We start from the raw sequence: 129,615 nt of genomic DNA on the forward strand, positions 1-129,615 counted from the left end.
GTTCACAACACATACTTCCCTTCTGTCCTTCAGTCAGCTGAACTCGTGAACAAAGAGATTTAATTCAGTCAGTGAGTGGGAGGTATTAGACATAAAGAAGAGACACCTGTCACCTCCTGACTGGTGAGCAAGGTGGCACTGTCAGGAGTGCAGGCAGCAGGAGAAAAATGGCTGAGAATGGTTTGGATGTTAAGTTTAAGTCACTGTCATAACATTCAGAAGTCATCGGTAAAGCCAGATACCAGGGCAGGATTCACTGCGGCCGTCACATTCTAGCAAGCTGAAAAACCTTGGCAACTGATCACACAAGAGGCCAAATTCAGAGGCAGTGGGCATGGGTAGCACAACTGCACCCACTTTACCAGCAATATTAATCATGTGGTGATAGAGAGAAAAACTCTGGAAATGTTGGAGAAAGAAACAGGAAGTGTAAGAGAGCCTGTGCCTGGGACTCAGGGTGGTGAAGGGCACATGACCAGTTAAGTGGTACAGCAAAGCAACATTTGAAGAACACAGTATGTCTTTTCAGAAGCAACACGTTTTTAGCAAGTTTCAAACCTTTCTCCATGGTGATCTCAGTCCTTTCTTACTGTCTCTTTGTCCACTCGTGCACAGAGTGATTCTTCTGCCAGATCATTAATTATAATGACAGGTTTGACCAAACAGCGCTCACCTCAAAGGCCCTGTGGATGCAGTGGAAACCCGACATCCCTCGCCATTTACCCGCACCCTTGGCTCACAACCGGCCAGCCCAATTCCGGCCCTGGCTTGCCCACACACGATTTCTTTTTAAGACCGGCAGACCTTGCACAAAACCCTTTCCAAGCCCCCAAGGAATGCTACCACACCCAGAGCCATCATCCAAACCAACGCTGCCAGCCCTGAATGACTCGTGTTTTCTGGGAAGAAAAGACCTCTCTGACTCTCATCCTTTCAACTCTTTGGGGATTATTCACACCTCTCGCGAAACCCTAAATCCCAAACGTCAGTGATTTCTGAAACACGGAGCCTCTCGGGATCCAGCCTTCCTCCCGGACACCTCTTTCTTGCTGCTGGTTCTGCCCCGGGCCCTGGCGGCGGACAGGAGCGGTAGGACCCCCCTTGCAGGCTCCGGGCTCCGTCGAGGCCGCGGCCGCTCGGGCCCCACGTGAGGCGGCCCCGCCCCGCTGGAGCAGCCGGCGCGGCGCGCGGCGGCCGCCGTACCCGGAAAAGGAAGGGAAGGGAAGCGAAGGGGCGCGGCGCGGCCCGGCCGGCGCGGGCGGGCAGCGGCGGTGCGGCTGAGCCCGGCCCGGCGGCGGGAGAGGTAACCTCGGGCTGCTTTTCCTCCCCCTCCTCACCCCTCTTGCTGCGGCGGCCTCTCGTGGGGCGGTGTGTGCCGTGCCCGGGCCCCGCCGCAGCCGCCGCGCTCAGGGCAGCGCGGGCGGCCGGGGCCGGCTCCGCCGGTGCTGGGTCTCCGCGGGGGCCGTGGGCGCTGAGCGGCTCCCGCGGGTCACAGAGTCGCGGTGTGGGACAGGTTGGGGGAGACCGCGGTGGAACGTCTGGTCCAGCCGCGCTGCTCCAGGAGGGTCATCCCAGAGCACGTGGCACAGGATTGCCCCCAGACGGTTCTTGAATATCTCCAGTGAGGGAGATTTCATACCCTCTCTGGACAGTCTGTTCCAGTGCTCGGTCACCTGCACGGTAAAGTGCTTCCTCATATTCCGGGGCCGCTCCCTGTGCATCAGTTTCTGCCTCTTGTCCCATTGCTGGGCACCGCCGGGAAGAGCTGGGATCCATCCTTCTGGCGCTCCTCCTTCAGTTACTTATGGGCAATGACGAGGTCGCCTCGTCTCTTTCCAACGGCGGTGATGGGGTTTTCCAGGGTGACTAATATTTTTGGAAAGGGAAGTTCTCCTCATCGCCCTGGGAAAGGGCTGAGGCAGCGTAGTCCTGCATGCAGTCTCCACAGCAGTTAATTCGCAGCCCTGCTGGAGTGTTTGTGGAATGAAACACACGAACGCTCACACTTGTGAGCATCTGGTCCGCACCTATGGCCTGTCTGCCTAGTGAAAGGAGCCGTGCCACACTAATGTTAAAACAAAGGCAGAACGTGACAGCATAAAAGGCTAGATTTTTGTGGAGTGCTGGAAACACTCGCCCAGCTGGTTTGCCAAAACCTCTGGGAAATCCAGTGAGGAACGGCTGGGAATTTCGATTTTAAAGCAGGAATGTGTAATTTATATGACGTATTCATTGCTCAGACAGAAACTGCGGGCCTTCTTTTAAGCAGGAGAAAACCCTAATCTAGAACTTAGTTGGTGCACCCTTGAGGGCTCTCATGTTAGCAGTGACTCAGGCAGGGCTAAACAAAGGCAAGCTGGCACCTGGGGAGGTGTTCATGGCCAGTGACCTCATTGTGGTATTCAGCTTCTTATGTTGCCCGAGGCAACACATCTGGGAGAAGTGCTGAATGTGTAAGAAATTTAAATGTCTCTTGCTGCATTGGTACTTTGAGCAGGGTTTGGTTTTGTTTGTTGTAGTGTATTTTTGTTTAAGCAAATTATGATTGTGTGTTGCAGAGGATAAGGTGATTGGTTTTGTGTAAGCTATTTAAATTTTCCTCTTTTTCCAGATTATTTTCACTGCTGAAAAGGAACTGCAATGGAGAGTACAGTATCAGTTATTTTCCTTGTATCGTTTTCCATACTGCTCTGTGAAAGTTATCACCATGGAGTGGAGACAGCTACTGTTGTGCATACCTCAGAGAGAGCTTTTCCAGAAAAGACAGTGGGTGTTAATACTGACTTGGCAGGACTGATACAGAAGTTGCACCTTCAAGAACTTTTTAACCGTTATGGAGAAAACAACTCTCTGTCAATTGATGGGTTTAGAAAACTGCTACAGAACATAGGTATAGATAAAATGAAAAGGATTAAAATAAGCCACGATCACGACCACAATCACGATCACGACCACAATCATGACCATCACGACCATGACCACGACCATCACTCTCATCATAATCATGTTTCATTGAGTAAAGGCTCTGAGAAGACTGCTTGTCCAAACCACGAGTCTGATGCTAGCAAAGACCACAGGAACAGCCACGCCAAGGAGCCCCACAAGGCCGAGGGCGTGGAGCGGCAGCAGAACTTTGTGCGCAGCAAGAACGCGCTCCACGAGATCACGGCGTCCGTCATCGCCGCTGCGGCGGGCGGCCACGCCGAGCTCCACAGCGTGCAGCCCGGGGAAGCCAAGACAGTTGTTCGAGTGGGTGCAGCTGGCCCTGGCCCCCTTAATGTCACAGGGGGCCGCAATGGCACCTGGCTGGGTGCCACAAAGGCAAATGAATCTCGTGCTTCTCCCAAGGAGTTGGAGAGAGGGAGCTACCTCTATTCTAAGCTGAAAAAACAAAACACTCAAGAGGTGAGGCCGGTTCTGTCGTGTTCTCAGGAATCCAGATCCACCAGGAATGTTGTCATGGCTTATTTTTCAGGTGCTTATTGTTTACCTGGGTGCAAGTTTTGTGGTGTAACAATACCCATAGCCAAACACATGCAAACAACTTTTCTTGGAAGTTAACATTTTGAGGGACTATGGTGTTATGTTTACAAGCTCAGAGGAAAATTAAGTATAAACATACACTTGGTTTAATGCATTTATTATTTATATATTTAACTGTTACTAAATATTAAACCTGGAAAACATCTACAGTTTTAAATTTGCAGTTCTGCCTTAGATCAGGAATCTGTCTTGTTTTCCTATTAATTGAGTGAAAGTAAAAAAAAACAGTTAAGGTACTGTGATTCTTATCAAACCTGTCTCACTTTGTGATAGTGTAGAACCATCCTCCTCTAACAGCTTCCCTCCCCATCTAACAACTGTATGTAAACAGCTCTGAAAAAGATTGTGGCAAAATGTCATGTGTTACTTTAAAATAGTATAAACTTAGCACTGATAAAGAGTACAGTTGTATTGTGGACATTTTGTTTAATCAGTCAGATCCTTTTCCATTAAAGGCTTTGAAGAGCAAGCAGGATCTTAATGTTTGCAGCCATGCCAGGTAACTCTGAGTGGGTGTTGTGTGGCATGTGATGGTGGGTACTGAATTCACAAGTTGTTGCTGTGTTCTGCACTGTCGAAGCAGAAGTTCTGCTGTTCTTTAAACCCACTGAGACTGTGTGTAGGCTGTACAGTTGGGAGCTGTTTACTCGAGGGAGTGTATGTGCAACATGCTCTGCACAAGATGTTCCACAGCAGTCACTGCTACAAAAAGGCATTTGACCTTGTTAATGCTTCCTTATGTGGCCTTTAAAACTGACTGAAAAGTGTTGGGCTTTTTCTGTTTGTACATAAAAGCATCTGACCCATTTGTGCTGAGAATGAATAATAATTACATGTCATCTACCCAGACTCCCAAACCAGCTTTCTGGGGCAGGGTTGGGGTGAAAGTACATTTTTTTCTAAATGGGTTTCTTACCACTTTTTGAGTTGTGTTGATATAGCTGTTTTCATGTGGTGCCACTGCATTTCAATTAAGGTGGGATGTGCAGTGCTTTTAAGATGTATCATGGTATTTTGCTTCTGGTTAATCTTTAACTTGTCTCTTTCCACAGTGCTCCAATGCATCCAAACTGATGCAGTCGCATGGAATAGGCACTCAAGTATTGTTAACTGCTACAGAATTTAGTTATCTCTGTCCAGCTCTTATTAACCAGATCGATGGCAAGTACTGCATAGTCCATGCTACTAGTGAAAAAGCTGAAACTCCTCCGAAAAGCTTTTCTCTGCAAATAGGTAGGCTGGGTGTTGTTTTTTTTGGTGTAACATCAAAGCTTAATGGAAAAATGTTTATGTTGGTTATAAAATCCAAGAAACCTATTTCATAGTTGTAAAAAGTGTCATTTTCTTCTGGCACTTCAGCCAAGATTAGAGAGAAATCTTTGTGGCATACCTTTTGTTAACATCTGATTAATTGAATGATAAGGTGTGTTTGATAACAGAAGTGTTAAGCAAACAAAGTCATGTAATCAGCTGTTACTTATTGTCATTGCTATTTCTTTTTTTTTTTTATTATTTTGCCAGCTTGGATTGGTGGCTTTATATCCATCTCTGTCATCAGCTTTCTTTCCTTGCTGGGTGTTATATTGGTACCACTGATGAATCGAGTATTTTTCAAATTTCTTCTGAGTTTCCTTGTGGCATTGGCTGTGGGGACCTTGAGTGGAGATGCCTTCTTGCACCTCCTTCCACATGTAAGTATTAATTACTGTTTCATTCATTATCTCAAAGCAGAGAACTTGACAGCTCTATGTATTACTGCCCTATTAGTTCATACCCATTTGGTGAGTCATTTCTGAACCCTGTTATGCAGGTTGTTTTGATAGAAAGGTTTTCCATTTGGAACATTATATTATTCATTTCACAGCCTTTAAAAGTTCAGGAGCTTCATGGCATTATCCCCTCTATTTCCTGTTCTTAGTAATATGTGCTGCCACATCCCTTTATTGTTCTTGAATACAAGAATTTTGCATAATTTTTTTCAGTGGTTTATTGCAGTGCTGCCCCTTTTTTTTCCCCTCAGTTTAATAGACTTCAGAGTTAGTAGAAATTGCTCACTGAACGCTTTAAATGTGAAATGAATAATAAACTATTTTTTGTTACAAGCCACTTATGTTGATGGCTTACGCATTGTAATTTTTCTTTTTTTTACCAGAATCCATCATGTCTGAAGTCCTGGGGAAAATACTACTTGATAGATTTTGGAATTGCTGTTATGTAATAGGGACAATGAAATGGGAATATGATTGCTAAATTTCTACCTTTCTTGAGGTTCTTAAACAGATATTCTCCCCCTGCAAAAGTAGCTTGTTTCAGCTTTCAAATAAAATGGATAAAAGTGACTGCAGATTCTGTGGTTTTCCAGTCCTGACTGTAATCCACCAGGTGGTTCTTTTTCATTTCAGTTAATTTTGCATTTGCTGTGTAAGGTTATGTAAATCAAAACACATGTGAATGAGAAGTGCAAAAAGGTTTTTTATTTCTGGTCATACCTGTATCCAGTAAGGACAGGGAAAGTGTCAGACTTTAAAGACAGAAATTACAGCCAACTTCCTTGCAGAAAAAAATTGTTTTACATCTATGAGTTTTCTTAGATGGGAACCTAACTGGTGTGCTGGCTGTGACCACTGCTTAAAATGTGGATTCCTTGATGGTGTCAGGAGTTTGTGTGGGGGCAGCTGTACACCTTGGATTAAACAGTGTCCAGGCAGCTTCAGTGTGTGGGCCAGTGCCAGGCCTGTGCTCAGTCCTTGCAGTGTTTCTTCCTATCAACAAATTTCCCATCAACGTATTCCTTTGTAACTGTTTGAGTCTGTAAGCAGAGCATTTGCCCTGTGAAAATTGCCAAGTCTGAACTGCAGACATGAGGAAAATTATGTGAAGAATACTTTTTATGTTTCTTACATTACAGTTCTTTTGAATATAATGACTTTCCCCTTTTTTGTTCTCCCCTTAGTCTCATGGAAACCATCACCATCACCATGAAAAGTCTCTGCTTGACCAAAAAGGCTCTATGTACAAACATCTTGTTTTTCAAAGTACAGAGGAGAATGCTTACCTGGATTCTACGTGGAAAGGACTTACAGCACTTGGAGGCTTGTACTTCATGTTTCTAGTGGAGCATTTGATCACTTTAATAAAACAATTTAAGGACAAGAAGAAAAAGGTAGGGAGACTATTACTCTGAAGCTCTCCTGTATTACATGCTCATTTCTGAAAACACTTATTAAAAAACCTCCCATGAATATCATATATCTTTCAATTTAGTAGCAATGGCTGACTGGATTAGTGTTAGAATGTCATTTTTATTAGGGACACATACACTTCTAAACCTTTTATTAAGGCTCTTTGCTGTTTCCATAACCAGACAATATAGTACAGAGTTTGACATTGCAGTGAATTATTTAATAAGAAAATGTCCAGTTGCATCTTCAGTTTTAAGAGTGTGATTCAAGAACTCACTTCATTACTGACTTCCTTCTGACATCTTGAGACATTTATAACTATCTGAACTGGTTTTATTATTATTTTAATTCCAATCCTGGATGCAATAAGTTTGCATTGTACAGTTATTGTACAGCTGTTGAGGACAGGTAAGGGTTGGCAGTAAGTGCTTACATAAATAAGAATCCAAGTATGCTCTAGAAAGTGACTTTATGGGAATAGCATTCCATGAGGAAACACAGTGTGTCAAGCCCCTTGGTGCTTTCCCTTCTGTCCCCCAAAAATGCAGCTCTCAGATTGTTATGCTGGTTTTTATGGTAAGGTGAATAACTGAATTTTGGCAGGTCATTAGTGTTAGTAACTTGCCAATTACTTGTAACAGTTCTTTAAAGATCTGTGTAGCCAGGAATAAGGAATGATATCAGAATTGACTCAGTAAGAAAAATTAAGCAGAAGTTGGTGATACCTTCCAACTGAAACCACTCCATGATTCTATTGTATCTTAAAGGTCATCTGGTTTCAACCAATCCTAAGCCTTGCTTGAAGAAAGTTAGTAAATACTAATTACTTAGTTTAAAAATAGCTAATTGCTAGGCTACCTCAAAGACTGATAATCTCTGTTTAGTTTTTCATTAAATTGGTCATTAAGGCAGTAGTTGCAGGGAAGATGCCATGTGAGCTCTTTGATCACGGGAGGTTGTGTTGGTGTGGTTTATACTGAAGCTAAACTAACTGTGAGATTTCCCTATCTCTAATTAAATTTGTTTGACAGGAAAGGACATGAAGAGTTTCAAGCAAAGCAAGAGTTTTGTCTCCTCCCAGCCACAAGGGATGGATTTCCTGTTAGACTAATTATGCCTTCCTAGATATTGAGTCACTGATCATAAATTGTTGTGATACAGACTTTAGTGGTGCAAGGAGGAGAGATCTTACTTGGTTTTCCTTCTGTATATTATTAAAAAACATTATCTTGACATTGTGGTAGAAAAGAATTAGTGGAATAAATTAGTCACCATTTGATGCATTTCGCCTCTCAGATGAAAACCTTCTGCTTATTTCTTTTGAAAAATGTAGGGCATTTTGTGTGTGTGTGTTGGTTTGTTTGTTTATGATCTTCTTTGTTTTGTTTTTTGTCCCTCCTATGGAGCCTGAGGAACCTTTGTCATCTTACTTTATTAGGTTTCTAATATCTTTGTCATCTTACTTTATTAGGTTTCTCATATTCCTCTTCTACACTCTTTATATGGCGTCCATGTTGTCCTCTTTCTGTGCAGGCTGCATAAATGTTGTGAATATAATGTTGCTCATGTATATCCTGAAAAATCAGTAAAATATTCATAACTGCAGTATTTTCTTTTGGAATAAGAAAAAAAATGAAGATGATGGAGAAAGTAAGAAGTTTTCAGCAAATGAAGAAAAGCTGGATACGGATGATCGTAAGTCTCATTAATATCACACAGTTGTTGCTTTGTGGCAGCACTGTGTAAAAAACACCTGATTGATGGCAGCTCGTAGATCTGCTGCTTACTGTAGGTTGCATCACTGCCTATTTGAATTATTTTCAAAGCAAAACCTGTCTGTCTGCTGATATGTGGAGCACTAGGTCTATTTGCTGCTTTCCTTTGAAAAGGATCAGTGGATTAGAAGTAGTGAATTCGCAGTTTTGGAACTTAAAGCTTTTTAATTCTGGATTTAGCAGCAGAAGATGAAGTCTTTCTGTGAAAGTTGCAATACAGCTTCACTTTCTACACTTCTCTTTAGACTGCTAGATGTTATATGCATGACTCATTATTTAGATTTCTGGGTTTTGTTAGTTTGATTATTTATTTATAAGGGTAATATTACAAAATTGTAGGCAATACTTGAAGTTCAGCATTCAGAGTGCAAATGACTGTGTTATCCACAAGATCATGCTTTAAGCCAAAACACACCAGACTAGTTACTTGTTAGCTGTTGTTGATAAGAGAGATGTTCTGCTTTTCAGAGTAATTTTATAAGTAATAAAATACTTGTTTATAATGTAGAAAAGAATATATTTATTCATTTAATTGCAGAGGAAGAATTTATCAAGTTTCAGCAATTAGTTAAAAGAACCAACTGTGGTGTGTCAGCAATGTTTATATGAGGGTATTTCATGGTCTATATTGATAACTTTGTTTTATAGTTTTTATTTTCCAGATGTTGAACTCAGGTGCCTGTATTTGTTTTGAAATATAGGAGTTTCCAAAATTATCTATAACATAATCTTCTTCTTCATCCTTTTTCTTCAGCCCTGAGATTACTAAACAGCAATTGCTTCTCAGATACTTGGTTTTTCTGAAGCAATTGAACTAACAGTCTTCATGCTGTGAGACTGGGACTTGGAGCCTTTTGCTGTTGTTTAAATTGCAGTGAGTCTTAGATAAAAAGATTTTTTGCCTTTTAGGAAGCATTTGTGTCCATTATGTAAGGGCTGCTTCAGCAGTAGGGGACAGAAACTAAAAGTTCTCCTTATTTCCAGCTATTAGGAATTATCTCTAATTCCTGAATAAGTTGTAGAAACGTTTCCAAAAAATCTTCTGGTTCAAGAAATTGGATTATCAGTCTCAACTTCTAAACTTCTTTACTGCTTCACATAGGAAACTGTTTATTTTATCTTTGCTTCTTAGGTGATTTTAAAAATGTGTAACATTGTACTCTGGGTTTTTGTAACAGGGCCTGAGGGCTATCTAGGGTCGGACTCTCAAGATCCATCAACCTTCATTTCTCAGCAGCCAACTGTACAAGAGGAAGAAGAAGTGATGATAGCTCATTCTCATCAAGAGGAGGTTGACAACGAATATGTGTCCAGGGGCTGTAGAAACAAATGCCATTCTCACTTGCACGATACTCTAGGACAGACAGATCATCTAAGCCACCACCACCACGACTACCATCACATTCTGCACCACCATCATCACCAGAACCATCATCCCCACAGTCACAGTCAGCGCTACTCGCGTGAAGAGCTGAAGGATGCAGGCATAGCAACTCTGGCCTGGATGGTGATCATGGGAGATGGACTGCACAATTTTAGTGATGGCCTGGCAATTGGTAAGTGCTAACTCAGATGCTGTGAAGGCAGTGAAGTCTTCTAGCTGTCTCTTACCTCTGTTAGGGAGGTAGCTAATTAGCAGAGGATCTTTAAAGTTTCTGAGAGCATCATCTTAATAAGTAAGAAAAATCTCCAGCTTAACAACCTGGAGGTAAGTGATGAATGAAACAGAAATTATGTGTTTGCAGCTGTGTTTCTTGAGAAATCTATAAACAGGACTTCATTTCCTGCTTCTGGAGAGTTAAAGCTGACATGTTTCAAAACTAAAGCTAGGCTTATAATAAATATTTAAGATTGAGTTTGTGCCTGCAAATGCTCAGCAATTTTTTATATTTTAGTTGCTTTTAGGACAAGCTTGTATTTTTCAACAAAGTAACAGTGCTTTTTTTACTTCTATCAGGCCACTGGTACCATTGCCTAATTTACTTCTTTTTCTCTTTCATCTTCTCTTGTGTTGCAGCAGGGTCAGGTTCTGTACTTGGCATGCCTGCCTGCCTGCCTGTCTGTACTGGGCCCTGGTTACACGTCAGTGTTCCTTCAGAGCACTGATGGATAGGGAGATGAGGCCCTGATTTCAATCTATTTTAGCCTGAAAATTTTGTTTTCTGAAACAGTGGTCATACTATACTCAAAACCTTGTTCCTAAAGTTGAGCATAATAGTCCATTTTTTAAAGAATTGAACAGGTATAAACAGTTATTTTACTTGTAAATAAAACATTTATCTTTTTGTTTGCACTTAGTTCATGCCTCTATTTTTCCCTTAATGCGTGTACTAGCTCAGTCTTTCTTGATAATGCTTCAGTGAAAATACTTCTTTATCACAGAAATAGTAGATTGAGTATTTTGTTGTGGACTTCTGTCTGGGAGGTCAGGTTTGGGAACTCTCTCATGTTTTTTCCTAGAAGGAGAACTAGATTACAGGTATATTGCATTTAAATGGTTAAAGTAAGTCACAGAAAGTGAAGTCAAATCAATAATCTTCAGTACTTGTGCTAATCTTTCCTGATCTTGGCTATTGTATTTAGGACTAATCTTTACAGGTATTGGATTAATTTCCAGGCTCTTTAGCGTACTGGAGGCAGTTCAGCAGTATCAGTCTTTCTGTAAATTTTATTGTAGGAAAAAATTCATTCTTGTTCGAAGACAAAACCCAATAATAACTATTTTCTCACAGCAATATTTGCAGTTGTTCAGACTCAGTCAATTCAAAGTGTAATGTGAAAAGAGACTTTCTGATTTAATCTCATTTTTGATGAAAGTTGAAGCATGAAATGTAAATTTTTGAGCGGATCAGTAGTGAAAAATGTGGTAGAAGGAAGATTTGCATACAAATGACACAGAATCAATTACCTCTTGGCATTAGGGAGATTGGGAAGGAGCTATGACTTTATAGTTATGAAGGGAAAAGTATGAGAAAGGTTAATAAAGGCTTATTGAACAAGTGAGAGCAATAGCTTTCAGAAGTCCTGCTGTGCAGCTTGTTCAGGCTAATGGAAATATGGGTTTCTTTCAGTTCTGTGTGTGCTTAAAAGTATTATGGGAAAACATCAATTTGATGGTGTTGTGAAAATGCCAATGCTACTTGTGTAGTTGTTAATCTGTATTTTAAAGAAGATGTGAACGCTTCTGTAAAGATACTTTAGCCAGCATAACCCTTCATGTAAGTTCATTCACTTCATGTGATTTGTTATTCAGAAGTTCCATTAGTTACTTTTTTCCTCAAATCTGTTGTGCTAATTATGTAGGAACAAGATTTAAAAGTGCTTATTTTTTTTATTAAGGCTGCATCTGACTCATTTGTGCAAAAGGATCATCTGTGATTTGAACTTTTATGTGTAATTACAACTAAATAAGTAAAATGCAGAACACTATTTTTATACTAGTCTTGCATAGATATTTTTTTCCTTCAGCTTTTGAGAGAAGTCATGTCTTAAAAGTATATTTTAAGATAAATCAGCATCTTGAGTAGGGATAATGCCAGATATATTAATTTCATCTTCAGTTTGTTAACATTTCAGGACTTCTTTTTAGCAGTGAATAAATAAAAAGAGATATTCTTGATATTTAAGCTTGTGCTTTAATTACTTCTTACTTTTTCTCTTTGAACTTCTAAGAATTAAGTTTGCTGTAGTCTTGTCTAAAGCTCTAGTGCTTGGTGTGTCACCTCAGCCCTTACTTTCTCCCTGCTTTCCCCTAAATTTGCTGTTGGTGCCATCTGTTTTATCCAGATCATTAGTGAAGATACTGAAGAAAATGGGTTGCAGTTTTTGTCCTGGTGGGCTCTATTTCTTACCAGCCACCAGGCGCTGTTGGCCCAGCAGTGCAGTCAGCGTGCAAGCCCGTGTTTCCTCTTTGCCCAGATAAGACTGCTATAGGAGATTATTGTCAGAAATCCTACTAAAGTTCTGTTGTATTCACCATCTGTATGACCAATTATTTCCTCAAGCTGGATGCAGTTTTTGGAGAGGGATTTTAAGAGGATATTCGTATGATCTTTTCAGGAACTGAGATGACACTTGACCACTCCTGAGTCCGTTCTTAAAGATGGGAATAATGTTATCCTTTTCTCAGAGTTCTAATGGGGCCTTCTATAGCCATGGTTTTCCACACATGGTCAACAGCAGCTTTTTAGTCACACTAGTAACTCTGTCAGTGCCCTTAGGTGAATCCCATCCTGGGATGTACCTGAGCATTTCCAGGTTTTTCTGCATTTTTCTGAACTGTTGCTTCTGTGGTGTGCTGTCTCTCTTTCTGGAATGGAGCTGGTATCTGGCTTTGTTGACAAAGACTGAGATGAAGACTGTGCTGGTGCTTTGCTTCTTGTTATGTCTGCTGCTTATTTCCCTTCCTCATCTATCAACAGATGTGAATTTTTCATGAACTCTGCTTCTCAGCTAACATTCTTGTAGAACTGTTTCTTGTTATCCTTGGAGTCTTGTTAGTTTTAGATCAAGCTGGGCTTTGGTCTTCCTCTCTTTTGTTCCACTGTTTTTAGCTTCTTTGCTAAGTTGCCAGTCTTTGTTCCTATTTCGTGTGTGCTTCTTTTTTGAATCTTAATTTACTAGGACACACTGCCTAGCTGGGTACATCTTCTGCAAGTGTTCCCTCACAAACAGGCTTGTTTGTTTGTGTATCTCTGTGCTCTGCAAACTGACCAGCCCTTCTGGGCACATTATCTCTTTTGACTCATTCCCTACACTGCAATTCCTTAAATAAGTCAAAGTCTGCTTCATTAAAGCATAGAGTCTTAATTTTGCTTCTTCCTCTTTCAGTCTCTTCCTGTGTCCTGAACTCAGTTACCTCATGCTCACAAGATGTCATTTTTTGCTGTATTTGCTATCAGTTTGTCCTTGTTTTTGAGCAGCAGGTCAATTTACTATACTAATCCTGGCTGACTTTTGTGTTATCTATAGTAGGAAACCATTACCAATATAATTAAGGAACATCCAGGTTTGTGTGTCCAGTACTCTGACCTCCACAGCTGAAGACTCTTTGTGTGAATGGTGATGTCCTATGTTCATAGGTAGGCTTGTCCACCACCTTTCCTTGGTTAGATGATTTGTAACCTCATTCCTAGTGTTACTCTGATTGACCAAGAGACCGAATAGACACATGGAACCACAATTCACACATACTTTTCTACTGGAGCTCTCTGTGGTCAAGGAACCCCTTTATGGAGGTAGCCAAAAAAACCCGAAAGTGAATTGTATTCTGTCCCTGTAGGCAGTTGCTGTCTATCCATGACAGGCTAGACAAGCTTTGGTGGTGTCTCCACAGCATCATTCAGGCAGGCTCTGTGCAACCCATGGACTTCCCTTGGCAACAGGTCAGCAGGTCTGTCTTTGTCCTACATGGGAGGGAATCTCCTATCACTAAAAAAAAAATCTTTCCTTTCATTTTGTACTTCTAATCTGATGTACTGAACTGCTGGGCAAGGCAGGATTCACTTCTCCTCTCAGTGCTGCCCGGGTCATGACCATGTTCCTCAGATCAGTAAGCTGCAGTGGGGACAGAAGATTCATCCTATTGCCAGATGTCACTCTTTTCAAATGTTACTCATCTCAGAGTTCATGTTTCCTGCTCCAGTGCTACTTTGGTCTTGCCTCCCTCTATAGTCTGATGGCCTTGGCCTTTTGCCTCTGTAGAACCTCTTCTGAAGACTCTCTCAATCCCGTTTGTTACCACCAAGGTGCCTGCTCACCAAGTCCTGCATCCTCTGGCCTGGATGCCACAGCACACATCCCAGACATAATGGTGCTGCTGCTGTCATCACTTCAGGGAGGAGCATCAGTCATTTCTTGCACTTAAAGACCTGGATAGCTGTGTCTCCCTCAAGAGTTAGGTCAGTATCCGCAGTGAAAAGAAGGGATTGTCTCTAGTGGAGTCATTGCCATTGTAGTGCTTCCTCTGGGAGCAGTACTCCTGGGTCCCTTGTGTGCCAGCCACTGTGACATGGCTTTGTGCCTCTTTGCTTGTTGGCAGCACCTTGCTTGCTGGCAGGCTCCTGGTAGCAGCTGAAGAGGAAGCTGGATGTGGCTCTGCACCCTTGGAGAGGCTCTCCATGCAGCTGGGGACCTGACATGCCATGTGTGAGCTGTGCTGCAGCTCTGCAGTGTGCTGTGTCCTCCTGAGCTGCTGCCAAATGAGAAAAATAGCAAGCAACAGGAGGAACAGAGAAGACAAGAAAGATGAGGACTATTGGACTAGTTTAAGGGGGTTTTGTGGTTCTGGGGCTTTTTTTCTCCACTTAAAAGCAACTTGCTGTGGTATTTACCTTAAAGCAAGCTGCTTAGAAGTTGATCTGTCACTGTGATTTTTGTAGCATCTCTTAGTGTTGTCTTGACTTTCCTTTCCTGAGGTGTCTGACTCTCAGGTGCAGTTGAACTGCTTTGTTCCCTTTGTATCTTAAAAAGAAAAAGTATTTTTGGATGGTATTTCCATTTATTGCATTTTTTTGGGAGGATTGTGGTGTTGGAATGTATTTGGCTTAGTTCAGAAATAAGGTAGTGAAAGATGGTTTACTTCAACAGCAAGATTCCGAAGAAGAATTTTGCAACTTAAGGATCATGAGAACAGTTAAAGTTTAAGTGTTTCCACAAAGAAAAATTTGAGTGAAATATATGTCCTAATATGACACAAGCATGTGCAACAGTGCTTTTGCACTTGATGTCTGAATATGTAGTAATGTTTTGTTTGCTTTTTTTCCCATGTCTCTTCACAGGAGCAGCCTTTACTGAAGGGTTATCTAGTGGTTTAAGCACTTCTGTGGCTGTATTTTGCCATGAATTACCTCATGAACTAGGTAAGACCCCAGCATTTCCATATGCTGCAAGTTTGCACTTACAGGTGCATGCGGGAGAACAAAAATTTGATCAGACAACTTTATCTGTGTCAGGTTCTCTATTCAAGGGTACTCTGATTTACTTAAAAACTGTTTAACCATTTCTAAATTGAATTAGTAGTTTAAAAATCTAAATATTTCAGTTACTCTGGTTAAAACTGTCTCTTGCAGTTACAGCTTTTTCTGTCTACTTTAGTTGTAGTTTTTATTCTCCTTGTATATAATATAAGTTGTGAATTGCAGGAGAATGCATGACAGAATTTGCTTTTCTCACATCTCTCCTTAATTTTATTCTCGTGCTTGTGCTGCTAAAAGGAAGGTCACGATTAGTCAAAGTACTTTCTGCATAACATTTGCTGCTTTTTCATTAAGTCTTGCAAAGAACTGCTGTAGCTCTAAATTAAACTTGAAACTACTTGGAAATCTTTCTGGAAACAGTTTGTCTTTCAAGCTCAAGTGATTTAAATTCATGCGCAGTCCCATGAGAGATTATTGTCGTGTGTTACAATATGAGTTGAGTATTTGGCCCTTTTGAAAGGCAGCTGGTGAGAACAGGATGGATGTGCTTAGTTGAACTTGAGACAAAGCTGATCTTTCCAATTGTCAAATCATTTTGGATGTGCAACTGGTGTTTATTTCTCAGCTGTCATGGTCACAGTCACACTTGGGGTATAGAATGAAGAGAGAAGAGTTTGCTTTCACTTTTTGAAGGTTTTATTCCCCAGAGGGGTGAACATTCAGTTTCATTTAATGGAGCTTGTAAACCAGTATGAGTAAACATTAAATTCTCTCTATATAAACAATTTGATATATTTGTACAGTAATATTATACAGAAATACATTATGGAGAAAACATACCTGATTTTATGGGTTGGGAGGAATTGAGTCTTGTTCATACTAATCACGGAACTTGTATTAATTACACTTACTAAATGTTGTTAGTTCAGATGTAGGAAGTGAGTTCATCCTATGAACCTGATAATTTTAGATTCAGCTGTTCTGTTGGTTTTAGAAATAACAAAAATCTTTTAAAATTTAAATAATATTTCTTTAATCAGAACAGAAAACTTAAGAGAAAATACCTTCTTTACCAGAGGACATGAGGTGGCATAGGAAAATTAAAACAAATGGGACTAGTTGAGGTTAGCTGGGAATAAAATTTTATCATTGTTGTTAATGCTAAGCAATGTTTTTTAATATACCAGTTCATCTTAATTGCAATGGCTTGTAGGAAAAGCTGTTGTAACAAATTACTCAAATCAGCTTTGAAAATCACTTTTGTTTACTTTAACTGGAGACAACTTATAAAGAATCTATTTTATTTTCAAATAATAATAAGCTTATATTACTCTGGTTTAGACAAAAATATTTTCTGAATTACAGAAAATCTGTTTCTGGCTGGTGGTCTATCATTCCGTCAAGTAAAAATAAGACATTAAGGATCATTTACAGAAATTAATAAAGAAATTACTTTAAATTTATAAAACAGATTAAAAGTACAAAGAACAATTACAGGATAATAAATTGAATATGCAATTGAGTGGCAATATTTTACTGTAGGAACACTCAGGCATATTAGGTACTGCAGCATTTTACAGTGGTGGTTTAAATTCAAACTGCTTGAGGATATGAAGCTATTGGAGACCATACAAAGGAGGGGTACGAAGATGGGGAAGGGCCTTGAGGGGAACCCGTTTGAGGAATAGCTGAGGGAGGTCACTTGGACTCTTTAGCCTGGAGGAGACTGAGGGGACACCTCATTGCACTCTACAGCTTTCTCATGAGGGGAAGACAAGGGGCAGGCACGGATCTCTTCTGTCCTGTGACAGGATCCAAAGGAATGGCTGGAAGTTGTGTCAGGAAAGGTATAGGCTGGATATTGGGAAAAGGTTTTTCACCTAGAGGGTGAAAATCCTCACCCCGGAGGGTGTTTAGGCACTGGAACAGGCTCCCAGGGAAGTGGTCACAGCACCAGGGCTGAGCATTCAAGGAGTGTTTGGACAGTGCTCTCAGACACATGGTGTGCTCTTGGGGCTGTCCTGTGCAGGGCCAGGAGTTAGACTTGATGATCCTTATGGGTCCTCTCCAAGTCAGGATGTTCTGTGATTCAGCAAAAAGCTGCTTCTTTCAAAACTGCAAAGACTTTAAAGTTAGAAACTTACAGTATTTGCTGCTGTGTTGTTGTTCATGTGCACCCTTTAAATTTCTGTCCCTCAGTGATTTCTGATTTTATGAAGGAAAAAAAATAAGGCAAACAACAGCATAAAAGTAGCTTTGTTAATAAGACAACACTGCAGTACTTAGCTGAGAATGAAAACTTTGTCTTGGCTTTTTTTTTTCCCCCCCGTTATAGGAGATTTTGCTGTCCTTCTAAAAGCTGGTATGACTGTCAAGCAAGCTGTGCTTTATAATGCTCTGTCAGCTATGCTGGCCTATCTTGGTATGGCGACTGGGATCCTTATTGGTCATTATGCAGACAATGTTTCAATGTGGATATTTGCACTTACTGCTGGCTTGTTCATGTATGTGGCTCTTGTGGATATGGTAAGTGCCTAGACCTATTTGAATTTTGTATAACACAGCTTAAGAATTAATGATTTGAAGCAGCTGTTTCTTTTGAAGGTATTTAACACCTCCTTGTTTGTTTAGGTACCTGAAATGCTCCACAATGATGCCAGTGACCATGGATGTAGCCGGTGGGGATACTTCCTCTTACAGAATGCTGGGATTCTCCTGGGTTTTGGGATAATGCTGCTTATCTCAGTATTTGAGCATAAGATTGTATTCAGCATAAACTTGTAATCCTGGTTTCCAGGAAGACGCCTTGGTGTTAAATTATAAGTGGTAGGGGTTTTTTTTCTATGAATTTCCTTATTGGAAAGGTACATTTGATATAGACTAGATATTTTTGTTGGTGTGCTTTGTTGTTTTGTACTTCCCTCCCTTCTTGCCTGATAGAAAGAAACACTGTAAAGTTTGGGGTTTGTTTGAGTTTTGTTTGCTTGTTTTTTTTAAATTTTTTTTTTTTTACTTGGGATTTAGAATTGCTCATGGTACTTGGAAAGTGGTACTTAGTAAAACCATGGTCAAATCTATATTATTTGTATTGTCTGCATTGTTTGGTGAGTAGGTTGTTTTTTTACTGAATTTATTTACTATATGTAATTATATGTGATGTTTTTTACTTCAGTGGTTTTGCTAGTTTAAAGAAGTAAAGCAACAGTGGTTTTTATTTTAGCACAGTTAAAATCAGTGGATACAAAGCACAGTGAGCAAATTAAAACAAGAACAAGACATGTAATGGTTAGCATATGTTTATTGGTAAAAGCTCATCTCTTCTGCATCCACCTGGTTTATACAGAAAGGCAGATAAGTCCATTCCATCCTTTGTGGTGGTGCTGGCTCTCCCAGTAGCTTGTGGATTCCTGTGTCTTATTCCAGTTGGTTTCTACTACAAACAAATTGATGTAAAACCATGTTCTAAGTGTTTACATCAAATGTTTAGCTTGTTCCATCCATTCTCATATGAGTTGCTCTTCGCTGGTTTCTCAAATCAGCAACAAAAGTCCAGCTCTTAAATTGCCAAAGCTTTAAGAATTCCATCAAAAAGATTTTAAAAGCAGTGCTGTATCCCACTTACGCTCCCTGAAGTGACAAAGGTGTATTAAAGCCTGTTTGATATCAAGGGGGAGGAGTGCTACAGGCTAAGAGAAACAGTCATTTCCTACAAAAGCTTCCTGAAGTAAAGTGTTGATTTACTTTGGGAAAATGAGCTGAGTGGGAGAGCTGCCTACTTCTAGTTCAGTGTGATTGCACACAAACCTGTGCTATGTTTTTTGCAAGAACTAAAGCTGAGAAATCCAAAATAAGAAAATTTCTTTGGTAGCATATCTGGAGAAGCAAGGTGTTAAAGATAATAAGTGTATGCTTAAGTATGTAGTTTAAGCCTACAGCCTTAATATGTTTAACCATGCTGAATGTCACTGAAGGAAGAAGGTTGAAAAAACCAATAGCAAAATAAATTCTGCATTAGCAGGGAAGGTGAACATGTCAAAGTTCTTTAATGACGAATAAATAACAGAATTATGCTATCTTACTAGCTAGCTTTAAAAATCCCAGAAATAAAAGAATTAGAACCTATTTCTGATCCACTGCCTCAAATCATCAGCTGAATAAAAAGCTTGAACAACAAGATAAATGTTTGATAGTACCATGTATGGCACATTAAAGCAGTTTGTTGGTCTGCCATACAATGGAAGCCAGGATCCATTCTATCACCTCAGAAATGATATTTTCAATTAATTGAGAGGATTTTAGGGGGTTTTAGGAATTGAGAAATTGGTACCACATGAGTTTTTGCACCCAGTGGACTTATCTTCCTTTACTTTTCTGCTCACAGTGATTGAAATCTTGTTCTGTGCCTCCTCTGAAGCTAGGGGTTGAGAAAGGTGTACTTCCTTCAGCTCTCCTACTGCATCCCTGTGTCCTAGCAGGCTTTTTAGGGCTTGGGCATGGAGTTTACCTGTGGTGTGGGAAAACTCCATAAATACAGTGCACTTCAACCCATGGGGCTCACACCTTCTGCACTGCAATCCTGGCTGCTACAGAAATCAGGCCTCTCTGTCGTCCTGAGGGATTTCAGACTTGGATGAGCTCAGTTTGCTTTGAATTTTTCACTGCTGGTTTCTGTTAGCCTACATCCATAATAGCTGGATTTCTCTTGTCTGGATATGACACAGGAAGTGGGCAGGAAGCCTGCTGTTGTTCAATGACTAAATGATGGAGCTAAATCTACAAATTTCAGTGTTTCCACTGGGTTCTTGGCTGGCTTTTGATGTACTTGACTAACATTAAAATATCCACATATCAAAACCCGTTGCTAGTTTAGGAATGAAAAATGAATTGTCTTTAGAGCAGAAATGTCTCTAATCCTGAACATAAACATTCCACCCATTCAGTGCTCTTTAATCATTGATGGAGAAATGTCCATGACAGGCAGCTGTCCAAACTGATAACTGAGAAGGCTACAGACTAAAACTTGCTGTAGTTTTGTATCAGCAGGATGACAAAATGTTGGTTGCTGTTTTTGTTTGTTTTGAGCTGGTTTGTTTGTTTTGCTGTTTATCTTTGTCGGCCTTACAAAGTAGAATCTGCATCTGTTGCAATGTACTTGTGTTGGAAATACTCAAGGTTTGGCAAACTGGTGGGGCAGTGCCTCTAAGCAGCCCTTTATTTTTATGTGTATATTTTTCTGCAGCAGTTTTTAATGTGCCTGGCTACTCTGGATAATAAATGCAAATGTCTGCTTTGTGTATCTGTCTGTAGCTTAATAATGGTACAGACCTTAATTTTTATGCTGTTACAGCTGCCTTTATTGCCTGTGCTAGATGCAGGTAAATAGAACAGGTAAACAATGCCGGAATCAGTTTTGTTTTGGGTTTTTTCTGTAACATATAATGGTTTTGGCCTGTATTTGTACAGAAGAGGTGTCTCATTACTTTGGGCAGCAGGAGTCAGAGCAAAGGTGTGGAGCTTCTCTAAGTTTTCCCCTGCCTGGCCTGTGGGGATCAGGTGCTGGTACGGTTTCTCTGCATCCTTGGTGCCTAAATGTGATGCCTCGTGTGCTGTGGGAATGCAACTCCTTTGTGTTTATATAAAACACAGCCCAGGCTGTGAATTCATAGAGGCTCTCCTGCTGCCTGAACTGAGACATCAGTGCAATTAAAATCTCTTGTGGAAAAACTGGGTCTTTCTGTTTTCCACGAGCAGGAAACAAAAAGATGTTTTAATGGAATGTGCGTTGTTTTCTTTGTTTTTTTTTTTTTTTTTTTTTTTAATTTAAAGTACGTTCTTGGTGTGTGCATATATGGTCACTGTAGCTGTTACTGTATTGCTGTGTGCTAGAGAAAATAAACCACTGAACCAAACTGCAGGCGTCTGAGCGTTTTTCTCAGTGATGCAGATACGGCGAAAGATGTTAGAGCCTCGAGGAAAAAAAACAGGTACTACTGTGTTTCCTTCGGGTTTCCCGTGCCGGGGCGGGGAGAGCGCCGGGCCGGGGCCGCCTCCCGCCGTCATCGCGGCGCGCCGGCGGGGCGGGCCGCGCCGGGCCGGGCATGGCTGAGGGGGCGGCGGGGCCGGGCGGCGCCGAGCGGTACTTCACACGCTGGTACAAGCCAGGTACCGCCGGGGGCCGGGCCGGGCCGGGCCGGGCCGGGGTGGCGGCGGGGCCCTGACTCCTCTTTGTGCCCTTCTTGCAGACGTGAAGGGGCGACCGTGCGAGGACTTCTGCGTGCTGCAGCACTCCAACAGGCGAGTGGCGGGCGGGAGTCGGGTCCGGCTCTGCCCGCCGGGTGCCGGCGCTCGGCGGGCCGCGGGCTGCGGTCGGCCAGGGCGCTGCCGCAGCGCCGGGCCTCGCCCTGCACCCGGAGGGAGCGGCGGTGGCTGCGGCAGCCGGGACAGACAGGCTTGGCCTGGGACACGGCACCGGGCGAGCCTGCGCTGTCCGGGAAGGTGGGAGGGTGTGAGAGTGACAAATCGGCCTCCCCATCCTTTGATAACTGCTCCAATGAGACACAGGGAGGCTCGGCCTCTTTCCCGCTGACGGCCCCCCGCACCCCCTCATACTGGTCAGCAGTGCCCGTGGTGCTGCCCCTTGCACCCTCTCCTGCTGAAAGGGCCCCATACACCGTCCCTAGGGGCGTTCATGGGAAGACTGGAGGTGGCGCTCGGTGCCATGCTCTAGGTGACACGGTGGTCTTCAGTCATAGGCTGGACTCGATCTCAAAGGTATTTTCTAACCTAATTGATATTGTGATCATCAGTAGCAGAAGAGAAACGTTCCAAAAGGCCTTTGCGTAATGACATTTTGAAGGGGTCTGTTTAATTTGATTTAAAAATTCTTCCATTTGAACAAACAATCAGCTTTTTTTAGATAAAACTTAATGGCTTTTCCTTGTACATTTGTGCACTAATGGATGGTGAAGGCAAGATAGAAAAGTGTCTTGCTTCTGCTTGGATGTGACTGGATATTCAGTTACGTGGAGTAAATCAACCTGTACCTGATATGGAGTCTTCTTCCATACCTTACCTCTCCCTGCTGAAGCCTGTTAGGGCATCAGGATCATTTATGGGCTGTTCAGTCCCATAGGGGAACCTAACTTCTGTCCACACAAAAACTGCCAGGGCCAGTGGCTCATGGGTTGAGGGAAGGTGAGGCAGCATTTGTGTTCCCAGTGAGCTGCCTGCTCTAGGAATTCAGGGTAAAAGGAAGGGTATGCTTGACACAGGGCAGAACCATCACCTTGCTGCAGCCTTTGGAATTGGAGCTTCTCTGTGACTGTTTCCTGCAGTTCTTCCTCCATTCTTTCAAAAGGAAAACCAGAGTACCTTCAAATACAGGTGTGACAGTAACAGCAAGGAAGGACACCCTTCCATTTGTACTGAATACTGAATGTAAGGTTACTAATCTCAGGTGCCTGATATAAACAATAGTTTAAATCCCACTGATTTGTTCAATTGTCCATGAAGACTGTTCTGCTGCTTTGAATTCTGAAATATCAGGACCCGTGGATTCCACAGCAGCTTAGCCAGATGTTCTGTAAGGTATTTTACCATTATTATGTATGGGGCTGTGACTCAGTTTGCTGTTTCTAGGCAGTGTAAAGTTGTCTCTTGATTTTTTTGTTTTGCAAGGTCTCAGCTCCCTTAGGTGACAGCTCAAAGAGATAATTTGTCATCTGCCCCTTGGAAGGAGGCTGGGGTGAAGGGAGGTAGCTTTGCTGCTAGAACATGCTGGATGCATTCACCAGGATCCAGCTCCCTCTTGTGGGAGCTGCGCAGCCAGAACTCCACAGGAGGAGAGTGGGGAGGTGGATCCACAGGGAGAGATCTGGTTCTGTGCCCTGGTTTTCTCTGCAGTCACTCTCCTGTTGATTCTGGTGCTTGCTGTAGGTTTTATACTCTCAAGCAGAATAGCTTCCGCTCTCTTCATTTACTGGCAAGTTCATGCTTGTGCATTAAGCATGGTTCTAGGCCAGGCAGGCTCAATCTCTTCAGCTGGGCTCATCTCAAACTATCCAGTGTCATGGTAAGAAATAACCTTCCAATAGAAAAAATGAAATGCAAGCAGCAAGTTAACTAAGGCCCAGATCACTGAAGGATTCCTCGGCTGTTCACCACAAAGAGCCTTTAGCTGTTGAGAAACACTCCTTTGAGTTACATTTTGTGACAAAAGTACACCATGCTTTACTTGTTTATCTTAACCCAAATGCGTACTTCACCTACCGGCTGAAATGAACCAACCATGCTCTCATGGGGTACAACAGATAGAACAGCACTGGCTTATTTAAAAGTAGTATTTTTTTTCAGTAAGCAGTATAGGGCTTTTGACAGTCCAGTCTGGTATCTCAAAATGAAGCATTTTCCATGGGAGTGGCTTTAGGTCAGAATGCCATTTTCATTCAGTTTGGTACAGCAGGTGTCAAACAAGATAGGCAGAGGAGGTTGTGGAACTTGCTTAGAGCACAAAGCTGTGGCTTCTTACAGCTACAGTGGAATAATTATATTCTTTTTTTTTTTGCAGAATCTGTGTCATCACCTTGGCAGAAGCCCACCCTCTTCTTCAAAAAGGGAAAACAATTAAAAACATTAATTACCAAATCAGTGCAAACTGTAGCAGACTTCAGAATAAGGTCTCTGGGAAGTCAAAAAGGGTATGGCTTTTTTATTTCCTTAGTTTTTATTTTAATCTCTCACAGTGCCTGAGAGATTGTCCTTTCTTTAAGAGAAACCTAGCAGGTTACTTTTGTATTTCACTTAAAAAAAAAAAAACCCTCTGCACTTGAATAATTTAAGACTTCCTCAAGAGGTGCCTGTCTGCCTGTCCCAGACAGGGTCTTGCGGTGCTCCTACAGCACTGGTGGTTTCCAGTGTTGCTCAAACACACTCGCTTCTAGTAATTTTCTCTGGTAGGGTACACAGGGACATTAACATCCCTGAAATAACAATTTATTTCCAAGAAGATGTGAAAGATTGGTGACTAGATGGGCAAGTACAGCATGGTGGGTTTTTGAAGGTGCAGTTGAACTTGCTTACATCAAAACCAACGGTGCTGTTCCTCTCCTCTCTCCTCTGACTTTAGTCTCATCAAAATACAAGTTTGCTAGTCTGAAAAAAAAATTTAATTATGACTAAATGTGTAAGCTTGTAACAAGCTTCAGCTTGATTTGTGCATGTAACTAAGTTGGCATTTTCCCTTCTATAGGGAAGCACTGCTCTGGAACTTGGAATGACCCATAACTATCACACGTCCTTCCTTTTAGACATTGCTGATGGTAATACTTTTACAAGTCCTGTGTAATTAAAACTACAGACATGTTTATTTGTTTTCCAAATGCAGGGAGCTCAGTTTCTAACAGAACTTGCCCCTCTGTGCAGGATATCTTCATCAGATGGAGAGGAATACACCATTTACAGGTAAGGTTTTTCCCATTTTTTCTTACCCTGACATACCCCACACATCTACAGAATCTGAACACTTTTGCAGTTGCATACGAGGGCGGCTGATTGAAGTGAATGAGAACATCCTTAGTAATCCTGCTCTTCTGCAAGAAAAGGTAAGACACTTTCTTGTTCTTTATTTTTCAGCTTTTATTTCGCTGCTAACTTCAGTCTCGCTTTTTAGCCATCAACTGAGGGGTACATTGCAGTGGTTCTACCCAAATTTGAAGAAAGCAAGACTATAACTCAGGGACTTCTGACACAGAAGGAGTACGAGGAAGTTTTGATGAAACGACGCAGTTCTGCTTCATGAAATCAATTTTACACTTCCCATGTGTGTTTATACTACATAAGTGATTTTTATTGTACACTGTGAGTTTTATAGTATGTGCCAGTTTTTAAAAGTGGAACTAAACGCCTTGATTCATAAAAGAATAAACCAGTTCAAACAGTTTGTACATTAAAATTTCTGTAAAAATTTGATGTAAAATTTTTCTTTTTCTCTGAATTCTAGCTTAATTCAGGTTTTTAAATAAGCTCAGAATGACATGTTAGAGATTATTTATGTTACACAATCAGCTTTGCTTCTGCTTAAGGCAAGCATAGTACATATAGAAAAAATAATAGCATTTAGCTATCATATAATTTAGCTAAACTAATACAATATGGAGTTTGACACAGGTGAATGGAAAATAAAATAAAAAGCCTGTGTACAAAGAGCAAATAAACTTGAAAATACATATTTCACACCAAGTTGTATTTTCATGGTATCCTGAAGTAAAATAATGCCCTTTGTACAGAGTTTTGTAATAATCAGTATCTATTTTCTTCAGTTTTTAATGGCATAATGTCAAGTCTGCATAATACTTCAGTGGTTCTACAGGCAACTCAAATTCTGCTCTGTAAGTTTTAATTAAAAAGAAAGCAACAACTGCCATCTACAAATAGGGTAAAAGAAAAAGGGTTTGAGTCAAGACTATTAATCACTTAAAAAATATACTTTTTGAGGAGATAAATCTTGTCAAGATTAAAATTCAGGGGTACATCTACTGAAAGAGGTTTTTTTTTACCTAGGACTACTTCATTGCAGGTATAACTTGTAACTAAGGTAACATTTCAGTGCTTCAGGCCACAGCCTTTCAGACTATATTCCTGATTCTGCTTTATCAAATACACAGACTGAAATAGGCCAGAGATGAGTTTATAGACTTCAACAGTAGTGTTACATGTAGCATATGCAGCACAGGGGTCTTTACATAAAATGTCTATTAGCAGCATCTTTGGGTTGACACATCCATTAAGACATTCAGAAGCATTAATTACAAAATCAGTATCAAGAGCAAGCATAGGAAAGGCATTCACATTATAAAAATACAGAACATTTAGACTAGCTTGTGTTTTAATGGCTAAGTAATGGGACATCTATTAGATGTGACAAAGGTCAACAGTTTTATATCAAATTAACCTGGCTTGACTTTCCACAAATGAAAGCAGTATTGAAACTTCAGCAAGTGTTATTTTCAAATGGGAATTCCTGCATTTCTCAGTGCTATGATTACTTGCTCTCTAAAAATGTCATGTTTGTTACATGATTTTCTAAAGACTTGATGCCAAATGTCTCCGCTCTTCTTTCTGGAGTACGTGCATTTGTACCAGTTCGTAATCTGTCTTCTTTCCATGGTGGAGCCGGCTTAAGACAACCATTTCCCGCCTTATTCTGTGTATGTATATAAGAAAGATTTCTTAAAACCCAACCAACCAACCCAAGCAAACAAACCCTAAAAGTCTTAAATAGTGCAGATTAAGCTAGTACTCACCTTCCTCTGTAATTTGCAGCAAAGCGGAAGAAGCTGACACAACAGAGTCATCACATTCCTTGTTTTCAGAATGCATGCATCAACCTAAACAACACAATTAATAGTAGAGTAATACCTATTACTCAATGCTTGTGTTAGGCAGTTGTTTTTGGCATGAGATCATCTGTTTTGAGCTGGGTTAAGTAATACTTTTCCTGTTAAAATATCTCCTAATCAAATGGGTTTGCCTACTTTTTTTAAACTTTTCTGTATAGTACATGTAAAACAAGAGCATCCCTTCTGTTAAGCACAACTTGAACAGACACATCCCAAGAGAATGAACTACGAATAATATTATATTAAACAGTAACAGAAGTCTCCTGGAAAGGAACTCTTGAGATCTAAGCATGAATCATCACAATTCTTCATGGTTTTCCTTTTGCCAGCATGATTTAGAGAGCCACACATCATCTAAGCCTTAGTTCGATGTTACACTAAAACTTATCTTAAATATTAACACTCAGCACAGGTCACAAGTCTGAGCCCTCAGACATTAACTTGAGAACCTGTTACTGCTATGTACTGATACATCACTGTATAAACAGACTGGAGTTCCCATTTAATTTAGAAGGTGTAAAACAAACCATGCAGTAGCCCCAAGGTGCTCAGTTTGGTTCTGAGTGGCTTGCATGCTTTAGCCAGTTTCACACCCTGCTGTAAAACTGAAACACCTTTTCCACAGTCACGTCCAAACAAATATCCAGCTGCATGGAAATGGTCTTGCTCACACTGATCGCTGCTGGCTCAGGGATACTGATCCCCTCTGATCTTTGCAGATCTGCTTCTTGTGTTAACAGTGATGAAACTTTCATGGCAGCTGTCTATGTAGTTACTCATAGCAAATATGAATATCAGAAAAAAATCTGCGCAGTTCAGGGTAGACGCTGCCAATTGAGAGGCAAATGTGTTCAGTAGTGGAGTTGGGGTTTTGGAATTTGTTACATTTATGTTAAGTAACAGTAATAACAGTAATTATTACAGTGGTGGAAATACATATTACCTTCATTAAAATTTTGATCCCTGTAGTCCACACTGAGGTACACTTAATTACAGTTCCTGTCTATCTGAATGGAATTCTAGTGGATTACAGTACTACTGCAACCTAGTTCCATATTTAAAGTGGAACATAAATTAATAAATTACTTTATTTCAAAACAAGTTAGGTGTTGCTTTGAGAAATATATATAATTTTTTACCTTACCTTTGTAAATGTAGCACTTTTACCCTGAGCAGAAGTTTTAGCTGTTGCCTGGAGCTGCTTGCACACAGAGATGAGTTTTTCAGCCTCCAACAGAAGCAAAGGCTTGTCATCATCACGTACCTGGTACATTGTCCAGGAAGACAAAATAACTCTGTGTTAAAGACTCCAACATCAAGTTAAGGGAGAAGACAGCACAAGCAACTTCGCATCAGTATCACTGATGTCACAAGATACGTCACCTGATCAGAAAGAGCATGAAGAGCTGAAGCAAGCTTTGTGCCCTCTGTGGCAAAAATCTGAAAGAAGAAAGCATGTAACAAAATGAACCACAACGGAAAGTAAGGCTTTTTCCCTCCTGGTTTAATAGTGTGCTTTTAAGTAAAAAGGTAGCAGGAAATACTCGTAATAATTGTATACGTCTACAATTCACAAGTCAGCAGTTTGCAGTGACTTCTGAAATAACAAGCTACACTACAAACTGCCATCCTCACAGATAAGCAGAGTTTAAAGGCTTTCCCTTTACATATAACAAAACCCCCAACTTCCAATTACTTTTTGCACTGTGGCAGCTCACAAATGTTTTGTGATGACACCTGGCCTCTTTATTTATTGTCCTTTCAAAGGTAACCAGTCTCCTGTTACACACAGGCATGGATCCTGAAAGTAGCATTCCGCATCCCTTCATTTGGGCCCTTCTGTTTGCATTGTGCAAGTTTTTACATCTTCTTTCTTTTCCATGAAAATCCTGCTGCTCAGACTGGGATTTAGTCTTTGTTAACACTACCAGGGACTGAGCTGAGTGACACAACAAATACTACAGATATGTTGAAGCCCACTCTATTTGCTATAATGCCAGTTTGCTATCCCTCCTCCTTGCTGGAATCTATCAATGTAACGATCCTGTCTGAAGCTGATACTGGAACACTGGGAAGTTCACTTTCAGAATATATATCAGTTAGGCTGCTCAAAGTCTACAGCTGCCAGTCAATTCATGTACTTATGTGTAAGGAATCAGACACTGAAGTTCCTGTTTGGCTTCACTCAGAGTGTCTATGTCCTATTTTGTTAAAAATACATTACCTCTGCCTGATGAAATAAATCTTGAGTAGTTTTCAGAAGTCCTTCTCCTCTGTGAGAAATAATAAAAGCAGAAGATGTGCCATTTATAGACTGCAGATTGTTTTGCTTGCTACTTAAAAAATTACAGTCTCACCACTGAACATTTTACAGTTCACACCAGTGAACTGTAAATATCAGTCTTTTAGAAGGTATTTGACACAACTACCTACAAGAACTGACTTAAAAAATACTACACAAACACCTCAGTAGCTACAGCACTGCTGGGGAATTAAAATGGCTCAGTTCTCGTAAGGTGAACAAGACTAGAAATCCACATCTCTGGCATAGTGAGTATTATTGGACTAGTAGGTAACAAAAAAAAATTCTCAACTCTGGTAAAAAAAACCCCAAGCAAACCTAAATTCTTCAAGTAGGAAAGCTGACATTGCACAGGCAAGTTTCAGATAAACACTTTTCAGTACAAGGATCAGTAATTCTCATCTACAGTTATATCCCATCTACAGGTTTATACTTGTGCTTTAATTCCCTTAATTTTCAAAGTATTTATGAACATAATTCTTAAAATATTTTCCATACCCAAGAGACATTTAAATAGATGCCCTCCAATGAAACAAATGTTAAGCCCTTTAAAAATAAAGTGGGATTTAAAATTAGGGTTTTTTTTAACAGTTTAGAAATTTACAAAAGTTTATAAAGCCTACAGACAGAATCAAGTTCCTTTCTAAAATGCTCCCAATTATTATGTTCTGAAAATGAAAATTTGTTCTTTCTTATAAACACTGTTAAAGGTCTTTTTCCCACCAAAATTTGCCATGTGTACTGTAATTACCTGGTAAATAAATACATGGAGTAGGCCATACTTGACATGCCTTGTCCATGCTGCACAATCTCATTCTCCTGATCCTCCCATTTCTCTGTCTCAGAGTCCACATCAGATGTTAGCAGATGCAATTCTAACCCAAGTTTTGCAATTTTTGCCTGTTCCTGTAAATAGCAAGCATATTTATGACACTCAAAACCATATTTTTCAGACAAGATAAAAATATGAAAGGAGTTTTTTTACTAAAATGACACCATCTTACCTCAGTATCTAGTTTGACTGGCTTTATTGCTTTCAGATTTGCATTATGCTTCTGTTTCAAACAAAAAATAATATTTTTAAATAAAAGGAATTGGTAATAATTTTACTTGCAAATCTTAAAGAGGTAGCCCTATATTCAGAGAAAGACTTTGCAGGAGAGTTCCAGAGGTTCAAACAAACTTCTTAGCAGAAACTGAGAACCTGTTCGGATCTGTCTGTCCTGAAATGGCAGGTGCAGATGCCCTGAAATTGCAAGGAAAAGACCTCTTCCACAGTTCCCAGGCTCCATTTCCTAATGCAGTCTCTTCCCCTTACCCTGTAAATCCTCAATAATACTCAGGACTAAACAGTCATAACTCCTGCACTGATTTTTCTATCACTGATGGTACTGATATAACAGGGATGCTGATTTGGCTAATAGCAAGCTGACAATGGCTACAACCCATACAAATGCTGGTGTGAGGAGGTAGCCCATTATTCTATGTCACTCTGGAGAAGCAGCTGTAAGCAAATACTGATCTTTTCATGGGTTTTCCTTCTTTTTTTTTAAGTCATGAGCTATCCAAAATATAAGTCTGGCTGCAAGCGAAATATTAGCTCATATTAAACAATAATTACTGGTACTGATGTGAGTGGACTACCTGGTAAGGCAGTGCTTGCCAACTGCATGACACAGGCAGTAATTTATAATTTATTTCATAATTATTTGGTGTTTTTGGCTTTAATTTCATGTGCTGGTGCTGTCACTGTGGAAAGCCAGCTAAACAACCAGACGTGGGAAGCACAGTCCACATTCAGAAACCACCGGACTGCAGAGGAGCAGTACAAAGTTGGTGTCACAACTTGGAGACACAGGAAGAAGCTGGATAATCTCAGTGCCCAGCTGAGAGCCTTGTCTGAGATTCTGAAAAACTCTGAAAAAAACCTGCTGCTATTCATTCGTGGGAGTACTTGGGCAAATTAGGTTCAGTAATGCATGCAGGAAAGAAAAAAAAAACCAACCAAGAAACAACACTGTTCATTGTGAACAGCATCAGAGATGAGATTCTGGTCCCATTTCCATTTCTCACTTCAAGAATCTGAGCAAAAGTACTCATACTGAAGTTCCTAGTCCAATTTAGTGCTCAGTTTAACTTTCTGCCATTTCTCTTTTCCCATATGCAAAAATGTTTAAATATTCTGAATCTTATGAATGTCTACCCAGATTAGACACTGCAATTCTGCCTACGTATTAGAAATGCTGATCTCATATTGAAACATTTAGCACAAAGGATTAAACTCTTAATTGTTATTTGACTATACTGCATATTAGAAATGCAATTCCAGAAATGCTGTTTTCAAGGCAGTGTCTTAAAAGAAGAAAGAAAGACAAAACCAAACTAGATTTGTTTGTAAACACAAATTTTGATCTAGAAGGTATGGCAAATATTTAAGCTGCAGAGTCAAGGAAGGGTATTCAAGAAAACCAGCGTTGGTTACAACAAATAAATTTTTCCATTCACAAATAGCTAAAGGAAGCTCAGATTTTTTTTTTGCAGTTTTCTCCACTCTAGTGTTCCCTTGCATTACTTTAATAGTACTATCATTAAAAGTCAGATCAGTAGATACGTTATTCTGCTTTTAAAATATGATTCAACACTTTAAACTATAGAGAAAAAATATGCATTAAGTACACTCAGGGATCATCACTGCTGCCCTGGTCCTCATCTACAGCATGGTCCAGGGTGCCACTCATTACCAGCAAACAGCACAGTGGCAATTAAACAGATGTAACAAAATATGTGATCTAATTAGATTGGCAGGAACAGTGTGGCCTCTGTGCAGGGACAGCGTGGGCGTCAGCCAGGCACAGCCGATCTGTGGCTGCAGTACAGGGAGGAGAGGCTCTGCTGAGAGGAACAACACCGGGAAGAGAGGCAATTCCAAAGCTCAGAGCATCAGCTAGGCAAAGAAATCACGCTGTGAAAAAACTCTGGTGTCCTGTGGATGCAATCTACATTTCCTGTCTACTTTCAAACTATGCATTTGTAACTCCCCACAATGTTAAGTATCTTGCAAAACTCGAAAAGAAGGCAGCAACCTTTCAAACAATACAAAGCAGAACTGTTTAAATGCTGACCACAAATTTTTTACTGAATATTTTTAAAAATATATGAATCAGTGGGACTCTGACTTCAAAGACTTAAGCTCTAAATCATGATGTCCAGAAGTTATGTGTCTTAGTCAAACTGGTCAGGGACAGAAACCCTATCCAAAGTTTCAGTATTTAGTTCCATAACTGTGAAGTTCACCCATGCTCGTGCAGCCTAGCATATTCTATTTAAATCCACAGATTGTCTTTATAAACTTTTTTAGAAATATTGGATTTATAAAGCTTTTATCTTTTCATTCAGAGTCAGAAGTTGTATTGTGTTTGAAGCTGTAGAATTGCACAACAAAAGACATGGAGACAGAGGACCATTTCAAACCCAAATTCCTCTACAGGTTAAGGGAAAAAAGCAAGGAGAGAAAGAAACAAGCTAGAGCTCACTGTACCTTTTGAGACCATTCTTTCCCCTCTTCCTACCCATGGAAAGATTCAGTTCACAGCAAGTGAATCAAATGACTGATTACATGACACTGTCAAGATTTAGGATGCTTCCTTGCACACAGATGCTCTCAGAAACAGTGTAATATCAATTATAATCAGCTAAAGATATTAAATACCTCACACCTAAAAACTGGGTATTTGGTGTAACTTTCTTCTCTACATTAAACACACTTAAGATCAAGTAAGGAAACAAGAGCCCATTATTTAAAAAGGATACAACAGGCTCGAACATGAACACTTGTTCCAAATAGGTTAACTCAGGCTACAATGTTAAGTCTTGGTAGTATGATTTATTTTTGTTTTAATTTTCAGAATATTGCAGCATATTTCTACTGTTTTAATAGCAACAGTGCACTTTTTAACTAAACAGCATGGAAGTAGATTATGTGGTAAAAAAATTAATGAACAGGAATTAAAGTTTATGTACAATCAAAGTGATTAAAGCACATAACATAACTAGTTACATCTGTCTTCAGTCTGTTTATTATTCACTTAATAAACTGACAAACTTTGATATTTTACTATCAGCCATCCAGTCAGGATGCATGTTACCAAGATATTGTTAGGCCCCATTGAGTTGTGGCAGGGAAAGAAATCAAACAGAGAACAGCAGATACAAAGTGAACACAACAAACCCAAAAGCAACTTACCCCTGGTCTGGGCAGTGACAGGTAGACACGCTTCTCTCCTATGAAGAACATACAGGTTTATACCAAATTTATATAAAGATTTTATTCAGTGGGATCAAATGCCTTGCTTCATCCTTCCTTAAATTGCAGTATTATAAAAGAAAATTACTTACCTGTAATTCCTCCTCTCTGAATATACTGCAGAAGATCCTCTGTCTCATGCTTTCAGAGACAGACCAAGAGCTCTGTATTGCTCAGATTTTAGCAACTGGCAATTAAGAAAGCTTCTCTGAACATTCCCCTCAGTAACATTTCTAGTCTCCTGCATGTAGTTCACAAGGAAAGTAAAGCAACTCTCTCCAATGACTCACTAGCTACATGCACTCATTTTGTTGCAAAATACAGAACATAAAAATGTAGCTCCATGTATGGCTTTTCTTGGCATGGGTTGAATGGTCTGAAATTTGGAATAGACAGTGCTACTAGTGAGAAATACATAGGCAGGTTTTCCAAAGTAATGCAAATAAAACTCTCATGTTGTACTATACGTATCCCACGTGTGCTGTATTTTATGAAGAAGGAAGTTCTACAACATTTTACACACTTATTGAATTGTTTCTTGTATTGCCAGGAACCTACAATATTCCAAGTCTGAGCAAAATAAATTAAGAAAGAAAGAAACCCTTTTTGGGTGTTACCTAAAAGTTGATAAGACTTTATTTTTAAGAAGAAATACTGCCTGGGCTGACAGCCTAAGATTAGAGTTTCAATTACCAGAAGATATAATAGTCTATGAAGACTTGCATTTATTACAATAGATTCAGTTGCTACAATTGTTAATTCCTCCTCTTGTATCTGCTCCTAGAGAAATTCCATCCTGAGTCCTCAGAAGACAGTTCTTTTGTGCATTCAGGATTTTTTGAAAGCATGCCCTTTATCTCCTGACACACCAGAAAGATCATAATCTCTGTATCTAGGCAACTGACTCCTACAATTTTAGGATGCCAACAAGTGTCCTTCAACCCTCTTGAAAAATAGGAAAAATGGAACCTTCCTTCCTAAGATGACTTTTTCCTTCCCCTATGCAGTTTTGCAAAAGATGAATGAGCTAACAGGGCACAAGCTGCATGACCTTTTTTTTTTTTTCAGAATGCAGTGTTATTTAGATATTAATTGCCCAAACATGTATTCAAGCAAGATTTCTCCCTAAAGACCAATACAAATTATGAGAAGTCATTTACAACATCCTATACATCAAAACATCAGCTAAAGGGCATGTAAAACATACCAAGAACAAAAGTGAACTTGCAATTTTAAATGCTGCAGCATAAAAGATCTCCTTGGAGCTATGTAAAAACATGCTGTGTCTTGTTAAAAAGCTCACACACAGAAAGCTTTGACATAACAAATGGAGTGAAAATGCTCACCGCAATGACGCAGTACTTGCACACACAGGGCAGGCATTCAGAATTATGGAAGTCAAATGGAAAGTGGTGGCAAACAGAAGAAAATAAAAATTGCCTTTGCTCTTCTAGTAATTCCCATTATTTGGCTTAGCAAGGTTTTGTTGCTCACCATATTCAAAAAGAAGAAAGATCTAACTATTTATTTCTTGAACATTTTAAAAAACCCTAAATATCACAAAAGACGCATACAAAAAAACACACTTCACCAGACCAAGACCTTTCAAAGGAGCAGATCAACTCAGGTCAGAGATAATCCTACTTAATCAGAAAATTTCGAATTCCCTCAGTGTAATCATAGAACTCTTATTTGATTCCATTAACAGAATATACATATGTAATTTTTTTGATATTTAATTTCCTTAGTTTGTGTGTCAGAATTTTGCTATTATATCAAGAGGCTTTTTTCACCACATGATGGTCTTCTTTGCATTTTACTCTGCCTTTGTTTATCCTAATGTGTCTTCTTAAACATGTTTTTACTCTTTTTACTTTTTTTCAATTAAAATTAATTTTCATTATTTCATTCTCTGTCTTCCAATTTTCTGCTTTCTACTAGTTCCAATCCTGGTTTTCCCTCCATAATACCCCTATTTCAATTTTTGATTCCCACTTTTGATGTCACTTCTTCTCTGAGAGTATGGCAGCATGCCTGCTTCACTCGTCCTAGAATTTGAGCTTCCTAATTCTGATCTGTATCGCCTATTCATCACCTACAGCCCTTCAGAAATCTCATGGTCATTCAACTCCTCTCAAATCAATTGGGCAAAACAGAAGAGGAAAGTAGAGAAGTATGTTATCTTCAGGAACTGTTCTCTCACTTCTTACCCCTGTTACAAAGCAGCAAATCAGAGGATCATTTATTTACATTCTTCTCCACCATGTTCAATCCAAAACATTAGAAAAAAGAGCTTGGCTGACATCCAGCAGCTTGGATTGATGAAAGGTATTTCTGTCAGGTGCTTCATCTCAAAGTGCAAGGGCCTCAGAGTTAAGCATCAAATGGAAATGAACCAAACAATCCCTCTGTGGGCAGAATCAAACTTCCCATGCCTGGCAGGAGAGAAGGGTTACCCTCTCAAGGAGCCTGTCACCCTCCTCATCCCAGTCTTGACACACCAACATGTTGCAGAGAACAGGCCTCTTCACTACTGGATTAAAAGGTGGTTTAGGATTGAGCAAAAGAAGGACAACTCTACCCTGCCGTACAATTCAGCACAGTACAGGAATACTTCCAAAATAAAAATGAGGGTTACTGAGCTGTTCTGTGCTCACCAACCTCCCCCACCCCATTGTGCCTGTGAATCCTGCAACCCTGGAGAAGCCCTTTACAATTTGGGCATGATGTTCTGGAATAATTTCATTAAAATTGAGTACAAAATTGCTTCACTTTCAAGCTAAATCTAGCTCCTCCCATGTGCATTTCGAGCCTCAGCACGAGAAATACCTCATTTTATGTCATTAAAAAAACCACTGGATAAGGAGCTGTGCAATTGCTCATGAAAATAAAGAAATGAGTATAAACAATGTGAATCTAGTGTAATCCGAAAAATGCTTCTTTTATTTGATGTGTCCAGCACATTTAGTCACCATTCAATTTTTGCATCTTAAGCTGTATTCTGAACTCTCTAACAAAGCCAAACATTTAAATTGGTAGTACAAAAATACAAGATTTTAAACTGAGAAAAAAAAAATATACCTCTTACTGTAATTCTATCTCTTGTTACATACAGTCACAATTTTACTATGAATAAAGCACTTGATACATTTTAGTCTGTAAAATAAAGACACTTTTACTAACCTCAACATTAAGACAAGTGTCATGAATTACGAGAATAAAGCCTTATCAAATATTGTGAAACTCCACTGTGTTTGGAGGCAAAAGTTTTCTGAGTGCCACTCCTATAATCTCTTAGCAAGTAAGTATGTTAGTTTCATTTATTTACTGGATCACCAGTTGTGTTTTCTCAGAGAAGAAAAACGCTGGAAGTCACAAAAAGTAACTTCAGGGTATTTTCTCATAGAAAAAAGGTGGGGGTATTTGGGTGAGAGTTCCCCCCCCACTCTTTTTTTTAAATGACTAGAGTCACTCTAAACAAGAGAAAACAAACAAACAAAACCAGATTAGTCCACAATAGAGAGGAAAACTTTGTAGAAGACAGGTGGATATAAGACACCAAATTACTTCTAAGGACATAATTGGTGGCTACTATGAAACAATCCAGATTCAGAGGAAAGTCTCTAACTAGCTGGGCCATGTGACAAGGAAAATGGAGATTTCTTAACAGTGTTTTGGCAATACAAGATCTAACGCACCCAAGGCCTCAGAGAGAACACAGGCAATGCTTTGTATCTTACCAGTGGTGGTATCAGAACACTTTATGCTGAAAAACAGACTGAGGAAATGAGAGCCACTAAAGTACACACTTGTGTGATTATGCCAAACAAGAGAAGTCTTCACTGCATCACTCATGATGGCCTCCAACCTGCTGAGCAACACCCACCCATTCTCCCTCCTTCAAGCAAGGACATTGGGTTGCCCTTGTGAAATGATGCTTTAAAGAAAGTGGAAAACACCACTTATGGAAAATGTGTTATTTGCCATCAGCAGTCCCAAGAGAAAGCTATTAACTACAGAGGAGGCTGGGCACCTGACATCAAGAACAATTTGTTTGGAGAGCCAAGGATATGCTTTGCTGTGGCTGCATGATTCTCACCCTATTATTTTTAGATACAGTAATATCTCTCTCTATATATGTATGCACACACACACACAGATAGACAGAAATATATAAAAAGGTTATCATTCAACCTTGCTAGACCATTGTATGAATACGAAAAAAATCAGATACTGCATGATCAGCCCTAAAGATTGCAAATTTATTCTAACAAATTAACAACAGCATAATAGCATAATTTAAGTTTCATTTTATAAAATATTCTCTTTAAGGAAAGCGAGTTTGACCCTGGCTCCCAAAACAAACAAACAACAAAATCTGCTGAAAGTTAAAAGGCCCATAAACAGGCTCTCTATTTATGTGGTATTTCAGACCAAGGTGGAAGAACAGCTGGGATAACAATCATGTTTTTCTCAGAAGTCTCAAACTGCCAATAACCTGAAGTACACACAATTATTATTGTAAACTCACTCAGAATTTCAACTTATGTTTTCTTTTTACAAGTCTTGAGGCTCAGGCACACACTCATTCACCAACAAGCAACAACAATTTAAGATATTACACCCCGTGATTGATTGCTACTGTGCTCAAAATGCTGGCAGCAAAGAACTGCTTACAGAAAAAATCAAGAACAGAAATTTAAACTACACAATCAAGTCTGAAAATGAAAAGAGGTCTCAACAGCAAGATGAAGTATTGTATAATTGATAAAGTGTCATCTAACCTGAATAAGGATTTACATTTTCTGTATCTTAGATACAAAAAATTAAGTGCCCGTATTTAGCTAAATCTAAGCTTTCAAACCTGAGCGATTTTCTTAAAAATACAAGACATTCAGTATTACTATATATTACATTCTATCTGTATGCAGTTATACCTTAAAGACTGAAACAAAGACATAGCTATAAGTGTGACAAGCTACACTGAAGACATAATCTGAAGAAAATTATGTGGTATAAAAATGAAAACCAAAATGCCTTCCATTTTAAAGGTAAATTACCCTACGCTAAAAGTAGACACAATTTTTTTTCCTTAAGATTCCAAGCTTTTCTTCTACATGTTGTACAAATACCAATAAACTTACCAACCAGAGAAAATATCCCAAGATTGTGCAGAGTCGTCAGAAATTCCATCCCGGAGAAAGGACAGCAGTTTAAAAATCAAATAACTACATTCACTACATTATGAAGTGAATAGAAGGCAAGCTGACAGTATAGAACATATATGTATATATATATGTATTTTCCACAAATACAGGACATTAATTAAACATGTCACATTTCAAGTTGTATCTTGACTGTCATGAATTAATGATATGCCCAAGACAAAACAAGGGGTGGGTGAAAGCCCTACTACCCCTTGTATTTGGACACTGCTGGCAAAGAGCTGTGTCAAACACTTTGGTGTCCTTTGAATAATTCCATTTGATTTTGCTAGAACTAATCCCAGTGCAGAAAATTAAATATAGCTGATCTTACGTAAATCAGGCCTTTAAATATTTGGTTGCTTTTATTTGAAAAAAAATCAAATAAGCAGCCTGATTTGACATCTATACAAACCAAACATATTTGTATATTACTACCTAGATCCCACAGGATGTGGAACTGTTTACTGCATTCCACTCTTAAGAAAACAGAACTTCCTAAATCACACTTAAAATTCTGAGATTTGAAGTTACATTTTTCTATTTCTACATAGCCTTCTTACCTCTTCTTCCTTCAAACACATCGTTGATTTCTCTTAACAACAGAGACATGTCACTCAGTTGAGACTCCCAGGCCTCGCAGAACACCTCAAGATTTTCTTTTGCAATCTTGCTAGATGGATGTAATGCCAGGGTTTCTGCAGCAGAAATTATCTGGACAAAGAACAAAGCATTTGCTCCTGTAAGTCCTAGTACATAGTGTTCCACATGAATTCACAAATGCCTCCCCAGGCAAAACACAGAATTAAACTGCTACTATTACATCTTCGTAGTGTATTCATCTGACAATTGCAGGCTTGATGACCTTCCTTGTGTGTTCTTTTAGCTCCCACTCAGCATTAGAGCAAAATTCCTTCTTAGACAGGTAAACATTAGGTCTCCTAAAAATTCACACAAGTAATTTTTATTTATTTATGTGTAGTAGAAGAGGCCAGTTAAAAGCTGAACATACCTGTGGGCCAGTGACCTGAAAGGTATCCTCTGCATGTATGCAAGTTATCTCAAGGGGCTCAGTTCCAGAAACATGCCTCAGTAAGCGACACATCTGAATTATTTTAAAAAATGAAGAGAATTGTAAAAAATGTGCATCTATTAGTAGTGACAAAAGGTGTACCTACAAAAATAAGGTGCACAAACAAACACAAAGTTAACTGATTGTCTTTCAAATATTTACTGGGGACTGCACAGCTGGGTGCTTCTCAGGGAGAATTATTAATAAAAATGGGGCAAAATCCTGACTTGAAAGGTGTGGAAAACCACTGAGAGAAAGGAAAGCCTTAATAACTAAATTAAAGTAAAACAAAAAACAATTTCACATATTTATGACTGAATAAAACTGAAAGTAAACACAGAAAATAAACACATATAGAACTTGGAAAAACTGTAGAATAAATAACTTCAGCAGAACAGACTTATTCAGCAATAAGCAACCATGTGGAAAATTTAGGCTTTCATCATCCAATGGACTAAATTATCTTTGAGCAAATCAGTGTCAAATTAGTTTAGAGAAGTAATACTGTTCCCTTTATCTTTTTAGGAAGTTTAAGAGTGAACTTTGGGTTGAAAGGCATATGGAAGTTTTCAGATCAAAAGGAATTTCTAAGACAGAGACAGTGCATATGAAACTTATTGCACATCATCAGACATGCTGCAAGGTCTCACACACAAGCACTATTTAACCTTCTGGTTACGCCTGAAAAAAAAATTTGAGGTCTCACTAGAACACTAAATAGCCATAGATTAAGGGGACATTAAAGTTGAAATTAAAAATTCAAAGCATTGTTCTGCCAGTCCTGGAAGTTCAAGGGCGTTGCTTCTGCATATTCATAGTTCTGGGAGGAATCCTCAAGCCCTGTATATCATAATTTTTTAGAAATGAGTACTGGATACCATGCAAGTACAGCTGCTGGCATCACCATATTTCAGATCAAAGTGATCTATATTTGTATGTCTCCTGCTGGCATAGATGCCTCTGCTCATCTGTGGGAAAGACAGCAACAAGGTACACGTGTTTGACATCCCCTCCACACACTGCTTTTCACAAAGGAGGAAGATTTTCAGTGGCCCTCTTGGCTAATCTTCCAAAAAATCAAGCTCACTGCTTAAGAAACTTAACTGTGTATCTCCAGCATTCTTGTATACCTGGATTCAGCTGTTGCCGGGTGCCTGCTACTTGAAAGGAAGGGATGATAATTTCCTCTTGAACCTAGAAACTTACTTTATAAATTAATATTTGAGGACAAATGTCTAGATCCAGATTAAGTCTAGATCCATGAAGAGAATTGGGCACAAATGTAAATCCCTTCTACAACATGCCGCAGTGATGTATCTGGCTCAGACCCTGACAAGAACATTCCAAAATTCAACAGCATATTAGGAAAATAAAATAAAACTGCAAAAACACAGACCAAAGCCTTCCTAAATAACAGACTGACGCAACTCCAGCCACTCATTTTCTAAATGTTCTATACAATGAAAGCAGGTGTGAACTCACCTCAACAAGTTGTTCTTTCTGCTCTGATAGCTTGCAAGTATATTCTGCTACAGCTTCAAGATTTCCTTCTACTCCTGTGATTTTTAATGCTTTGAGAACCATATGATCTGTATGGTATTTCAGAAGATCTGCTGCCAGAGATGTTGCTGCATTGTGGACCTTGAATTGCATTAAAGGGAGAGATAAACCATGGAACAAAAAAAAAATCTATCCAGTACCAGGTTAAACAAGCTTAAGAGACAGAATAATTTTTCAAGAAGCAGAAACTTTACTGGCATGAAAGCTCATATACAGCTTGCTCATTAACTGGAGTTTTAGTTCTTCAATTACTATTCAAAGATAAAATCCACTGCAATAAAAAAAAACCAAAAAGCCAAATATGGAGAGAAACAAAAGAGCAGCTGGGTAAAATGATGCCATGAATTTATCACACCACTGCTTTCTGATTATGTTACAGCTGGGGAAAAACCACGTGCATGAATCTGTGGGTCACCAACAGCATAAGCAAAGCACAATGGCCATTCCACTTCTCCTAAAGAACACAAATTGAACTGGGTAAATCAGACTGAAGCCACACAAAACTGAATTTATAATATATTAGAAATTAGACTTATCAGTGATGCAAAGAAAAGCTTGGATATAATCAGCTTGTGACACAGCCTTAAGAAAGTATAAAGCACCTTTTCTACAAGGAGATGGGTCTTGAAGAAGTCTAAATCTCCCTTACACTCCCAACAAGCAAGGAGAATCTTCTCTTTTAAACACATCTCTAAATCCAGACACACACACTCAGAAACTGTCCTGTGAAGGACCCTGGTTGAAAACAGGTATCAGTGACAGCTGCTGCTAGTTCTAGTAACTTGTCACTAGATTACCTGCACCCTGCAGTCAGCCCCATCTTAAGAATGTTGCTAAAACCACAATAGCAACCTCTTCAGAAACAGCAGAATATGCTCATAGGACTATTGTGAGTCTTGTAATACCGCACTCACTTTGCTAGACTAGACTGAGTACAGAACAAACTTGGTGTTCAAGAGGAAGTATTTTTCCAGCTCTTATGAATGCAATGAGCTTGGAACTCACTCTGCAGAGAAGTGTTTACTGGAATGGTATGTTGGGGGTTTTAATTCACTGGACTCCATTTTTACCCCCTTCCTCTGGCAGTACTTCCTGTGCATCCAGAATTAAGATCTTCTGGATTTGTTTTTTAATTTCACAAAAGACAAGACAACTGAGTTATTGCTTCAAAACCTGCTGCAATTGTTTTGTAGAGGGGGAAAAATGAGCTATGACAACCTGTTATAAACTATTTACATAACATTGCTCACATGGCATTAAAAATTAGCACAAATCACTAATCCCAGAAATGAAGTCAGCTCTGAAGAAAGTATATCTGAAAGGCTTGTAATGCTGGAGTAGGAATTGGCAATTCTCATTTATATGTAGACTACATAGGGATCACCTCTTCATTAGAGATTCTTTTCATCGTGACCCAAAATAGAAAAATACTTCTACTTAATGCTGTCTCTGATCATTAGCGGTAAAATCATCTCAAGAAACGAATAAAACTTCTGTTTCTTCCATAAAAAGACAAGAGAGTTAACTACTTTAAAAAGGCTGTCTTTTGTTCTTAGCCACTCAGGCTCTCAAAAACATTTTAATTATAGTCACAGTATTTGAATTTAACCAGTAGAAATCCTGACTGCTACACTGTGGCACCCCAAGTCAGACTGACAGGACAGCCTTCAGCCACGTACAGAAGCATGGCCACTCTGGGATCAATTCAATCACTACACAGAGAACAACAACAACAACGTAATTCTCTGAACTGACTTCTAAGAGCACGAATCCTTTCTTTCACACAACATATTCCAGCCACCCGTGGCTTTATGATCTAGGCAATTTAATAGTCACATCCTAATTTGACTGGGAACTCTTCCACCTCATTCAGCACCTGGGAACAATGTTATTCAAAAACAATAATCTCACAGTACTGTGAAGTGCTTACATTCCAAAGTGAAAGCCACTTTGGAAAAGCTCTGCTACCTATTTCCTCCATAATGGTGACCAAATTACAAACCAGCACATAATCAAAGTGCAAAAATTATCTATCCTCCATTTGCTGAGCCCAACACACTGCCTGAAAGCAGAAGTGCAACTGAACTGAAACAGATTGAAAGCACTGTTCAAATCTTCAGGACAGCTGCAGGAATTATAGTCCAGAAGACAAAATTTCTCATTCTGCCTATGGTAAAAAAGGGGAGCACAATTTTTTCAGCAGTTGAGATTTTCCAGTTACAGCAGCTGACAGCTCAGCCTAAGCAAGTTCAACACACTTTTCTAACATGTTTGCACTGCTCTGTGTTGAAACTCACTGTTCTTAATCTTCATTTCTCCATTTGCTTAAAAGAACAGCAATCTGAAGCAGTTGAAAAGATAGCTGAATCATGTGCAAATATTTAGGAAGCTGCCAGAAATCAGATTCTGTATTTGCTTCAATTCAGTGGAAGAGACAAGGCAGCAATGCTATCCTCACTAGGAAGGGTGAAGACCCTGACCAGCAAGCCCAGTCCATCCCATGTACCAAATGAGGCAGCTATTCCATCTGTGTATGCAAGCTGACCTCAGCATACTTGCACTTAAGAAAAGAATAATGATTTACTACAGACACATACATGGCTGACAACTGCTGAGAAAAAAAAGCCCTGAGTATAAGACACTGTCATAACATATTTCTGCTAAGGAAATCAATAGGAAAGGTTAAATACAAATAAACTGCAAATGTAATTTATTAATTTAGGCACAAACTAGAAGAAAATGTATTTACAAACAGTGATGTATGCATCCCCAAGGGAAGTTTGCCTTTACCTTTAAAATAATGATTACCGATATTGTACTTGCTTCCAAACACTTCTTTTTTGGGTTAGCAATGAGCCTTTGCAGCCAACAGATTTCTAATCAGTAAGGACAAAGATGATGTAGCTAGCTCCATGATACAATTCTGATTTGGTTACTCTTGTCTATAAACAGGCAACAGTCTTCTTGGGTACAAGTACCCTATTTTACAACCTCATGCATAAAAAGTAAGAAATTCAAACTTTTTTTCACCTTATCTTGGTTAAGCTGCACTTACCTCTCTTTTAAGTTCATTCATACACTGGCACATTTTTAAAATGGCTACTTCCAAATCTTCCATGAGATCCTTTGTCTTTTGGTTTTGCTACAAACCAAAGAAAGAAACCAACAAGACATTACACAAAAAACCCAGCAAACCCCACCTTGACATCATATGTCATTAGCCCAAGAAGCTTTAGAAGACAGCCTTTTCTTTCTAGATGAAATGCTCTCACTTATGCAGCCTGTGTATATTCTACTACAAAAATTCTTTTATAGAAACATTTATCACCAAATTAAATCTAAAACCAATTGTGTGGCAATCTGATTGACTGCTTGTGTTCAACAAGAATTTCTTTCTAAACCTCACTGAGCTTCTTTCAGGAAAAGGGTTTCCTTGACATCTGCAAGAAATCATCTACCTGAACATCCTAAAGTAAAACAAGCGTTTAAGGCATTTTTTTTAGTGTAAACACCCTTTTAAAACAAAGTGGTACCTAAAAATGTTATACCAAATGTTTTATATTGAATTATAAGACTGGTTCTTAAGAACATTCACCTTGCAATGAAACTGTTGAGCTGAAATCAAATATCCACCTCAGTGAGCTGTTATTATTTTACCTGCTACTGTGCCTTTAGTTACAACTAGGCTGGGTTATTTATTAATGAAAATTCTTAATGCATAAGCACACATGTGCAAGTCCAAGTATTTTCACAGATCATATATATGCATAATCTTGAACTAAGCTCTCATTTCTATCTCTTGAAATGTAGCCTGTAAATTATTTAGAGGTGACTATTTTCCACCAGTAATAGACCTAAGAAATAACCACGTATCCTGGTTTTGGCTGGGATAGAATTAACTTTCTTTATAAATCTGGCATGCTGCTGCTTCAGATTTGTGATAAAGGCAGTGCTGACAACACAGTGCTAGTTATTGCTGAGCAGTGTTTGCACAGCTGCCTACCAGAGCTAACAACCAACACCAAGCTAAACACAGGTTTAGCTCCTATAGTTAAAGGGAGTCCATACAATTGATATTCTGTATGTGTCTTGTTTGTCATAACAATATTCTGTATTATCAGTAAGATTTATATGCCCTTCAAACTACACTACTGCATTAAAAGCACCTGACAGCAGTACCTGATTCAAAGAAGAAAAAAGGAACAAAAATGCCTTCTCATAAGAAATACACTCAGTTAAGTAAATATCCTATACCAGGACACATCTGCCTTATTTCAGGGTGTTGATAAGACTTTGTGCTACATATAACCCCAGGAGCAAGACTGAAAGCAAGTCAACATCAAAACCAGATGCTGCATTTTCCATCTCTGCTTTTGCTTCCCCTTTTGCATGCATCTTCTATCATTTTCAAGGAACAAGTAAGACAAATGACAGAAGCAGGCTTAACATGATTCTTTTCTAAAAGCTACCATCATTTAAAAAATGTAAAAAAGGACCAACAAAAATAGCCTTATTGTTTCTCTTCTCTCTCCATAATATTAAGACCCAGACAATTTTTTACAATGATTCCCTTTCCAATAGTTTAACTGTTTCCATTGAAAACAAGAAAGAAAACTGTGGTCACAGCTATGGGATCAAGACAACTGAAATCTCTGAACTACTCCACCAAAAGACTTCACTGTTTAAGACTGTGCAGTGATACTTCTGTTCACTGCCTTGTTTCCACTCACATCTTCATTAAAATTAGTCTACTGCCATCAGTAGCCTAATTTAGCCATCAAAGAATCAATGAAGCAATACCACTGGGGTAGGGGGACGACAGAACACATGGAAGCTGCAAAAGCACAGAACAAACTGTGGCTTCCTCGATCAGCTCCCACTGTGAGGAATACACCCAGTTCTCTCTTCCTGGACCAGAAGAAAGACTGCATTCAAAATTTCTTTTCAAAGTAGAGATGAAAAGATTTACTTTGCTAAAAAGCTCTTACAGCTTGCATCCACACTGAAACCAGCTGCTCTAGTTCCATTTTAGCTTGTTTAGACAGCTCCAAAATGTGCTCTCTGTGCTCATGACTGGTATAGGCAGAGTCTGTGAAGTCTTCTGTATGCTCCAGGATAACTTCCAGCATCGTTGAAAGGTTCTCTTTTGAGAGAAAATAAAGATTCTCACGGAGACCTTCAACCTTATTCTGAAAAAGAAGCAGATAATTTCCTTGAGAATTTATGTGATATAGTTGTGACGCAAATGCAGAAAGCAGATCTCTCATTTTACATTTTATTTTTCTCCCTAATGCTTTTTTAAATTACTCCCTTACGTTCAAAGTAATCCAACAATTTGCTTGTGTCCAAACCTGCAGTTTGGGATGTTTCTTAAAAGTGATAATACAATCAGCAGTTTACTAACCCCTCATCAGGAATAGCAGCATATATATCATTGTATTCCTTATCAGGAATAACAGCAAATACATCATTTTTCTACTGCTGTCAATAAAAAGTTTCTAAGTTCAGGAAGTTTCAGAAATTAAATATATGTTCCAATTTTGTTTGATCCTTCCCCATCCATGTAATCCATTTTGAGTAGTTTTCTAAAAATGTGAATGTAGCAAATTTAATACTTTGGGGCACTCTCAAAAGATTTCAGTGGAAATTCAAAGAGGGGAAATGGAAAAACAAATACATTGAATCAAAGTGACACACTCAAAAGCAGTAAGCCATGGTTGCTCATTAACTGTTCTTAATGGAGTATGAAATTTAGAAAAGCCTTTATGAGGAAAAAAGTCCATTGAGCTACAGGATACAATTTCAATGCAGAACATTTAAATGAAAGTTTGCTCTTTCAAATGTTTGTATGAATATTGTTGTGTGCAATTTTAAAAACATTAACACTTAAAAAGCAAGAATTCTCAAACAACAACTATTTTAATGAAGGTCTGAACAGATCTTGATACTTCAGTAGATTCAATGTCAATGCATCACCTCCACCGTACATTACAGTTCTGAATGCATACTGATTCAGAAGGAGAGCTGCATTTTGGCAATGACAAATTATCGTCACCTCTTGACAGATTCTTTAGCATTTTGGGACAGTTATTTAAGTCAACACCTCTGAAGAGATGCAGCTCCATGATCTCAAATCTAAAACCACTTTTTTTTTCCCAAAATCCTAGTTAAGAGGTACTTTACTGGCTGTAGAAAACAATATTATTTCTACTCTTACCTTGAATTCTTTGATGCCAGAATATATGCTGATGGGGGCCATTTCATTTTCTCCATTTGGTCTAGAGTCAGTTACAATTTCTATCACCTGTTCCAAAGCTAGTCTCATCCGATGAAAAACTCCATCTTTGTTAATACGAGCAGATTCACAGTCTGGATGCCTCAGGCAAGTCTTTTTAAAGAAAGTAGAGTAACTATTATGAAAGAGTACACATGGAGTATGTTGAAATGAATACTTCCTGCTAAGGCAAGTCTGAAAAATTATTTTAGAATATGGAATTCTTTCTGTTAAACTGCTGTTAAGTTGAATTCACACCATTACTCAGAATATAAAGATTTTCTTTCCTCATTCTTTACACTTATACCCTTCTTTAGCATGAAACGAAGTGGGAGAGTGAGAGAGGAGAATCAGCTCTCCTGGCAGATGCCATGCTTTGTGATTTAACCAAGTTGTGTAAGGGTGCACAAACTCACTCACCTTTGAAGCAGTCAGAAGCATCATAGTGCACTTCTCAAGAACAGCCCTAGATGCTGCCATTCTAGCCTTTTTCTTCTCATCCTTCAAATCCTAAACACCAAAAGAAAAAAGACCCAAATATTATACAGCATCTATAATATTAACTTAGTATTATAGATTATGTTAAAGAAAAAGAACTCTTGCAGGTGAATGGGTTGTGACAAAGCTTTCTAATTTCTGACAAATTTCTGCTATTTTCAGCCTAAGTCATGATCTAGAACTTACTTTTCAGACAGACTTCAATTTATGCATTTATTCTTGGCTCTATTCAACTCAGATTTCAAAGAAGGAAGATCTCCAAGATACAGAGCATGTTATGTAAACTGTTGCTAATTTTGATACCTTTATCATAAGGCATTATTCATAAAACAGAAAAATGAGGTGAAAAGAATAGCTGACAAGAAGTCTTTTCTGAAATTGAGGGGAGGGTAAGGCAGAAACAGAGAACACTTGATTTTCATTATACTGCAGTGGAGGAAATGTAAACTAAATCTTTTCTCTACTTCAGTGTTATATTTGCTACATAGCAGTAACAAAAAAAGTCTTTACGGGCTGAAAAAGCAATTCCTTGGTATGCCTCTGCTCTGAGTACAGAAACTTATCAAGAACTTTACCGGGAAAGCTGGATACATCTGCAAAACTGAACTATACCCCCAGCAAAGTTCACCAAAATACAAGAATTTAAGACTCCAAACCAGGATGTGGGGGAAGAGGGCAAGACATGAATCCCTCAAATGCAAGAGGGTCTAAGAAAGGGAAGAATTTAAGAAAGCTACAACTGCAGTCTTCTCACTGCTCACAAAGACAGCTGAGTGCTGAGTGTCAAACAGGCAACTGAATGGAACTGGTTGAAGATTTACAGGATGTAATTAATCCTAAAATACCCTAGATTAACAAAAACACCCAGATAAATCACAGCAGCAGCCTGTTTTGACATTTTTATAATGTCTGTATTTAGCAACTACAGAAAATCTTTAAGATCAAAATCACATTAAAAACCAAACCAATAAAACAACGAAACAAGAAAACAGTTGAATTCTGAAATTCTGACATTACTCTTATAAATCTGATGGCAGTCAAGAATTTATGGCACACTTAAAAATCCTGTGAGGGAATGCTTCCTCCCCATAAAACCAGTAGTGCCACATAGCAGTCTACATGCTGTAAACTGAGCACATCAAGAAAACCCTAACACAATTAAAAAAGTGGTAATGTAGCACTCTTGCCAAAAGAGTCAAGTAGGCAAGGAGGGGAGAGCAGAAGACCACTTAACACTGAAAATTCAACATAGCTGAAAAGTGACTATGACTTCCTAATAATGCATGTTTCCCTTTCAAAGGAACAACTGCTTCAAGGAAAAAAAAAAAGAGTTCACTTCTAAGCAGGTATTTCCTTTAAGTAGCTTTCCCAGGAATGATTCTTTGACACCAAGCATGCACACATCAACAGTAAAAGGAAACACATGATGTCGGCTAATTTGTTTATACCAGCGGAATTCTGAATTTTTCTGGATATTAGGGACTCTGTATATTTACACCAAAGCCTGGTTTAGCTCTGAACAGAGGATTGGATTATCAAGGGAAAGCAACTAGAGCTCACAGCAGAAGTTTTAAGCCTCAGTAAACCCTTCAATTAACATGGAAGTAGTGGGCAAAAAAGCTTCCAGTATGGATGAAAGGCTTTGAAAGAGTAGCAGCCTGTGAGAACTAAAACTCACTGTCCTAACATAAGAAGGTTTCAACCTAAACCTAGAAAAATATTTCTGAAGAATAATATTAAAAAACCAAACTCTAACAAGCCACCAAGCAGATGCTATTAGAATCCCTTTGGAGTTTTTTAAGATAATGAAGTCCTTTGACTACACGCAAACATCAAATATTTCTGTCAAATAACAACAGACAAACTCTCTACCAGAGTAATGAGCCAGAAAACTTAGAGCCAAAAGAAAGTGACTGAAGCCAAAAGACAACGAAAATAACACACACCCAGGCTTCTGGAAGATACGCAGGGCAAACAATGCAGCCATATTTCTCAGGCTGAGCTTTAAAATCAAAAAACGTGTTTTGGGTGGAGCAAGGAGAGGGCAGGTTCCAGAGACAGGACACCAGCAATTGCTTTGTTTTCTTTTATCATCCCAGAAGAACCCATACCTTCCTGATAACAAGATGAAGACGATACTGCGCAACATCTCTTACAACTTCTTTCTAATACTTACATTTTGCCGATCTCCAGTTAAATGGGCAAACTCCACCATTTCATTTCCAAACTGGCTGAATATCTGTACAAACTCCTGGAAACTACTGACTTTTTCTAGTTGTTCCATTGTTGCAAGAACCTGCAAGATAAGGGAAAATGCTGTCGATTACCAAGATGCCAAACAAAAAACATTATCATTGAACTAGGAGTACTATTATTTACAGACACTCCTAAGATGCGTAGTTTAAAATGTATATATTTTGTCACAATTTAAGCATTAATAACTCAACAGCCAGAAATCAAATGTAAGTTAATTATCATGCTTCATTCAAAGCGGGTCATTTGTTGTCAGCCCTCGAAAAACATCTTCCTTGCTCCTCACAATATGAAGAGTAACAGTATTAATGGATTCAGCTTCCAGATTCAGGAAAAAATGTGGCTTTAAATTTAATATGACAGTAACAAGTGCAGATGATATGTCTGTGTTGTAACTCTCCATTTCAGATGCCTAACTTTTAAAGTCTAAAATCACAGTTACACAGACATATTTCGGTGGCTCTGTATATTAAAAAAAAGAAAGGCAACAGAACGCAACAAAACCAAAGAACAAAAAAGTTAGAAATAAGTGAATACATAGTTTTGTACTTTCCATAACAACCTACTCTAACTCTGGGGATTTCTATCAGGTGCATATAAAAAAAGAGCTAAATAAACCTAAGTTGTACCAAATTCTTACTCGAGATACGTAAAAGCACGTAAAATCAGCATTTTTTTTAAACGTTCAGAAAGACTATCATAGAGCTTATAAATTACTGATTACTGAAGGTATCCTGTGAAGTCACTACATTATGGATTATAACAGAAATTAACATCTGCATTTTTCAGGTTAGACATATACTTGCTAATCTCAAAGTGATCTTTCAAATCCACTAAATGTCTTTAGAAGGGAAAACACTCAAAGCAGTTCTGCATTGTCTTTCATACTGGAGATAAAACACCACATGAAAATTTAACAGACTGTACTTGAAAGGGAAAAACTTCAACTGATTTTTCCTTTTCTAAGCCAAAAGTATCTCCCCCCAACTACAAAGAGAGTGTACACACCCGATTATGACAAACTCCCCCTTCCCTGCAACCCTAGCAAACTCTCCTAAAAGCGCCCATTCGTTTGTGGCAGAGCAGCCACTCAATCTCAGCTGTAACCTAAGTAAAGCAAATGTCCCACTACGACTGCTGTGGAATTCACAGCTTGATCAAGCAATATTCGACTGCAGCAATCTGTCTGAGTATATTGCGTTGGGCAACCAGTCCCATAAAGGCTGCAGAAAGGAGTTTTCCTGACTGGGTTGTTGATATATGAGAAAGGCTGGAGTACAAAGGACTTGGAAGGATGATGCATAAAGATGTGAAAATAGCAGCATGAGAGTGGAAGAGGGAGAGAAACACAGGCCGGGGAAAGTGAGGATGTAGAAAAGTAAATGTGGAGAAAAGAGAAAAACATACAAGCTAAGGTCCAACTTTCTCTTCTAATAATAGATAAAAAAGAAATATTAATGATGCTCAACCATTTTAGGTTTAATCAAATGCATTACTTTTTGAGTCTGACCTTGGTTGCAAACAACTATGTTACAGTTTTCTGTGTTTCTCTCATGACAAATTTCCTGTCAAATAAAAATTACAGTGAAAGCACAAGCATTTCCATTACATTAAATAATTCTAGACATCCCAGGCAGAGCTGACATTCCAAAAAACTGTATAGACAGCTCTAAATTTGTCTAAAGCTTATTCAAGATGCAGATACAATACAAAATACCTATGATGTCTTCATAATTTTTAGTTTTAAAGCTTTTTCAACAAGAAACATGAAGATGGCAATGAAGACATAAATCTATTAATTAAAAGGTTAAAAAAATGTAAAAAACCCCAAGGCTTTAAGCTCTTATTAACATCTAAACTAGCACTAGGTATTGCACAGCTACTGCTGCAGGATGAATGTCGCCTTGCAAACAGCAGTCATAGGACGACATCACTTCGGGGCACATCCATATTTTGATCCAAAATGAACAATGCAGCAACTCCCCCACTATCTGTCACTTCCCTGCTTATTGTTCTGGCTCTGCTAACCTGACTGGTGACAGCAAGTGGAGCAAAACCTTAAGTTCACCAAAGTAGTGACTAAGTCTGCTGGACAATGAAGCTGATTTTGTAAGGTAGGAAAGAGGTGGGCAAATATGGAAGAAAAATGCATGCAATCCCAGAACACAAGGACAGCATAGATGGCAAAGAGAATTTGGAAGCAGGAACAGGATCACTGGGGATCATCAGCTAGAGGCTGGGTTCTGGAACAGATCACCATTCTGGAAGATCTCAATCACTTAATTTGTCTGAAGGATTGGATGTACCACCACTCATCTGTTCTTCTATCCTTTGCCCTTGACTGACTCTTTATTCACATGAGGAAGACGCTGACAATGGGGGAAAAAAGGGTGTTCAGAAATAGGCACAGAAAAAAAAAAAAAAAAAGAGGCAATAGAAGTTTAACATTGGGCATTCAGTCTCTAAGATAAAAATGGAGCTGAGATCTTCTGGAACAGTGATGCACTTCAAGCAGCCAGAATCTTCTCCATTTGGCAGTACTGATGATCCTCTTCCTACCTTTCCATCCTCTTTGCCATATTATACTACACCACCTCAGAGTATTTGTGTGCACTTCTTAAATCCCTGCCCATATTATCCCTCTACCACAAAGTCATCTACAGCAAGAACCTCTTTGCTATCCATCATAGCAGGGTCTCTTCATAGCAGTGTCTCTACAAACTTTTCAGGAGTGTACTTAGAATAACAATTAGGGCATATATAAATATTAGGCCTGTATAAAACACCATTTATTTAATCTGGTTCTGGAGATGTGAATTGCTCTGCTGGTACCACAGACAAAAGCAGACTTTCCCAGATGTGCACTATGCACAGAAGGGAGAATGCAGTAAAACCCAGGAGATCCCAAAGACTAGCTGTGTCCTGGGGGGCATCGGGCACAGCACTGACAGCTGGGTAAGGGATGGGATCATCGCACTCTGCTCTGCACTGGGGTAGCCTCATCTCCAGTGCTTGGGGGCAGATTTGGGTGCCAAAATATAAGAGGGATATTAAGCCATTAGAGAATGTCCAAAGGAGGGCTATGAAGATGGTGAAGGGCCTTGAGGGGAAGCTGTATGAGGAGCAGCTGAGGCCATTTGTTCTGTTCAGAAGAAGAGGAGACTGAGGGGAGACCTCTTTGCAGTTACAACTTTCTTGTGAGGGGAAGAAGAGCAGCAGGCACTGATCTCTTCTGTGACAGGACCAGTGACAGGACCTGAGGGAATGGCCTGAAGTTTCATCTGGAGAGTTTTAGATTGGATATCAGGAAAAGGTTCTTCACCCAGAAGGCGGTTGGGCACTGGAAAAGGATCCCCAGGGAAGGGTCACAGCACCAAGCCTGACAAGAAGCATTTGGACAGTGCTCTTGGGCTCATGGTGTTCCTCTTGGGGCGTCCTGTGCAAGGCCAGGAGTTGGACTTGGGCCCCTTCAACTCAGGATATTTTATGATTCTGTGCCTATGGCAGTCAGAGTCAGATACACTTACTCTGGACTATGAGATTGCTTGAAATGCCTTCAAAATTAAATGCTGCATCTGTGCTTACTATATTCACATTGGTATGTATATGACAAAATTTTCATATATATATATATATATTTTTTTTTTTTTTTTTTTTAATTACCAGAAACCTAGCCTGTTCCTGAAAGGATATATCCCTCCTTATCCTTTCATGATATGCGCTTTTGCACAGTTGCTCCATAGCCTAAACCTGCCACTTTTGGAAAGGTTAATTAATTAGGATTGCTGCATGGCTGCAGATGACAGCAGAAAAGCAGCGAAAGGTATTAAATGCACCATTCTGGTCTTCAGTGCAAAAAAAGACCAATGCTGCAAGGAATTTCAGCAAATTGATATTGATAACACTGCAGCCAATTGAATCAACTGCTGGGAGAAGAAATGAGCACAAAGACAGCAGATCAGTACTGACAAGTCTAAAGCCAGAGAGAAGCAGGTAATTTCACTGGTTTTGAAACCTGGTCTGAACTAAGTGCCTTGGATCTAGATGCTGCAAAATAGAGTCCAATGGGTCTGGAAAGTAAACTGGGACAAAGGAAGAGACAGCGTAAGGAGTCAAAAGTGGAAAGAGGGGCACTGCTCTGGATTGCAAGCTCAAAATTAATGGAAACCTCCAGGCCTTATCAGGTTCTCATTTTTCAAACATAGGATTTTTCTATTTTTGTTTTAGCACATTGTGAAGAAAAAAATGGAAGAATAGCCTACAGGCAAGACAGTGAAGTCTGCACTTCATAAAACAGATTATATTTGAGGGCAAATATGTGGGCCTTCATAGATTATTTACACCAACCAAGTAGTTTCATCCTAAGTTTCAAGACCTCAGTTAAACTGAACAAAAAACTTTTAATCTGTAAACCTCACTTCACTGGCACAGACATTTATGTGCATTCCTCACAGCTTTCTGCCTAGATCCCATAATGCTCTCCTTGTCTTGATCCTGACAGTACAAACATCCTGTCATTAGCAAGTAGAAGATTTACTGACCATTTTACTAACAGACACACTTTTCACCTCATAGCAAATTTAAAGTTAAATAAGCAGTAACACAGCATCTTCTCCAACATAATAAGTGAATAAAGCAATGTGGGTGACATAAAATGCAGAATCAAAAATTGCTATTTTAATCCTACTGACTTAGAGCTATCCCCTGTCAGATTCCTGGTAAGTAAACAAGTATGTGCAAGACACTCATTTTTACCTCTTTATTTTATAATTCCTCCAGAGAGACAATGACAATATCACATTTACCACCACTCTTTTGCACTGACCACAGGTATCAGTAAAACAGAACAGAAAAGAAGCTACAATACCTTGTTCCTGGAAGTTATAATTTGCTTAATAACAATTCTGTCTGCTAACACCAACACCTTTGTGACAGAAGAAAGCAACAACCTTGCAGCTTTCACCACACCCGTTTTGTCCGTAAAGACTGTTATGTGGCTATCAGATTCTGGATGATCCAAGCTTGCCACATCTGTAAGCTGTGCAATTGTTTCACCTAGAAGGAAAAAAAAAAAAAAAATGAAGTGACTTTCCATACTTAGAAGAAAGATACTGGGCTATTAAGCATTCCTAACTTTTACCTTTGAGGGATAAGAAAATTTCAGAGCTATCTACAACTCTTTTTATTTCACTTTACTTCCTTCGACTGACTGCTGGTGGCACCCTCTCCATATTTAAATGTGGATTACTATTCACTACTACCTTATTCTTCCATCTGTAACATACACTAATTTCCTTACAGTAATCTACAGCTATTTGAGGGAAGAGTGATGGGCAGAATTAGGGAGTGTGGAGGGAGAAAACATTCATGGGAGGTATTTTTCTGATTTTAATAGCCAAAGTATCCACACTTGCAGCATCAATCCACTGAAAGAGTAGGATGCAGCAAGAAAGAAAGAACTATAAACTCCCCTCCACTTTCCAAATTTCAATTAGCATTCCCATAATTTATAGGTTTCCTATTTCTGTAGACGTCTCCAGGCATGAATAATAAAGAGACCCCAAACAGTAACTTTAAAACTTAAAGGACTGAAGCATTGTAGTGAGACTATTGCATTCAAAGGAAGGCCACTAAACAGGGCACTGTCAGAGACAGGAGAGGAAAAAAAAGGCAAGGAAGCACTGATTTTTGGTTCATCACCATCTTTTTATTCAACTTGGATTTAGTTAAATAGATAGTTAAAAAGGCTTAATTGACCACTTTTGGTTTTTTATGCAGGTAAAAACTCTACATCCATTGCAGCTAATGGATTTTCTTATCTGAGAGAAAAACACAGACCACATCCAGTTGAAACTTCTGGAGTACCTTAGGTAGTAGTGCAATACAGGAGAGAGAGCAATTTGTCAGTCTGTAACCAGAGAAAGGCTGCTGGGAGACTGAGTTCAGGCAAACTCTGAGACATGATTTTTGTTAGCGTGCAAGACTAGATGATCAACCTACAGCTGACCTATAGATCATCCTTACAGATAAAATCTAGGAGATTTGATCAAATTCCCTATGACTCATCTACAAAACCTCAACAAAGATAATTCACCTAAGCAGGCAAAATACTCCAAAGGCCTGATAAAGCCAGTGCTCCCATTTGAGGAACATGCATTATTCTGGTACTCCAGAAATACCACGCACTATAGAACAAGGAAGGCCTGACAGTCCTTCAAACCACAGAGCTCCACATTTCATAATGCTTCTCTCCTCTGATAACTGTAATCCCTTGGGTTCTTAAGCTGCCTAAATAGTATTGCATTATGGAAAAAAACTTCCAGTACATTTGCTGGGACCAGGCCAAGTCACAAAATGACTTGGTAAAGAGATCATTTGACAGTAAAACACATTGGCCATTGCCCTCTCCACAGACCAATTCATTTCACTACACACCAGTCTCTACATTTTCACCTTTTTCAGCAGATTAACCTGTTTCTGAGACCTCACAATATCTGTGACAACATAAAATGCTGCAGAATCACACAGAGAACAATTAAAACCAATGCAAAGTACTTCTGGCAGCCAAGAAAGGTTGGATGCACATCATTATCCCATTTCTTATGCTATGGGATTTACCTTCTTGAGGATGAATCAAGTCGCAGGTGAAGCAGCTAGTCATACAAAGAGTTACCAGAGAACACTGAAACACCTGCAACATCTGCCTGGCAAAAGCTCCAGAGAGCCACAGAAACTCGAGACTTCTGGTAATAGCACAAAGGCTTCCTTCTCTGCCTACAGAGCTGCAACTACAGGGACAGGAATTAAAGCCTGGGAGTAAGCTACAAGGAACAAGACCTGTTAGGGTAAAGAGATGGAGCTAGAGAAGCTATACCCAGCTGGGTGTACAGCAGTCCATAAAACACATCTGAGCATGTCAAAGAAACAGCTCAATGTCACTGTAATTCTCCTATCGTGACTGAGAGATTACTGGGTGATATTTCCAATGATAGAAAGACAACTGTCACATCCATGTCAAAGAAGGTTAACAAGAAAAAAAATCAGGTTATTGTGGGCTAGTCAGCCTCACACCAGCCTCCAGGATTACCATTAAAATAATCTCAGAAGACATTACCACACTAAGCAGAAAAAAGCAATCAGGAAGATCCACCACAGACCTGCCAAGGTGAATAGCCCCTTATTGATCCGAGTGCCTTCTACGATGAGATGACACTGTTTTTAAAAGAAGAAAGTAACGAATGCTGCGCATCTCAGCTTCAGCATAGCCTCTACCATGATCTCCCATAGTTTCCTTATAATTTCATCTAGGCATAAGGACTAAGTGAACAAAATGGTGGGTAGAAAATGAACCTGACTGTTGGGCTTGGGGATGCTGATAACAGGTACAAAGTTCACTGGGCAGTCAATTTCCAGTGGTGTAGCTCTGGGACTGACAGGAGTCATCAAAACTATTCTCTGGATGACTACTCAGCATGTGTGTGAACAATACCAAAGTGGTTGAGTGATACTGTGGAAGGCAGGACTGCTAGACAGAGAAACAGGCTGAAAAGAAATTATCTGACAGAAAATCTCTGAAGTCCAACAAGAGCAGTAAATACCACATCTGGGCCAGGGTAACACCACTCAGCCCTACATGCTGAGATCAGATGTCAACAGGGAATCTTCATGGGGAAAGACATGGGAGGCCAACAAAGAGTTCAACAGGAGTCAGCAATAATGGCCAACTCCATATGGAAGGTTGCAGAAATGATCCTTCCCTTCCTTTTGGCACTTGTGAGGCACCATCTGGAGTACCATGTCCACTTCTGGGCTCCTCAACACCTCAGCTGACACAGTGGAGCAAGTGACATAAGGGGAGAGCTTGAAGGGGGGAAGTTTATTCTGCCTCAAGAAGAGAAGGTCACTGGCAGAGCTTCCTGGGCTCTACATCTATACCTCTAGGGGGCAGGTATGGAAACACAGACAGACTGACCCCAGTAGGTTTGGTGATGGAACAAGATGTAAGAAAATACTTTCGCCACAGCAAAGGTAGTCAAACACTCTTAAGTAAGGACAGAAGAAAGAAGTAAGAAATGAGCAGTGTACAAGAAATTGCATTATCTTTGTTCTTGGGAGTTAAAATGACCCTTAAAGCTTCAGTTATTCTGTGATTCCATTTATCCATTAAAATTTCCATTTTTCAGCCTTCTTAATTTAGCTCCCTCTGTACTAAAACCAAAGCAAAAACAGCAGAGAGCTATTTATTGCTTTTATTTTACTCCACATCTTCCTTTAGGGCTATGTAGTCAACTGGCAGAGGATACTGGAAAAGCTATGACACTTATTCCTGACATGTGCTTTCTCTTTTAAATTAGCCAGTCTTTCCTAGTTTGTATACAGAAAAAGAAGACCAAAAAAAAAAAAAATCGCAGATGGGCATCTAAAATGTGCTTCTGTAAGTTAAATTCCACTACTATACTGTCACTGTAAACATTGACACAGTGCAAGAATAATGTTACCCAAAATCTGCTACATGACCCTCTGCAGTGTTTTAGGATTCTATTTTGAGTCAATCAAATTACAAGGTTTATTACAAGGAAATAGTCATAACAAGTCTGAAACATTTCAAATCACTGATTATACCCTTCTCAAGAAACAGATACAACATCTGTCATCCTTCAAAGCCTCTGCAGAATATGCAATTGATTTAAAGACTCCCTACTCTTCTCAGAAATTGAGATGTTTAATGTTCTAAACCCTTCTGTGTTGAAATCTTTTATGCCTTGTAAAATCTCCATTCCTAAGACACAATCTAATTTATTGGCTAAAAAGAAGTATGAACAGTTCTACCAGATTCCCTGCCCTAAAGAGCAAAGGCTTTCTGCTGCCTATGCCCTCAGAACATAGGGTTCATTAATATGGACAATATTCTTGGCTATAATTGTCCAGGGAATTTTTTTGCTTGCTTGGGAACACCAAAGTTATTAAAAATGACACTTGAGTAACCATGTTCAGAAATGGAGTTCAGAGGATGTTAATCCACTCAAAGGACTATGTTACTTTTATCCAACACTGAACAGTCCACAGAGATACTACTGGCACAAAAAACCCTCCATCAAACAAATAACCAGGAGCAAACATGTTTGCTATACTGAATTTCCCATGTAAGCCGTAAGTTAGATCTCAAATGCAGGGAACAACTGAGCCATGCCAAAGTAAACATGAGGCTGACAGAAATGCAAACAGGCCATATCTTCACTCCTCTAGACTATTACAGCATAACAGGAAATAAAACTTTCAATACAAAAGAACTATAGTCTTTTACTGGGATAAAGCATTGCAGACTATTTTTAGGTTCTGAGCTCCTCCTGCATACAGTGAGAGGGAGAAAAAAATACTTAACCACAGCATAACTGGCAAGTCAAAAAATAGAGATTCAGACTGCACTGCTCTTCCAGCAACTGAGATTATCGATGTGAACTTTGGCAATTTTGTCTTGTCAGCATTTTACTTGGATCCTGAAGAGAAAATACATGCTTCACATAACAAATGGAATGTTTTTAAATTAGGACATTTCTGTTTGCAGCCAAGTTTACTGGAGCAACTAGGAATTTTCAGTCTAAAGTTTATCCAGAGTAGTCCTTCAAATCACAAGAACAATCATTCATCAGCAGCGTTTTTCTAGACATTGTGATTCATTGTTGAGAGATTTTCAGAGGATTTCTTACAGCACCATGCCCAATTTCAAAGCTTCTTTTTTCATTTAATCACAAATAATAGTATGAACTGCATCCCCAAAGTCTGAGGCCAGAACAGTGATCCACCATGATGTACACCAGTTAGGTCAGCAAAGTCAAGTTCTTCAGAACTCTGAGGTAATTTCAAAGATAAAAACCAAAGCCACCCAAGCCCCCTTTTAAACTTAACAGATCAGTTTCAAGTACAGTAACCCACATCCTGGAGTAGAATATTGTTCCATCCTGCAGTAATCAAGACATGTTGAAGGGTTGTTGAAGGGTCATTTATTTGTCCTCACAATAGAAGCTCAAGATTGTTTCCCTGAAGCCACAGCAAGCAGAATGTGTATCACACTTGCAGGTTCATCCACCTGCTCAAACTGGGAATGCTTCGAGTACAATTTCTCATAATCCAAAAGTATTTGAAAGCAAAAACAAAACCTCACCGCACTAACAACAAAAGGAATACTCTTTCTAGATGTCATATTGAAGCCTTGACTGCAGACCTAAGAATATGCATTTACTGATGGCTGTCGCTATGGAACACGAAAGAACACAGACGCACACTGCTGCTCCAAGGTGAAGAACAAAAAGGAAGTTTATTTCCTGACTCCAACATTTATAGTTTTCCAAAAGTGACAGTGGATTGGAGGGTGACAGTGCTACCTCTCCAATGCCACTGGGCAAACCAACAGTCCATCAAGTCTCTCCTCCTCCATAAAGGAATGCAAACCAATGTGTTATATCTACAGACAGTGTGTGAGAAAGTTCTCCACAAGAATGTAAACATCACAAGGCTTAGAAAATCCTAGAAAATCAGGGCGACAGATGGCCACTGAAATATTCGGCAAGGAATAGTATTTAGCGTCTAGGAAACCAGTTTTTAGCATGACACTGACATTGTCTTAAAGTATCAGAGAATGCAATTCCCTATTTGCCTAAACAGAGTCTTCTGGGGGAAGGAGAGTGACAGCAGACCACTCAATTACCCACACTTCACATTCAATTCATTCAATTCATACACACTTTTGTTGCAAGTTTGCAACAAAACTTGCAACCAGCAAAAAGGCAAGCACAATATGAGTTTCATTCTAGTGAGGGGAGTCATCAGATGACTGATGTGAGTCATCTTACTGAGCCCTGATGAAATATGGGTTGACACTGACCTTCATTCAGACACTGAGATTTGGAATGCAGTGACCTCAATAGCATAACACTCAAACAACTTAAAATACTCCACTGTTTTAACTTGGCAGCAATAAACTCTGAAGTTGTATTCCCAACACTCTGCTCTTTGTCTGTCGTAACATCATAAAAAAAGAGCAGTCAGCTAATTCCTTGAGGCAAATGATCCTATAAAAATCAAAGCCAACACACAATTCCATTCCCTATTCGTAAGATGACAGCAATTTAAGTAAGTGACAAAATCAGGTAACAGATCAGGCCTTGAATGAACCAGCAGAGGAAGGTTAAGCAATTAAATAATAAAGTTCTTACATTATGCCTGACACCAAAAATAGTGTGCCAAAAATGGCACAAGTACAATTTCATGAGTAACTACATACCTGCTCTCCTTGCCTCGATGCAAGCAACACTCATTTCCTCCTTCAGTTCATGGTTTTCGTTGGCTATGGCTTCACCCACAGTAACAAATCTCCCGACTGCCAGGTTAACGGCTTGGCCCACTCGCTGGATCGCTTGTAGAGTCTTGTCTGAGCGCTTTGGTTTATCCTTATGATTAATAAGGGTAGTTATCTGCAAACAAAAATAATTATTTATTAGAACATTTTAACTTTAGTACTAAAGGCAAGTTTTGAATTGAACTCAGTAATAGATTTCTACAGTACTTCACTAATAAAATTCGGTTTTGTGCTGTGTCATGACGTAACATTTAACTTCTCAAAGAATGAAAAAAAACATTGAAGTGTAATGAAGTAATGAAGGTTGCTCATCTGCTCAGTTTATCTCACATGAAAAGAGGGATTTTTATTTTTATTCCACTCCCCATTCGCAGTATTACAATAAACTGCCCTGGGTCTCAACAGCCTTTCACACTACACACATAGCCCTTCCCTCATTAAAATATCCACCATACACATAACTAAACATCCTCAATTACACGTTTCCTAGAATTTAGAAAAAGGTTGCTATTTTGATACAAGTTATCAGTAAAACAATTTGTGAGGACATTCCTATTTTGAACTCCTGACTTGGCTCTTCTGCCCACTGCAAAATGCTATACGTTCTCTCTTGGATCACACGGACTGGAGATCAGCTGCATGCTGGCTGTAGTAGACTGAAGATTTGTCCAAAACAACAAACATGAGGAAACAAAGAGATCCTTTCCCTTCACCGAGGAGAAAGGCAGGATTGCAGAAGCACCTTCTGAACCAAGGCATCAGGTAAACATGAGAACAATTAGCAATCCTGCAACTCACAATTAACTGACTATAAACTGCATTACAAACACAAGCTTTACATTTTTTGCTACAATTCTTTTCTAGTGAGAAGCAGGAGAGAAATTAAACTCTGTAGTTTCAAACATCCTAATCCAGCATAAAAACCCAACAAAAATAGTCTTGCCTGTCCTTGTCTCCCACTCTCATGTTTGCAATGCATTTATCTGATGTGGGTTAAACCTCAGCTGCGGAGCTGATGCTTGTTTTCGTTTTAGTTTTCTCCATAATCAGGTCCCCAGTCTGATTCACTGCATAGCTTCATGAACATTTTTGGTGGCAAAAGGGAAACAGTTCAGCCTGAGGAAAGATGGGCAGGAGCGCTCCTTTCAGTGGGAGCATAGTTTAAAATGGCCACAGAACTCCACTGTAAGCCACATCCCCAGGAGCTCAAAAATGTCTGTTTAGAGAATCTCAAAATTACCTGAATTACCTAAGTGTCTGAACATCTCAGCTATATCAGATGGATCACAGATATCTTTGCTGCTCCTCAAAAAGACATAAATCATCATTCACTTATTCTCCCACCAGTCAAGCCTGCGGTGGGACAGCAGCATACAAGCTGTACCTCACTACCTGTAATGCTCACTACAAATTCAAGGGCATAGCAGAAACTGTTCTGCTTCATGATTTGATCAATGCCCAAGGTTTACGCGGAAGCGCCTTTCTGGAGGAAAAAAAAGAGTGGTGTTGTTTAACACCTTGCTGAGGCTGGTTTGGAATGCCAGGAGCTGATTTAGCCAAGTTTCCAGTATTAAACTCTTTGCAATAGGAAATATCAACACTTCATAGAGCGCACTGCACACACAAGAAAAATAAAAAAGCCAAAAAAACTGAGAACAGTGCTGCCCTATGGAAGAACTGCTATGAGATGTAAGAATATTTTATTCTGGTACAAAACATCAGTACAGAAATACATATTGTCTGCCCACTGCCTTCTTATACACACCCTACTTTTCCAATTTGCATCTAAACCACAGGGTCTAAAGGAAGGTCATACAGTTCATACAACAAACCTCTCCCTGTAAGAGACTCCTGGATCACCAAACTTCAACCCCAAAGCCTGTGAACCTTGGATACCTTTCCAGTAAAAAGATCTTCTTACAATGAAAATAGAGTCTTAATAGAGAGTAAACATCTGAACATCTCCAAATTCATTTTAAATGAGGAATGACATTCCTCAAAGCACACAATTACCACAACTTCAATGGAAATTCAGACCTATGTGAAATTCATGGCATAAGCAACTGTACTACGCAACTCTCCTGAATTCTTGCATTGTAGGTACTTCAGGTATACATAATTTAAAAAATACCTCTCAGCAGCTAATCTAACAGTGCCAGCTGGTGAATTGTTGAATAGGCATGGCTAGCCAGCCAACTGAGAGCATTAGTCCAAACGCTGAAGTAAACCAAACTGAATACAGGGTCACAACTTTGTTTCTTCAACTTGTTTTGAAGTAAATAGCAACCCATACTGGATTAGTATTACATTCATACAGTTATTGACTTCTCAGAGGTATATGTAAAATAACACTGTCCTAAAACAAACTGCAAGTTTACATACTGGCTGCAAGTTTACCTCCCACAGCATATTACACCAGTAGAAGTTTAAACATGTTCTGCATAACCCTGAAAAAAAAAATGCATATGCAAATAACACTGCAGAGTGAAAGGAATCCCACTGTCTCTTACAAATCATCAAGGGCATTTATTTTAATTCCCATGTTACTGCAGAGGTATGCAAATAATAAAAGCCATGAAGATATCACAGCTTAAATTCCTTTACTGAAGTCTTACAAAACACTCTCAGGAACACAAGTGCCTTTTATATTTCTATCATTTCTTTTGCACTCTCTTCAGAGGGCATCATAGTTTTTGCAGCAAAAAACAACCCCTCCACTCCCCCTGCCAAGGTTAAGCAAGAATAAGCAGCTGTTTTGACAGGTCTTATCACCAGTGTCATCTTAACCTCATGAAGTTCAACAAGGCTAAACACAAGGTCTTACACTGGGGCTGGGACAATCCACGGTACCAATGCAGGCTGGGGGATGAATGGATTGGGAACAGCCCAGCAGAAAATGACTTGGGGGTACTGGTGCAGGAAAAACTGGATGTGGGTCAACAATGTGCTTGTATCCTGAGCTGCCTCAAAAGCAGGCTGAGGGAGGGGATTTTGCCCCTCTACTTTGCTCTGGTGAGACCCCACCTGGAAAGGGGTGTACAGCTCTGGAATCCCCAACAGAAGAAAGACATGCTCCTGTTGAAGACAGCCCAGAGGAGGGCCATGAAGATGGTCAGAGGGATGGAGCACCCTCTGACGATGACAGGCAGAGAGAGCTGGGGTGGCTCAGCCTGCAGAAGGCTCCAGGGAAACCTCACAGCAGCCTTTTAACATTTAAAGGTGGCTTAGAAGAAGATTAGGAAAGACTTTTTACCAAGGCCTGTAGTGAAGTAGAAAGGTTGACATTTTTAAACTACAAGAGGGTAGATTCTGATTGGACTTAAGGAGGGAATTTTTTTACCATGAAGGTGATGAGGCACTAGAACAATTTCCCTGGGCCATGGAAGCCCCATCATTTTAAGAGTTCAAGGCCAGGTAGTTTGAACAAACTGGGGCTTTGAGCAACCTGGTCTAGTGGGAGGTATCCCTACCCACAGCAGTGATAAACCTTTAACCCAAACCATTCTCTGATTTTATGACCTACTCTAAACAGTCACTTGAGTAGCTTGTATAAGAAGATTAAACTCAACCTATGGTTATACAGAGCAGCAGAGGCTTTGAAAATACCTCCTGGAATAATGAACTTTTAGCTAGGTAATATAATTTCTTCTCAGACTGGCTAACTTAGGGCAAGTACAGTAACTATCTTTAACACTAGAATGGAGGAAAGTTGGTTGAACTCCAAACTTTTTTCAGATAAGTAAAAAAAACTGCATGGATTGACAGTTAAAAACAACCATTGTGAGTGAACCAAAACAGAAGCTGGTCAAGTAGTTTGAAACATCACAGCAAACAGCTTCATGTAACACCTCTTTCCAGTGTCATCAACATTATGTAGCAAATGCAGCCTATACTGATATCAGATTTGCAAAAGATGTTTCCTATAAAAAACTAAGTAGCAAACAAGCCCTGAAATAGAGGTAGGTAGGTCATGATAAAAGAAAGATATGAAATATTGATCAGTTAAATAAAAAAGGGCTGGGTTTGGTTCTAGAAATATGAGTTACACAGAAACCACATGTAATAATGTCAAAGGCATGAGAAAAGCTGTTCAGATACAAGATGGGCTCCTCATAACCTGCCACCTGCAGAAAACACTGCTCTACAAATAATGAGAAAGATTTTTCAGAATTATGCATTCTCATTCCCTCATCGGATGCTAAGAGTGACAGGTACAGCCTCCATGTTAACTGAAGTTTTGAAAAAGCAGAGGTAATGGCAACTGCAGTTTAGGATTCTTTTACAAGACTTAATTAAGCTTGTAATTAACAGGCAGGGTTAAAAAAAGAACAAGATCTTAACTTAGCAAGGAGAGGAATTTCACTAGCACGTTAAGTGACAAACTGAAGGAAACTGTGATGCTAATAAGCAGTGCAAAGATTATTTAACCATTCCAGCACTCAATAACAATTGCCTCAGAACACAAATACAGCAGGGAGCATTAATAGGCCAATACAAAAGACTTCTAAAATAAAGAAAAAGCAAAGGTTTTGCCCCTTACTTAAACCAATGTTTAAAACAAAGATAAAAAATTAGAAAAATTAAATGGAGAAAACACCCAGAAGAAATTTAACAAGGACTTTTCTCTGCAACAACCAACCAAAGAAACCCTAAGAGCCTATAAAAAACTGAACTAGTAAAACCTGCAACCTTTAAGATGTTTCAGATTACAAGAAATTGCTTTTCCCCTGCAGTCCATCCAGTTGGAACCAGACTAGAACAATTACCGTATTTTAATATTTTTTTTAAATGAAGGAAACACCTGCCAAGTCCAAGAACGTCATCTAAGCCCTCCCTCAAGTTTAACACCTTCTAAATATTTAATCAGTTATATTCTGATCATGTATTTCCCAGTCACCAACATCTGTGATGTTTGGACAGGAGTTAGCAGCTGAAAAGATTACCTGCAAGTCTCTTTGAACAAGAGGAATACGTTACATGCTGTTTACTTAAGGATTTACTGATCAGGTCCTGGAAAGGAAACAGTCCTTTTGATGGTACTCACCCTCTGTTTAATGAGAGCTCTCACACTATTTCCATGGAATGTTTATCTGAGACTTGAGACAATCAGTTTAAGGAGTGCCTCAAGAATCTGTCAGCTACATTCTTTTTTCACTTGTTTTGAGAAGCTACAAAAAAAAATAATGGCCTTTTCTCAAAAACTTTACCAAAACTAACAGATATAACCATAATGTATCAAGATGTACGTATCAAGACCATATTTAAAGAAACAAGCTCAGTTGTGGCAATTTTTGAGCAGCTGTTTTCAGATCTTTTTGAGGGCCTTCAGATACTGACATTTAAGTCATTATATGCTTCATGCTCAGGAAGCATCATGACAGCACGCTTAGCTAAAAATATTCTAATGTCTATTTATTGTCAGTGTAATTAAGTCTTGCATGACAGAATTAAGTGATACTTAAAGAGACTGGGTTTCAGGAAGTATTTATAGACATCTATAAATAAAACCAGAGGAAACATAGCTATATCACAGCCCCTGCTACAAACACAAGAGTTAAACTGGCAAGTCATGTTTGGAAGATATCCTGCCTACCTCTCTCGTTAGGAAAGTACCCACATTGTATACAGGATGATTTAGACTCTCAAGAGTAATATTTGTTACTGCCTCTAGTATGGCGGGTTGGATGCCAGGTGCTCACCAAAGCCATTCTATCATTCCCCTCCTCAGTAGGAAAAGGGAGAGGAAACATAATAAAAGGCTTGTGGGCTGAGATAAGGAAGGGAGAGATCACTCACCAGTTACCGTCATGGCCTAAATAGCCTCTGCTTGGGGAAATGAAATGAATTTATGATCAATCAAATCAGAGTAGGATTGTGAATAGTAAAACACATCTTAAAAATACCTTCCCTCTACTCCTCCCTCCTGGCCTTTATTCCTGATTCTCTACCTCTTTTCCCCCAGCAGCACATTAACACAGAGAGTGGGGGCTTTGATCAGTTCCTCACATGCTGTTTCTGCTGCCGCTTCCTCCTCAGCAAGACGTTTCCTTCCCCTGCTCCAACATGAGGTCTCTCCCATGGAAGACAGTCCTCCATGAACTTCTCACATAGGTCCTTCCCATGGGCTGCAGTTCTTCACAAACTGCTCCAGCATGGGTCCCTTCCACAGCCTCCCGTCCTTCAGGAACAGGCTGCTCCAGCATGGGTGCTCCTTGGGATCACAAGTCCTGCCAGGAAACCTGCTCCAACATCAGCTCATCTCCACAAGGCCACAGTTCCTGCAAGGAGCTACTCCAGCACAGGCTTCCCACAGGGCCACAGACTCCTTCAGATATCTACCTGCTGAAGAAGGGATCTCTGCATCCCTGTAAACCTGCATGGGCTGCAGGGGGACAACTGCCTCACCACAGTCTGCACCACAGGCTGCAAGGGAATCTCTAGTCCTGCTACTGGGGCACCAACACTGGTATCTGTAGAATTGTTTGCCTCATATTATCATTCCTTTCTTATCTGGCTGCAATTACATCTGCACAATACCTTTTCCCTGCCCTTAAACACATTATCCCAGAGGGATTACCACCATCCCTGACTCCAAGATGGACCCACCATTGGCTTTGGCCAGTGGGTCCATCTTGGAGCCATCTGACATCAGCCCTGTCAGACATGGGGGAAGCTTCTGGCAGCTTCTCACAAAAGCCATCCCTGTAGCCTCCCCAGTACTCAAACCTTGCCACACAAACCCAACACACTCCTATTCACCCTGAAAAAGTGAAGGCTTTGAGTGACCTCCCTGCAACCTTCCAGTGTGTGACAAGAGCCTATAGGAAAGATGGAGAGGGTCTATTACAAGGGCATGTAGTGACAGCACAAGGGGGAACGGCTTCAAACTGAAAGAGAATATGTTTAGATTAGATATTAGGGAAAAAAAAAAAATCTTTACTCTCAGCGTGTTGAGGCACTGAAACAGGTTGCCCAGAGAAGTGGATGTCCTATCCCTGGAAGTGCTCAAGGCCGGGCTGGATGGGGCCCTGAGCAACCTGATCTACTGGAAGATGTAGAGTGAGATTGGAACTAGATGACCTTTTAAGGTCCCTTCCAACCCCAGGCCACTGCTTCTTTAATTCTGTATTGATCAGCATTCCTGCTAGAAAAAATTCAAGATCTTATCTCTATACAATGAGGATTAGCTGCCTTACAGTAAAAGCTCCTCTTCCATTTTTTGTATTTTATGCTTTCTACCTTCCATTAGCTTTATAATGGTAGAAAATTTGGTTCTTAAAAAGTAATACCAGGAATGAACAGTCTTTGCTAAGAAAATGTAATAGCACTACATACTGGGAAAGAAGTTACAAACCCCTACAAGAAGAGTGATGTAAGGTAAATTTAGTTGCATTTGATACAACACATAGAAATCTCGGTCAAAAAGGCCTTTCCCACACTGCTTGTACTTTCATTTTGTACTTTCATTAGTTCATCTTGAATTTGGGGGCAGACAGATTTTCTAATATTACATTTAGGTACTGTCTCTCATTAGGTCTTCCACATTCCTTGAGGAGGATCAGGTCTTGAGACTCATCTAGCCAGACAGCAGCACACGTTGTTCCAACACCCACACCTGCTACAGAATGCAACCATGCGTCAGACAGAGCGGAGAAGCAGCAGCTGGCATTTGACATCCTGTCCACAAGGGCTACAAACAGAACTGCCACACAGATGTCTCATCACAAGGTCAGCCTCAGGGATATTAGGAAGTGAATAAGGACAACCTGCTTACCTGCCCTAGAAGACAAAAGTCTGTAAAGATTACATGCCTGTCCAGGCACTAATGGAAATCTTAAGCGTTTTGTACAATTTCAAGCACTGAAATAGTTTTTTTTAAGTTCAGCTAGTGTGTGGATTTTTGGAATCAGAAAATTCATATCTTTCTATTCATATTTCATTTTGCAAAAAAATTCAGTAAATAAACTTTGCAGAAACCCAATTTTGAAAGTTTTCAAAGGCTGCTAACTACTAATGCACTAGTTAAGTGTAAGAAGTCTTTTTTTTTTTTTTTTAATGCTGAAAACATTATTTCCAACCTGCTTTATGGACTATTGAACCAAAACAGTTTCTTCTACATGTTATTATGCAAAGGGACAATCAACCCTTCTTGCAGAAGTCACACAGACCTCAAGACATCGTTTAGGATGCTGAGTCAACACTTTTGAGACCACTTCCATGAAGTGATGTAATCCAGCTACCCCCAGTTTGTGAATTTTCCTCGTAGTCCCTCTGGACTGGTGTCTAGAATAGCACTACAAATGCACTGCATATCCAAGACTACAGAGTACTTAGACTTGTGGCATTGAGACTTGTGGCATTGCACCTTTACCTGGAGGCTTTTAAAAAGTATCTTCTCATTGGTTTTATACACATATTTTATAAAAACCTTCAGGGAAGCAAATTAAATAAACAACTTTTACAACCTGCAGGCTGGTTCACTTATCTGCGGGCAAATGCTAACACGCTTAGCAGAGCCTCAGGCAATCTTTCACATATGGTGTCTAAGAAGCTGGTAAGCCACCTTTGAAAAGGAAGGAGGAACAAATCCATGACCTGCAGTGACAAGCAGGAGCTGCCAAACACCATAAGAAAAACCTTACCAGCTCAGATCACTGGAGTACCTCACCTAATATCTTATATCCCACAGTCCTCCAGAGGCTTGCCTAGAAAAGATCATGAGAGTTAAACAAACAAATGCAACTCAAGCTATAACGCACTTAGAACCAGATTTCCAGCTAGCCAACTGCAAATTGTACATTAAATTTTAAAACACCACAATACCTAATTGTACACTTCTCACAAGCACAATGGCATCACCAGATAGAAATATTATCTGGAAGAGGTGAAAACAGTCCTCTTCACCTCCTTCACATCCACACTTAAAATCTACTCTTTGTAAAGTTCACCAGGAAAGAGAAAACTTCAAATTCAAATAGGCACCTCAGATTATTAGTACCATTGCTATGTACTTGTTAGACATTCTTGGAATTCTTAAGAGATCAAAAGAAAGGATTCAACTCAGAACAAGACTGTACTACCGCAGTGAATACTCTTTCTTTGTGCTGAATGCATTCCTAGAAAACCGAGGAACTTTTAAACCTCAAGTTCCAAACCAAAGAGCATTGAGAAAATTATTAGCTAAAATGTGATATAGATGAACTTGTTCAAATGCAGTGCAGCAATTTGATGACACCAATTTATTTCCTCCAGTGTAGGCTGTTTTAGGTTTGGGGATTTGCGTGGTAGGTTTTCTTTGTTTGGCTTTTTTGGGTGTTTTTTTGTTGTTTTTTTTTTTTTCTTTTTCAATGCAACAAGAACTTTAAAAACTTCAGGACTTTTTTCCTCCCACGGGATTAAATTAATATCCAATTTTTTTTTAATTGTAAAAAGGAGTATCAGAGGGGGAAAAAAAAGGAATGAACACAGCTTACTATTTTTGCAGCCTGTGGATTCTTGATATTATGTAGAGATTTGAATTACCGATATTCTTAAAGTACCCCACTGTAGAGGAAAAATATGCTTTCTTTTTAATGTTCTCTTTTCACAGACTCCTTAAAACCAGGGATCCCCACTGATCTGCAGAGGTGAAGCAGAAAAGTACACAAAAATCAACCTGTACTGCTGCTGTCCTCTTTTTTTCCACACGTGGAAAACACCACTCACTGCAAAATCCTTAGTGAAGTTTAACCAATGATCAAAGGTACCTTGTTTATTCTTATTCCCACATGGTGTACAAGTCAGAGGACTGCCCCACTGTTCAACCAAAGAAGGAGTCTTCAGAATTTTCACAGCAATGAGCAACCATGGAAAAGATCATCATTTTCAGACAATTAAAATTCAACCTTTCTTCCCTTTTTTAAGAGGTGCATGCATGTTCACAGACTGAGCTGGCACCAAAATTTGTAACTTTGAGCAACTTGACATGAGTTGGCAAAGACAGTTTTTCAAACAAGTTCCAACTTAACTTCTGATAATAGAATATGTGCATCAACAAGCACACTGGACAATATAAAATATGCATTCACCATTACAAAATGTGTTCAGAAGTAAAATTGGCTTTCTAACTCAACTGCTGTCTTGAAGCTTGAATTGCACAACTACCTCACTAGAAAAGGTGAGTACAGGCTAGTAGACCAAATAATTGGGTTTCAAGGCATACCAGGCAGTACACTTCCTCCCCTCCTGTTGCCCTTCAGTATCTTCTTACCCAAACAGCTAGATTTTATAAACAAAGCAATTCCTGCTTTTCACTCCACACCTGGAAAGCCTGGGCAAGATTAAGCCTAAGAAAATTCAATTTAGAGGGAAGTTCATTGTTTAAAGTGTACTTTCAGATGTGGTCAAAACAGATGCAGACATGTTTTCAGCACCAGAGAGATGCTCTTCTCAGAAATAACTCTATTTACTAACATAATCAGGTAACCTCAAAACTAGAGACTGGCAAACAGTAGTTCTGGCTTTTTCCCCTAACTTGCTATTGTTAATGCACCTAACCTTGTACTGCTTGTGCAAACAATGCCTGGCCTGAGCCAGCTCTGAGCTGCTTATTAAAAAAAAAAAAAAAAAAAAAAAAACAACCAAAAACAAAAACCACCACTGTTGTGGAACTAAAAATTCAGACATTGTAATAAAGGATGTAGCAGGGACAACACACTTATTTCACCTGCAACTCAGAATTCCTCCTATTGAAACTGGATTGGCTCCTGAAGATGCAGAAAATGTTCCTTGTTAGTTCATAAGCAGGTGGCTTCCCTGCCATGAATACCAGCTATTCAATCCTCCTCACACTATATCTTCCCGACATAAGAGTTCCTGCAGCCTCTTTCAGAGAAGACTTCCTTAACAGAATTTTGACATCCCACTTCAGTTCAGAGCAACACCTGGTATTTCATTTTGAAAAGCACAGATTTGCTCTAGGGATTAAATGAGAAGTACAGTATGCTCTGGAAAAGGCTATGCAAATCCAACTACTATCCACCTACAGGAGTGCAAAACAAAAACTTAATATAATCCAGGAACTATTATCTTATTAATGCTAAAGTGCCTGTATGTTCTTTTGATTGCTCCACTGAAGAGCTCCAGGGCAATAAAAACTCATTCCGTTGGAAAATTTAAGAATATTTAAATGAAACACAGAGATACAATACAGAATCTTTGGTAATTAAAGGGAAAGCTCCATGCACTGGTCTAACTCCTACATGTTAAGTGTTTGCAACATTGCACTGCATTACCCTTCTGCTTGCAAACATTCTCCATGAATAAACAAACTAACAAAAATACTATCATAACCCCCATGCTGAAAAGATTATGCTACTACAGAACAACTTTGCTTTATTATTTGAATAATAGGATTTGTGTGGTTCTAAATGGCTATATTCATTCTGTTTAATAAAAACATATTTCTGTAAGACAAAAGAAACAATTTTTTTACTTTTCTATGCATATCAGACAGAAAGAACTTTGGGATTTGCTCATAAAATACTTTTGCGATTTGTGGTTAGGAGTTATCTTACCATTTTAGGCATACAACTAAGAAATAATCCAATTCAGTATCTAGAATAGAGTTACAGTTATAAATTGGCTCTAGAGTCTATATCACTTCTCATTTACCCCATTAGCTTTAAATAAGGCTATTAATGAAATGCAGTATAGCTCAATAAGTGAAAAATAGACTTTAAGGTTCTATCTAGCAAGGGTTATACTTTTCTAATGAATAAAGAAACATAAAATAAATCCATGCAGAAAGCCACAGGCTCATAGTACCACACAACAGTCTTACTAAACTATAATCAGAGTTGTTTGCAATCACTAATTTATAAATCATCCTTTGGGGATTTCCCTACCTAATCTGTCTAAAACCATCTGTTAACAAAGCTGAATAGCAAGAAAGCTGCTCTAATTCTTCTTGTGCAGGATCATAGAGAGGCAGTTTTGATTTAATGCTCATTCTACTGGAGAACTAGAAAAATTTGTTTAATCTGCAGAAAAGTCATTAATCAGATCACAAAAATATGAAGGATACGATACCATTGAAAAAGAGCAATTGGTTTTCAGCTATGTCAGTAAAAAGCATCTTCCTTCAGCCACTTGAAATGTTAGTCTGACTCATTTATCACATCAAAGACTAAGGTTTTGAACATTATAAAGCAGTAGCAAAGCTTAACTCATAGCCAATTTTACTATCCAAGAGTTCATAGAAAAAAAAGCCTGAAACCACAGTTGTTTCATCATAGTGCTGTTGCTCATGTGATAAAATGTTCACGTGTAATTTTCCTTGTAAAGCAAAGTATAATTAGTGATAGTAACATCATTATTTATTAATGCAACAAAATAATTTAATTTACCTCTTTAAGTTATTCTGAGGTACGCCTGGGCTCCCCAGCATACCTTATAAACCACAACTGTAAATCATTATCTATTTCTCTTTCAATGTTTCACAATGATCTAGCTTCAATGACTAAAAGCTGTCAATTAAAAACTTGTCTTGTTAAAAGGAAACCTGCAACCACATTAGCCAAGAAATACAACTGATACCTTGAAATAATCACCTTTTCTACATCCAGATGACAATCTCCACAGATTAACTCTTCTGCATAAATCAAAGTGAAACAATCAGGCTCCTTTAAGGGCACAGAGCACCAAGTGTAGGCTGAGCAACAGCTGAGCTTCTGCCAGAGAAAGAATTTGCATGGAGCACAAGATGCTTAACAGAAACCAGAAGCTCGCAACTTAACCCGCAACACCTATGGAACCGCAGGGAGAAGAGTCACGGACGGAGTTAGCAACTAATTGGAACCACGGAGGTGCAACTCTGTACCCAGGCAGCACCATGTGCTTCCAGACCCACAGCAGTCACAGCATATGATCCACGGCAGAGTTTCTCTGCTGTACAAGGTGTAAACTCTTCTGACTTTGGCAGGAGGTTTGCCTCCCTCCATACAAGTTACAACACAAGCCTTTACACCCCAATTCGTAGTTTTATTACTCAATAGTAGTGCCAAGTTTCAAGCCTAAAGTGAGCACCAAATTAATTCATAAGACTGAAGATTCTGGAAAAGAGGAGAAACAGCTTCTCAAAGCTTTCAAGTTTCCAGGATTTTTAATGTATGGAAAAACAAAAACATGGTCCCAACAAGTAGTTTAAAAAGAGAGCATGCTGATCTTCTTTTTTATCCCTCAGATGCAATGAGCTAAAGACAAATATGGATCATCCTACTTTTTCCAAAAAAGAATTTTCTCATCCTCCAAAAAGAGCCATAAGGGGCAATGCACAAGCTCTGGCACCAGCCAACAATGTAAGAACCCTTCAGTACTTTAGACATATGAAAGAGAAAGACCTAGAGGTACCAAAAAAATGCCCAGTGAAACAAGGCAGCCAAGGGATTTGCTGGAACAAATCTGTCAGTGCATCTGCTGCATGGGAAATGCAAATAAGTTGAAGTGAATAAGTTTGGACTGAAGGCTGAAGTTCAGGAAGCGAATGAGACAACACATATTCCTTAAAATTACGAATATTGTCCAGAGAGTATATGAGATGCTTCTATTTAGACTCTAATTGAGAAAGAGAATGCATTTGATTAACAAGTGCAAAAGTAGGTATGTAATGAGCCTGTACTGCAATACAATACTACAGCTACAGACATTTAAACATTAACTTATATACAAGATGGATGCATTATGCTGAGGAAAAAAAGACAGGGACAATGTGGTGGGTTTTCTCCCCCATTTTTGCAGACTTCCAAGAATAAAGAGCTAGTGATAAATAAATTAGAAGCCTAACACTGCTTTTAATATAGAACTGTCTGCTTTAAAGCTGTTAGAAAAAAACAACTGAATTTCAGAAGGTTCCTCTCTTCTAGTCTCTCCAACCTGCCAAGGTCCTTCTGAAGGGCTGCACAGCCCTCTGGCATATCAGCCATTCCTCCCAGCTGTGTCTCATCAGTGAACTTGCTGAGGAGGCACCTGCCCCTTCAGCCAAGTCACTGATGAACTATTTAAACAATATTGTGCTCAGTAACGAACTTGGGGGACACCACTTGTGACAGGCATCCCACTAGAGCCTGTGACACTGTTTACAAACCCTTTGGGATCTGCTTTTCAGTCAGTTCTCAGGCCACCTCACTGTCCACTCATCCAGTCCACAATTCCTGAGCTGGCCTATGAGTATGTTGCAAGAAACAGTGTCCAAAGTCTTGCTGAAGTCAAGGTAGAAAAGATGCACTGCTCTCCCCTCATCCATTCAGGAAGTTGTTTCATCATACAAGTCAACAAGGTTGGTCAAGCATGATTTACTTTTAGCGAATCCTTGATGACTACCCCCCTTCTTGTCATCCGTGTGGATGGAGATTCCTTCCAGAATGAGGCGCTCCACCACCTTTCCAAGGATTAAGGTGAGGATGACTGGCCAGTAGTTCCCTGGCTCTCCTTTCTTGCCCTTTTTGTAGGCCGGGGTGACTCTTGATTTCTTCAGTCCTCAGGCACCTCTCCTGATCACCCTGACCTTTCAAAGATGCCTGTGAGCACCCTTGCTGTGGTGTCTGCCAGCTCTCTCAGCACTCATGGATATATCCCCCCACAGTCCATTGACTTGTGGATGTCAAGTCTGCCTATATATTCTCTAACCCAATCTTCCTTGAGGAAGCAGAAGTCTTGCAGTCCTTTACTCTGGTCTCCTGAGTTAGAGATTCCTGAGGGCTGGTGTTACCAGTGAGGACTGATGCAAAGAAGGCATTCAGTAACTCGACCTTCTGTGCATCCCCTATTACCAGGGCCCCGCCTCCATTTAGCAACAGGTTCACATTCCCCTTAGTTTTTCTTTTGTTATTGATGTATTTGAAGAAGCCATCTGAGGACTTCCAAGCCAGAAAATCCACAAAACAGCTTCCCCAAAAACACTGCTAGCCTACTAACAAAATCCAAAGGCCAGTGTCAGTACCACTGACAGTAGCACACTGAACTCCATGTCTGCAGTTTTACACCTCTCTTAAATCTCTCTCTTGGACAGTAGATGCTTTTTCAGTTCCATGGAGAATAACATCAATTCCACAGCAATGTACCAGCTATTTTAGTCCATTTCTTCAGGAGCTATAACCCTGATGTACTCTGTTACTTCCTTACCACAGTTCTGCTGTATTCTTTTGACAGAAAATAAGAAGAGAGCAGAGCAGCTATTCATAATTGTGCTTAACTGCAAAAGAAAGTGAAGCAATCCCTACTTCAGAATGTACCTCTGTGGAATCAATGTGATATGCAAAATATGACATGAAAATGTTAGATAAAATGAACTGGAACAACTTGCCAACATTGGATGTTATTCACTAAGATTTCAAGGGGCTCAAAGATACAATGGATTTCATCAACTTACTCATGCAATCTCCTGCGTAAAACCAGGTCAACAGTTGAGGTACAAATGTTGCCCTGACATTTATACTTGTCAAATCAATACAAAAAGTTAAAAAGTAGTGGACACCTAAATAAATATGACATATTGGCAAAGATTTGACAAAGCTGTTTTTAAAGGAATTACTGCCTCACAAAACAACCAGATTTTTCTGTAGACATCACCAATTACATGGATACGAAGGCAACCCACTGGAAAAAAAAAACAGGAAACAAAATTGACACCACAGTTTTCAAAAGACATCAGACAAGTCTCTGAGATGAACAAAAGGAGATCTTTTGCATGAATATTGAACTCATCAAGAGACAGAATGATGAGAAGGAAGATGAAGGATACCAGAAAGTGAATGATTACTTACTTTAATAGAGTTGCACAGAAACCTTTACTGCAACATGGATTGTTATATATCATCATAAAGAGAGAGATGAGATAAGCAAGTAATAAAATGATAAAGATTTGTTGGTGATCCCAATTTATTTGGAACAGTAAAGATAAGACCTGACTACAGAATTGCAGAAACATCTTGCAGCACTGACCAGGGAACAAAATGTCAGAACAAAAAAATCACTGCAGATCAAAGTGATACAGACAGGAAAGAGCTGACCATTACTCCTCAGCAGCATGTACTTTTGATTACAAAACAGACATCTATGAAAAAAATCTGACTTGCTTATGATGAAAGCAATTTCCAGGATCATCTACCCTAGTTCCGTTCTCAAACCATGTCCATTTGGAGTTTATAGTCTTATCCATTCTGAACATCTCCAAAACTGCAGACTCTGTAGGAGCTCTGCACACTTCATCCAGTGTTTGGCCTCCCTTACATTTATAAAAGCCTTCTCTTCTATCTCATTAGACTTTCCAATGTTCCAACTTCTGTCACCATACATGCCTGGGATCAGTCTATCTCTGTCTTCTCCATACCTGCCATTAGGTGGGTAGCTGTAGACTGCGGTAAACTCTGCTAATGTCCAGACAAAAAAAAAAAAAAAAACAAAACACCAAAAAAAAAAAAAAAAAAAACAAAAACAAAAAAAAACAAACAAACAACCAAATCAAGTGATACAGAGAGGAAAGTACCCAACATGTTACTGATGGTACTGTACCCCATTCTGCCTCACAAGTGCCAAACACAAAAAGAATCACTTCTACAGTCTGCTAGTTATGTTCGTGCTACCAACCCCAGGTGCAGCTGGCCATCACAGCTGACCCCCATTCAACTGGTCCTCCAGGATTCCCACGCAAAGTTTTCCCAAGGACAGTTGATCCCAGTCTGTACTGCTGCATGGTGTTATCCTGACTCAGCTGTATGACTTGGACTTCACAAACTTCCTGTCATATCATCTTTCCAGCCTGTCCCCCTGTCTAGCAGCCCTGTCATCCACAGTGTCAGACACTCCCCAACTTGCTGTAGGGAAGGTGACATGCCTTTTGAACATGCTGGTCTATGCTCACCCCAACATTCAGATCATTAACAAAGATGTTAAACAGTACTGGCCTCCATGATGATCCCTGATAAATAACCAAAAACAAAAAAAAAACAAAAAAAAAAAAAAAAAACAAAAAAAACCCAAAAAAAACAGAGAGAAGTTTACAGATTATATACAGACCTCTAGCTTGATACACAATGACTATTCTAAAGTCATACCTTCAAGTCTGAAAACTGCATCAGTGAGCTTCTCAGATTATTAGGAAAACTTCAGCTGTGGGTTCTTTGGGCTTCAATATACAACTCCAGAAACTTCTGGGAAAATGGAACACTGGCAGAAAATTACATAATGTTATATAATATTTACTGAAATGGGAATTATTTTATCTAGCTTCAGAGAAAGCAAGGAAACAATAGGACAGTAAAGAACAGGTTTGTTTCATTCAGCTCAAGGCACTGTTAACTCATGTAGAATCTAAGACTGACAACAACAGCAATCAGAAGCATTGATATCATGGGCTTTTTGTAGCTAAAATAAAGAAAAACTTAAAAGCTTATATTTTTTTACTATATAGGTCAAGTCAATTCCAAAACCTCTAGCAGGATCTCCTATACCAAGAGAATTAGAAAAACATGTTCAGTAACATATGGGCACACAATAATTCTCCAAAGTGTCTATGACAAAATGGGCTTTCTGGAAGTTGAGCAGCTGTAATCACATTGGTCTGCACTCCAGACGCTGGAGGACAGGTCACCTTCTACCATGAGAAGTGACTGTTCTTTTGAAAATATAGAAGTACAGGATGATTTGAGACAAAGAGAAAGGTCATCTAGTTCCACTCCTGCTCTGCAAAGGGCTGGGACACCTTCCACTAAATCAGGCTGCCCAGGGGCCCATCCAACCTGGTCTTGAACGCTTCCAGGGATGAGGCACCCACAGCATCTCTGGACGACCCACTGCACTGTCTCACCACCCTCAGAGATAAGAATTTCTTCCTAACATCTAATCCAAACATATTTACTTTCAGCTTATAGCCATTCACCCTTGCTCTATCACTACACACTTTTGTAAGACAGTCCCTCCCCACCTTTCCTGCAGAGGTCCTCTTTAGGTACTGGAAGGCTGCAACAAGTCTCTCCAGAGCCTTCTCTTCTCCGGGCAGATAGATCTCAAAGTTTCCCTCTTTTTCCCAAGTACCTGACTGTGAAGTTTGACAAATACCTATTCTGCTGTTTCTCAGAGTTTCCTTGGAACAGATCTAGACAGGCAAACTCCTACAGCTGTGAAGGTACCCGACTGCTCCTACGCTAGCAAACAGGTACAGAATGGCAGCTGCGGAAGCCACTGGTGGAGCCACATCCTGAAAAGTGCTTTTTCCCTCTCTTTGCTTTTCCTCAACTGTTTAAATAACTTGTTATTAAATGAGTCAGCACTGACCACTTCAAACACCCTTCCTGACACAAGTTGCCAAAAACTTCCCATTAAAAGAATGAACCCCAAAATAATTAGACTGGAAATGGGTAGCAGCAGTGAAGGAGGATGTCTAGACTTCTAAAGAATGCCATAGTATTTATGCGTGGAAAACTGAACTAAAAACACCTATCCCAGTGAAGCAAGTATTGCTTATTTTAAAGAAAATCATGGTGCTTCACCCCAGAAGCCATGTTTTCTGAACTGCATGCCACATGCTTTGCAAAATACTGTAGAATGATTCCTTTCACACTTCAGCTATGTTGATAGTGAAAAAGAAGTGTTAGCTTAATACTGTGGCTTAAATTTGTCGTCTTTGTCATCTGTGGCACTCTTAAAAATGGGCCACATCAAGGTCTGAACAGATCTAGTTTAACTCTGCAAATACTCTAAGTTTTCAAACCAATTTTAATTAGTTTCATAAGTACATGCAGTAATGACTCTAAGGGTAATTTCTCCTGCTGGAAAAATCAGAATCTTATACCACTGCTGATAGGAAATGTACTCTGTTACAACACAGTCTATAAGAAAAAAAAACCCAAGCTGCAAAATACAGTTAAAAAAAAAATCAAACAAAACCAACCCTTACAATTGCTGAGGAAAAACAAGCAGGCAAACACATGTTTACAGTATTACAACTGTGTACAATACAGTACATGAATTTAAATAAGAATCAATGCAGCTTTTTTATTTTTTTGCTTAAAGAAAAGATTTAGCCCTACATGAGAGAAAGTGAGTTTGTCAGACAAGGCACCTTTTGTTTCCTCTTTGCTTAAAATAAGTAGTGAAAAGCAGCAGGAACATTCTGACTATTTTTTCAGTAGTATACAAGTATCACATAGCGCTTCTCAGATTTTCACAAAAGGGTAAACTGTGAAGTTAACTTCACAGTAGGAACAAAGCCCTTTGCAAGTGCATTTTGTACAAGCAGAAAAACAAAGTCCTGGGGGTTACTGCATGTACAGCTTATGCAGAATCTACAAGCAAATTCTGAGACTAAGAAGTACTCTATAAACACCATTTTGCGTAAGTTTCCAAACAAAGCCAACCAGTGAGATCTCAACTGAACAATCCAGATGGAAAGGTACAGGCAGAACTGATAAACCACTACAGTAAGTGGGGCGTTTTACCAGGCAGGTGTAGGGAACTACTGCTGACACCATCAGCAACTTCAGCCTGAATCTGAGCAGAGCTCAGCGCTCGTGCTTCAAGGAACACACTTGTCTCGAGTCTGGAGCGCCTCAGCAGGAAAACAGGGAGCTCTGAGTGTTCACAAACGCTCAGACACCCAGTATACAGGGAAGTGAAAACCGCTTAGCCCTTCTGGAAGATGCTGTCACAGGCTTTGTGGACAATGAAAAATTATCCATGACACACTTCTCGTTGCAAAGGCAATGAGATCACTGTTGTTAAACAGTACTCCAGAGAAATAAGAGCATCTTCACATAAATCTGTTGAAAGTACAAATTTAACATATGCAACTAAATTCAGCTTTTGCAACTGGATGTGTTTCTGACTGCTCTTAAGCTTCCTAAACGAGGTCTCCCTATTTTATCTCGGTTGTTTCAGGACTAGAAAATTCACTTAACTTTACTTTGCCTTGGAAAAAGTGGTTCAGTCTCTTTGAAAGGCTTTGCTGTACTGACTATGACGTCTCCAAACAGAAAAAAACCCACACATTACCATGATGAGTACAGAAACACAATTACCCATCAGAAACCCTCCCTGAAGCCCAGACACAGAAATGCAAAACAAGGCTTACCACAGCTTGTTTCCAGATAGATTATGAGGGATATAAACACAATTTGACCTCACCAGAACTAGTAATTTTTGTATAGCTGTTACATCTTGTTTAATAATTTTGTATAGATAGGTTTTGACTTGCTAACTTTATTGATCAGTGCTCAAAGCATAAAAACCCTACACAGTAAACACTGCTATTTTCAGACATTATTTTTTAAGAAAGAAAATTCTAATAAGTAAGTTAAACGCCAATTTTGTAACTAAATATCTGAAGAAAAAACCCCAACAGCAACAATAACAAAAAACAACAACGCCAAAGTGACTGGCACATGATTACTTAGCAGAGCAATGTAAAACCCTATTTGGGTGGGTTTTAAGGTCATTTGGCACTGTGCGGGACCTGCTAAAAGGTCACCAAGACGTTTGCCCATTATCGAACCTCTTAAAAACCGGGCACTACCCCGGGGTGCAGCAGGAGCTCCAATCAATGCAACGCTCAGGCCAGACCGCGAAAACACAAAGCTCCGCCAAAGCCCCTGGAAGACGAGCGCTCTCTCCGGCGCCGAGCTGGGAGGAAAGGAGCGCGCTCCCACGCGGGCAGCCAGCAGGCGGGAGGCTCGGGAAGCCGGCAGCGCTCGGGCGGCGGGGCAGTCCCTCCGCCCCCCGCCCGCCGCGGCGTCCCGGGGTCGGACCGCCGGCGGCACCGCAGCGCCCGGCGTTACGCAACGCTCCCCCGCGACCTTGCGGGGAACTTCGGAGTCTTCCTCGGGGACGGACGTGCGAGCAGCATCACCCACACGGCTCCCGCAGCCGCCCGCGGCCGGCGGGACCCCGGGACGGGCGGGAGGGGGCGCGGCTCAGAGCACCGGCGCGGCCGGAGACAGGGGGCTACGGAGCGCCGCGACCCGAGCGAGCAAACTTCGGCGGCGGCCGAGCAGAGCCTCCCAGAGGTTGTGGGGGTAAAGGGGTGGGAAATCGTTCTCCCGTGGCGCTCTTCCTACCTGCGACACCAGCGGCACCAGCGTCTGCTCCACGGAGCGCGTGCGGATCTCCAGCCCCGCGTCCGCGCCCAGCCCCGACGAGGACGACGAGGAGACGCCACTGCTGCTGCACGGGGACGTGGCCATAGCGGGGGAGCCGAGCCGAGCCGAGCCGGGACACCCCTTCCAGCCGCGCCGCCGCCGCCGCCGCCGCCGCCGCCGCCGCCGCCGCCGCCGCCGCCGCCGCGCTCCCGCACGGGCAGCCCGTGCCCGCCGCTCCCCTCACGCCGCCCCGCCCCCGGGCCGCCGCCCCCGCTCCGCGCCCTCCCCGCCCGCCCGCTGGGGCTCCGCGGCCGCGCCGGGCGATGCCGCGCGCGCGCCGAGTCCCCCCCCCCCCCGCTCTCCCTCAGCGGCCCCTTCCCCGCCCCTCGGGACGGGATGGATTTAAAGCGGCAGCTCCCGCCTGCTCGCCTCCCGCCCCTCCGCGCAGCCAGCGCCGGGGATTGCCGCCTACCCTTCCCCGCCACTCCTTTCCCGCCGCCTCCCGCCCCACTCCGCAGCCGGCGGGGGAAGGGAACCGGCTGCGGTCCCACCACCACCGCTCCCACCCGGAGTTTCCCCTCCGGGCTCGATTGGGGAGGGGGAAGGCGGAGGGTCCCTGCCCGAAGGGGGGAAGCCGGAGCAGGCGGTGGCTGAGGGGCTCGGGTGGCCCCAAAGAGGCGGCCGTGCGGGCCGGTGGCCGGCGTTGGGCTGCAGCGGCACCGGCCGGCCCGGGAAGGGTGGTCTCGGTCGGGAGGTGTGGGGGCCAGGGAGAGGCGGCCGGGGAGCCGCCCTCTTCTTGGGAAGGGCTACGGTCACGATTCACCTACTTTTAGCATCCGGAGGGTTGATGAAGTGTCTCAAACTAAACGCCATCAGCTTCTCTCTTAGAAGCCTCACGGCGAAGGGGGGAAAAGGCTTTTTTTCTGCCTTTGGGTGATTTGTATTCCATACCTGGCAGCTCTTAGAGAACAGCTATCGTGCTTATCCGGGTTTGCCCAGCCCTGGTGCTAAAGCAAGAACATCTGTGATTGATCTAGCAAAAAGAAGGCAAGTAATTCAAAAGAAATTCAAAGAAATAAAAGTGGTTTGGTTTGTGTTGTGGGGTTTGTTATGGGCTACATTCACTTCTCCACTTTATTTAGTAACCTGTACTTGAAAAGAATCCGTACATGGATGCTTACAGGTCCGATTTGGCTTGTGTTTGGTTCGGCTGATTCTTCTACAGGTTTGTCTGCCCAAGATTGTGAGCAGGGAACGGAGCCCTCCTGGCTGTTATCCGAACCACCAAGATGCAAAGCAGCTCCTGCGCCGCTCAGTGCGGTGCTGTGCGGGAGCCAGCGAGCCCTGTGTAGGGTCCGACAGTAAATCACTTCCACGTAACTACTTAGTTTCCTGGTCAGAGCTGATGATTTGTGTTTGACTGCTCAGCTCTCGCACAACACAACTCTGTAATCGTCTCTTTGGCTCTTTTTATGTTTCAGATCAGGGACTTTGTATCATTATATGTCTTCGAAAAGATTTCTGACCCTTTTTGCACATTAGCATCTTTTCCACAATTTTGAAGCAGACACAAGATAAAGGACAATATTTGTTGTCCTTTAGAGTCCTACGGACTTATCCATATTTATTAAAAAAGAAAATTGCCAGAGCTGCAAGCATAACACTAGATAACGATATGACCCTATTCCTAGCTCTTCAGGAAATTGGTTTCCATCACGGTCTCATATTTTCTAAAATGACATCTTATATAACATCAAGTGTTTCAGGAGAGAACTGAAGGCTTAAACCTGCCATGGTACAAAAACATCTGAATGATAGTGTAGACTTGAAATAAATGTTAGTCATGCTTGATCAAAGTGGTGTAGAGCACACTTGAGATTTCTTGTTTTGTTTTTCTCCCAAACTTTTAATTTTCTTATAACACCTTTTGTTCTTTTTCAGGTAATAAGTTTTTCTTTTACTTCTCAAGAGCCATATTCTAAGCTCTGGCAACAACTGCTTTCTTTTACATTTTGATAGAGTACTGAGGGCAGATATGGTTGCAGCCTCCCCAAGACTCTACACTGCTACAGGACAGTTCTGGATTGTGAGCAGAAACATCCACCAAAGTGTCAGTAATACCAGAGAGGAGAGCATTCCTTTTCCCTCTTCCCCCTGTAATTCTCACTTATTTACTATTTTATGAATATTGCTGTAATGCAAATCTATGATTCACATCAGAAATGCACTCGAAGGACATGAACACTTGGATGCACACACAGTTTATAATTTGAGAATTTGTGTCACTTAATTTCAAAGACAGCTGCCTGTTGTCTTCAACACAATAACAGATCAGACATTCCAGGAATGACATATTCTCATTCAGAGCAGCGTTAGTAACAGAGGTTAATGATTAATTTTGAAGATTGTAGCCTATTTTTTTTAAAGAAGAAACATTGAGTTTAAAAGTGGCAAAAATAGTTTAAAGATAATTTCTTACACTTGGTGGACAAATTGAGTGAACTTTGCAATGCCTTTCTGCAGACAGAAGTCCTGTTCCCAATCTACCACTTTGTTTTACTGCTTGCATTTTTTTTTCACTCGAGAAGCAGTGTTAGTGGGTGGTGCTAGTGACAACACTGTCTAGCTCTCCCAATTATCCTTCTCAGGTGCTTCCAGTTTTAAGCATGGAAACTACAGCTCTGCTTCTGGAATCCTGTGCTAGGCAAACAGAGAGCATGTTGTAATGTTTTTAATAAAACACTGCACTAGCATGCTGCAGACTAATATCTTTAAAGACACCTTGAGGAGTTCGTCAAACATCATAGCCTGGAGCTTAATTGAGCTTTTTAATTATGTTAAGACAATTTGAATGAGCCAGTATGATAGATTGCAACCACACCTTTGGCATGCCAACACATACCTCAGGGAGCACGCTGTGCAGTGCACAGCAGTAGAACATTTTGCATACGATCATCATCAGCCCACAAAAGCAGTAGCCCATCACCCCAAAAAGAACATCCCTTGTGGCTGCAGGGTGTGAGGACCACCCACTGGCCATGGCAGTCTCATGTTTCCACTTGAGTTATCACTTGCGTTATCACTGTTCAACTCTGCCTTTGAACCTGCAAAGCACTTGAAGTATGGAGGACAAGAGTAATGCCTAATGGACTGGATTTCTAACTTCATAACTTAGTCAGTGGTCAAGGGGAAGGAAGTGATTCATATCCTCATGGCATTATGAACATGTCAATTTGGTCCTAGTGTTGTTTCCAGACTTCACTCAAGGACGTGACACTTGTTTCTCTGTCCACGATCTCCCATGAGCTTTGGTCCTATGACTCGTGACAGGTTCCTACACAGAATATAAGCCAGCTTTCCCTCATCCAGCTCTTCACTTTAATTGTTCCTATCTGAAGTAGCTTTTGTGGGAGACAGCATTACTACTTAGCACAGTGCTGTGCCAAAGTTCTCAGACAAAAGTACTGTTCCCCACGCTCTGACATTCTGTCAAGGATGGCTGGTTTGAGCCTTTATGTGTAGTTAAGCCTCTCACCGTGGATGCTGACCTCTTAGCTTTGATGAGAATTATATGAAACGTACTAATGAGCGTACTAAGCACATCCTATGCTACCTGTGCCATGGCTTGTTTGAAGAAGCTGTCAGTCAGCCTCAGTTTGATGGAGCAGCTGGCACCTTAGCTAAGATGTGTGTGTTCCCTGGCACAGGCCAGGGAACACACAAAAAAAGCAAAACAAGATCGGTAACACTTAAACGTTTAAATTATGCTTTTGCTAATCTGGTCATTTTGACCAGCATAAGGTTCAGCAGTGAACACAGAAGCCTTTTCCACTGGAGAAATCTTCCTTAGGAAGCAGGTTATAGTTCCATATGTGCTGTTGAGGCATATGCAGCAAAGCAGTTGCCATTTAACCAGCAAAGACGGGTTTGGACTTGCGAGCTGTGAAGAGCAGCTTAGCAGTTTCTGTCCACAAGGAGCAGTTGGTCTAGGAAGCACAAACTGCAGGGAGAACAGGGAAATACTAGCAAAGGCCAGCGGATGGGATCAGAGGGCTTTTTAGTCAATTTTGATAATGAGTGCTTTTCAACACATACTTAAAATGAATAAGATATAGGAATTAGATAAATTATTAACACTTTGAGGATGAATTACAAAGGGTAATTGGTCTCTATCCTCCCACTGAGAGCATCCCAAATATCCAGGGGTGAAAGGAAGCAGTGCCTCCATTGCTTCCTTATCTCCCAGCTGCAGTCTGGAAAGGAGAGCTGAGTGGGCTACGTGTCAGATTGCTCCCTTTCTCTTTCCTCTAGGTGAGATTAAAGTTATAGCAGTGTGGGAGGGGAAAGCACATCAATCATCCTTCCAGATGAAATTTAGAAATCCACTTTAAGATTAAGCTTTTCCCTCGATTGCCTCTAGTTTCCTCTAAAATTTGACAAAGTCATATTTCTTTTTTTTTTTTCAGTGGGGATGTTTTGCAGGCAGCTTGTGAAATCAGTAATTTTAAAGATGGCTAAAAAATTTAGGCTTTTGAGAAATGTCAAAAGATGGGAGACAAGCATTGCATGAAATGTCTAATCCTGATTATTAGTGGTTATTAACTCCAAAGTACATTACTTCTTTATAAAAACAATCAATCTTTTACGTTTGCTTCATGCCCCATAGTAAAAAGACTACTTTTTTTTTTTTTCTTACATAGAGAGCATTTTATGTGACTCTACAGTGACTATATTTGTCATTTTATGAATTTACTAGTTTCACAGTGGGATTGCAACAGTCATTACAAAAACTATGAAGAAGAGGGGATATAAAAATAATGGATAGATGTATCTGAAGGACTACAAGCTTGTGTCTATTTTTATCTGAAGGTTTTCCAGAGTCTTGATATAATAATAATAATATATATATTCAACATATATATAATATCAGTTCCCATACAGCCAGAGGGTGATTTCAAGCTCTCTTTCCCTTTACATTTACAAGGTGTTAGCTGTCAAAATCTTCAGCAAGTAACAGCTATTTGGCCATGCTACCAAATGTGGTACACCTCCAAAAAGCTTCTGTCCCCGTTTTGTCTAAGGAAAATGAGGAACCTTTTTTGGATGGTCAGAGGCTGATAGCCCACCATGGCTTCACTGCCTCTTTTACAGAGCTCAAAAGAATACAATTACCTGTGCTAGTTCTCCAGGAAGTCTAAGGACACAGTGTTTTTCATCACTCCCAGCACCATCAAGAGACTTCTGTAATAAGTGGCAGTTTTTGAGAACACATCTAGGCACAAAACATATGTTTCCCATATCATGCTGAACACAAAGAGCACAGAAGCTTTAATCAACCAATCAAAATTAAAGAAAGAACATTAAAGTCAGGGTCTGAAGGTAATATTCCACTTTTTCACTGATGTTTCCTACCAAAGCCACCTGCAGTTGTAGAAGATGTGTGTCTGAAGTAGGGAAGGGCAAGGGAACAATTTTCTGTAAAAATTTGCTTTTTTAATGATAATATGAGACTTTATTGGCAAGAAAAGATGTAGTGGGTAATATATAATGGATACTGCTAGAGTTACCCAAGATTTCCATTGTAAGACCCATGCTTTTGCTTGAAAATGAATATGCTGAGCCTTAAAATAGGTACTATGTGTTGCAGAAGAAGCTGAAGGTGCTCTGTAATAAAGCCTGGGTTGGTTTTTTTTTTGGGGTTTTTTTTTTTTTTTTTCTGTATTTAGAGCTTCCTTGTGCTGTCCTTTAATACATATTACTGAAATATAGACTTGAGTCTAACACTGACATTGGTGTGACAGCTTTTGGAAGTGGAAAGTCTCATCAGTTTAGCTTCAGCTGTGAATTTGGCCTTATTTCAAAAGGACATCTGAAAATACAGTTTCAACATGACCTGTAAGTAGGAATGAATGTGCAGTTTTGTAAAATCATACCCTAGGAACAGTAGAGTGAAGGATTCTTTTCAGACAAGCACTATATAGATTTATCAATGCATTGCTATACTTTTTGAAACTCAGTACTGCTGTAACATCTCAGGCAAAATCTCCCAGATGATCAGTTCCCAGATGTTAAGCAAAAGTTTTGCCTTCTTTCCTTGCAGTCTGTGAAGTTCTTTTGCATGTACATATTTTTCAAAGGACTGTGGCTGAGGCTTATCCATTACATCAAGGACCTTGTTCTAAACAGGAGCTAACACCAGTTGTAGAAGAAGGCATGAGCAGCCTTGCAATATGGAGATACAGGATAATCAACCCTCATGAAAGTCTTAAACTGACCTCTAGCTAGGATCGGGAATAAGCTTTTGATGCCAAATCTCTTACTGCTTTCAAATCTACAATCATCCTAGCACTCAGAGGCATTTTGTTGTTTTTTAACAGTTCCTATGGGTTATAAAATAAATATGGAGGATTAAAGGTTTGAAGAAATCTCTAGCCTGCAAAATCTTTAAGAGCATTTGCCACCTAGCAACGGCCAGGAATGTGTGTTTCCTTCAAACAATCTGCAATTGTGTGATTCAGAAAAAACCTCCACAGTGTTTATAACTGCAATTGTAACTTATGTAGGAAGGAAAAATGCAGCAAAAGGCTCTGGTTACATCACTGACAAAAGATTTCATTACCATAAGAAGTCCCTAACAGGGTGACAAATAATCAAGATTAAAAGGAATGTGTGAGACCAGCAGAAAGGGAAACAATGACGTTCCCATTATAGCTGTGGCCTTTGCAATAAATGATATGTCAGCTTTTTCATTTTGAATTGTGCTGAATAACTTGGTGATTTTAATTCATCAGCAAATGAATACTTAGATTAGAAGCTATTTTCTTTTCAAATGTGCGTTTGCTAACTTAGTCATGCAATAAATACCACACTCCTTGAAAAGTGTGATAATATAGATACTGCCTATAGATGTTAATGATTTAAACCACAGATACTGTGTTAGTTTGCTCAGATATGTGAGGAAAGTATGAGAATTATATGAGAAGAAGCATAATTCAACATGCATGAGCTGGCTGGCTATCAAAATCCTGTTGGTCTGCATTTTGTGATGTTAATGAGATAGTAGGGGAAAATTACACAGATGCTAATGCACATGGGTTCTATTTAGATGATTATCATGCATAAGTCTTTGCAACATCTAAGAATATACTTTATCGAGTATCAGTCATCCCAGTTGCTCTGTTTTCCTCCTTTTGTTTTTTTTTAAATCTCCTTAAAGGAAAGAACCTGGGGATATCTAAGGACACTGCATCTTCCAGACCTCCCTGACCTCCAAACGGTTGTCATTTGTTGAGGAATTGTTAAATTAACCTGGATCTGTTCTTAAAAAAAAATGAGCAGCTTCTAGACTTGTGTTCATAGCATTAAAATTCCTTATTAACAGGGTACTAAACCCCACTTTGTTTCAGTGTATATTCTTTTTAAAATATGGGTTGTAGTTTCTCAGTTAACAAATGAACTTAAGCCCAACAAAGACATTACTAATACACATTACTAATGAAATACTTCCAATGCTAAAAGATATTGTTGCTAACCCCTTACAGGCAGCTGGTAGGATTCAATTCTGTTTCTGGCAGCAGGAGAGTACATGCTGAAGTATCAGAATTGGAGCAGAAAATTGTAAGTGCAGCTGAAATGGAAGGGGAAGCGGCAAGCTATTGCCAAGGGAGCAAAAGGATTTTTGAAATAAGTACATTCAGTGAGTTTATACTAAATATTAAAAGTTCCAGAAAGCATAATGTAAATAACTGAAAATTTAGAAGCCTCTCTTTTTCAGTCATGTTCAAAGTACTAAAAGCATTTCTTAGAACCTGACATTTGTACTGAATTGCCAGTACTATATCAGCCATTTTTGGAAAACATCCTAATGTAGACTTTTGCCTAATAGGCAAAAGTTTTGAAAGCAAAATGAGGTGTTGCAGTGCAAGGAGAACATTGACAGAATGGATTTTTGCTGTAGTTACTAACAGTAGTCCTGACCTGGCAACTCTTCCATTGATGTACTTTGGAGTGGTGCCACATGAGGACTGCACGTTCAGGAGTGCTCGGGACACTGTTTATGTTCCTCAGCAGTAGCAGGTTTGCAGATCACAGGTGGAAAGCACTTAAAAGTCCCAGCTTTCTTCTTTCACAGTTGGTCTGTTCTAGCAATCAGAATGTGAAATCTAATTGTGGGCTTTGGATAAGGAGAAAATGGTTTCCTAATCAATGTTTCTTTGATCCTGCCATAAAAGATGGCAAAACCCCCTGCTTCTCTGAAAAGAGGACAAACCAATCTATGGGAGACAGTTTGTGTTTTCATTTCCAGGATTCATGCCAGGTATTTAGCCTACAAGTTGCTTCAGGATTCTCAAGACCTCCTTTACTGTGTCTATGGCTCTATATGTACCCTTTTTGATTTTTCACAATACTGTGTATCTTACCAAGCAGCATAATAAGAAAAATATCACTCTACTTTAAAACAGTGTACCTTTTGAAACTTAAAATATCACAGTGTGATATGTAATTGATAATTATATCCTGATGGAATTGCTCCTTATTCTGTCATGCTCAAATACTGGTACACATCAGGTATGAAATCTCAGCCCTTCCAGCAGAAACTGCAGCAAGTGTATTTTATCTACCTCTGTGTCCTTCTCAAAAGTTATGATCAAGGTGCTGAGGGGATACAGCAAATGATAATATTCTTTTAGCTCTAGCAGAACTTATCCTTGACTTTGAAAGACAGATGATTGGGATTCACATTTTTTTAAAAATGGGCACAGCAGAGGCAAGACATAAAGTGAAAATCCACCTAGATTAGTGTAGCCTGATGTACAGTTCACACATGTAGCTTTCATAACCTGATTTGAATCCCTGCTTAGCCAGCTTCAGATCAGTCTTGGAACTAAATTCTCACTTCCCATCTGCATGTTTAGCTATGGTTGTTTCAAGGTGGTATCTTTTTTTTTGAAGAAATCTCAGTCAGGCTTCATCTTCATTTGGATTCAAAACAGAAATTGCTCTGTTCCCCACAATTACTTCTTACCTAAATTCAGGAAAAAAAAAAAAAAAAGAAGATTCAATAGTATCTTTCAATCTTAACATTTTACTAATGAACTTTTGATTTACTGCTCTTTTTATTTCAAAGTAGAGGTAGGACTTAAAAGTGTGATGTGGAGCAACCCATACTATTTTTAGCAATATTTCCAAAGATTTACCTTTCATCCCAAACCAAGAATGGTAGAGTCCACTTAAGGTTTTAAACATAATTTTCTTTTGTCCTTCTTAATGTTCTTCTCAATATCTGAAGGTGCTTTAAGACATTTCCCTCCAAAGCCTTCATCATGGAAACTAACATGGAAAAGTGAATTAATACATTTGACTCCTAAATCATGCATCATTTTGCTTCTTCCTCTTAAAACTTTCTTAAAAAGAAGTCACATATTAAATACGAGTTTCAGAGAAAGTTCAGTGTTCCAAGGGCACTTTAAAAAAGGCATGAGCAGCTGTCTTCAGACAGGGATTTTGTGTATATATGCTGATCCCAATAGACTTAATGTGCATGATGGAACTGTACTATAGCCATGCAATTTGAATTAGACTGTTACTTTTATATCTCTTATCACAAGTCCTTTCCAGTTAACATACTTCTCATTTAAATCCTGCATTCGTAATCCCTTAGGATATTTTTTCCCTAATTTTTACAAATCAAAATATTCATGAGATTAGAATCAGTAGTTTGGCATATTCCTTATTTGAATACAGCAAGCCTGCTTATAGTTGGTCCTGATATACTTGGTCACAATTCTCTAGCAAGTAAGAATAAAACCCTACAAAGTGTTTTGTTGCCTTATACTTCTCCCATGAGGATTTCGTTGAAGGATATTTTTTGGTGATAGTCAAAACCCTTCAGACACTGCCTAAAACTGTTCCAGTGGAAGTCAGCTGTCATCTCCTGTGTCCTCTGGGTCAGGCACAGGTCAATAAAAGGCACATTTGTGAATTCCCACTTACATAGCCCAAGCTCTGGCCAGAAGAAAGTTGTATTCTGGCTTCCTAACACCTGACAACTTTTCTTACTTATCCTATGCTCAGCACTATGGATGTTCTCTGTTTTTGGCAGACTAATGTGGAAAGATTGCTAGCAGGAATTAGGCTTAGGGAACATGCACCTATTGAACCTTACAATATTTATACTTGTCATGACTCTATATTTGTCCTGTTCTAGAGTTGATAGTGAGAGACAGTTTATCCTTATTTACTCATCTATTTTTTCATTTATTTCCTGTCTAATGTGATTGATGCAATTTGGGAGGGAGGGAGGGGAGGAAGAAGGGGAGGAATTCCTTCCCTGCTCTTTGATAAGATGACCTAGGACAGTACTGATCATCAAGTATCCCAGTAGCTGAATTCACCTTCTAATGATGAATTCACCTTCTATTGATATGTATCATTAGTTATTTCTCTGCTTTTCAGAGATACAGACTTCTCTAGTCAAAGATCGATGGCAAACTCAAAGCAGAAGTAGATTTGTTCCCAGTAAGAAGGTACTGCCTTCTTTTCCTTCCTTGGCAATTTTCCTTCAGAAGAATCAGTCACTGATTTTTCTGGGGATTTTTTTAAGAGATTTCCCTTTGATCCTAAGAATGTACTGAGAGCTGATCCAACCACAGTTAGTGTTCTCTTTTCTGGATTATTTATGTGAGGCTGCTGGGAGAAGTGCTGTATTAAATTCCCTGGCTTTTACTTTCTATAGATCCCAGCCTTGGAGAGCATCTTGGAGAGTCAGAAAAAGTAACAAAGTAACAAGCAGTCTTATTGTTTCACAGGACCTCATACTACCCCCCCCAAAAAAAAAAAAAAAAAACACCAAAAAAAAAAAAATAAAAAGGATTTGCATGGTTTGGCTGAGTAGGTGTTTTAATGATTTCTAGTTGAGACATGTTGTTCTGTAAACTTTTATCCCTTTCCAGAGGATGACAGACAAAATTTTGGCAAACTGTTAATTGAAGTGCAGCTTAGAAGAGATTTTAGACATTTTTTAGGTGGGAAAGTAGGACTGTATTAAGTTCAGCCTTGGAAGAAGACAATGCCAGGAACTATGACCAAGGATAAAAAGGCTAAGTTTAGGCCACTCCTTTCAATTTTGTTATCTGAGGTCAAACTCTTATTGTTAATAGCTGCCTCTCTTTGTGCTAAGACATTCAGTTTAGGTTCCATATAAAAAATACCAGTACAATCCAACATGGATATTTCAATTCATACTTTTCCAACCATGCAGCTGTTAAGCACTAACCAGTTCATTCATAGCCATTCCATCTGAGAAGGAATTCTTCAGCCAACTTTAATATAATTTTGTGGAGAAGTTCCATGTTTTCAGAGGAACATTTAAAATCAAAGCCTGTTGGCAAATGGAGATGGCTGAGCCTCCTCTGTTCCACAGCACTGAAGCACAGAGGGTAGGCAAGGCCAACAGGCTCAGCAGGCTTGTTAGACACAGCTCTTTTTTTAGGACAATATCTCTGACACATTTTGCTGAACTCCAAGTTGAATATAGGTGGAACCTGTTGCTCCATTATGATGCAGAGCCAGGAACCTTGAGCTATCACCATTTGTAACCTAATACTGAAATACTTGGAGAAAGCTGTTGATCACTAAATCTGAGATTAGAACAGGAATCTGGAACCCTATAACAAGCTAAGCTTGAGAATAGTCTTTGAATGTTCATAGGTATGTAGCACATCTTAGTTCAACAAAATAAAGGGATACTGGATTAAGTTACAATATCTATTACAAGTCACAACACTGGTAGTTCCTGAAAATGCCTTTGCATTTGAAAGACTCAGGAACCATAGATTAGTCATAAGGAAAACCTGAATGAGCAATTACATAAAACTGGAAGAGTCCTTGTGCAGCAGCATTAACTTGTGCACCAGTAATATGTTCCAGGCAGCTGTGATCTCTTGGAGAAGGCTATAAAGAGCACTAGTCTGTTTTCTGACAGCCTATCATATAATTTCTAACAGCCTGATGCAACGAGTATAATTTCTTTCCATTTTTTTTTCCAGTTTAGGCTTTACTGGAAAATGTAAAACAAAGCATTATTTTATTTCTTACACTGTGTTACTTGTTATTTGAAAGCTAAAAATGAGGCTAATATCATTGGTTATAGATTCCCTAGTGATTTCTTTTACTTGGTTGAATACAGAGCTTTCATCAGATTTCTACAGTGAATATTTTCCAAAGTAAATTCAGAATTATTTTTCAACAAATGTTTTGTAATGAGACTGAAATTCATTTTATGCAAACATATCACAGATGGTACCATTCAAATGAATGAGTGTAGAAAGTAATGCATAAAATTGATTCATCAAATTATTTTAAATACTTATGGGGAAAAAATTGTATCCAATACCATTTTCAACAGATTTTGTATCCTCTCATTAAAAAATGCCATTCCCACAGACTTTTTTTGTTATGGATTAGGAGTGACATTGTTAAAGAAATATGTCTTTATATAATGAAGTATAAGCCTGCAGCCTCTAAGCTTGCCTTCCCTATTAATTTTTGCTTAATGTATTTTAACACCTCTTAACTTTTTTCATCACATAATGTGTCTAGCCTGTATTACTTCCCTGTAATCATTGTCTGTGTCATTTATCTCAAGGGAATTTGAATGATTGAAACAAGCAGACTATTTTGTCATCGTTTTAATTATATAAATTTTGAATATTTTTTCAATATTTATCATATAGTTCATGGATCCAGTCATCCAATAGTGCACTCTGAAGTAACCAAAAGCCTGCTGATGAAATTTCTGTACTCACATTAGTTTGCTGACGTTTGTCACTTTTTCCATGAAAGGAAAGTTACCCATTTTATCTGAAATATTAGCTGGTGCAAAAGGATGGCTGGAGGAGCAGAGTCTGCAGCGCTTCCATCCCCTGCCACTGCTCTGATAATCAGAAAAGCAGCATATCCCTCACTTCTGGCAGATGAGCAGTGCTGCTGCCTTCTGAAGTGAGACACCTGAAGGGATCTTACCTGCAAAGGGCTATTTGCACCCGTGGTGTAGGGCTGATTCCCATATGCACTCTCTTCCAGGCACAGCTTATGGCTTCCAGTTTGGTTTTAATAAAAACAGTACTTAAATTCTAAATACTTCTGACTGATTTTAATTCTGTTTATCAACAGTTACATTGTGTTCAAGTATGTTTATCGAGTTAGAAAAGCTGCTAATGCCAGAAAACTAAGGTGACTTTTGTGTATTTTAAATATGCAAAACTCATGAGTATTTATAAGTGATGCTGCATCTCATATTTTCTAATGAAACTCTTCTTGATAGCATTTCATTGTTTACACAGTTCAACTTTTCAGGTACCTTTCATGTACTGAATCTGCCAAAGTATTTTTTTAATTCTAGTGTGAGAAAAACACAGCTTTTGGTTTTAGCAAGAACTATTTTTAACCAAAATAACACAGTTCACCATTCTTTTCAAACCTGTTTCTCGGACTGCAATGTGGTCTGTGCATTTAAAGATGTGGCAATAAAACAAATAGTCTTATAAATTCTTGTACAAGATGTTCCAAGAATGCAGTCAGAAGAGAAGGCGACAAAGAGGACTGGTGAAGGATAAAACATTGTGCAGGCTCATTTGCAGTTCTAAAGTGAATGCCTTTATGTGGCTGGTGCCTTTCCTTTCCCCTCATTCTCAAAAGCAAGAGACTTCCAGGAGAGACTGAACTTTAAATTCGTTTTGGCATTTCTTACTGGAAGGAATTTACTAGTAGCTACAGCAAAAAGAGTTAGTGATTTAGGATTAACTTTGACATATTTGCTTTCCCTTTAACTCCTTAAATACAGGATTTTAGTTTTACAACATAACTAGCTGGTTTTTTTTTTCTTTCTCTAGTTTGCAAACTGAGTTAGGAGAATACAGAGAGTTAAAAGTACTTGGACTTCCACAGCAGATCTGTAGCTAAGTCATACACAGATGCCTGGGTTCTTCTGTCCTGTGCTCTAACCATGAGACTCACTGTGTGTTTTTGCCAATAAATATGTGATAGCTCATGGGTTTTGAACCGACAGTGTTCTGGATAGTTAGGGAGCTGCTCAAGTAGAAGCTGAGTCACTGGTGATTATATTTTTAACTGGTGTCATAATCTCACCACGCATTCTACCCAGAATCAGTTTGGCTGTGTATTTCCATGCAGACCACCTATTTCCTTTTACTCCAGTCCTGCCAGAAAGCATTTCTAAGCTGCTCTGCAGTACACTCTGCCACTTAAGCAAATCCTTTTAGATATTATAATATACTGCTTAAGTGAAGTGAGGAACCTGAGCACTACATGAGAAACAGTTAGGCTTTGTTTACATCTAGAGTGTAATTCTGATTATAGAGGCAAAATATACCAAAATCTACATATACACAAAGATAGCAGATGTCTCCTTAACAGGTGTATTTTTTATAGTACAGCTTGAGGATGCTTCAGGTTCACTTTCACACAGACTATTGTTAGTATAAATGCAGTGAAAAACTATACCAACCATAAAACTTGAGAAGTTACCAGTTCCAAGACATTTAATAAAATTTCACAACTACAAAACAGGAGGATCTCTGCAGAGTCAGATAACAAGGAAAGAAGTGTAGAGGCTGAGTTCTGGCAGGGTTTTTAATTTGTCAGGCAAATTGGAAAGCTGACTAATACACCAGTTACACTTTTTGTAATACTGTGCTAAATGGAAAACCACCTTTCAAACACTGGTATTGTTGAATCTCAGGGGGAACCACTCCAATCCTTGTACAACACAATGAAAAAGCTCTGCCACCCTAAAACAAAGGAAACCCAGGGCAGATACTTTTAACAAAAGGATTTAACTGTTTCTCTCTACAACAAACCCAGGACATTGGCTTTCCACCAAGCAATTCAAGCCATGTAAAGGAGAAGCACTGCTAAACCGACCTGGGAACTCTGACTCATGGGGTCCTCCTTGTTGCAGAGGGGAAGTGGTGTGCACCACCCTTTTTCCTGGCACAGCCCATTTCCTTCTCTCCTGCTGTGGGATGCAGCCCAGCCCCTGACCCATGAGCCCATGGTGTTTTATGTGCTCTGCCCACCCCAGAAAAAGGATAAATCAGTACACCAACAGCTCCTTGCCATCTCATACAGAGCTCTTCTGTGCAGGCATTCAAAAGGGCTCACAAGAGGGCTTCAAATATTTTTTTAAGTGTTGACATTTTGGGTGATAAATTATTAACGTAAAATGTTACTGATCTAATACTTTAGTAAATTTGCTATTACTTTTTGGCACGTTACCAGCAATTTCAGCATGGTGAGAAGTTCTTTGTTCAGTTTATCTCAAATGCACTCTGTTAAGGGTTCAAAAAAAGGTGTAACTACTGATTAAATGCATTGAATATGGCTGTGGAGTCTGGGAGTGTGGATAAGGCTCCATGCTAGCCTTTCCAAAGCTAGCCTTCAGTTCTGGCTTACTGACCACTCACAGATGAAGTTAAATTGAAGGGTACACTCTCAGTTCTGGTGTAATTAGGTTCCAGGAAAAGCATGAATTCATCTACTGATGTGTATTGGTCCTTTGCAGCACAGACTTTGCTGTCAGCCATCCTTCCAGGTCACACAAGCTGTATTCCAGTCTGTAGAAGACCTCTCCTTTGCTCCTAGTTCTGTAAGTTTTGGCACTTGGACTCAATGATCATTATGGGTTCCTTCCAACTCAAGATATTCTTTGATTCTAAGCTGGACCTCTACCTCTGCAAATTGCATCCCTCTCTTATTGTTCTCCTCAAACTTGAAGTGCTGGAAAAAATACTGTGGGTACACCCAGATCCTGTATTTCTCTGGAATACCACTGTCCTTACAACATAACTGTCCTGCAGTTTCCCAGAAAAAAGGCTGCCCCTCATCCCTCCTCCTTCTGAGAGCCCTGGTCCTTTTGGTGTCCTCCCAAGAGAGATTGAGCTTTCTACTCTCCTATCTGTGGGTTTAGGTACTGAGTAAACCCAGGAACAGACCAAATGTGATGGTGATCCCCTCCAGCACATACCTACACATTGCCTGAGCACCTTAGAGCTAGACTACAGCAAAATCCAATCACTGAAAGGCTGAAATTGGTACAAGATGGAAGTCTTCATGAACTGGGATATTTTACTGTGAACCTGTGTACTAGTGCTGTCTGTTTTTCAACACTAGTTGAGGATTACGCTTGGGGATTCAGAAGTGTTGCTTTAGATGTAAATTGTATGTAAATTTCTAGCTGGCCCGTAACTTATATTCATGAGACTGTTATTTTCTCCTGTACTATGCTGCCTCTCAACTGTCATGTTCAAGTGAGAGACTTCAGCTGAAGGATCTCGAGGCAGTGCTCTCTGTGCCTTTGTTATCTGTTTGGAAGGGGATTTCTGAGCATGGGGGAAACTGTCACCAGTTACATCCTTGTATTATGGTTCCTTTCTATTTATGTGTACAAAACAAAAGAGTCAACAAACTCTTTTCAATCAATTCTTTCAGTAGTATTTCATTGCTGCTATCTTTCCAGATTGTTGGTGTCAATGACAGTCTCCAAAGCTCAGAATTCTATTCCTGTTTCTGTTGTTTTTCAAGGAGGGGAAAATCTCCTTCAGTTTTTAATTTTTTTTTTTCCAGCATATTGTAGACAGATGATTAAAATATACCATGGGTATGGCAATGACTTCACAGTTATGCTTCCCAGTTTAAATTGTAAAACTTATGACTGCTCCATAAAAATATCTTGTAAATTTTTCTCTTATGGTGAATTTTCATTATAAACTGCTTTATATATTCAGCAGGAACATAAAAGGAAAAATTCATGAAAGTTGAGCACAGTCTAAGCTGAACTTGGCAGCTGCACTGGGTAATATACATGACAGAAAAATGGAAAGAGAAAAATTAACAAGCAGTGGATATGAATATGAAATATGTCAGGTTTGTTCTAAATCACTAATGTTTAACAACATATTCATTCTCCAAAGATAATATTTAAATTATTGGATTTCCACCACTTAATAAAAATTATAATTTCTTTGAATGTCTTTTGGGGTAAAAAAAGTAAGCAGAGTAAGGGAAAATTATCAGATTTACTTTCCTGTTAAGCTTCACTAATGAAACACCTATTTAGAAATGCATTTCTTTCTCAATGTAGGCCAGGGTAGTAAAATTGTACCTGATTTCTTTTCTTAATAAAAGATATATAGGACAAAAAAAAAAAAAATCATTGTTTAATTAGGAGATTAGGAGATTTCAGGAGCTTTCAAAGGTGTCTGTCTTGAATTCAAGCAGTTAGCTTGGAATCCCTTTTTTTTTTTTTTTTTTGTAATTACTGTAAGTAAAAGTGTCCTCCATCATTAAATGGATACAGTGCACTTGGAGGCCATGGACAATGGCACAAGCAGCCTGTCTGGGAAACCCAGGCTGCTGAGAAGAATGGGATTACAAGTTGCATCTGAGGTACCAAAGGAAGAAGGAGGGACAAGTTGGTTTCAAATCAAGACAAAATGATGGGGCTTTACATTTCTCAACTGAAATTTGCTAATTGAAAATTAATAAATCAGCGTTTTGGTTTTTGGTTATCATCCATTTTTCAACAGTAGAATTCCCAGGAACTACATATTTTTTTTAAGAAAGACTCCTGGTTTTAAGAAATACTCCTGGAAAATACAATACATAGTGGGCCTCTTAAATACCTCTTACAGGAACAGCTATCTAAAACCTTCCTCTCATTTAGACTTCAGCTTTGCAGGTCATAGGGGCACAACAGTAATAGCTTTCTGAATCACTCAACTGCTAGTGCTGTTTCAGAAGATATTTTTCAGATTGTGAAAGTTCTGGGTCCTGAGCAGCTGGGCTGGGATGTTGTAAGAACTTAGTCTGAGATAAAATGGCAGGTCACCTTGCAAAATGGTCCACTACAATTTAGATCATCTAAATTCCAGTTTTTTCTTTGGAGGCTTGGCTGCTTGCTGTGACAGCCAGGATGCCTTGTCTGTTGGAACAAGCTACAAGTGCTCTGTATAAAGCAGTTCCCCAAGGGGCCCAGAACATTTAAGATCAGTGCCTGGGCAAAGCAGTGCTCTCATTGCTACAAGCAAAAGAATCCCATCACAATCATGCTTCAGTTCAGAGTATTTTTCTTTGCTTTTTTCACTTCCTCATTTTCTTCAAAGTCCTCCCAGTTCCTGCATTTTCCTGTGCTGGCATAGTCAGGACTCTGTGTTATTCCAGAGCATTTGCATTTTGGTGCAGAGATAGTGCACACTTCTTTTCACAGTGAAACAGAGCACAGCCCACAATATGAAATAAGAAAAGCCTTAATAGATAGGGATAAAATCCTGTTCTGAAGAATTTTACTTCTATGCTGTGTGATACTACCTACTGAGTTTATGAATCCATGTTTCATTCATCAGGTATGTTATGTACATTTGAGGTTAAAAAGAACCATGACAGTAGGAACTGGCACAATGTTAGGGCAGAGAAGTTTCCTTTGTTTGCATGTTTGGGGGTGTTATTGGTCGATTTAATTTTACACTGATTATTTTTGCCATTCTGCTGTTTGCTATTGTTCAGTAGCATTTTATTTTCAAGTATTTTGGACCTGGTCACTTCATTACTTGAAATTTACAGGTGTTTTTTCTGAGCATAATTTGCTCCTGGCAGACTATTGTTCTCAAGCTCACAAACCAAATTCCACTCATTCTCTGTGGTCTCAGTCCCCTTTATTTTTCCCATGTAAATAGTTATGTGGATTTGAAGAGAACCTCAGAACAAGGGATAACAGAGCATGGGGAGACAGAATAAGAGTTAATCAGACCTTACAACAGGCAGCTGAGTGCTTTTTTTTGGGTTTTTTTTTTTTTAATATCTTTTGGTACTAAGATGTGGGAAATGATACCAGATATTTAAAATATTTCAGACACTGGGACACTTAGGAGAAAACAACTGTTTCCAAGCACTCACTAATTTATGGATTCAGTTCAGTTGTCTCTTTCCCTGATGACTGATACTGCTGAGAGTTAAATGGGTGACAGAACTATTCAAAGTACCAGGAAAAAGAAGTGTAAAATCACTCATCACTGGAGAGAGTGCTATTGCTCTTGTCCCACCCTGATAAATCTGAGGCACATTAACTGGAATGCCTGCAGGAAGGGCTCAGCTAAGAGAATTCCAGTGATCTTCCACTCCATGTTCATTGCTGTGGACCTGTATTAAGACTTTGCCTCCAACTTGAGTAGTTTGAAGGGCTGCCATCCATGAGAGTATGGGAAATGCAGTATTTATCCAACTGAGCAGTTTTAGCTGCACTGTACTTGGTATCCTCACTGCTCTGTGTTACACCACTGCAGTTGCACTGAACTTAACACACAGACTTCTCCATGGCAAATTCCAAGTGGTTTTGGAAAACTTTCTCAGGATTTAGGTGGCTGTGGGTTAAATGCCCCAGAACATGGTGCTGTTTTCTTCTAAAATTTGAAACAGGAATGAAATTGTGATTTTCTCATAAGGCAAAACAGCTTCAGTTAAAAATGCTGGAAATCGCCCACAAGGTCTATGCAGCAGCTGTTGTGAAGCAGGGAGAATGGTAGAGAGCTGGGAACTGACACCAACAGCTGAAGAATTATTTTTTACAGCTGTCTCATGCTCTTTCTCTTGGATATGCATGTTTTGGTTTTCTGGTATTTGAGAACAGTTTCTTATGACAAGCATAATTTTATGGGTCTGGGGTGGGGTGAGCATCCCTGAGTGACAAGGAGGTTTCCTGCTTTGTTGGGATGAGCTGCCTTGGAGAGCACTTCCACTGGGTTGAGAGAAGACAGCACATTTTCTATGGAAAAGATGTGCAAGAAATAGTCACCAAACTTTCTGAAGAGCCCTTGGTGGGTGATGCTGCTGAGGAGGAATTCAGGGAGACACTCACTGATGGAGTCCTACATCCATTCTGTGTGCCACCTCCAATCTCTTCAAAGTCCAGAGTACCATATTTAATAGGAATGCAATAGTAACTCATTGTGGTGGGTACTTGAGAAAAGACCTTAAACTTCACCAGGGGAGCTTTAGATTGGCTATTAGAAAAAGAAATTTTTCACTGAAAGACTAGTTAGGTATTGGAACAAGTTGCCCAGGGAGGTGGGGGAGTCCCTGTTTCTGGAAGTGTTCAAGAGGCATCTGGATGTGGCACTTGAGGCTATGGTTCAGGGGTCATTATGCTGGTGCTGGGTTGATGGTTGGATGATCTTGAAGGTCTCTTCCAACTTTGTTGATTCTGTATTTATTGGTGTAGTTAGAATTGTCAGGCAAGAGTTAAAAACTCTGGACTTCAGAAGATCACCTGAAATTATGTGATCATCTTGAGATGGAAGAAAAGAGAATAATGTAAAAATATCAGGTAGTGTTTTAAGTAGGAACACTGTAGGCTTTAGGAGCACATTCACAGTTTCCTCAGAGAAATAATTCTCTGCTGAATCTCTCAACACATATTATTCTTCATACATATTATTATTAAACAGTCCAATTCCAGCCTTTTGTCACATTTCAGCCCTTCAGTTCTACTTATGTCAAAAAGTGATATTTTTCTATAGGAGGTGGCTGAAAATTTGTTTACTTATACAAAACTGAAAACTCAAGTTTCTGAGAGCTGAAATATGCTACTGAATTTATCCCTTCTTACACACCTTGTGCTTTTTTGATGTGTTTCTTAGATAAAAGTTACTGTTATGACAAAAGAAGTTTTCATCAGTTCTTTGTCATTACTCTGCATAGAACACATCATTTCAGAAACCTCAGCATAGAAAATTAAACTGCTCCAAGATTACATCATTAAAACACTTTTAGCTCAGTATAAAAGAATATAAGCAGCATTCCAGTTGCCAAAAGGGGTTTACCATCATCCACGCCTTCGCCATCTTGAACCAGTTTAGAGACTGCATTTGATAAATCTTCACCTAACATACAGAGGTGACTTACAGAAGCTGGAAAGCTTTTAAAAGCCTTTTAGTGATAACATATATTGTTGGTGAATAAACCTCAGAATACTTTTATATTTTGCTGACAAAGCTAAACATATCTTGAAATTCCTAGCCATTTTTGGGGCATAAATAACAGTGACAAGAAAGTTTTGTTACATATGTTTAAAATCAAGAGTTATGTTATGCATGTTGTTATATGTACCATATGATCTCAGCAATTAGATAGAAGCATATAGTCTTGTATTCCTAGTAGAATAACCCCCCTGTAAACTGATATTAACAATACCATGGTAACCATTTAATTCCAGTTATCAAAAGTATCAGAGGCCACTGAGAAAAATATGCCCTTTTTATAAGTTTTTATTTTGTCCTTTAAAACAAGTAGCTGTTATAGTTTTTAAATTACTTTAAACTTTTTTTTCTTTCAGGTTATTAGAGAATGAGTCACCCACTTCATCTTAAATAAGCTACTGCCACAATCATGATTTATTTGCTTGGCACACTTTTTACTGCTTGTGGTACAGTCACTTCAGCCTTTTTCTTACCAGCAAAATAAGCTGTTACTTAGCAGAAATTCTGGAATTTTTTTTTATATTTTCTTTTTCAACATTCTATCTCATTTTGACATGTCTGACAATCCATCATGAAAAACTGGAAAGCTCTTACCTTTTTTGATATGTGCAGAATTCTTCTACAGTGAGCTGGTATCTCTTGTTTTGCAGATGAGTTATTTTAGTAATCTTTAAAGTCATGGCCATCTTGTATATCGGTAGATAATTCAATAAACTAGCAATTCACTAGGGCCATAGCCAACCCTTACCCACAATCAATTACATCTTCAGTGCCTGTTTTGAGTCTTCAGAAAACAGAAGAAATTTCCATATCAGTTTGTTTTTAGAGGATGTCTGGTCTCTAGAATGCTCACATGGTCTTTCTCCTAATATCAGAAGGGTCCCAGATTGCTTACAGTTCCTTCAAAAAGGCTGTAACTTTAATTTGTTCAGTGTGGTAGTCTGTGGGGATGAAAACATCAGTGACACAGTAAAACCCCCAGTTGCTGAAGGTCTCCTTTATTTATAGGTTGCTGAGCCTGTTATGAAACTCATATAAAGCACTAGCAAAACTTCTACTTAAAAAAAAATAAATTATGGAATCCATATGGGCCAGTTTGTTTCATGTTTCTGCCCTTCCCACAGTTCTCACTAAACATGTGCAATAAAACATGCTAGACTTCAAATAACATTAAGTATTTTCTGTTCATATAGCCCGACATGAAGCCTGAAGCCTTTGAAAGGTTCCTTTTTTTGCATGCCATTTCCCAAACTGGGTTACAAATGCATAAACATCACACTTCAATAGCCAATGGCTCAAATACAATTCCACACCCATGACTTTATGCTTGAAGCTAGTAATTCAGGATAGCCACAGAATAACAGAAAATCATCTTTTTCTTAGGTTTTGTGTTTAGATTTGTTTTTCAAAGATTTCATTTCCTCAGGCTGAACTACATAATGAAAAAAGTGATTGGATCTTGGTGTTGCCTGGCAAAACTTAGAGTTGTAGCATTTGACTGAATGGTTCAACCTTCCCCCTATCCTTTGGAAAAGTGAATGAAAAATACTATGTCCCTTACAATTAAGGATGGAGTGCATCCATGGTGAAAAAGGTTGTTCTGCCAGCTGACCCTGTGTCATCAGTCTTCACAGACTTGAGCACATCAGAAGCTGCCCCTCTTTTGACATCGTCCTTAAAATCTTCCTCTGCTTAGCTCAGCCCAGGCAGATACTGGCCCAGTCACAATGTGTTGTCATTAACGATGTCATTTGGATCAAAATTTTGCTTTTTAGGTGATTCTCCTGATTATGTTCACTTACCACGCTTTTATTTGCATCACAGAGAGATCTTTGACATGGGTGGATGAGGTCTTCCTAAGGTTTTTTTTTTTTCCCCTAGAAAAGCCCTTCCTTTAGCATGGAAGTACACCAAACATTTGTTTCCAGCACACAGTATGCTTCAGGACTGCACGCTGTGTGTGCCTGCCACTACTGGGCTGTCAGTCCAGGAGACCAGAGAAAAGCTGAAACACTGAACGTCAACACTGGATTATCACCACAGCCCCAGTTTGCAGGCTGCAAAGTTGGATTTGCTCCACTGGTGTTGCACAACTTGTTAATGCAGGCATTGCCTTGGCAGAAAAGAAATGGGGAGACTTTTAATTTTTCGAGGTCACATGGAAATGTTTTCTGGGTGGCAAAGTCCTATGTTCAGAGCTCATTGTTCTAGTTAGCATGCTTCCTGCATTTGCATAATAGGTTCTGAAAATCAAAAGGGGATTTTGGGCACAGCAAACTGGGAGGACAGTTCTATAGCCTTGAGGTCTCCAAAAGACCAAAGCTGCTTGATTTTGTATTTAATGAGGCTGTGATTAAGTTATGATGTCTACAGGCACAGGCTTTCAGAATGGATGCTGGGCACTTGTAAAAGACCTGCAAATTAAGATTTTGTTTTACAAAATAGATCACTGCTGGTGTATATTTGCACCTGCTCATCCTTGCTGTGAATCATTGTCTTCACTTGGAAACTAGAACATGGCTGATCTTCCAGAAATGGGATAAAATCCTACCTTCTGGATTGAGATGTTATCATCAGTAACAGCTTTGCATTTCCTTCCCTGGGAAAGTTTAAAGTAAATAGCTGAGTTCTGTGTGAATCTTGTGTCCTATGGGTTTTGATTTTCCCTTCTGCTATGATTCAGGGTTTTTTTCTCCATTGCCACAAGGACCTTCAAAGCCAGTCATGGGCTCCAAGAAAATCATATGAATGGGGCAGGGATGGGATGGGACACAGGTATTTAATAGAAAATCATGCTGTCATCCCCACTGGTATTTAGGCCACCCCTGGTAGAATAAAGGAACAGCTGGATATGTGCAGCAGTTATTTTTGGCTTCTGGAAAAATCATTTAGATTAGAGGAAGCTAGGTGCAAATTAAAGACACCCATAGCTGTCCTAAATTTTCAAGGATTAATGAGTTGTCATTTAGCCCTAAAAAGGGTGAGCAGGAAGATGGAGGATAATCAGTTTTAGCAGAATTTGTGAGCTGCATTGTTGCCAGCATTTGCCCAGAAGAAACATTCGGACACGTCATGTTTACAGCAGCTGCTCTGAAGTCTGAGCAATGAAAACAGATTTCTCCCAGCACTCTGAAAACAAAGCAGGCCACGCTGAATCTCCCATGCGCAGATGAAAACTCCCAGCCATTATTTTCTGTTTATTTAGCGCGCCTGTGGAACGGACCGTGACCGCTGGTTTCCAGTCCATCCCGCTGTGCCTGCGTGGGCAGAGGCACCACGGCTCTCTCTCAGGGGTGGGAGGCAGCCAGGCTGCTGCAAAGGCAATGCTGAATGCAGGGCTGGGACTATTGCTCAGGAGAGCTCCTGCTGCCCATGGCAAAAGAGCCAAGACTTCCATCCCCCAGTGCTGACTGGGACTTGGTTTTCTGTAGCAATCCTTCCCCTGGATGAGTAACAGGGAGGAGATGGATCTTGCAGTGTAATCCTGCTTCTGGCTGTTGGAAACTTTTGAAGAGACTGCAGTGATGATCACTGATGTGCAGGGTGGCACACACCTTCTCTCTTTTTAAAGTGAGAAGCCACCACTCTGGTGACAAGGGATGCGAGATCCATTTGGTTACAGGAGAAGAGGATAAGAGCTCATTTGGACAGAAGTACAAATGAAATCAAGCATTTCAAAACATAATTATGGCAGAGACAGTAAACTTCACCCAAAGGACAAATTCTGCACCAAAATTTCAAACCCTGCTTGTTTGTGTGCATTCAGGAACAATTTTACATCAAAGCAAATGCTTTTTTTATGATGGCTGAGTCAGAAGGCAGTGGGATTTTCTCTGTAGAGAGCTGCACAGCTTTTTCTTCTGAGAAGCAAGGCCTTGCATGGTTGGCATTGAGTGGAAATCAGGAAAGCTTCATTACTAAGACTCATAAGCAGTGGGATTTCTTCCCCAGATGAGCCTGATAGTGCTAAAGAGTACCAAGAGGCTGTAGCAGAGCAGTAGGCTAATATCCAAATTTCCCCTTTTAGCTTTCACAGGGCTACATCAGGTAGGTCCCACCCTCACAGAGTGAAATTAAAAGGCATATTTCACCCTTCAGGGATGTGAACCAAATGTGATGAGCTGCATTTTACAAAATCTTCTGTTTCTTTCAGATGTGTGAGTAACTAGGCTGACATCTCCAAGCAATCAAGAACCCCAGACTGCTCTATAGGTCATGAGTAAAGTCCTTTGCCTTTTGCTGGCAGCTTAGTCTAAGTTTCATAAGACTACATAGACACTACAGTTTGAGAAATCTGAAGATGTTCATTCCTTGAATAGGAATATCCACTAGTCAGTTTAGTTTCTTAATATGATGACCCTCTGATCTGGATTATTTTCCTAAAACAAACTTTCAAATGCAAACTCATCATTGTTTTTTCTCCTTCTATTGAGAAGGCCTGCAGGGTTATAAACCCTCTCTGATCATATGCTAATGAGTCATTAATACTGACTGCCTGTTAATGTGAATAAATCCCCCCTTCTTAGTCAGCTTTTGTCCAAATAAAGAAGTCTGTTCTGATAATAAAATTTTTAAAACCAGCCAAAAATCAGTGAGGTAAAATCAGTACAGCTCTTCCTCAGAGTTGACCGGAGCAGGGCTCAGCTCACTCTGCCTCAGCCTGGCTGATCCTCCCTACCACTGTCCCTTGCTTTATTTAAGCACTTTGAGTCCAGGATGGTGTAATCAGGTTTCAGTCAGATTTTAACGTCCTCAGATGGCCAAGAACAAAAGGTCAACACTGTTACTCACTGTGTGGCTTTACTGAAGTGTGACTTTTCACCATAAACTCTGCACAAGGTCATTTAAAGATATTTTTTACACTTTTGTTAGCGAAGGGGAATTACCCATTCACTTGTGGACAAGGTTAAATAGCTGACAACAGCTACAGGTTAAATATTAAGCTGTTGGTCCTTCCTTTCAGGTAAGAAACTGGAGCTGTCTTCAGAAAAACTTGAAAGTTCAGGCAACATCTTGGAACTGGTACAAGGAAAGGCCACTTCTAATTAGCACAAGGGAACTCTACAGATTTTGAGTCAGACTCTATTGTCTTGCACCTTCATAAAATTTAGTAAGATTAATAAAGGCCATATGTTGGTATTTGAAAAACTCAGCAGATTTTTTTCAAGAGCAGCCAGAGTTTGCTTGTTTTATACTCAGCAGGTCTGAAGGTACAATTAGATGAGATGGCTGAGCTGACTTCATAGCTTGCTATGTCTAAAAAATAATTCTCTCATTTTTTTTAATCTTAATTTCTACCGCTTTCATGAGCCCAGCTGCCTCCTTGAAAGATTAGATGGCACCAAGTTACCCCAGGGAAGTGCAGGGGATCAGTGCAATAAGAGTAAGAAGGAGGATACTGGTGACAAAAAGGAGGAGGGCGAAGAACTGCTTCTTTTAGCAGCCCTGGGCTGATGGATCAGTTCAGCCTGTTTAGTCTGTCTGGACCCTTGGAGTCCTACAATAGATTTGCAATAGCCCAAAGCCTCCAGAGTCCAAGCTTTTGGGCACACATTTAATAAAATGTTTAGGCTTCTGATTTTTTTTTCTTCTAGACTGGTAAATTCATTTTTGATTTGCTTTTCAGTGAGTTTGGTAACAGCTAGGATCTATACCTTATTGTGTTTGGATGTGTGGAGTTATGATTGTGGTGATAACTTTGAAAATACAAACTGAGTTCAAGTCACCAGTTTGCTCACAGCTTGCAGTAATAGCTACTGCAGGGGGTAAAAAGCTGTCTTCATTTCAGGCAGGGACTGTGTGCTTCCAGAGTGCATGATTTTGGTCTTTTTTTCAAAATGTTACTGAATTTGGTATTTGTACTCTAAAGTGCACCAGCTCATTGCATTTGGCCACCATCCATTTCTCATTCATTTGGATGGCCAGGACGTGCTGGCAGCTCAATTGTCCTTCCTGGTTTTCCTCACGTGGTTTTCCAGGCTGCCTGAATTGTGGCACATGATGTCTGAACTGCTAGACCTGTACCTGAATGAAAGCATGTACCCTCATTTACCATCCAGCCACATTACCAGCCCTGGGCTGTAGTGTGCACTGGATTAGCCCCTTGAGGATGTGTCTCAGAGCAGAGGCAAGAGCAACCCCATTTCTAAAGATGGCCATGGCCCCTGCTCTACATGCTGTGTGGCTTGAATAAGTCAGGCAGAAACAGAGGCTAAAAGTTGGCAGTCTGTAACTGCACAGAAATGAGGATTTATTTTTAATTGCACCACACGTGGAGTTTCCTAATTCACAAAGGTTCAAAGTGAAATGCATTACCTTATTAAAGTTGTGTTTAAAATTGCCTTGAAAAGGATTGGAAAAAGCTTAAGTGTCCTAGGATGGTCAGGAGGTCATTTAAAAAAGTGAAATGCCCTCAGCTCATTTTTGTGTTCTCCCACAACAAAGGTGGACTGCATGAGTCCTTCTAGTTCACTTTAGTTCAAACTCAAAAAGATGCTTTCCACACACCTACTTAAACTTGCTCTAAGATGAGAAGGGAACTTCAAAGAGAGGAGATGCCTGGAAAATGATCACTTAGAAGCTTTTCTTGCCTGCCCCTCAACTGCTAGCTGCTCCTGGCTGGCTGAGCCATACCCAGTTCTCTGCTGAAGTGGCCAGGGCAACAGGGGGTCAGTCAGTGCCCTAGAAGAAAGGTCTGTGTAAAGTTTGGATGTAGATGTGTTTCAGTGGTGCTGCAGGCTTTGTGCAGTGGGGGAGAAAACCCACCCCACTACTGCAGTATTTTATGAGCAGTACCTACTGCAGCTTTGCTTTTGATCGTAGGTACTTGGCTATTAATGTGACGTTTCCATGAGACTTCCCTTCTGTTGTATTTTATAGATGCCAATGTAAATCTGGTTCACAGTGACAGATGACTGAGGGTGCAGTCCTCTTCCCAAATGATGAGATGTGTCCTGTAACATTTGCTGGCCACATTTGCCTAGGTCTGGGGGTGGTGATCACTGCTATGGGACTGCTTTTTTTTTAAAGTAATACTCTAATTCATTTAATAATGCAAATGTGGTCCCAGCAGTACAGCTTTACTGCATAATGACTAATCTCTCTCACAGCAGGATGCTGAGAATGAGTTTCTCTGGGAAGCTGTGGGTATGCATAATGAACAGCTATCCCTAATAAAGTCTTTTTAATCAGGAGTGCTTCTCAGATCAACTGAGTTAAATGAGTTTGCACTTTGTAAATACAGGGGTCAAAGTCTCTGACTTGTATGAAACACCACATCTACTGTGAAGTCAGTGAACATTTAAATACATTGACATCCTGGCCCTGAGAGCTAACCCTTATGCTCACGTGTGTGGCAGGAAAGCCCATGTCACTCTACACTGCCTCCAGTGAATGAACACAGAGTGTGTGACACTGCTTGGTGTGCACTTATTTCACTTTGCCCCTAATGACCTATGAATACAAGTCACAGCCAAGGACTCTGTGTCACTGTATCTCAAGAAGAGATGTTTCAAAGATGCAAGTTTCCAGTACATTTGAAGAAAGCAGGTGAGAAAGGAGAGAGAACTTTAGGAAAGTTTCATCTGGAATTCATACTTTATTAGATGCCAAGGAGCCCAGTTTTCCATCAGAGTGTGTCTCTGTTGATTGCACCTCGGCAGGGAGATCCCTCTGAAAGCAAGCAGGACTCCTGAGATAGGGTGTTCACAGGAGTGCCTGTTTAACAGAAACAGCTCTGCTTCCAGTTTGGGATTCATACAAATATGACCACTAGAAAAATATGCCCTGGGAATCAGGGCCATTGCAGTTGTTCTTATGTTATTAAAAATCACTTCAGCAACACATTTTGTGTTTGAGAGGCTATACTCCCTCATGGATTTGCATTTGAATGTAACAGCATTACAACCAGATGTGAGAATCAGTAAGTTAAATGCCAAGTTTGCCCTTGATGGCCATCCCTGAGTATCAAGGCCCATAACTTTTTATAAATACCTAAACAAGAGCACTATACATAAAATATAGGTGTAGCACAAGTCTAACAGACTGATATTTTATTCACAGGATCACCACCAAGGAAATGAATCTGTGCTTCCTTATACGACCATTGACTTAACAAGATTGTGCAGGCTTACCTCCAACTCAGGTGCATCTTTCCCTTATTGTCTTGTAAAGAGAAGGTAAGTCTGTCTTGTGCCTCAGTAAATATGAAAATCCAAATTCTCAGTACAGATAGACCCATGAGAGTAAGATACTCTTTTTCCTTGACTATTTCTTTGTTAACTACAGAGGAAAGAGCAGCCAGTCATAAAAATTCAGATATTGTTGTGGTTCAGGTGACTTTGTAAAATAGGCTGGAAACATCTTTTTATGTTTTTATGCCTTTTTTTTTTTTTTTTACTACATATATAATGAAGTAAGAAAGACAAGTTCTTTTCAAAGATGCAAATAGATGTGCTAGAGTGGTTAATAATTTCTGCCTACTTCTAACATCATCTGCAAATATTGTCCCCTGAGACTTTCACACCAAACTAGTTTTGTAAAACTCTAAGCTTCAAAATTTCATCTCTTAACTTTTTATCACAATCTTGCTGTCAGAGGGAAGGCCAGTAGCCCACCCAAGGATGACACACTGACTCTGCAGCTGTACTCTGTAAGCACAGCAGCTACTGCTCTCTCTTAGGGGTGGAAACACTCCAGTCTTCTCATGGAAATCCAGCACAGAAAATCTATTTCTTCTGTTAAAAAATGAGTTTGCCTTCATTTTCTGGCTATGATAATATGATTCCCTTCTCCTCACATACTTGTACTGTTAAAATTTTAATTATTACAAATCTATGTCTTGCTTTTCTGGTTTTGGAGTTTAACAAAGCAAGTCACCACTAGGATGGGAAAACCTGCATGATCTGTGAAAGACCTGATAAAAACACGTCTATATGTGGTGACACAAAGAGTCATAAAAGAAGAACAAAGGGTTCTGGGCTCCTTTTGCTAATATTTCATGGCGAGTATAAACCTGAGGACTGTTTGAGATGGCCAGATCTTTTTGCTTGAATTTTTAAACAAGTGTTCTGCACCTAAATCTCTTTTCTGACATGCTGTATGAGAGTGTATATGAAAACTACAGCAACGTGTCACCTAATATGATGTTCTTCCTCTTCAAGGAAATCTGTGAGGAACTACTAAGTAAGGCTCAGGGAAAAAAATCACTATAGATTAAAAATCTGGGGTATTTTAGTTTGTTGGAAAATTGGATGTGAGATGTTCATGAGAGTAAAAATTAGGTCATGAGTAGTATTTGATTTTTTTCTATTTAAGCACAATCACTATATATTTAAATGTTAAAAAAAAAAGATGGAAGGAGAGACAAAGAAAAATTATTTCCAGTTCCCCCAATCAAACTTTTCTTTCACTAAGAAGAGCTGAGATACCTTCAAGGGAAAATGGTTTCAAAACAACTCTTTTGGGAAAGTAGTAATTGATAAACTGGTCTGATTTCACAGCCATTCTCAGGAGCTCTCTGAACACTGTCTGAAAATGCAATTGGATGTTAAGGATATTTCCTGTAAAGGAATCACCTCAATTTTGTCATCAGAATTATATGGCCTAAATTAATTTTTTTGGCAAAGTGTTAGCTAACATACAGGAATTTGTAATGTTGATATTTTTGTTTTCACAAACCTCCGATCCATGTAGTTTAAATTGGCACTGAAGCATAAATCAAAGACTTTCAGCATCCCCTTCTGAGGATGTATATGAGGTGTTTATGTATATGAGGTGTATATGTTAAATGTCTATACTCATACAGTAGATTAAACTTCATAATAAACAAGATGCAATATGCTTTGGGAAATATACTCTGTAAGTAGTCTGCACACCAGCTTGAAAAATTATATTCCTTATCAATATGTTTAAAGACTGTCACTGTGAGCAAAAAGCCCAGATATATGTTTAAAGGAAATCCTGCCTCTGCTCTGCCCTGTACAGACCAGCCCGTTCACAGCACGGCCTGAACAGCCAGTGTCCCTGAGGTGGCTGATGATCACAGAGTGTCCCTTGCAGGAAACCTGCAGCTGGAGAGGGAAACTTGTCCCACTCTTGATGGGAGGGGAAGTACTCTGATTACTGCTGGCGAGAGAAAAAAACTGGCTAAACCCAATAGCATTTGGCTGGTTGCTGACGGATGCTCCTTGCAAGGAGATTCTCAATTCTTATTGATGCTTTCATAAAGCTGATGTCTTTATAAGGCTTCAGGAGTCTCAGAAGTTGTTGGGAAAATTGCCTTGCTTCCACTTTCAGGAAGTGGTAACACTGTGTTCTTTAGCTAAAACATTTAATTTTTTTTTCTTTTTTCATCTCCTAGGCAATGAAACAAATGCCCATTTGAGATCCTGGAGAATCACAGCCCTTAACATCTATAATTTCTGTGACAGGAATTTTGGAGACAAGGCTCAGGTAGTGCAAAACAAGAGCAACAAGAAATTGTTCAAATCTGTTCTGCAAGCATCCTGTAAAGCACTAGAAGCTGTTGTTAAGAAGTGCCTTGCTGACTGCTGGCTGCAGGACTCTGAACTCTGCCCCTGTGCAACCTGCCTGTTTTCAGCTCGGGTTTTTTCCTTTGGGCTTTTTTTATTTTCTCAGGATAGATTCTTTTCCAGGTTCTCTAAGATAATTTCTTTTAGCTAATATAGTTTCTAAAATAGTCTGGAAAACAGTAGCCAAAGGCAGTGTAAAGAAGACAGCACAAGCACAATTGTTCTGGCGCTGTTCAGCACTGTGAGACAAGAGAGCTCTCTTGCTGGAGTGTTCATATCATTTGAAGAACTGAAGAAGTGTTCTCAGAGTACCTCAGTCTCAAGAGGTAAAACATGGCAGTAGCATTTTACCCCTAAGCTACTGTGAACCAGCACCACCCCTGACTCATCTTTGTCATGGACCTCTGTATTATGGATGTGAATACTTTAAAATTGCCACTTCTCAACAAATGAGCACAACCTGTCCCAGCTTTAACCATCTCACAGTAATAGCATATGTTGGCTGGATGCAATATTATTCTAAGTTTGAAATGAAATATCCCCACTGTGGGAGATAATCCATATCAACAACAGCTTTAGATAGGGGATGGTGTTTCCCTTTGAAATATTCCAGAATTTGTCCAGCTTTTTCAAATCATGTTATAAAAGCAAGTAAACATTCACATTTAAAAATACTTTCACTGTTTTATTGCCTAATTCATTCTCACTGTGGTCTTTTTTATTAGATATGAGTTGTATACCTTGTATAGAAAGCGGTGCTCTTCAGGAGAGGAAGCAATTTCCAATTATGTATTCTTCATAAAAGAAATATTAGAATGCTAATGGTTCCTACATTTAAATTGTGAAATAATTTGCATTTTGAGATTAAAAAATCCTCATAACAATGCCAAAGGCAGAACATTTCCAAAGAAAAATGTTCTCTCTAACAACCTGGCTGTAAAACTTAGGGATGATAACACTTGACAGTTTTCTCAGGCTGGGATGTATGGAGCCATGGTTAACTGTAAGGAATAATGACAAATCTGAACATGTGTACTCTCTTTCCAATTCTCTCCATGTTGCAAAAGGCTGAGGGTTTTTAGTGGGACTGTTTCCCTTTATAATCTAGTTATACTTAAACTACTCCAGGACACAGTCTGGTACATGCAACAATCACATCAGGAACTGTGTTTGCCTTGTGCAGTGGGCAGTGGTGGTGCTACAGGCTCAATCCCAATCACATCCCACACAGTCTTCTGCTCTGTAGGGAGCTATTTTGGCTGCTTTATTCTTCCATTGAGTGCACTGTGTTGTTCTTACAAAGTTGCAGCATTTTTTGGGACAACAATATTAAAAAATAAATGTATGAGACACAGATATGACATTTGGAGTTCTACTGGTTTTCCCAGTGTTAATAGTAGCAGATGGTGGAAATAAATTTGCTATTAATTTACTTTCATGTCAAACACTCAATATAATTAAGTGAAGTGTCATCTAAACTCTGATTACTTACTTTCAAATTAAAATCATGTGTTAAACAGACTCCTAATTATCATGCTAATACCTGTGAAATGCTGTTTTCAGTTTCCAAGCTCCACAGTCTTTTTAGTGTCAGACTTCAAAGTCTCCTGACAGGAATTATGGGTAGGAAGGTCAGGACTTAGAGCTAGATTTGTTTAATACTATCCTTCATTTGGGAGCGCTCATTTGGGTTGGTAATTCGCTTTGCTGAATTTCATACACTCAACAAAGCATGACTATCAGTGTCATACTTGGGTACCATTTGCTCAAGCTGCACAAAAAAAAAAAAAGTTTTATTCTCCCTAATACCAATAGAAATTACCTAAGTGGACCACAGGTGTGATTTAAAACCTTAACCACAGTACATGTCTGTGCTTATATTCAGGAAAAACTCTATTTGTGTTAGTGTTAATTAAAGCCAAATTAGAAGAACAGAAAAACAAATCTGACTGAGGAAAACATCATCATGCATGCCACTTGCTTTGTAATTGTGCACATACCTAATTACACTTCCACAGAGAAGAAACAGAAAGAACTCTCAAGCCCTTTTGCTTATTATCTGCTTTAGTACAACATTCTTCTTCTACAAGGTATTGCATCCAAACTTGGTTTCAATGTTTCAAGCTACACAATTTTTTTTTTTCTCCTGTGGAAAAATCTGTTCAATATTTTACAGGCTGACCAAGAAAATGTTTTCAGATACTCACTCAGCCTTTTTTATTCCTCTGAGTAATCTCATCCCCCCTATGTCTGCTGCTAGACTTCAAAATGGGATTATTATATGTGGTTTACAGCCTGGAAACGAGATATAGGATTAGACATTTTAGCTTGATCCTGCCTGATAAACTGTGAAATAGAACTAGGAGAAGAAACCTTTTTCCAAGCAATAATTTTCCACATAAGAAATGTCTCTTTAGAAATATAGTTGCCTCAAATAACAGGAGAAAATCACAATTGCCGTAAGTGGGAGGGAGGATGATCCATGCAAAAATTCTTTCTCATTAAAATTTCTTGAAAAGGTTTGAAAATCAGCCTCAGCTGAACAACAAGGAAGAAAATCAAGGAGCAAAACAAAGATCAGCAAGGCTATTATCATATTTATTAGCAAAGAGTAAGTGTGCCCTCATAGCATAGCAAAAAGCAACCTACAGGCAGGAGCTCCTTTCAACAAGGGGAAGAAATAAGAAGATGCCAGGTTTTAAGAAAACTGGCCATACAGGGCTTTGGCCAGCCTGCCAGTGGTAGGCTGAGGACAGCCTGTGTAGGTGGTACAGAAGCAACTCTGGAAAAATTTTCCAGAATGTCTCATACAGTGTTGGTGATTTATATAAGTGGTTCCCGGGATTCGTGGCAGCCCTACATTCAAAGATAGCAAAAGGACTTAGCTTCTAGTTTGGAGATTAAATAATTTAATTTTTGCCATTTGCAAAGTTATAACCTCAGTGGAATGTGGTAAAGCCCTGCTGGAGGCTACCTAGGGTCCACCACAAACTCTGTATATTGTAATGCAGCTTATACAGGGGCACATCAACAGATGAAGGGCTCTGAGCACATCACATCCAGTCATCTTCTCCTTCCAGGCTCAGCAAATAATAAATGATAAATTTATTATGATGCTCATCAAAACAAAAGAAATTAATTTTAAACCACACTGTACTCGGTCAAAAATAAAACCTGAAGTTCTTCAGAGCCACCAAAATGATTAATGTAAGGCCAACTTTTTTTATTAGAGATATGAACATTAAATATAAAAATATTTGCAGAACTCAGGAATGGGACCAAAATTATTCTCTATCAAAGCAATAGTCTTCCAGGTAGTGAAGACCAGTATCACACCTCTGACTTTCCTTTGTCAGGGAGGGCATTTACACAAATGGATCAAAATGATCCCAGGACTCAAAAGTGGTGGAGAACACGGGGGTCAAAAGGTATTACCTAAATGATATAGAGTGAAATCAGCGAATACTTGAAATCAAATGACATTGAAGATGCATATGCTTTTGAGAGCTCCATGTGCAAATTTGTGATAAGTGTGAGAAGCTACATATGCACTGACAGAGCGGCCCTGCCAACCTATGAGTGGTTTTCAAATTCCTGAACAAACTGGATGAAAATACAATATATATTCTTTACCTTCACTGTCAATGAGATGGTAATGGAAACAAATGTATGACATTGTACTTTAATTGAAAACATAACTGTACTTGCCTTGAAGGAACTCTGTTGCTTAGGAAAGCAACAGAAGAATATCACAACATCTCATGATAAAAGATGACAGTTCTATTATGTGGCTGCTGGGAATGAAAACAGGACAGAAAAAAATGTCTCTGACAGATAAGAAACCTCCTTGTTTGCAAATATTGTGTTTTGCCTGGTTATTATATTCACTCTATGGATTGAGGAGATAGATCAAAAAGTTCAGACAAAACTTGTTGCAGCAATTTAAGGAATAACAAAATGTGCCAACCCACTCTGCACTTCGGCTGTGGGTAACAGCTCTCTAGTGCAAAGCAAAGCTGGCAGGACAGAAGTGCTGGCTTAGAAATTCTGTGCAAAACTGGACTTCTGAAGCTGAATTCTGGCTACTGGGCATCATATCACCTTCAGTCTTGAGGGTTCATAAATATCCCTGGAGCCACAGTAAGGCTGGATTGATGCACTGGGGGAAGGTGGAAAGGAACAAGGAGTAGTTACCTTCCTCTTTCTCCAGAAAGGGCATGTGGACGACTGGAGCCCCAGAACCTAGAACTACAAATTACCAACCCCAGATTTGAAGGATCATCAACAATTTTCATGTGTTGAAGCATGGTCTTAATCAATATTTGCTCAGAGATAAAAAAAAATTCATTGTCTGGAATAAATTATTGTCTGTGAAGAAGGAAAAATGCAAAATCTCTTTATAGTAGCATAATAATGTAAATCTTTAAATAGGATAGAAGCAGGGGAAATAATACACCATGGGAAAAAATAGGGATTATGGAAGAAGAGGGTTTGAAGAAAAGGTCATGGTCACGGTCGGTTTTACTCAGTGTTTTGTCTTTTAAAACTCTGTATGGAATTTAGAAATATTTATTAGCATACACAGTTTTGTTGAAAGGGTTAAAGGAGAAAAGAGGTTTGAGGAAAAACAATTGGGCAAGAGAATATGAAGGAATGTGTGATCAAAGAAGACATGTCACATTTAACAGGGAACAGACAGGGCAAGACATGAGGATTTCAGGGGGATAATGCAATGAGTGAGAACAACTCATGTCCTTTCCAGCTGAGACTCAGTATCTCTGTAAGGGAGGTCATCTCTGTTTTATGATGCTTAACTTGGATTTGGACCCCAAAGATATGAAAACTTGAGATTTCTTTAATCTTCCTGTCCTATGACTCAAAGGACACTTTATCCAGTACCTTTGTGTCAAATGAGACATAAATCAATGAAACCATCACAAAATGTAAACCCCAAACCAGATTATGTCAGGCTCCAATGCTCAAGAAAATTTTTGGGCTTAAATATGTTTCTAATTTTATGGCTATTATACATATAAATACTAAATTATTGCCATATCATTCAATTCTGTTGGTTAATATATTTCAAAACTGTGTATAATATTCAGTTTACCACTAACCTTATTTAGAATTTGGTCTTACTCAGAAAGAAGCACATGACTTAGCAAAATAAACAGCTAACCTATTTAAGTCTCTTAGACACGAAAAATATTCTCTAAAGTTTCAAAAGGACAAAATATGTACAGGCTAAAAGCAGAAGGATGTCCATGTACTGAAAATTAAAATATTTATGTAATAATATGCTTGTAAGTATCAAGTAAGGACTTAAAGTAACTGGAAAGAAAGGAAAGGAAAGAAAAGGAACTACTCTGTGAGAAAATATTTGAACAAACAAATGGCATCCTTAAAAATGTAGGCTAAGGTTTTCACTTGGAAGTGAACAGTGATGTGAAATAATGGTTAAACCCCAATTAGTCATTCTTTGTTTATCAGAGCTTCTTCAAAAATACTGTCAAATTGCATCTGATGACCAATTTTGAAAAAAGGTATAGTTCTGGACAAATAGATATAACAAAATGTGGAATAATAGTGATGCAGAATATAGAAAAAAAAAGCCCAAAGATGCATGAAAATGAGTTATTTTTAATATACGGAAAGATTTGGATGCAATTATCTATAATAAAATAAGGAAGGTACATCCTGTTTCTATGTCATAAAAACAAAACCAAAAAAAAAACCAGAAAGGGAAAAATCTGCCTAAGAGGCTGCTGATTCTTTTTTCTTTCCGTTTCATGAACACCCACCTAAAATTTATTCAATTTGTTTTTCAACTGCTGCCCTGAAAATGGTAGAATACATTTCCAACATTCGTAAGAGGATTTTTATAGTGTACTGGGGCTACAATAAATTGATTCATATCATAGCTTACTGGGCATATTGAGCACTTACTAAAGTAAAGAATAAAATGCCACTTTTTTTACCACAGTTAAGAAGCAAGCCTTCAGAATATGCAGACAATCAAAAATTTGCTCCAAGAGAAGTATAACAATTTCTATCAGCCCAGGACAACTCCTGTAATGCTTTTTACGTCTAGGGAGAGATTAGATTTATTCTAGGAGTTCTCTGAATCTCTGGGAGTGTTCAAGGACAAGCTGGATAGGGCTATGAGCAACTTGGTCTAGTGGAAGTCACCCCTGTCTGTGGCAGGGAGGTTGGAACTGGATGATCTTCAAGGTCCCTTCCAGCCCAAACCATTCTATGATATTATGATTAAATTAAGAAAAATAAAATTTTCCTGCATGTGATGGAAATAGCAAGAAGGAAAATATATTCTCTTCACAGATCTAAGGAGAAAAAAAAGGCTCATGTAAAAAAAAAAAAAAAAGATCATGTTTAAAACATTTTCTTAGCATTTTATAGAACATTGACATCTTTTATACAGTACAAGAAAATCTGTGTTTACTTCCTAAGAGATGCTATATAAAGGGGTCAGAAAATATTGTTTAGATATAAATTTTTATGCTGAAAGTTACAAATATACAACAGAGAGATCATGACTCTTACATATCCTAAAGCTAATAATGACCATGTGCCATAATTTTTTTATTCAAATTGATGCCTTTTATTAGGAATTTGGAAAAGATTGTGATAACAATTCCATTGGTATACATCTGGAAAAATGTGAAAGGATTGTCAGAGATTATATAATTCAAATATGATCATAAGAAGCTGGGGCTATAGTTTTAGAGCTTACCTGCTAATACTTTGGTTGTTTTTGTACTGTATTATAAAATAAGAATGTCGTGCTTATTATAATTTAGTCATTCCTTCTGCTAAAAACTCTGTAAAGATGACTAATGTTTGATGCAGTTGGCTGCAATAAAGTCCAAGTAAATGACACAATTTTTTGTTGTTTACTTGGCTCCAATGTGAAGGCACCTTTTTCAGTTTTCCCCAAGGCTAAAGGTTTATCCTTTTGTCGCCATCCTTATTATTACCCTGGTGTTCAAAAGGTAGAACAGTCCTCGGGGTAACACCAGCACTTGCAGACTGTTACAGACCCCCCAGGGCTTGTGCTTTTCCCTGATACTCACCAGAGCATGTCCTGCCACAGTGACCTTGGGCTCACTGCAGGCTTGGGGAGGGAGGACTCCCTTGCTGGAGACCTGTGGTGGAAAAACTTCTCATTAAGCATAAAGTTTTGCCATCTGTCACAAGCCTCACCTGACAGCTGAACCAAAATGCCTTGGCTTCCCCAGATCCTGAGCACTTCAAAGTCAGGTAATGACTAGTGACAGTCAGGAAAAAAATAAAAGAAAAATTGAAAACAGAATAATTTAAAGCCATTCTCACAAAGAGCTCAACAAAAAGCAGGGAAGTGTGCAAGTAGAAGTAATCTCAGCAGCTTCCCTTAATCTTGCTTGCTATATGTTTTTGGGTGCCTTGGTAGAATTAGGCACATCAATAGTCTGGGAATGATACACAGCTCCCCACCTTGGTGGAGCTGGTTTCTGCTCAAGGCATGTATGCAACTCTTCAGTGCAGATCTCTCAACTTCTAAAGCACTTCTTCTTTTTTTTTTTTTTTTTTTTAAGGGAATATGTTATAGTATAAGAAATATAAATAATGTAAACACACTGAGGTGGGCAACAGAATCTTTCAGTCCCCTGTACTTGGATTCTATGCCATTTCATGAGCATCTCAAAGCCTTTCTATAGCCTAGCTCTCAGGGCTGTGAGGAGGGAAGTGAGCTGTTGGGGCAGAGGGGTGGTGGGATTAGAGGGCAGGATTACACCTGGGTTACACCTGTGGTAAGGAAGAGGCAGAGGAGGTTGTTCTGGGGGTGAGGTGAAGGGGGAAAGGGGCGGAGCAGAGCTTGTTAGGGGTATCAACAAGAATGGTTAGAAAATTAAACTAATTCCTAAAATAGCAGGTTTTGTACAATAAGAAGAGGAATATATACACAGGGAGTACATTTTATATCTCTTCAGATGCTGGGCACTCTTGTGCTCCTGCAGCATCTGATGGAGATGGATTTCCCCAAGGAATTTCACGCAGAGAAGATCCTGTCCATGGGGAGACATTCTCCCATCCTCCCCTTTTTGATTCTTTGAGCTAATACAGGATTTTCTCACAAGAAAACTCTATTCCTGAAGGATGCTCACAGAGCTTTTTGCTGCATGGTTAGATACAGGCAAGGCCACGTAGGAGGCAAAGTTGCTGGTATGGTGTGGGAGCTGCCCGCAGAGAGCTCTGTGACTGTGACACAGGTGAGGTGACCCTGGAGACAGGGGACCAGTGCAACCTGGCACGGCCCAAGGACTCTGCTGGGCAGGAAGTCCAGCACCCGCCTGTGCCTGCTTGGGGTCACAGTGGCACAGGGCGCAGAGAAATGTGATCACACAGAATACTCTGGGTTGCAAGGGACCAGAAAGATCGAGTCCAACTCAAAAGTGAATGGCCTATATGGGGATCAAACTGTGACCTTGGTGTTATTAGCATCATGCTCCAACCTACTGAGCTAATCCCTCACTCCTCTACGGGCAGCCCTCTCCCAGGCAGGAGAGCTGTGCCCCACACCCTGATCCACACAAAAGTCACCTTTCTCAACAGTTTGTTAATCTGTAAATTACAGATTATCTGAGTGGGCTATCCAGCTAACAGACAGTCTTCCAATGGCTTGGAATGTTATCTCCATCCCATAGACACCAGTGCAGCCCAGGCTGGTGTGGGGCGGCTCCCACGTGGGGCCACTCATGCTAATGAATGGGCTGCTCCTGCCCTGTGTACAAGGCCCAGTGGAACCGGGACGGCCAGGATTGCCAGCTCCTTGAACACAATGCATTCTGCAAAACAGTGCAGAAGTTAAGGCAATGGGGAAGTGAATAGGGGAGGGAAAACGATATGAAAAGGGGAAAAAAGTTTCTAGAAGGTAATGACAGATGAGGGAAAGGATCATAGAATACCTCAAGCTGTGAGAAACCCATAAGGATCATTGAGTCCAACTCCCTCCTCTTTGCATGATGTACTAAAATTACACCATAAAATTGGGGGTATCTTGCAGATACTCCTTGAACTCTGACAGGCTTAGTGCCATGACCACTTCCCTGGGGAGCCTGTTCCAGTGACCAGTCACCATCGCAGTGAGGAATCTGAACTTCCCCTGAAACAGTTTCATTCAATTTCCTCATGTATTGCTGGTCACCAGAGAGAGAAGCTCAGCACCTCCTTTTCCTCCACTGCCTCCCTGGAGGACGGTGTTGACTGCAATGAGGCTACACCTCAGCCTTCTCTTCTCAAAACTGAACAAAAAAAGTGACGTCAGCCATCCCTTGAAGTCTTGTCCTCAAGACCTTTTGTCAATTTGGTTGCCTTACCTGGACACACTCCAACAGTCTGATATTCTTCTTACATTGTAGCTCCCAAAACTGCACACAATATTAAAGGTAAGGCTGCACCAGTGCAGAGCAGAGAGGGACAGTAACTTCCATCAACTGGCTGGCAATGCTGTGCCTGACACACCACAGGATGTGATTGGCTCAGGGCACACTGCTGACCCATATTCAAATTGCCATCAATCAATCAATCAATCAATCAATATTCTCAGATCTCTTTCTCCAACCTGTTTTCCCCACAATTTGTATGTATAACCAGGAGGATGTAGCTCTCCACGTCTTGGGCCTTAGGGAAAGTCTAGCAAAAGCAAAGTTTTCCTGTTGCTGACTATAAGAATGATGGACTTTTTGGATGGAAGAAATGGAAGAACTGGGGAAGGAACTATGAGGCAAGTAGCGATTTACATTGACAATATTCCTTGGTGAAATGACAATTTTTTATGCACTCAAAATGAGGTAAAAGTTTACCCTAGCCTTGTGTAAGTTTGGTTTTGTTGACAGTTAATGCAGCATGAAAGGTAAGGATCTACTCTCTGAGTGTTATTACTGCTGAGTGTGCAGAAGTTTGATTCTCATGAGTGAATTTCAGTGTGCATTGCAGGCTTTTGGTAGATGCCCCTTCTGCCTGGTTCTTTCATGCAAAGCTATTTGCAGAATGTCCTGTAAGGCTCACTGGTGCAGAGATTGCTTTTGCCCTAGTTCTCTAGACATCCATGCTTCAGTATTTTACTTCTTTAAATGGTTCAATTTATGACTCGAAATGTACACAAAATACTTTGCCTCAAAACACTTTAGCATGTGAGAGTTAAAAATAATGTGCTTGGAAATACCAGCTTGAGCTGCGAGTTGTATGTGTTTTTCTAAATGGTTAAAATGATGCAGCTTTTTATATTTTCATGTTTCACGTTCTCTCTGTTTCATAGTGTTTTTCCTATGCAAACTCATTTTCATTTTTCTGTTTTATCCCATGAGTTAATTTTAAGTATCAAAATAATTGCTCAATGTCCAAAGAGTTTGTTTTTGAGAATTATTATGCAGAAGGAGGCAGGTTTAGGTGCAAAGCATATCTCACTACCTTAAATCTGAAGAGATATCACAAGTTCCTGTTCATGACACTGCAATTTCCTAACCTGATTTATGAGTGGGATTTTTTCCTCATGTTCACTTAATATTTTTCCCTTCTAAATTTCTATACCATCAACAATTATTCAGACTTATATCTCAGTAGAAAATACCTTTCTTGTTAGCAATGTTTTTTTAATGCTGGTGTGGTATTAAGTCTTCCTCTGAGGCAATTATTTAAGGTGAGCAACATCAAACAGAGGACACATTTCCCCTCACAAAAGAAAGTATTTTGTATTTCTCTTCTGTGGCTTGTGGGATCTGACTGGGCTGAGTCCTACTCTGGGTGACAGGGGAAAAGCAACAGAATCACCTATGAGGCCAACTCCAACTTGAATACCACAGGGCACTTTGTGGCCCCTGTTGTGGAACAGGTTCAAGCCTTTCTTATAACTTCATCTACAATGTGTAGTAAAGCAGTTCATCAAATTCTCCGAAGAAGTTGTCTACTACAGAAACTTTGTACTCCAATGTACACCAGTAGGGAAAAAATACCAAAAAAAAAGGAGAAACATCCCCCCCACTTTAAGAAGGAGGGAATTTTGACAGAAGTGAGAGAGTTTTTCATTATCTTTCCTAGGAGAGGAATTTTCACCCAACACAAGCAGGCTGCTGTATGAGCATAGGATATGCTGTGTCATGTTCCTCTCTTCTCTGCAGCTGTGAGACTGAGCAGACATGTGCCTTTGAGAACTCAGCATTGGGAATGGGGATTTCCTCCTACAAACTTATAATGCTGTGTGTACTTCCCCCGAGCTGAAACCCATGACAGTTTCAGAGCAGCAGAACCACACCAGGTTATTAACTTTTCTACCTGTTCTCACCAAGTTACTGTTAGTGAGATGGTGACAAACAGCATGGAAGTGTGGCATTATCATACAGATGAAAAAGGTTGTCAGCTCCTAGTGTCAGTAACTAGACCTCTGAATCAAAGCCTCATCTAATACTGGGGATCCCTGACTGCTTTGGAAAGCTGAAGGCTTTGGATCAGGCATATCCTTCTGGAGGTTATGTAACTTGTACAAAACCCTTTCATGATCAAACCCATTCTAAATATATATGCAGTGGATGTGGCTATGTGATAAACGTATGTCTGTGCAAATAAAATGACCAAATGATATTAACTCAGCGTGTTAGGTTTGGGTTTTTTAAATGGGCATGAAGAGATGCATTAGGAATTATTACAAAACTTATTTTTGGGTTTGGGAGATACTATTCCATGGTGTAGAACAATATCCCATACAAGTCCTACAAGAACTGCTGCTAATACAGAATTTAAGTGTAAAATATTACTTTAATTACTCCAGATGGCTTTTCCACATACTTTTTCTTTTGTGTGTGTGTGCATGTGTGTTTGTACACGTACGCTCTCTGGAATGAATGCCCATTATCATGCCTCTTTTTAGAGCTTCTGTTTCAAAAACATAATGCATAATCAGTTTGATTATGTGACAAGCTGTTTCATCCTTTTTCTCTTTTTTCATTCCCAAGCAATTTTCTAGGTCATGTTTGTGTTAGGTCTTCCTTTAAAAAAAAAAAAGGACATCAGAGAGATTTTATGCAGAATTTCTTTCAGCCAGCAATTACATTCATTGTTTGGAGAACTAATTTTGAATTGTATTTCTAAATAATTAGGTTTTTTTTTTTCTTTAGAAAAGCAGAAATCCATTTAGGCAGTGGGGATTTAAGCTATTAATAGAATACTTAAAATACAGCCTTCAAGAAAAATGGGAATAGCTATAGTTAAGATTTGTTCAGTTCAACTTCTTTCATCAGCATCATTCAACCTTCAGTCTTCAGTGAGATGAATTAAAGGAGAAATTATTTCTAAAAATGTACTCTAAACATTTAAAATTATATCCATTCAAGTAACAGTATCTGCTTTTTTATCTTGAGAGAATTATTTGGAAAGGATGCCCCAGGCTTACATTATACTCAAGATACACTTGAAATCTTAACTTTTATTGAACGCAGGACCCACAGTTCCAGAATTGTTCCAGTGGCAGTAAAAAAACAGTCTGATGCTGAATTTTTAAGGACTCAGTTAGTAACTTTGAGAATGACACTTCTCCTTGATCATCCCTTCTGGCACCAAATCTGGTAGGTGCATGCTCAAGGGAAGGAAACCCTAGCAAACCCACAAATTAGTATTACCCATACAGTGGAATGCTTTTCAACACAGATCCCACAGCTGGCAAAAAACAAGAGGCTGGATCTGTTTTCAAGATGTCAAAGGCAATGGAGCTGTTCCCAGCTGTTGTACACAATATCCTCTGTGAAGCTGGGAAATTATTTAAACTCATCTTTATGGCTTTGGTCACTATTGTTTAATATTTATTTTCACAGTGCTCCAGCTCTGATCCCTCAGATGAAACCTTGGCACAGCCATCAGAAGTGTCCCAGGGCTGGAATCCGATTTCCAAATTTTGAATGCTCTCAATCCAAGCTGGAGGCAAAAGATGCTGTGGATGGTTTGTCACTCTCCTGAATGCTATTCTTTGTCTTCCACAATGGGCGTTTCACCCCTAAAGACCTATGGCACTTGAGAAATTTCAGGTTGCTCGACCTAGAGAAGTCCCTGGAGACATCTTGGAGCAGCCTTCTTGTACCTGAAGTGGATGGAAACTACAGAAAATAGGGGAGGGACTATTTATCAAGGAGTGTAGTGATAGGAAGAGGGGGCATGGCTTAAAACTGAAAGAGAGCAGGTTTAGGTTAGGCATTAGGAAGAAATTCTGTACTGTGATGGTGCTGAGGCACTGAAACAGGTGGCCCAGAGAAGCTGTGGATGCTCCATTCCTGGAAGTATTTCAAATCCAGGTTGGATGGGGCCCTGAGCAACCTGGTGTAGTGGAAGGTGTCCTTGCCCATGGCAGGGGCTTGAAAGTAGATGATTTTTAAGATCCTTCCCAACCCAAGCCATTCTATGAGTCTGTGATTTTATTATGAATTCTGGTCTAGGCAGAAATTGACCCCAGAAAATGAATATAATAATACCCCTCTGCCTAAGAGTTATCTTATAAAGAAAAATGTACCTTGTAAAGTTTTTTCTGAGACATTCAGGTGCTGTGGCAGCAGAAGTTACAAAACAAAACAAAACAAAACAAAACAAAACAAAAAACTGGCTACGGAAAAAGATAATTCTGTGATGTACAGAAAAGACAACTGTACCAAAAATTAAGCCTAGGGCCATGATATAGCTCATGAGGAGACATTAAAATATTGAATAGCTGCCTCATTCACCAGGCACTACTCATCCAGGTTGCTACTGGAGCAAACAACCTAAAGTAAAAATAGCAACCAGTAACTTGTATATGAGGCAATTTCATTAGGGATTACCTCATAAGCATGTATACAATGAAGACACATAAAGATAGGCTAACTTCAACAACTTGCAAGAACAAGGCCCCCAACCTTTGAGTACTGGCTTTGCTCATTTAACAACTTTTGAACTTTCTTCTGTTGAACTTAACTACATATAATTAAACTGTAAACCTAACATGTGACTGATACTTTTCATAGTGTCTTGTAGAATGACTCCTGTCTTTTAACACATATTCCTGTAAATCAAGAAGATTTCACCAATGAAAGAAAGCATTAAACTTTGATTTAACATATTTGCAATGTTATTATATTTTCATCTCAATGTTTAGACATAGTTAGATAAGTATATTAAGCACTAAATACAACATTTTGATTAGTGTTGTATTTTTTCCATCTCTCTCATAAGTTGTAGGCATAACTGAGTTGGGTAGGGAGAACATGAAGGGCACCAAGCCACCTCTGTCTGCAAAACCTCACTTGTAAATATGAATTTACCATCAAAGATACTATTACTATACAAAATTACTATACAAAATTACTGTGGTGCTACTAAATTACTATTGGAACAGAAGTTTTTCCAATGCCTAACTAACTAGAAAAATTATTTCCAGCTCAAGAAAGCTTTTGTTCAGGTAGTATCTCCCTTATCAGAGCTTGTTGATCTACCTCCATTGGCAGAACCAAACAGGGACATAAAAGATATGAACAAAACTATGGAGGGACTTTTGAAGTCTGCTTAGGAACCATAATAACCATCTCTGACGATCAGTGAACTGAGTTCTTCCTGTGTCTCAAAAGTTACACCAAAGGGAGAGAAAGAGAAAGATTATTTTTACATATATTTCTGAAAAATAAAGAAGTTATTTTCTGGGAATATGAAGGAAAACAAGGACAGATGTGATGACCCACTCCAAGGGGAAGGAAGCATGAACTTCTCTGTGACTCTAAAGGAGATTTTAATTTCATGAGGACATGAGCTACGAATGAAGACTGGCAGCTGGTGACAAGTCTAGAGCATGTCCTTTTCTATCCTTGGAACACCACTGACCATCACTATAACTTCCTTATAAAATATGTGTTCCTAAAAGGCATACTGGTTCTATAGTAATTATCTGATATTCTAAACTTCTCATACAATATCCTCCAGATACTTCAGTTTTTAAGAGAAGATCCTGTAACATTAGAATTCACAAAAAATTTTCTTGGGTTTGACCAAAGGCTCAGAGTCTCATTTGAATGAGGCCTTGGTCAGGCAGAGTACTTATGACAAGTAAGAAACTAGGCTCACCTGCACTGATCTGTCTGGACATAAATCCACCTTCCTGTGCTTCTTTAGCCATGGCACCATGGTGCTGCTACAGCAAGGGCATGTCCTGCCCTTGCACACTCAGGCAGGACACAACCCCTAATCTCTCCAATACAAGTAGCACCCCAGTAAAACTGTTTACAGGAC

General features: G+C 39.6%; 3 protein-coding genes across 5 annotated transcripts; 2 read left to right on the forward strand and 1 right to left on the reverse strand.

Annotated features, from left to right (window-relative positions):
- Window positions 1-1,198: 1,198 nt before the first annotated feature.
- On the forward strand, window positions 1,199-21,326 carry SLC39A6 (solute carrier family 39 member 6). 2 transcript variants are annotated; one of them, XM_059856055.1, is made up of 10 exons: window positions 1,199-1,303; window positions 2,612-3,405; window positions 4,596-4,776; window positions 5,065-5,234; window positions 6,497-6,706; window positions 8,351-8,420; window positions 9,679-10,056; window positions 15,280-15,360; window positions 17,753-17,943; window positions 18,049-21,326. In XM_059856055.1, the coding sequence occupies exons 2-10, from the start codon at window positions 2,641-2,643 to the stop codon at window positions 18,199-18,201; spliced, it is 2,199 nt and encodes a 732-aa protein (XP_059712038.1). In that variant the 5' UTR covers window positions 1,199-1,303; window positions 2,612-2,640; the 3' UTR covers window positions 18,202-21,326. The 2 variants fall into 2 exon arrangements, 1 of the variants encoding a protein (XP_059712038.1); XR_009487795.1 differs by lacking the exons at window positions 17,753-17,943; window positions 18,049-21,326 and adding an exon at window positions 12,560-14,400.
- Window positions 21,327-21,473: 147 nt separating this feature from the next.
- On the forward strand, window positions 21,474-25,366 carry ABITRAM (actin binding transcription modulator). 2 transcript variants are annotated; one of them, XM_059856080.1, is made up of 6 exons: window positions 21,474-21,579; window positions 21,660-21,711; window positions 23,984-24,113; window positions 24,665-24,734; window positions 24,838-24,876; window positions 25,048-25,366. In XM_059856080.1, exons 1-6 carry the CDS (start codon window positions 21,516-21,518, stop codon window positions 25,143-25,145), a joined length of 453 nt encoding a protein of 150 aa, XP_059712063.1. In that variant the 5' UTR covers window positions 21,474-21,515; the 3' UTR covers window positions 25,146-25,366. The 2 variants fall into 2 exon arrangements, with proteins under 2 accessions (XP_059712063.1, XP_059712054.1); XM_059856071.1 differs by lacking the exon at window positions 24,665-24,734 and adding an exon at window positions 24,947-25,016 and having other exon boundaries at window positions 24,800-24,876; window positions 25,085-25,366.
- Window positions 25,018-82,902, reverse strand: CTNNAL1 (catenin alpha like 1). Its single transcript, XM_059856044.1, has 19 exons — window positions 82,722-82,902; window positions 61,561-61,750; window positions 55,147-55,334; window positions 50,203-50,322; window positions 47,949-48,038; window positions 47,472-47,642; window positions 46,243-46,443; window positions 44,310-44,396; window positions 41,177-41,335; window positions 39,635-39,727; window positions 39,186-39,336; window positions 33,359-33,396; window positions 30,120-30,170; window positions 29,867-30,021; window positions 29,038-29,086; window positions 28,197-28,253; window positions 27,958-28,077; window positions 26,718-26,801; window positions 25,018-26,617 (listed from the first exon to the last, which is right to left on the reverse strand). Exons 1-19 carry the CDS (start codon window positions 82,845-82,847, stop codon window positions 26,456-26,458), a joined length of 2,292 nt encoding a protein of 763 aa, XP_059712027.1. The 5' UTR covers window positions 82,848-82,902; the 3' UTR covers window positions 25,018-26,455.
- Between the last annotated feature and the right edge of the window lie 46,713 nt (window positions 82,903-129,615).

The sequence above is a fragment of the Haemorhous mexicanus genome, chromosome 1 (assembly GCF_027477595.1).
Source record: "Haemorhous mexicanus isolate bHaeMex1 chromosome 1, bHaeMex1.pri, whole genome shotgun sequence".
NCBI classification, from domain to species: domain Eukaryota; kingdom Metazoa; phylum Chordata; class Aves; order Passeriformes; family Fringillidae; genus Haemorhous; species Haemorhous mexicanus.

Coding starts and splice junctions, on each gene's coding strand:
- ABITRAM (XM_059856071.1), top strand. CDS start 21,516: ATGGCTGAGGGGGCGGCGGGGCCGGGCGGCGCCGAGCGGTACTTCACA. Junction 21,580..21,659: donor CACACGCTGGTACAAGCCAG/GTACCGCCGGGG, acceptor CCCTTCTTGCAG/ACGTGAAGGGGCGACCGTGC. Junction 24,114..24,799: donor TCTCTGGGAAGTCAAAAAGG/GTATGGCTTTTT, acceptor TTCCAAATGCAG/GGAGCTCAGTTTCTAACAGA.
- CTNNAL1 (XM_059856044.1), bottom strand. CDS start 82,847: ATGGCCACGTCCCCGTGCAGCAGCAGTGGCGTCTCCTCGTCGTCCTCG. Junction 48,039..50,202: donor TAACTGGAGATCGGCAAAAT/GTAAGTATTAGA, acceptor TTTGGTGTTTAG/GATTTGAAGGATGAGAAGAA. Junction 39,728..41,176: donor AGAAAGAACAACTTGTTGAG/GTGAGTTCACAC, acceptor AAAATAATTCAG/ATGTGTCGCTTACTGAGGCA.
- SLC39A6 (XM_059856055.1), top strand. CDS start 2,641: ATGGAGAGTACAGTATCAGTTATTTTCCTTGTATCGTTTTCCATACTG. Junction 5,235..6,496: donor TCTTGCACCTCCTTCCACAT/GTAAGTATTAAT, acceptor TTCTCCCCTTAG/TCTCATGGAAACCATCACCA. Junction 6,707..8,350: donor TTAAGGACAAGAAGAAAAAG/GTAGGGAGACTA, acceptor TTTTGGAATAAG/AAAAAAAATGAAGATGATGG.